The sequence below is a fragment of the Oncorhynchus mykiss genome, chromosome 31 (genome assembly GCF_013265735.2).
Source record: "Oncorhynchus mykiss isolate Arlee chromosome 31, USDA_OmykA_1.1, whole genome shotgun sequence".
Lineage (NCBI taxonomy): Eukaryota > Metazoa > Chordata > Actinopteri > Salmoniformes > Salmonidae > Oncorhynchus > Oncorhynchus mykiss.
The window spans coordinates 4,120,889-4,237,474 of record NC_050571.1 but is presented as its reverse complement, the minus strand read 5'-3'; the positions used below and the strand labels follow the sequence as shown (position 1 = coordinate 4,237,474).

Sequence of the window (116,586 nt, the reverse complement as noted above, 5' to 3'; positions counted from 1 at the left end):
AATACTCTCCCTCTCTCTGTCTCTCTCTCCTCTCTATTTAAATACTGTCTCCCTCTCTCTGAGGTCTGTCTCCATTTAAATACTGTCTCCCTCTCTCTGTCTCCCTCTCCTCTCTATTTACATACTGTCTCCCTCTCTCTGTCTCTCTCTCCTCTCTATTTAAATACTGTCTCCCTCTCTCTGAGTTCTGTCTCTATTTAAATACTGTCTCCCTCTCTCTGAGCTCTGTCTCTATTTAAATACTGTCTCCCTCTCTGAGCTCTGTGTCTCTCTCTTCTCTCCAAGGAGCAGGAGCAGGACTACGAACAAGAGGCATAAATCCACCAGTCCAGTTCTCCATCCAACCAGCAGCACAATACCGACATGTATTCAAACAAAAAGAACAGATGCTGAAACTACGACAACAAAACAAATCTAATCCCGTTGCAAAAAAAAAAAAATGTACAAAATCCACAAACAAGAATTCCACCTGAGACAAAACATTCCTCCTCCTCTTCAAGACGAATCTTTTCTGATAATCGATGCTATATTGTAAATGTCATGTTACCGCTGTAATGTGTTGGGTCGTGTAGTTGTTTCTTGAGGTGTAGAAGAGCCGCCCGCTGTCTCGAGTCTCGTTTCCTTGATTCCCTCCCAATGGAAACGAGACCCCCGGACCAGGCCTATATGGCTTGTGACCATAGAAATACGATCCATAGAACAGGCCTCCCCATTCAAGACTGGACTCTATTTCTATGCGTGTGACTCTTTGTGTGTTTTCTGTATTTATAAATGTGAGATAATAATAGGTGTATTTTTCTCATCTTCCAACAACAACGTTGGGGGCGTTAGAAAATAATTAATCCGATTGCAGATATAGATATGACTACTACCAATAACATTCTATAAGTGTGTACAATGTCTGTTTGTGGGTTCTCTCTTTTGGATTTACTTTTGGAGCACGTTTATATTAATTTAATGTATTTTTAAGTCAGAGTTTTATACATTGTATCTTTATAGTTGCTTGTGAAATCATTCTTGGTGGAACTATCTGTTAGAAATGGATAAACTACGTGTGTGTGTGTGTGTGTGTGTGTGTGTGTGTGTGTGTGTGTGTGTGTGTGTGTTTGTGTGTGTGTGTGTGTGTGTGTGTGTGTACTGAAGATTTTAACAAGTTAAAGTCAATATATTATGTCTTGAAATCATAATGGTTGTCAGATCAATATGTGCTTTAAAGTGCAGGACTTGTCAATATAAAGGTTTATGTGTCAATGCAGACAAACTAACACACCTTCTGTAAATAAAAACGTCAGAAAAAAGAAACTAAGTGTGGGTTGTTTATTAGAATGTTCAAACCAGGAAGTTCAGACCTCTTTACACACACACCCTCTATCTAGCCATCCATCTATCTATCTATCTATCTATCTATCTATCTATCTATCTATCTATCTATCTATCTATCTATCTATCCATCCATCCATCCATCCATCCATCCATCCATCCATCCATCCATCCATCCATCCATCCATCCATCCATCCATCCATCCATCCATCCAGCCATCCATCCATCCATCCATCCATCCATCCATCCATCCATCCATCCATCCATCCATCCATCCATCCATCCATCATCTGTCTGTCTGTCTGTCTGTCTGTCTGTCTGTCTGTCTGTCTGTCTGTCTGTCTGTCTGTCTGTCTGTCTGTCTGTCTGTCTGTCTGTCTGTGTCCGCCCGCCCGCCCCCCTGTTTGTCCGTCCGTCCGCCCGCCCGCCCCCTCCCTATCTATCTATCTATCTATCTATCTATCTATCTATCTATCTATCTATCTATCTATCTATCTATCTATCTATCTATCTCTCTCTCTCTCTCTCTCTGTCGTATCAGTGAGTCTCTGTCATACACAATCTCTCTCTCTTTGTCTCTACATCCCTTTCTCCCATTCTGTATGGTGTGACTCTGGGTGTCTGTGCCTCTGTGCTAGCAGACAGACCAACAGAGTGTTTAGAATCTGCTGAGGTGGGGCCCTGTCATAGCTGGGATGCCTGTGTAATCTAGGCTGTGTAGTGAGGTTTAGTCTGGTTAATCCATCCGGAACATCCAGTAGCCCCGGGCCACTAACAGAGGGTATTAAACCTCCACCTCTCTGCACCAGTGCTCTCTGTACTGCCCCTCTCTAACCCGCTCTACTGTACCACTGCTGCTGTCCGGACCAGAACCAGAGGACCAGCGCCTCCAAGGAGACAGAGGACAAGAGCCTCCAAGGAGACAGAGGACCAGGGAGAGACAGAGAGATTGAAAAACATCATGGCCTCTTTTAAGAAATCTTTTGAAGGGCTGAAGGGCTCCACTCAATCAGCAGCCAAGGGAGTCACAGAGCATGCAGGTAATGGTATGACGCTAGAGCTTTTCTCTTCGTTAGACGGTGTAGGAGAACTTAACTTTAGTAACTTTAGTAGTATCCGTGTAGAAAGGATGCCAACTATCTCCTTCTGCTGTGCAGGCAATTAGATAAATACCATTGAACAGCTTCCTCGTTAACTTGATGGGATTTGCTTGATGTTTCGAACTGGGTGACCCAGGAAATAGATCTCGCATCATAACCTCTTAAAGTTCAACAGGTCGTCTGGATAATATTCATTATCTCTGTCTCAAGTCAGTGAATGCAAAAACCATTACGTTGTATTTGCCTTATAAAGCCTTGAAATCATCTATCTTTTAATCTGTGAAGTTAGAGGATTTATTTTGTATATCATTTCTCCTGAGACAGAAAATCCACCTTGATACAGCAGTCTGTGAATATCCTACTTGATACAGCAGTCTGTGAAAATCCTACTTGATAAGGCACTCTGTGAAAATCCTACTTGATACAGCAGTCTGTGAAAATCCTACTTGATACAGCAGTCTGTGAATATCCTACTAGATACAGCAGTCTGTGAACATCCTACTTGATACAGCAGTCTGTGAACATCCTACTTGATACAGCAGTCTGCGAAAATTCTACTTGATAAGGCAGTCTGTGAAAATCCTACTTGATACAGCAGTCTGTGAAAATCCTGTTGTGAGTGGAAAGAACAATATACAAAATTCACTATAACCCCTGTCTAATGTTCAGTCTTGTTGAAGGAGAATGTTGAGTAACACTGTTTGAAACATACCGGCATACCTGCTAAAAACAGTCATAACCTGTCATAACCTGTCATAACCTGTCATAACCTGTCATAACCTGTCATGTGATGACAGCTGACAGAACCTGTCAAAACCTGTCATGTGATGACAGCTGTCATAACCTGTCATAACCTGTCATGTGATGACAGAACCTGTCATAACCTGTCATGTGATGACAGAACCTGTCATAACCTGTCATAACCTGTCATAACCTGTCATAACCTGTCATAACCTGTCATGTGATGACAGCTGACAGAACCTGTCATAACCTGTTATAACATAGCTACTGTGTTGTGTTCAGTCCAGGCAGCTCAGGAAACTGTACAGCAGGTGGCAGAGTCCTCCAAGGAAACAACCAACATAGGTACAGTACACACACACACACACACCACACACACATACAGACACACACACACACACACACACACACACACACACACACACACACACACACACACACACACACATGTAGTTTATCCATTTTAAAAAACCCCGTTGAGGCATTGATGAGACATCTGTTTACCTCTAACAACAGGACCATGTAATACACTAAGGTGTTCTCGTCTCTCTCTCTCTCTCTCTCTCTCGCTCTCTCTCTCTCTCTCTCTGTCTCTCTCTCTCTCTGTCTCTCTCTCTCTCTGTCTCTCTCTCTCTCTCTCTCTCTGTCTCTCTCTCTCTCTCTGTCTCTCTCTCTCTCTCTCTAGCGGCCACAGAGGCCAGCCGACAGACACATGCGGTCATTGGAACGGCAGCAGACAAGGCAACCGACACCATCAAGGAGTTTGGACAGAAGCTGGGGACTAAATGATCCCTCCAGCCTTTCCTTTACAGAGGGAAATCTTCATAAGTGGCACCCTATCCTGGCACCCTATCCTGGCACCCTATCCTGCACTACCTGCTGAAAGTAGTGCAGTACTAAGGGAATAGGGTGCTAATACAAATCCTTACGCCAGAAGAAAATAAAAAATGTAAAAATCGTACACAACGCAGAACAAACGTTCCACCCTGAAAGATGTTCTTGAAATTGTTTCCCAACGGCTTCTTTTCCACAATGTGACACTTTCTTTTTGTTTTCCTAGTGTTTCATTATATCTGATTATTTTTTTTACCAAAGATAATAAAGACATGAGTTCTCTTGAATCAGAGATATTCACCTTTCACAGGAACCTCACACAAAGACTAGCTACTGTACCTGTATGAACAGAGCTACCATAGCAAGGGTATCTACAGCAACACATACTGTACGCTACCATAGCAACAGGGGACAGAGCCTACAGAGAGAGAGACATGTTGTTGTGTTACAGCATTCATTTTTTTAAATTGGATTAAATTTAGATTTTGTGTCACAATAAAAACACAACACCCCATAATGTCAACATGGAATTATGTTTATTTTTTAAACAATTTTTACAAATTAATTAAAAATGTAAAAGCTGAAATGTCTTGAGTCAATTAGTATTCAACCCGTTTGTTATGGCAAGCCTAAATATGTTCAGGTGTAAAAATGTACTTAACAAGTCACATAATAAGTTGCATGAACTTACTCTGTGTGCAATAATAGTGTTTAACATGATTTTTGAATGACTACCTCATCTCTGTACCCCACACGATCTGTAATGTCCCTCAGTCGAGCAGTGAATTTCAAACACAGATTCAACCACAAAGACCAGGGAGGTTTTCCAATGCCTCTCAGAGAAGGACACCTATTGGTCGATGGGTAAACATAAAAAAGCAGACATTGAATACCCTTTGAGTATGGTGAAGTTATAAATGTCACTTTGGATGCTGCATCAATACACCCAGATACAGGCATCCTTCCTAACTCAGTTACCGGAGAGGAAGGAAACCACTCGGGGAAGGGTGACCTTTAAAACAGTTACAGAGTTTAATGGCTGTGATAGGAGAAAACAATATGGTAGTTACTCCACAATATTAACCTAAATGACAGAGTGAAATAAAGGAAGTCTGTACAGAATAAAAAATATTCCAAAACATGCATCCTGTTTGTAAGAAGACAGTAAAGTAAAACTGCAAAACATTTTACAAAAAAAATGAACTTCCATGTCCTGAATACAAAGCATTATGTTTGGGGCAAACACAACACATCACTGAGTACCACTCTCCATATTTTCAAGCCTGGTGGTGGCTGCATCATGTTATGGGTATGCTTGTCATTGGCAAGGACTAGAGAGATGTTTTAGGACAAAAATGTATGGAATAGAGCTAAGCACAGGCATTTAATTTTCAATACATTTTCAAAAATGTCTAAAAACATTTTTTCACTTTTTCATTATGGGATATCGTGTGTAAATAGGTGAGAAAAAAATATATTTAATCTATTTTGAATTCCGGCTGTAACACAAAAGAAAATGTAGAATAAGTCAAGGGGTATGAATACTTTCTGAAGGCACTGTATCTCACTACATTAAACACTTCACTTAATGCATTTATCATGCAAATAAACTGTTGACATTATCAACAATTCAGAAAGGGACATACAGTGATATTTATATATATATATATATATATATATATATATATATATATATAAAATTATTTGTATGATAAGTGTGTTTAATAGATGCACACTCATCACAATCTTCACCATCATAACTATCAGCACATCATCACTATCATCACCATCATAACTATCATCACTATCATCACTATCATGACTATCATCACTATCATAACTATCATCACTATCATCACTATCATAACTATCATCACTATCATAACTATCATCACTATCATCACTATCATAACTATCATCACTATCATTACTATCAGCACTATCATCACTATCATAACTATCAGCACTATCATCACTACCAGCACTATCATAACTATCAGCACTATCATCACTACCAGCACTATCATAACTATCATAACTATCAGCACTATCAGTACTATCATCACTACCAGCACTATCATAACTGTCATAACTATCAGCACTATCAGCACTATCATCACTATCATCACTATCATCACTATCATAACTATCATCACTATCATCACTATCATAACTAGCATCACTATCATAACTATCAGCACTATCATCACTACCAGCACTATCAAAACTATCAGCACTATCAGCACTATCAGCACTATCATAACTATCATCACTATCATAACTATCAGCGCTATCATAACTATCATAACTATCATAACTATCAGCACTATCAGCACTATCATCACTATCATAACTATCATCACTATGATCACTATCATCACTATGTTAACTGTCTTTTGGGCATCAGACTCCTGATGAGCATTTTATCTGAGTTGTTTACTTCAGCGCTCCTCACACACACACACACACACACACACACACACACACACACACACACACCTCCCTCCTATCACAGCGCCGGTTGCTAAGCAACAGAATTCAGAGAGCTGTGAGGCGGCCAGGGATTGGCCGAGGCCTTGGAAAGTGACATAGTGAGGATTTTGACTGTGCCAACATTGGAACACGGTGTTCCGGCCCCCAAAGAAACGGTGCTGCCGCTGCCTACACAATGTACTGATGCCTGTAACAATGAAAAAAGCCTGGCTTAGTTCTTATCGGTAAAACCTTAGCTTGTTTAAAATGTGCACACTTCCAGAAAGAAAATACCAGAGGATGCAGGCAGGAACAAGACAAAATAAATACAAAATGCTACCTTTGCAATTTATTGTTACCTGTAACAATATGAAAGCTTGGCTTAGTTCTTATCGGTAAAGCTGAGACTAATTTATCAAGATGATCTTGGCTCCTGGACTCCTAGTCAGGAGCCCCACATTTCAAGGCTGCATTGAGACAATGACTTATCAGTGACCCAAGCCCTGCCATTGTGTCACTGAGTTGTCGTAGTGCTGCGGCATATGTACATTGTCCCAGGGACGTTGGCAGTCATAACGTAAGTAACCTAATGTATGTCCCTCTAACCCCCCCCCCCCCCCCCTTTCCGAATGCCCCTAGTTAATCCTACAGCTATTGTATGCTGTAATCATGAGCCTATGAACCAGAGTTATGCTGTTAGCACTGAGGTGATGTGCCCTGGTAGGACGTCTGTCCACTGTGTGATGCTCACCCTGCACTATCGGCTCAAATATAAATAAATGTCCCCGTCATGTCTACTGCTGATGAACCGCTCAGTGAAACAATCACAACAATCAAGCATCCAAGAAAAGTGCTCAAAATAGCCCCGCGTTAACATGTGTAGCCTAGGAAACAAGGTTCATGAAGCTAATAAGTTGCTAGTAACAGATGACATTCATATTCTGACAATCTCTGAAACTCACTTAGATCATACCTTTGATGATACAGCGGTAGCAAGACATGGTTTCAACATCTACAGGAGAGACAGGATTGTGTGGGTGTTGCTGTGTATATTCATGTGAAGCTTAGAGAGGATCTCATGTTAAATACTGTTGTAGTAATATGGCTACAGGTTCATCTGCTTCACCTAAAGCCCATTCTGGTGGGAAGCTGCTATAGACAGTCAGTATCTGGATAATGTTAAATACTGTTGAAGTAATATAACTATTATCACTTGTTTTTCAACCACTCCACAGGTTCATCTGCCTCACCTAAAGCCCATTCTGGTGGGAAGCTGCACCAAGTGCTAACAGTCAGTATCTGGATAACATGTGTGAAATGCTTGATAGTGTATGTGATATCAACAGAGAGGTATATTCTCTGGGTGACCTAAATATTGACGGACTTTCATCAAGCTGCCCCACTCAAGAAAAAGCTTCAAACTGTAACTAGTGCCTGCAACCTGGTTCAGGTTATCAGTCAACCTACCAAGGTATTTACAAACAGCACAGGAATTAAATCCTTCACATACTGTATATTGATCACATCTTTACTAATGCTGCAGAAATCTGCTCTAAAGCCGTATCCAAATCCATTGGATGTTTGTATGCATCTCCACACACGGAGACGCTTATAAAACTCTCCCTCACCCTCTATTTGTCAAATCTGACCATAATTATATCCTCCTGATTCCTGCTTACAAGCAAAAACTAAAGCAGGAAGTACCAGTGACTCGCTCAATACAGAAGTGGCCAGATGACATGGATGCTACGCTACAGGACTGTTTTGCTAGCACAGACTGGAATATGTTCCGGGATTCATCCAATGGCATTAAGGAGTACACCACCTCAGTCATCAGCTTCATCAATAAGTGCATCGATGATGTCATCCCCACAGTGAACGTACGTACAAATCCCAACCAGAAACCATGGAGTACAGGAAACATCCGCATCGAGCTAAAGACTAGAGCTGCTGCTTTCAAGGAGCGGGACACTAATCCGGATGCTTAGAAGAAATCCCGCCATGCCCACAGACGAGCCCTCAGACGAGCCCTCAGACGAACCTGTGCGCAAGGAAGCGAAGGTAACCTGCCCAAATGATTACCGCCCCGTAGCACTCACGTCTGTAGCCATGAAGTGATTTGAAAGGCTGGTCATGGCTCACATCAACAGCATCCTCCTGGATACCCTAGACCCACTCCAATTCTCATACCGCCAAAACAGATCCACAGATGACACAATCTCAATCGTACCCCACAATGCCCTTTCCCACCTGGGCAAAATAACCCCTATGTGAGAATGCTGTTCATGGACTACAGCTCAGCGTTCAACACCATAGTGCCCACGAAGCTCGTCACTAAGCTAAGGACCCTGGGACTAAACACCTCCCTCTGCAACTGGATCCTGGACTTCCTGACGGGCCACCCCAAGGTAGTAAGGGTAGATAAGCAACAACACATCTGCTACGCTGATCCTCAACACTGGGGTCCATCAGAGGTGTGTGCTTAGTCCCCTCCTGTACTCCCTGTTCACCCCTGACTGCGTGGCCAGGCACGACTCCAACATCATCATTAAGTTTGCTGACGACACAACAGTGGTAGGCTTGATCACCGACAATGATGAGACAACCTATAGGGAGGAGGTCAGAGACCTGGCAGTGTGGTGCCAGGACAACAACCTCTCCCTCAACGTGATCAAGACAAAGGAACTGATCGTGGACTACAGGAAAAGGAGGGCTGAACAGGCCCCCATTAACATTGACGGGGCTGTAGTGGAGCGGGATGTTGGTGATGTCCACATCACTAACAAACTATCATGGTCCAAACACACCAAGACAGTTGTAAAGAGGGCACGACAACACCTTTTTCCCCTCAGGAGACTGAAAAGATTTGGCATGGGTCCCCAGATCCTCAAAAAGTTCTACAGCTGCACCATCGAGAGCATCTTGACCGGTTGCATCACCGCATGGTATGGTAATTGTTCGGCATCTGACCATAAGGCGCCACAGAGGGTAGTGCGTACGGCCCAGTACATCACTGGAGCTAAGCTTCCTGCCATTCAGGACCTACAGTTGAAGTCGGAAGTTTACATACACTTAGGTTGGAGTAATTAAAACTTGTTTTTCAACCACTCCACAAATTTCTTGTTAACAAACGACAGTTTGGCAAGTCGGTTAGGACATCTACTTTGTGAATGACACAAGTAATCTTTCCAACAATTGTTTACAGGCACATTATTTTACTTATAATTCACTGTATCACAATTTCAGTGGGTCAGAAGTTTACATACACTAAGTTGAATGTGCCTTTAAACAGCTTGGAAAATTCCAGAAAATTATGTCATGGCTTTAGAAGCTTCTGATTGGCTAATTTACATCATTTGAGTCAATTGGAGGTGTACTTGTGGATGTATTTCAAGGCCTACCATCAAACTCAGTACCTCTTTGCTTGACATCATGGGAAAATCCAAATAAATCAGCCTGGTTCATCCTTTGGAGCAATTTCCAAACGTCTGAAGGTACCACATTCATCTGTACAAACAATAGTACGCTAGTATAAACACCGTGGGACCAGGCGGCCATCATACCGCTCAGGAAGGAAATGTGTTCTGTCACCTAGAGATGAACGTACTTTGGTGCGAAAAGTGCAAATCAATCCCAGAACAACAGCAGATGACCGTGTGAAGATGCTGGAGGAAACAGGTACAAAAGTATCTATATCCACAGTAATACAAGTCCTATATCGACATAACCTGAAAGGTCGCTCAGCAAGGAAGAAGCCACGGCTCCAAAACCGCCATAAAAAGACAGACTAGTTTGCAACTGCACATGGGAACAAAGATCGTACTTTTTGGAGAAATGTCCTCTGGTCTGATGAAACAAAAATAGAACTGTTTGGCCACAATGACCATCGTCATGTTTGGAGGAAAAAGGGGGAGGCTTGCAAGCTGAAAAACACCATCCCAACCGTGAAGCATGGGGGTGGCATCATCATGTTGTGGGGGTGCTTTGCTGCAGGAGGGACTGGTCTACTGGTCTACACAAAATAAATGGCATCATGAGGAAGGAAAATTGTGTGGATATATTGAAGCAACATCTCAAGACATCAGTCAGGAAGTTAAATCATACATACATACATACATACATACAAACAAAAGCCCTAATACCAGCCACCTGTGTGTGTGTGTGTGTGTGTGTGTGTGTGTGTGTGTGTGTGTGTGTGTGTGTGTGTGTGTGTGTGTGTGTGTGTGTGTGTGTGTGTGTGTCCATCCAGCTGTTGTGATTATTTCTCTCCAAGAAGGTGGGATTGAAGGAAGTGAGTGAATTATAGCACACGGTAGGAAGGATGCAGGGCTGCTTGGCTATTGGGCGTCATCAACGAGGTCTCCTTGGCTACGGTTACCTCACAGTGTATATGTACACACACAAACATACACACAAGCAAGCACACACGCATGATCATGCATACATATACCCACACACACATACAGTACAGTACAGGACATACACTCTGACCTGGTGGTTTAGATTGGTCTTAATAACCCACTGTTACAAGAGAGAGATACATACATACATACATACATACATACATACATACCTACTGTACATACATACATACATACTGTACATACATACATACATACATACATACATACATACATACATAAATACTGTACATACATACATAGATACATACATACATACATACTGTACATACATACATACATACATACATACATACATACATACATGCATACATACTGTACATACATACATACATACATACATACATGCATACATACATACATACATAGATACATACATACATACATACACACGTACATACATACATACATAGATACATACATACATGCATACATACATACATACTGTACATACATACTGTACATACATACATACATACATACATACATACATACTGTACATACATACTGTACATACATACATACATAAATACATACAGTACATACATACATACACACATACATACATACATACATACATACATACATACATACATACATACATACATACAGTACATACATACATACACACATACATACATACATACATACTGTACATACATACATAGATACATACATACAGTACATACATACATACTGTACATACATACATACATACATACATACATGCATACATACATACATACTGTACATACATACATAGATACATACATACATGCATACATACATACATACATACATACATACTGTACATACATACATACATACATTCATACATACATACATACTGTACATAAATACTGTACATACATACATACTGTACATACATACATACATACATACATACATACATACATACATACATACTGTACATACATACTGTACATACATACATACATACATACATACATACATACTGTACATACATACATACATACATACATACACACGTACATACATACATACATACATACATACATACATACATACATACATACTGTACATACATACATACATACATACATACACACGTACATACATACATACATACATACATACATACATACATACATACATACTGTACATACATACTGTACATACATACATACATACATACATACATACATACTGTACATACATACATACATACATACATACTGTACATACATACATACATACATACATACATACATACATACATACATACATACATACTGTACATACATACTGTACATACATACATACATACATACATACATACATACTGTACATACATACATACATACATACATACTGTACATACATACATACATACATACATACATACATACATACTGTACATACATACTGTACATACATACATACATAAATACATACAGTACATACATACATACACACATACACACGTACATACATATACATAGATAAATGATGTAACTTTTTAATTCTTGTATTTCTTTGTAATATAGCCCTGTCACGATGAAAGCCTTGGCGTTGCTATGAGAACAGAGGTTTAATGACTATCATTTGCTCTTGATGAGGAAGAGAACTGCTCTCTCGTCGTTACCTTTAAACTCACTTCATGCCAGAACGTAGAACACCGGTTTCCAGGGAAACTGGCTATCAGAACCTTTTCAATACAACACACTATCACACACACAGCAGATAACAAGGAGAGCTGCCTCCTGCCTGCCTGCCTCTTTCTTGCCTGCCTCTTTCTTGCCTGCCTCTTGCCTGCCTGCCTCCTGCCTGCCTGCCTGCCTGCCTCCTGCCTGCCTGCCTCTTGCATGGCTGCCTGCCTGTCTGCCTGCCAAACAAACGCAGAAACAGATCCTTCTGGAACCACAAACTCTAGCTCACTGCAATCATAATCTATGAACAACACGCAGGAGGGGGAAAAAGGAAGAGCTACGTAGTTTGATTCACAGAGACGAGATGTGGCTGTTATAGGAGACCTGCACTGTGGACCATGGGAAGAGTCCTCTCTCTGTTGGACTGCTGAGGTATGTATCATTAGCTGTAGGCTGTGGAGATTCCACCGTGTTGTGATTCCAGCGTCATATTCCGAGGACAAATGTTCATGTTTCCTCTCGTGTTTTCTCTCGTGTGCATGTTTGAGCGGTTTTCTTTTCTGCACTGACTCTATAAGGTCTTGGTTTTATGACATCTGAGTGCGTTTCTTCGCATGTCTCAAAGAATGATGCGTTACGTGGGAGGTTTAAGAAATGTAGACGTCAACTAAGATTGGAATCGTAAAGACGCATAGGTTATTTTTTTGAAGATACAATAAAGATTTGAAAGACATCATTCCTACCAAAAAATGCATGTATATTCTCACCAAATTCTAGCGTATTGTGAAGAGCTGTATCTGACGATAATAAGTACATGTGTTTTAATGCTTGTCATTTAGGACAACAAAAAAAACACTCCAGAGACTCTCTTCAGTCTCTGTATCTTCGATACAGCTTGTTTGGCAAGAAATATTTCCACGTGTAAATACCAATGTAATCATATTACAGATTACATATTAAAAGGAATATCAGAATCACTATAACAGGGAACGTAACGTTACGACTATAACTACTGTTCCCTGCAGGAGGGTAATGAGGTAAAACGACTATAACATTATGTCACGTCCTGACCTTAGTTCCTTTTTTATGTCTCTATTTTAGTTTGGTCAGGGCGTGAGTTGGGGGTGGACATTCTATGTTTTTGTTCTGTGTGTTATATTTCCTGGTGTTTGGCCTGGTATGGTTCCCAATCAAAGGCAGATTTAAATCGTTGTCTCTGATTGAGAACCATACTTAGGCAGCCTGTTTTCCCACTATGGGTTGTGGGTAATTGTTTTCCGTTTCAGTGTTTGCACCATACGGGGGACTGTTTCGGTTTTCATTTATTCTCTTGTTCTTTTGTATTTAGGGTTCAGTTAATTAAAGGAAATATGAACACGTACCACGCTGCGCTTTGGTCTACTCCTTCTTCAACCCACGACAGCCGTTACACAGTAGTCGATTTTACGTCATAACCCTCCTGCAGGGAAAAGTAGTTACAGTCGTTTTACCTCAGGCCCTCCTGCAGGGAAAAGTAGTTACAGTCGTTTTACCTCAGGCCCTCCTGCAGGGAAAAGTAGTTACAGTCGTTTTTACCTCAGGCCCTCCTGCAGGTAACAGTAGTTACAGTCGTTTTTACCTCATAACCCTCCTGCAGGTAACAGTAGTTACAGTCATTTTACCTCATAGCCCTCCTGCAGGGAACAGTAATTATAGTCATTTTTTACATTTATTTTTACATTTATTTCACCTTTATTTAACCAGGTAGGCAAGTTGAGAACAAGTTCTCATTTACAATTGCGACCTGGCCAAGATAAAGCAAAGCAGTTTGACAGATACAACGACACAGAGTTACACATGGAGTAAAACAAACATACAGTCAATAATACAGTATAAACAAGTCTATATACAATGTAAGCAAATGAGGTGAGATAAGGGAGGTAAAGGCAAAAAAAAGGCCATGGTGGCAAAGTAAATACTATATAGCAATTAAAACACTGGAATGGTATATTTGCAGTGGAAGAATGTGCAAAGTAGAAATAAAAATAATGGGGGGCAAAGGAGCAAAATAAATAAATAAATGAAATACAGTAGGGAAAGAGGTAGTTGTTTGGGCTAAATTATAGGTGGGCTATGTACAGGTGCAGTAATTTGTGAGCTGCTCTGACAGCTGGTGCTTAAAGCTAGTGAGGGAGATAAGTGTTTCCAGTTTCAGAGATTTTTGTAGTTCGTTCCAGTCATTGGCAGCAGAGAACTGGAAGGAGAGGCGGCCAAAGAAAGAATTGGTTTTGGAGGTGACCAGAGAGATATACCTGCTGGAGTGTGTGCTACAGGTGGGAGATGCAATGGTGATCAGCGAGCTGAGATAAGGGGGGGGGGCTTTACCTAGCAGGGTCTTGTAGATGACATGGAGCCAATGGGATTGGCGACGAGTATGAAGCGAGGGCCAGCCAACGAGAGCGTACAGTTCGCAATGGTGGGTAGTATATGGGGCTTTGGTGACAAAACGGATGGCACTGTGGTAGACTGCATCCAATTTGTTGGAGGCTATTTTGTAAATGACATCGCCGAAGTCGAGGATTGGAAGGATGGTCAGTTTTACAAGGGTATGTTTGGCAGCATGAATGAAGAATGCTTTGTTGCGAAATAGGAAGCCAATTCTAGATTCTAGATTTATACCTCATAGCCCTCCTGCAGGGAACAGTAATTACAGTTATTTTACCTCATAACCCTCCTGCAGGGAAACAATAGTTATCGTCGTTTTACCTCATAACCCTCCTGCAGGTAACAGTGGTTATAGTTGTTTTACCTCATAACCCTCCTGCAGGAAACAGTAGGTATAGTTGTTTTACCTCACCCTCCTGAAGGGAAAAGTAGTTACAGTCGTTTTAACTCATAAACCTCCTGCAGGTAACAGTGGTTATAGTTGTTTTACCTCATAACCCTCCTGCAGGAAACAGTAGGTATAATAATTTTATCTCAATCCTACTGCAGGGAATAGTAGTCACAGTCGTTTTACCTCATAACCTCCTGCAGGGAACAGTAGTTACAGTTATTTTACCTCATAACCCTCCTGCAGGGAAACAATAGTTATAGTCGTTTTACCTCATAACCCTCCTGCAGGTAACAGTGGTTATAGTTGTTTTACCTCATAGCCCTCCTGCAGGGAACAGTCGTTATAGTTGTTCTACCTCATAACCCTCCTGCATGGAAACAGTGGTTATAGTCGTTTTACCTCATAACCCTCCTGCAGGAAACAGTCATTATAGTCAAATTACCTCATAACCCTCCTGCAGGGAACTGCCGTTATAATCGTTTTACCTCATAACCCTCCTGCAGGTAACATTTGTTAAAGTTGTTTTACCTCATAACCCTCCTGCAGGAAACAGTAGGTATAGTCGTTTTACCTCATAGCCCTCCTGCAGTGAACAGTAGTTATAATCATTTTATCTCAATCCTACTGCAGGGAACAGTCATTATAGTTGTTCTACCTCATAACCCTCCTGTAGGGAAACAGTAATTATAGTCGTTTTACCTCATAACCCTCCTGCAGGGAACAGTCATTATAGTCATTTTACCTCATAACCCTCCTGCAGGGAACAGCCGTTATAATCGTTTTACCTCATAACCCTCCTGCAGGTAACAGTGGTTAAAGTTGTTTTACCTCATAACCCTCCTGCAGGAAACAGTAGGTAAAGTCGTTTTACCTCATAGCCCTCCTGCAGTAAACAGTAGTTATAATCATTTTATCTTAATCCTACTGCAGGGAACAGTAGTCACAGTCGTTTTACCTCATAACCTCCTGCGGGGAACAGTCATTATAGTCATTTTACCTCATAACCCTCCTGCCGGCAACAGTAGTCACAGTCGTTTTACCTCATAACCTCCTGTAAGAAACAGTAGTCACAGTCGTTTTACCTCATAATCTCCTGCAGGGAACAGTAGTCACAGTCGTTTTACCTCATAACCTCCTGCGGGGAACAGTCATTATAGTTGTTCTACCTCATAACCCTCCTGCAGGGAAACAGTAGTTATAGTCATTTAAACTCATAACCCTCCTGCAGGTAACAGTGGTTATAGTTGTTTTACCTCATAGCCCTCCTGTAGGGAACAGTAGTTATAGTCATTTAACCTCATAACCCTCCTGCAGGGAACAGTGGTTATAGTTGTTTTACCTCATAACCCTCCTGCAGGAAACAGTAGGTATAGTCGTTTTATCTCAATCCTACTGCAGGGAACAGTATTTATAGTCATTTAACCTCTTAACCCTCCTGCAGGGAAACAATAGTTATAGTCGTTTTACCTCATAACCCTCCTGCAGGTAACAGTGGTTATAGTTGTTTTACCTAATAGCCCTCCTGCAGGGAACAGTCGTTATAGTTGTTCTACCTCATAACCCTCCTGCAGGTAACAGTGGTTATAGTTGTTTTACCTCATAACCCTCCTGCAGTAAACAGTAGTTATAATAATTGTATCTCAATCCTACTGCAGGGAACAGTAGTCACAGTCTTTTTACCTCATAACTTCCTGCAGGGAACAGTAGTCACAGTCGTTTTACCTCATAACCTCCTGCGGGGAACAGTAGTTATAGTCGTTTTACCTCATAACCCTCCTGAAGGGAACAGTAGGTATAGTCATAATGTTACGTTCCATTTTAGTCAGTTAACTTCGACCGAACATTCTATGGGATAATATAATCATGCCCCAAGCCGACCCCAACGGATACTAAATGAAATGGCAGACCACCCAGACCCCTTCAGGTACAGCAGACCACCCAGTACCCTCCAGGAACAGCAGACCACCCAGACCCCTTCAGGTACAGCAGACCACCCAGACCCCTTCAGGTACAGCAGACCACCCAGACCCCTTCAGGTACAGCAGGCCACACAGACCCCTTCAGGTACAGCAGACCACCCAGAACCCTCCAGGTACAGCAGACCACCCAGAACCCTCCAGGTACAGCAGACCACCCAGACCCCTTCCGGTACAGCAGACCTCCCAGAACCCTCCAGGTACAGCAGACCACCCAGACCCCTTCAGGTACAGCAGACCACCCAGAACCCTCCAGGTACAGCAGACCACCCAGACCCCTTCCGGTACAGCAGACCACCCAGACACCTTCAGGTACAGCAGACCACCCAGACCCATCCAGGTACAGCAGACCACCCAGACCCTTTCAGGTACAGCAGACCACCCAGACCCCTTCAGGTACAGCAGACCACCCAGACCCCTCCAGGTACAACAGACCACCCAGACCCCTTCAGGTACAGCAGACCACCCAGACCCCTTCAGGTACAGCAGACCACCCAGACCCCTTCAGGTACAGCAGACCACCCAGACCCCTCCAGGTACAGCAGACCACCCAGACCTGACTTGGCCAGATGCAGCAGTTCCCCTGTCCCATCAGTAAGCACCCTGTGGGCTATACTGAGAGCAGTGAGATCCACGAGATAAAGGAGAAGGTGTGTGGTGATACCCAACTCTTTGCACCACAAATATCTCCTATAGTCAACCCTTTAAACAACGCCCAAGACGCTGCCAGACCCCTGGTGGAGTGGGCGCATACACCACTAGCTAACCCTCGCCTCTTTCTCCTATATCCCAGGGAGATAGCCCCCACGATCCAGTGCTTAGAGAGATACCCTGCCGTAAACTGGATTAGTAAAACAGACAAAAAGTTGGTCAAATTACATTCAGAGGTAATCCTCTAGCCATCAGATTGGCCCTCTTAGGGGCCAGGCCCAAAGGAACCAAATCTCTGACCTCATTTGCCAAACCTGCCCGTGTGCCTGGGACAATAGGTTGCTGCGCAACGGGAGTTTCCAATGGTCCCCGCCAACGGTCCGCTAACCAAGGCTGCCTGGGCCAACGGTGAGCCACAAGAATCAATGGTAAAACTGCCCGTGCGCCTGGGACAACAAGCCCTCCTGGTGCACCCTCTCTAACGGGGGCTAAATCAGTACCGCTGGCGGAGACACGTAAAGGAGGTTCTGAGGCCACTGGTGCGCGAGAGCTTCCGTTCCCAACGGGTCACTCGGGTCCCTCAAAAAAAAGTCAACACTGCACTTCTCGCGATGGGTAAAGATTTACTTTGGCACGGCCAAAAGTGTCCCATACCTAAAAGATCAGCCTTCACTCCTGAGAGAGAGAGAGAGAGAGTCCCATCTGGTTAAAAGATCAGCCTTCACTCCAGAGAGACAGAGTCCCACCTGGTTAAAAGATCAGCCTTCACTCCAGAGAGAGACAGAGTCCCACCTGGTTATAAGATCAGCCTTCACTCCAGAGAGACAGAGTCCCACCTGGTTATAAGATCAGCCTTCACTCCAGAGAGAGACAGAGTCCCACCTGGTTATAAGATCAGCCTTCACTCCAGAGAGACAGAGAAACAGTCTCCCCCATCTGTTGAAGCATGCCACCTCTGACATATTGTTGATTCTAACCTGCACAAGCCGGTCCAACAAAAACAGGGGGTAGCGCCTGAGCGCCAGATACTCTGGGTAATTGACATATAGTGCAATCCACACCAGTGTCCGCTGACAGTGAGAAGGGAGCCATTGGTCGGAGCTGACAGTGAGAAGGGAGCCATTGGTCGGAGCTGACAGCAAGACGCGCTGAAGGTTAGGGACGCCACCTTGTGGACTGGGAGAGATTGGTTCCTCTTCCATTTCCACCACTTGACAACCGTGTGTCTGAACATGGAGAAATAACACTTTTCACTGAACTCGCATACGAGAGACAACATTTTAACAGAGGTGAATACTGTTGGGAAAAAAATGTGTTTACGGGTCACTATGGGTCACTATGGGTCACTCTGGGTCACTATGGGTCACTCTGGGTCACTATGGGTCACTCTGGGTCACTCTGGGTCACTATGGGTCACTATGGGTCACTCTGGGTCACTATGGGTCACTATGGGTCACTCTGGGTCACTATGGGTCATTCCGGGTCACTATGGGTCACTCTGGGTCACTATGGGTCACTATGGGTCACTCTGGGTCACTCTGGGTCACTATGGGTCACTCTGGGTCACTATGGGTCACTATGGGTCACTCTGGGTCACTATGGGTCATTCCGGGTCACTATGGGTCACTCTGGGTCACTATGGGTCACTATGGGTCACTCTGGGTCACTATGGGTCACTCTGGGTCACTATGGGTCACTATGGGTCACAAGGAGCCTCACTCGGTTTAGGCGGTAAGATGAGGACCGGCAGCCAGTGCTGGATCGCGCACGCATTAAAAGTAGACGTTACCCTACCGACCAGTCATAGTTACTGGAGACAATGCGCCTTGTAACCTAGCTGGGAAAGGGACAGACACCTTTTGTTGCAACGTTCGTTCGTACTTTAATTTAATTCCCAGGAATGAAAAGCTTTGAACTGGAGACACAGCTGATTTGGGGGCTCATGTGAACCACAGAGACTGCGCGTGGGATAACAGCGTGGCCGTGTCCAACCCTGCTAGTTCACTCGACTCCGCTACCCAAAACAAATCCTTGATGGAGCCCAGAACCTGTATCACTAGACGCCTCATAGGGACTGGTGAGCTACAGGCAGGAATCAGCAATGAATCGCAGCAATGAGACACCTATGGGTGAGGGGCTCCCCCTTGTGGACAGTGAACCAACATGTCACTCTCACCCTTGGGGAGATTGATATACCCCTTGATCCCCCTTCAGCCGAGGTCGCGAGAATGCGACTCCCCGTAGGTATGTTATACCAAAGTTGACTGACTGGAAGGGAACTTGATTCACATGCCTTAAAGCTGAAATGGCATCTTGTTTCACATGCCCTAAAGCTGAAATGGCATCTTGTTTCACATGCCCTAAAGCTGAAATGGCATCTTGTTTCACATGCCCTAAAGCTGAAATGGCATCTTGTTTCACATGCCCTAAAGCTGAAATGGCATCTTGTTTCACATGCCCTAAAGCTGAAATGGCATCTTGTTTCACATGCCCTAAAGCTGAAATGGCATCTTGTTTCACATGCCCTAAAGCTGAAATGGCATCTTGTTTCACATGCCCTAAAGCTGAAATGGCATCTTGTTTCACATGCCCTAAAGCTGAAATGGCATCTTGATTAAATGCTTAGAGCTGAAAGGGAACTTGATTCAATTCTTAGAGCTGAAATGATATCTTTAATCACATGCCTTAAAGCTGAAATGGTATTTGATTCACATGCATCAAAGCTGAAATGGTATCCGTAGAGCATCACTGTACTGCTGTAAATATTTCCTATATAACCTCTGCGTGCACATAATCCTCTGATATCACCTCTGTGTACACAGGAACCTCTGACATCACAGCTGTTTGCACAGGAACCTCTGACATCACCACTGCCCCTGAGGAGCCTCGTATGGATACCAGTCACCAGTCTGTCAATCAAGACTGTCAGCCAAAACGTCACATGCACACTATGATTGGTGTGGGGTTGGATGGGGAGTCGTTGGAGCACGGAGACACAACTATCATACCTATCACAGCTATTAGAGCAGTGGACTCAGGTGATGTTGCTGTTCAGCTGGACTCACACCCTGTGGTGGAAAGCACTCAGATTACAGGGAGTGCTGAGTTTGGAACACCCACTGTTCAAATACTCCCCTCAGTACAGGGCCATGCAACAGAAGAGGACTTCTACTTACCCCAAAAATATCTGAATAACCACCACCCACAGTGTGAGGCTTCACACAGAGAGTTCTCCCTGGAGGAGGAGGAGGAGGAGAGAGAGAAAGTGGAGAAGATAGGGAAAGAGGATGTCAGAAAGAAAGATGGAGAGAGAGAGAAAGAGAAGGAGTTAGGTAAAGAGAAAGGGATAGATGAAGAGATAAAAAAAGACAGAGAAGAGAAAGAGAAAGAGACCGAGAAGGAGAGAGAGAAAGAGACCGAGAAGGAGAGAGAGACAGAGACAGAGAAGGAGAGAGAGACCGAGAAGGAGAGAGAGACAGAGACAGAGAAGGAGAGAGAGACCGAGAAGGAGAGAGAGACAAAGACAGAGAAGGAGAGAGAGACCGAGAAGGAGAGAGAGACAGAAAAGGAGAGAGAGACAGAGAAGGAGAGAGAGACAGAAAAGGAGAGAGAGACAGAAACAGAGAAGGAGAGAGAGACCGAGAAGGAGAGAGAGACAGAGAAGGAGAGAGAGACAGAGACAGAGAAGGAGAGAGAGACAGAGACAGAGAAGGAGAGAGAGACAGAGAGACACAGAGAGCACATGCAGACCCAGGTTAGTCTGGAGGTGGTTCCGTACCAGTCTGTAGCCACCAGTCCCATGACCCCACCCCAGGGGGCTGGCGCCGACGCCTTCCCCTTCCCAGCATCCTCTAGGAGTCTAAAGGTGGTTCTGTGCCAGTCTGTAGCCACCAGTCCCATGACCCCACCCCAGGGGGCTGGCGCTGACGCATTCCCCTTCCCAGCATCCTCTAGGAGTCTAAAGGTGGTTCAGTGCCAGTCTGTAGCCACCAGTCCCATGACCCCACCCCAGGGGGCTGGCGCTGACGCCTTCCCCTTCCCAGCATCCTCTAGGAGTCTAAAGGTGGTTCAGCAGCACTCTGTAGCCACCAGTCCCATGACCCCACCCCAGGGGGCTGGCGCCGACGCCTTCCCCTTCCCAGCATCCTCTAGGAGTCTAAAGGTGGTTCAGCAGCACTCTGTAGCCACCAGTCCCATGACCCCACCCCAGGGGGCTGGCGCCGACGCCTTCCCCTTCCCAGCATCCTCTAGGAGTCTAAAGGTGGTACAAAACCACTCTGTAGCCACCAGTCCCATGACCCCACCCCAGGGGGCTGGCGCCGACGCCTTCCCCTTCCCAGCAGCCTCTAGGCCGAGTGCGGAGACTAAGGACGCAGAGCTGCAGGTGGTGCACCAGGTGGAGTTCCGTTCTGTCGCCACTGCACCCATGACTCCAAAAAACAACAACAGCCCCACCATCCCCTCTGCCTTCCCAGAGCTCAACAGGAGAGAAGGGGAGGAGAGGACGGAGGAGAGGAGAGAGAAAGAGGGGAGGGACGAGAGGGAAACGACATCGGACCCTGTTGTAGTTACTCCTCGTCTGATGTTAGCTCCGGTACTGAAATGTAGCGCTCCGAAAGAGGAGGTGGCTGAAGAGACAAAGTCTCAGTCCAACATCCCTCCAGATAGCTCGGTTTACTCAGATCCTCAGACTGATGGACTCTGTCACAACTACGCCGGTGATCCAGAACCAGAGGAGGTTAAAAGGAGAGGGCGACATGGGGCGACTGGGGACACTGTCGATCAAGAGATTACCATTCTGGTCACCCAGCATGACAGCATCGGAGTTGTGGAACAAGAGGAGGAGGAACAAGAGGAGGAGGAAGAAGAGGAGGAGGAGGAGAGAAGGGAGGAGATTATGTCATTTATTCACTCCACTGAGCCTGAGGCGTCTGTGGAGGTAGACAACATTGAGGGGGCGAAGGTCGTTCCTCCGGTGCCCCAAAACAGCCTGGACGATGGGAGAAGTGACGACGTAGCTCAACCAGAAAGCGCAGAGACGGTCGTGAACCCCGACTCACACGGAAACAGACGGGAAGATTCTCTCCCTCCTTCCGGTGAAGACATCCGAACGGAAACGAAGCGGATGACATCACCACAATCTATGACTAAAAACAAGCACCCTGAACAAATAGGAGAGGAATCGAAGCTCCGCTTTAGTGACCAGACAGAACAGCACAGCCTAGTGGACAGGAGTGGAACTGCCCAACCCATCCAGACAGAACAACACAGCCTAGTGGACAGGAGTGGAACTGCCCAACCCATCCAGACAGAACAGCACAGCCTAGTGGACAGGAGTGGAACTGCCCAACTCATCCAGACAGAACAGCACAGCCTAGTGGACAGGAGTGGAACTGCCCAGACAGAACTGCATAGCCTAGTGGACAGGAGTGGAACTGCCCAACCCATCCAGACAGAACTGCACAGCCTAGTGGACAACAGTGGAACTGCCCAACCCAACCAGACAGAACAGCACCACTCTGTAGCCTCCAGCCCCATCACCCCAACCCAGGGGGTCGGCACCAACGCCTTCCCCTTCCCAGCATCCTCTAGGTGTCTGGAGGTGGTTCAGTACCAGTCTGTAGCCACCAGTCCCATGACCCCACCCCAGGGGGCTGGCGCCGACGCCTTCCTCTTCCCAGCATCCTCTAGGAGGACGGGTGCGGAGACTAAGGATGCTGAGCTGCAGGTGGGCCAGCAGGTGGAGTTCCGTTCTGTCTCCACGGCACCCATGACACCAAAAACGGCCCCCGCCACCCCCACAGCCTTCGCAGAGCTCAGCGAGAGAGAGGGGGAGGAGAAGAAAGAGGAGAGCGAGGGGGAGGAGAAGAAAGAGAAACAAGAGAGGGGGGAGAGTACAAAAGAGACGAAGGAGGACAGAAGGGAAGACAAATCTGAAGTGAAAGCAAAAGAGGGTGAGGAGCAGACAAAGCAAGAGGAGAGGTCAGACGAGCCGGTGCAGGAGGTGAGGTGGGACGAGAGGGGGATGACGTGGGAGGTGTATGGAGCGGTGGTAGAGGTAGCCGTCCTGGGCTCAGCCATACAGAAACACCTGGAGAAGCAGGTTGAGAAGCTCAGAAAGCATCCCTCCCCTGCCCTGCCTCCTCCCCTCAACCCAGCCGCCATGCCCCTGCCCAGTACCCCTCCTCCCCAAAACCCAGCCGCCATGCCCCTGCCCTCCACCCCTCCTCCCCTCAACCCAGCCGCCTTGCCCCTGCCCTCCACCCCTCCTCCCCTAAACCCAGCCGCCATGACCCTGCCCTGTACCCCTCCTCCCCTCAACCCAGCCACCATGCCCATGCCCCTGCCCACCACCCCTCCTCCCCTAAACCCAGCTGCCATGCCCCTGACTTCCAACCCTCCACCAGCCTCTGGGACCACCCAGGGGTTGTTGGGTAAGGGCTTGGCCTGGAAGAGAGGGGAGCGGGAGGGGAAGAGAGGCAGGCGCCGGAGGAACCCTTTCCGTTTGCTGTTGAAGAACATGCAGCAGCCCAACTGTTGCTCCCGAGCTCATTCTACTGAGTGACACTGCAGGAGCATCATCCATTCCCTCCTTCCTCGCCCATTGGCCTAAAGGCTAACTACATTACCATCCGTTCCCTCCTTCCTCGCCCATTGGACTAAAGGCTAACTACATTACCACCCGTTCCCTCCTTCCTCGCCCATTGGACTAAAGGCTAACTACATTACCATCCGTTCCCTCCTTCCTCGCCCATTGGACTAAAGGCTAACTACATTACCACCCGTTCCCTCCTTCCTCGCCCATTGGACTAAAGGCTAACTACATTACCATCCGTTCCCTCCTTCCTCTGCCACGGGACTAAAGGCTAACTACATTACCATCCCTTCCCTCCTTCCTCTGCCACGGGACTAAAGGCTAACTACATTACCACCCATTCCCTCCTTCCTCTGCCACGGGACTAAAGGCTAACTACATTACCATCCCTTCCCTCCTTCCTCTGCCACGGGACTAAAGGCTAACTACATTACCACCCAATTCCTCCTTCTTCTGCCATTGGACTGAAGGCTAACTACACTACCACCCATTCCTTCCTTGCTAGTTCGTATCCCCTAGCTGACAAGGTGAAAATATCTGTCATTTATCCCTTTAGCAAGGCAGTTAACCCCCACAAGGCAGTTAATCCCCCACAAGGCAGTTAATCCCCCACAGGGCAATTAACCCCGCACAAGGCAGTTAATCCCCCACAAGGCAGTTAATCCCCCACAGGGCAGTTAACCCCCACAAGGCAGTTAAACCCCCACCTGGCAGTTAAACCCCCACAAGGCAGTTAAACCCATACAAGGCAGTTAACCCCCCACAAGGCAGTTAAACCCCCACAAGGCAGTTAACCCCCCCACAAGGCAGTTAATCCCCCACAAGGCAGTTAAACCCCCACAAGGCAGTTAATCCCCCACAAGGCAGTTAAACCCCCACAAGGCAGTTAACCCCCCCCCCCCCCACAAGGCAGTTAACCCCCCCACAAGGCAGTTAATCCCCCACAAGACAGTTAAACCCCCACAAGGCAGTTAATCCCCCACAAGGCAGTTAAACCCCCACAAGGCAGTTAATCCCCCACAAGGCAGTTAAACCCCCACAAGGTTAAACCCCCACAAGGCAGTTAATCCCCCACAAGACAGTTAATCCCCAACAAGACAGTTACCCCCCCACAAGGCAGTTAATCCCCCATAAGACAGTTAACCCCCCACAAGGCGGTTAAACCCCACAAGGCAGTTAAACCCCACAAGGCAGTTAAACCCCACAAGTCAGTAAATCCCCCACAAGACAGTAAATCCCCCACAAGACAGTTAACCCCCCCTCCACAAGACAGTTAACCCCCAACAAGGCAGTAAAACCCCCACAAGGCAGTTAAACCCCCACAAGGCAGTTACCCCCCCCCCACACCTGACAGTAAACCCCCCCTCCACAAGACAGTTAACCTCCCACAAGGCAGTTAATCCCCCACAAGACAGTTACCCCCCCCCCCACCTGACAGTAAACCCCCCCTCCACAAGACAGTTAACCTCCCACAAGGCAGTTAAACCCCCACAAGGCAGTTAAACCCCAACAAGGCATTTAATCCCCCACAAGGTAGTTAACCCCCCCACTAGACAGTTAACCCCCCCACAAGACAGTTAAACCCCAACAAGGCAGTTAACCCCCAACAAGGCAGTTAATCCCCCACAAGGTAGTTAACCCCCCACTAGACCGTTAACCCCCATAAGACAGTTAACCCCCCACAAGACAGTTAAACCCCCACAACGCAGTTAACCCCCCACAATACAGTTAACCCCCCCCCCTCCACTAGACAGTTAACCCCCCCACAAGACAGTTAACCCCCCACTAGACAATTAACCCCCCACTAGACCGTTAACCCCCATAAGACAGTTAACCCCCCACAAGACAGTTAAACCCCCACAACGCAGGTAACCCCCCACAAGACAGTAACCCCCCCCCCCCACAAGACAGTTACCCCCCCACAAGACAGTTAAACCCCCACAACGCAGGTAACCCCCCACAAGACAGTTAACCCTTGCCCCACAAGGCAGTTAATCTTCTAACTACATCCCAGCTAACACATAACGTTCTGAGAACCATATGTTTCTTAGAGCTTGGTGAGAACGTGGTTGTCCTATGGTTATTTTGCATACAACATTCCCACAACTATCTGGGAATGTTGCAGGATAGTTGGTTGGTTTTGGAACATTCTCAGCACATTTAAAGAACTTGACCAAAAAAACTTTATATTCTTGGTATTTCATTAGCTTAACAGAACGTTTCCTAGAAGTACAAACATGGTTACATTTAATTTAAATTTTGGTAATGTTCTAGGAACGTCCTCAAACTGGTTTGACATTGGCAATAGTTCAGAGAACGTTAAGGAACAACTTTCTTCTGTGGGAATATCAGTACTTCAGCATTACGTTTCCTACAGGTTTTCCTCGTGATTTTATTTAAAATCATGTTCTCAAATTGTTCTTAAGAAAACATTCCATAAAAAAAAACCACAAGAAAATATTAGTAACATTCAGAGAACATTCTAAGAATGTTATTTAGAAACATACCTTCCAAACTCAGGACGTTAAAGGGAAACTTTAAAATTGTTCAAATTCATATTCCTCATATCCAGCACCACCCCAACATCAACATACAGTATGTGAAAATGGTGGGTTTCTATGCTTTGTAGTAAAACACATAGAGGACGATACGTGTTCCCAGTGACGTCTAACTACCTTATCTTGTCTACCGCACGACTACTGCATGGCTAATTCTCTCAGTCAGTGGGCAACAGGATACCTACACTACCACAGTGACATAAGGACTGTAGGTTAACTAAAGTATCTCTAATCCTATGATTGTTTGATTACATTATTTTGGTCGTCTCTTAGTTCAACCCTCCATATAACAGTTACTATAAGCCAAATAACATCTTTGTAACGCGTTGTGTTTTTGGTTATCCAACACATCGCTCGCCCCCCTTTTTTTTTCCACTGTTTGTGAGATCCTGCAAGAGGAACTAAGTCATGAATGCCAGGGAGGCTTGTGTCAACAGATTATAATCTACGTTGCATTCGAGAACGAAACATTCCATTCACGTCACTAACTTTTCAAGACTTTAAAAACTTTCTTCTTCGTTTTTTTTTTTTTTTTTTTTTTGTAAAAATAAATAAATTTGGGCAGCCTTTTTTCTTTTTTTGAAATGTGGTCTTTCATTTGTTTTCTTTATTTTTCCTAAATGATGGTTGTCATGTTGTGATTGTTTGGTACAAAGTGCTAATTTAAAGTTATTGTGTTAATTGCATTATCTCTTCGTGTTATCGTGAAAATGTTACTTTAAATTTTTTTTTTAAAAATACGTTCAATCAGAGTCATTTTTAAAAGTAATAATTCCTACGGCTAAAAATGTATGCATTGTCAGCTTCAGTGATAATCGCATTTGGTGATAGTTATCTTATTGACTGTGATGTGATACTATGTACATTTCCATGTGTTTAAGTTAACCCTCTAGATTGTTTTGTTGTGTTTATTAGATTAGATAACAAACACAGGATTTTAAATACTTAGTGCTTAGTTTCATAATAACGGAAAAACACGGAATGAAATGAATATATAAACATACCATCGCAAAGCAAAATGTTTTAAATATCAAATCTTTACATATTTAGAAAAATAATAAAGTGATTCACAATGAAAATTGTTTATTTTTTTGGCTTTTCATCCAAAAGGTTAATGATTTCGATATCCTTTATTTTTTTTAGGTGTGATGTTGTTCAACTAATAACAAAACAATGGATTAATGAAGACATTTGGGAATCTTGTCAAAAGAAAACTTCTGGCCAACCGACTGATCTAAAGATCACCGTATTATTGGTTGTTGTGAGAAATGGTCACATGGAAATATTCCCTCGATTAAAAAAAAAAAAAAGCATGCAAATGAGTGAATCAACACAACAACAACAACAACAACAATAAATATTTGATTGAGCTTGATTTCATCTCAAAAGACAGATTGTCTTTCTATCACAGAGTTTGACCAATCCTTTTCCAAGAGCTGAGGGAAGTCCATTTTATGACCCCGCAGTTTGGTCTGAGATCCCAAGATGGCAGTCACAGCTTAGTGGTACTGCCCCCAAAAAAGGTCAGTAACACTGCCCCCAAAATGCCTGTCACAGGTCAGTGATACTGCCCCCCCCCCCCCCCCCAAAAAAAAAATGCCTGTCACAGGTCAGTGATACTGCCCCCCCCCCCAAAATGCCTGTCACAGGTCAGTGATACTGCCCCCCCCCCCAAATGCCTGTCACAGGTCAGTGATACTGCCCCCCCCCCCCAAAAAAAAAAATGCCTGTCACAGGTCATACAAGGGAGGCCATAATGATGACGTCTTAATTAACGTCACCACAAATATCTCAATAATGAAACAAAATGAAGGACATTATCCCAGAACATTACCAGTACAGACGTTTTGTAACACTGTTTTCGGTTTGCATGATTGGAAAATCAGAGTACATGCTGGATTTATCGGCGATGCGTAAATACACATGTTCACGTGTCTCTGTAGTGTAGTGTTCACGTCAGATGTTACGCCCGTTGGCATTACTACCAGTCCCTGGTAGTCCCAGCCCTTTGAGATGCCCCCTATGAGTGGAGGGACTCCCCCCATCACGGATGATGGTTCCAGACACGACAGGTCTTTCTGATCTTCACACGGTCATCACCATGGCTTTAACTGCCTTCAGCTTCGTTCTGTAGCTGTGGAAATATTTACTTTATTTATGGTTACCCATACGAACTAACTCATACTAGTTACCCATACAAGATAACCCCTTACTAACTAATCCATACTAGTTACCCATACCAGATAACGCCTACTAACTAACCCATACTAGTTACCCATACCAGATAAGCCCTACTAACTAACCCATACTAGTTACCCATACGAACTAACTCATACTAGTTACCCATACGAACTAACCCATACTAGTTACCCATACCAGATAACGCCTACTAACTAACCCATACTAGTTACCCATACCAGATAACCCCTTACTAACTAATCCATACTAGTTACCCATACCAGATAACGCCTACTAACTAACCCATACTAGTTACCCATACCAGATAAGCCCTACTAACTAACCCATACTAGTTACCCATACGAACTAACTCATACTAGTTACCCATACGAACTAACCCATACTAGTTACCCATACCAGATAACGCCTACTAACTAACCCATACTAGTTACCCATACGAACTAACTCATACTAGTTACCCATACGAACTAACTCATACTAGTTACCCATACCAGATAACCCCTTACTAACGAATCCATACTAGTTACCCATACCAGATAACGCATACTAACTAACCCATACTAGTTACCCATACCAGATAAGCCCTACTAACTAACCCATACTAGTTACCCATACGAACTAACTCATACTAGTTACCCATACGAACTAACCCATACTAGTTACCCATACCAGATAACGCCTACTAACTAACCCATACTAGTTACCCATACCAGATAACGCCTACTAACTAACCCATACTAGTTACCCATACCAGATAAGCCCTACTAACTAACCCATACTAGTTACCCATACGAACTAACTCATACTAGTTACCCATATGAACTAACCCATACTAGTTACCCATACCAGATAACGCCTACTAACTAACCCATACTAGTTACCTATACGAACTAACTCATACTAGTTACCCATACGAACTAACTCATACTAGTTACCCATACCAGATAACCCCTTACTAACTAATCCATACTAGTTACCCATACCAGATAACGCCTACTAACTAACCCATACTAGTTACCCATACCAGATAAGCCCTACTAACTAACCCATACTAGTTACCCATACGAACTAACTCATACTAGTTACCCATACGAACTAACCCATACTAGTTACCCATACCAGATAACGCCTACTAACTAACCCATACTAGTTACCCATACCAGATAACGCCTACTAACTAACCCATACTAGTTACCCATACCAGATAACGCCTACTAACTAACCCATACTAGTTACCCATACCAGATAAGCCCTACTAACTAACCCATACTAGTTACCCATACGAACTAACTCATACTAGTTACCCATACGAACTAACCCATACTAGTTACCCATACCAGATAACGCCTACTAACTAACCCATACTAGTTACCCATACCAGATAACCCCTTACTAACTAATCCATACTAGTTACCCATACCAGATAACGCCTACTAACTAACCCATACTAGTTACCCATACCAGATAAGCCCTACTAACTAACCCATACTAGTTACCCATACGAACTAACTCATACTAGTTACCCATACAAACTAACTCATACTAGTTACCCATACGAACTAACTCATACTAGTTACCCATACGAACTAACTCATACTAGTTACCCCATACGAACTAACTCATACTAGATACCCATACAAACTAACTCATACTAGTTACCCATACAAACTAACTCATACTAGATACCCATACAAACTAACTCATACTAGTTACCCATACAAACTAACTCATACTAGTTACCCATACGAACTAACTCATACTAGTTACCCATACGAACTAACTCATACTAGTTACCCATACGAACGACTTCATGCTAGTTACCCATACAAACGAACTCATACTAGTTACCCATACCAGATAACCCTTACTAACTAACCCATACTAGTTACCCATACCAGATAAGCCCTACTAACTAACCCATACTAGTTACCCATACGAACTAACTCATACTAGTTACCCATACGAACTAACTCATACTAGTTACCCATACCAGATAACCCCTACTAACTAACCCATACTAGTTACCCATACGAACTAACTCATACTAGTTACCCATACAAGATAACCACTACTAACTAACTAACCCATACTAGTTACAAATACTAGTTACCCATTTTAACTTACCTTATTTAACCTTATTTAACCCTTATTTAACCCTTATTTGACCCTTATTTAACCTTATTTAATCCTTATTTAACCTTATTTAACCTTATTTAACACTTATTTAACCCGTATTTAACCTTATTTAACCCTTATTTAACCTTATTTAACCCTTATTTAACCCTTATTTGACCCTTATTTAACCCTTATTTAACCTTATTTAACTGTATTTAACCCTTATTTAACCTTATTTAACCCTTATTTAACCCTTATTTAACCTTATTTAACCTTAATTAACCCTTATTGAACCTTATTTAACCCTTATTTAACCCTTATTTGACCTTATTTAACCCTTATTAATCCTTATTTAGCCCTTATTTGACCCTTATCTAACCTTATTTAACCTTATTTAACCCATATTTAACCCTTATTTAACCCTTATTTAACCTTATTTAACCCTTATTTGACCCGTATTTAACCTTATTTAACCCTTATTTAACCATATTTAACCTTTTTTAACCCTTATTTGACCCTTATTGGACCCTTATTTAACCTTATTTAACCCTTATTTACCCTTATTTAACCCTTATTTAACCCTTATTTACCCTTATTTGACCCTTATTTAACCCTTATTTACCCTTATTTGACCCGTATTTAATCTTATTTAACCCTTATTTAACCTTATTTAACCATTTTTTAACCCTTATTTGACCCTTATTGGACCCTTATTTAACCTTATTTAACCCTTATTTACCCTTATTTACCCGTATTTAACCTTATTTAACCCTTATTTAACCCTTATTTACCCTTATTTGACCCTTATTTAACCCGTATTTATCATCTACACTGATTGAAGTGGACATCAATAAGGAATCATAGCATTGCCCTGGATTCACCTGGTCAGTCTATCATGGAAAGAGCAGATTTTATTCATGTTTTGTACACTCAGTGTACAATGATATTATACTGAACAAAAATATAAACACAACATGTAAAGTGTTGGTCCCATGTTTCACGAGCTGAAATAAAACATCCCAGAAATGTTCCATACGCACAAAAAGCTTAATTCTCTAAATGTTGTGCACACATTTGTTTACATCCCTGTTAGTGAGCCTTTCTCCTTTGCCAAGATAATCCATCCACCTGACCAGATGTGTCATGTCAAGAAGCTGATTAAACAGAATGATCATTCTAAAATGTGCAGTTTTGTCACACAACACAATCTATCTGGTTTCCAGACTGCCTGGATCAACCCTAACCCACCTGGTTTCCAGACTGCCTGGATCAACCCTAACCCACCTGGTTTCCAGACTGCCTGGATCAACCCTAATCTACCTGGTTTCCAGACTGCCTGGATCAACCCTAACCCACCTGGTTTCCAGACTGCCTGGATCAACCCTAATCTACCTGGTTTCCAGACTGCCTGGATCAACCCTAACCCACCTGGTTTCCAGACTGCCTGGATCAACCCTAACCCACCTGGTTTCCAGACTGCCTGGATCAACCCTAATCTACCTGGTTTCCAGACTGCCTGGATCAACCCTAACCTACCTGGTTTCCAGACTGCCTGGATCAACCCTAACCCACCTGGTTTCCAGACTGCCTGGATCAACCCTAACCCACCTGGTTTCCAGACTGCCTGGATCAACCCTAACCCACCTGGTTTCCAGACTGCCTGGATCAACCCTAACCCACCTGGTTTCCAGACTGCCTGGATCAACCCTAACCCACCTGGTTTCCAGACTGCCTGGATCAACCCTAACCTCCCTGGTTTCCAGACTGCCTGGATCAACCCTAACCTCCCTGGTTACCAGACTGCCTGGATCAACCCTAACCCACCTGGTTTCCAGACTGCCTGGATCAACCCTAATCTACCTGGTTTCCAGACTGCCTGGATCAGCCCTAAGCTACCGGGTTTCCAGACTGCCTGGATCAGCCCTAACCCACCTGGTTTCCAGACTGCCTGGATCAGCCCTAACCCACCTGGTTTCCAGACTGCCTGGATCAACCCTAACCTCCCTGGTTTCCAGACTGCCTGGATCAACCGTAATCTACCTGGTTTCCAGACTGCCTGGATCAACCCTAATCTACCTGGTTTCCAGACTGACTGGATCAACCCTAATCTACCTGGTTTCCAGACTGCCTGGATCAACCCTAATCTACCTGGTTTCCAGACTGCCTGGATCAACCCTAACCTCCCTGGTTTCCAGACTGCCTGGATCAACCCTAACCCACCTGGTTTCCAGACTGCCTGGATCAACCCTAACCCACCTGGTTTCCAGACTGCCTGGATCAACCCTAATCTACCTGGTTTCCAGACTGCCTGGATCAACCCTAATCTACCTGGTTTCCAGACTGCCTGGATCAACCCTAATCTACCTGGTTTCCAGACTGCCTGGATCAACCCTACCCTTTCTATAGGGAATTCCACATGAATGGTTAAACGTATAAATTAATAAACGTAAATAAATGTCTGTAGTTTATTATGCTAATACATTTTTATGCTACATTTGTAATATAGTGAATATACAGTAGCAGTCAAAAGTTTGGACACACCTACTCATTCAAGGCTTTTTCTTTATTTTTACTATTTTCTACATTGTAGAATAGTGAAGACATCAAAACGATGATCAGTACACTGTGTTAGTATTTACCTAAAGACCAAATACATCTAAACATGCAACCAATCATTTGGGGTTGTAAAAAACGCCTAACTATTCATTCTATATAGAGCCTACAGTTATAACTATGTCATATAGGATGTATAAAGGACTAGCTATTCATTCTATATAGAGCCTACAGTTATAACTATGTAATGTAAGGATGTATAAAGGCCTAGCTATTCATTCTATATAGAGCCTACAGTTATAACTATGTAATGTAAGGCTTTATAAAGGCCTAGCTATTCATTCTATATAGAGCCTACAGTTATAACTATGTAATGTAAGGCTTTATAAAGGCCTAGCTATTCATTCTATATAGAGCCTACAGTTATAACTATGTAATATAGGATGTATAAAGGCCTAGCTATTCATTCTATATAGAGCCTACAGTTATAACTATGTAATATATATAACTATGTATAAAGGCCTAGCTATTCATGTGACCTACAGCCTACAGTTATAACTATGGAATATAGGATGTATAAAGGCCTAGCTATTCATGTGACCTACAGCCTACAGTTATAACTATGTAATATAGGATGTATAAAGGCCTAGCTATTCATTCTATATAGAGCCTACAGTTATAGCTATGTAATATAGGATGTATAAAGGCCTAGCTATTCATGTGACCTACAGCCTACAGTTATAACTATGGAATATAGGATGTATAAAGGCCTAGCTATTCATGTGACCTACAGCCTACAGTTATAACTATGTAATATAGGATGTATAAAGGCCTAGCTATTCATTCTATATAGAGCCTACAGTTATAACTATGTAATATAGGATGTATAAAGGCCTAGCTATTCATGTGACCTACAGCCTACAGTTATAACTATGTAATGTAAGGCTGTATAAAGGCCTAGCTATTCATGTGACCTATAGCCTACAGTTATAACTATGGAATATAGGATGTATAAAGGCCTAGCTATTCATGTGACCTATAGCCTACAGTTATAACTATGGAATATAGGATGTATAAAGGCCTAGCTATTCATGTGACCTATAGCCTACAGTTATAACTATGTAATGTAAGGCTGTATAAAGGCCTAGCTATTCATGATCATGGGCCCTCTAGTCTTGACCAAATCCTATTGTAAAACATGTATTGTGACCTCAATGGTACTTCCTGGATAATAAGACTTTCACAAGTAAGACCTATTTCAACTCATCTCACACACTCCCACATTGAGATGAGCGGATGAAAGACAAAGTTATTACCTACTTGTCCACTAGAGGGAGGTAGAGGTCAAAAGCACACACTGTGTTACAAACCAGGGATGAACCATGAATCTCCTGAGTGCCCCCACCCCCCCCTCTGTGTATGCCCAATGAGCCAAAGCATTATGGGAAGTCAAAGATAAATCTCAAACAAGACGGATCCTAATCCCAACTACCTACGTTGTGTGTGGTGTAATACTGTAGGGATGTGTGTAGTGTAGTACTATAGGGATGTGTAGTGTAGTACTATAGGGATGTGTGTAGTGTAGTACTATAGGGATGTGTGTAGTGTAGTACTGTAGGGATGTGTGTAGTGTAGTACTATAGGGATGTGTGTAGTGTAGTGTAGTACTATAGGGATGCGTGTAGTGTAGTACTATAGGAATGTGTGTAGTGTAGTGTAGTACTATAGGGATGTGTGTAGTGTAGTACTATAGGGATGTGTGTAGTGTAGTACTATAGGGATGTGTGTAGTGTAGTACTATAGGGATGTGTGTAGTGTAGTGTAGTACTATAGGGATGTGTGTAGTGTAGTACCATAGGGATGTGTGTAGTGTAGTGTAGTACCATAGGAATGTGTGTAGTGTAGTACTATAGGGATGTGTGTAGTGTAGTACTATAGGGATGTGTGTAGTGTAGTGTAGTGTTGTGTAGTGTAGTACTATAGGGGTGTGTGTAGTGTAGTACTTATAGGTATGTGTATAGTGTCGGACTTTTGGGATGTGTGTCGTGTAGTGTAGTACTATAGGGGTGTGTGTAGTGTAGTTCTATAGGGATGTGTGTAGTCTAGTACCATAGGGATGTGTGTAGTGTAGTACTATCGGGATGTGTGTAGTGTAGTTCTATAGGGATGTGTGTAGTCTAGTACCATAGGGATGTGTGTAGTGTAGTGTAGTACTATAGGGATGTGTGTAGTGTAGTTCTATAGGGATGTGTGTAGTCTAGTACCATAGGGATGTGTGTAGTGTAGTGTAGTTCTATAGGGATGTGTGTAGTGTAGTACTATAGGGATGTGTGTAGTGTAGTGTAGTACTATAGGGATGTGTGTAGTGTAGTTCTATAGGGATGTGTGTAGTCTAGTACCATAGGGATGTGTGTAGTGTAGTACTAGCGGGATGTGTGTAGTGTAGTGTAGTTCTATAGGGATGTGTGTAGTGTAGTACTATAGGGATGTGTGTAGTGTAGTGTAGTACTATAGGGATGTGTGTAGTGTAGTTCTATAGGGATGTGTGTAGTCTAGTACCATAGGGATGTGTGTAGTGTAGTGTAGTACTATAGGGATGTGTGTAGTGTAGTTCTATAGGGATGTGTGTAGTCTAGTACCATAGGGATGTGTGTAGTGTAGTGTAGTTCTATAGGGATGTGTGTAGTGTAGTACTATAGGGATGTGTGTAGTGTAGTGTAGTACTATAGGGATGTGTGTAGTGTAGTTCTATAGGGATGTGTGTAGTCTAGTACCATAGGGATGTGTGTAGTGTAGTACTAGCGGGATGTGTGTAGTGTAGTGTAGTTCTATAGGGATGTGTGTAGTGTAGTACTATAGGGATGTGTGTAGTGTAGTGTAGTACTATAGGGATGTGTGTAGTGTAGTTCTATAGGGATGTGTGTAGTGTAGTTCTATAGGGATGTGTGTAGTGTAGTACTATAGGGATGTGTGTAGTGTAGTACTATAGGGATGTGTGTAGTGTAGTACTATAGGGATGTGTGTAGTGTAGTTCTATAGGGATGTGTGTAGTGTAGTGTAGTACTATAGGGATGTGTGTAGTGTAGTACTATAGGGATGTGTGTAGTGTAGTGTAGTACTATAGGGTTGTGTGTAGTGTAGTACTATAGGGATGTGTGTAGTGTAGTTCTATAGGGATGTGTGTAGTGTAGTGTAGTTCTATAGGGATGTGTGTAGTGTAGTACTATAGGGATGTGTGTAGTGTAGTTCTATAGGGATGTGTGTAGTGTAGTTCTATAGGGATGTGTATAGTGTAGTGCTTTTGGGGTGTGTGTTGTGTAGTTTAATACTATAGGGTTGTTCTACCACAGTCTTGGAAGGATACTAATGACCATCGTGTGCATGATAGTGATGTTGAATTCATACAAACTAAAACAAATGGGAATATAAAGTAAAAATCCCTTCGATTTTAGAGGCCAATGACCTACTTATATACAAGTGATCTTGACCGCCGACACATGACATTGGGGATGTTTTTCCGGTCACACTCATACTGTCATTACGGTAAAGTAGACAGGATGGAGTGCGCTCTCTCAAATGCGCCCAAATGGGGGTAAAACGTTTACTGCCAAACCCAAAACAAGTGTCGGGGTTTTCTACCGGCCATGTACAATCAACTGGAGTATATTGTGATTACAATTTGGCGGCGTCTAGTCAGAAATCCCGTGTAGGATGTTGGTTTCGGGCGTTTTGGAATACAAGGTATAATGTTTGTACCTTTCTTTATAGTAGTGGTGAAATCCACGGAATATTCCACATTGGAACAGCTGACGATAATGCCGCACCGAAAATATGAACGAGATATGAAGAATTACAAGGATAAATATAATTAAATGAAATGCTTGCTAATTGACAAATCAGGTAACGATGTTGGACTATATTTATCAAGTTGTCACTACAGTTTGCATAGGCTGTTCTGTTTCTGTTTGCGTGCTAGCTGGCTTTGCAGTTTTTCCAGGAGCTGCGTTGGGCTTCGCTGTTTGTCTTTTCCCCTAGACTGCCTTGAGCCCCTCCTTGTTTTGTATCTCGCTAGGGGAGATAGAGAGAGAGTCATGTTTACATTCTGCACAGGGTCTATAGCGCAAGGATAGAGACCGTTTCCTATCTCCCAATCTCCCATTTTACGAACAGGTGTTATGTCCATTGAAAGATGATTAGAACATCCCAATAAGAATGCATTGGTCTCCTTCCTCTTTTTATAGTGATATTTCCGTCTGCAACATTGCAGTGTTTTTCTCTGCAGTGAAGCAATCGGACAGCCAGGGCTGACGTGCAGATAAGATGCTCAGACATAATACATGATGTAATGTTTCTAGGCAAAATATGTATGTTGGATCAATAGACTTCTAAAGACACCATTTCTTTCTTTGGTCTAAGGCAATTCGCACTGTCTGTCTCCCGTTACAGGCCCACTTCATTTTATTCCACAGATAACGATCCCGTGCAAGGACTTCTGTCGTGAGTACCTTTACATGCATAGTAATAAATCGATAGTGATTATGGCATTAGGGAGATTATATAATAGTAATGTAAACACTATACTATGTTTATCTTAATCCGCATAAGAGCAAAATCGAAGTTAGCATATCCCGATTAAAACACCAGATTTTCTAAATCTTTCGAATTATAAAGACACGTAAACACCCTAAACTGTGATCAAGCGGTGTGTTTGATCTGCGCATGTGCTAGAACCGAGCAAGCCTTTCAAGAGCAGGTGTTCCCAAACTTTTTCACTTGATCTCCCCCATCCAGCTCTGGGGAACATCCCGCGCCCCGCTGCGCACACGCCACGTCTATTTCTATGGGCACAAAGCGCTGTTCATGACACAAACTGTTCACATCCATCTTGTTGGAGGGCATTTAGCAGGTCTAAAGTGTATTTCATGCAATTCGACACATTTTTGTTCATGGGGTGCAAAGAACAGTTTTGCAGTTTAAAGCAAAATGAATGGTGGATGAACGATTGGAACTATTTCCCTGTTTGACCGCAAGGTTTTATGGGTATCATGACACCTCCACTATGGGGCTTTCTTTAGTGCGAATGTCGTGAGTTCGGAAAAACTGAATGTAATAGAGCTAGTTTTCCACATACCAACTTAATATGTCCGAACTCAGAATCAAATATGGTTCACAAAATAACATGGTCGCGGTGGTAGAATGTTTATTTTGATTGGTGATTTTCTGCATTTATCAGAGTGCCATCAGGTAGCCTGATCTCAGATGTATCCATGGAAACATCATTATTAGGGAAATCGCAAAGCATGTAAACGTTTTAATTGAATCGTTATATCAATCTGACTTTCTACAAATATATCATTATTGTGTGCGTGTAACCATACTCAAGACTTTTAAACACTTTTTACATACCCACAGCCATAACAAGTCGTGTTATAACAAATCAAGGCCCCGTTCCTGACAATTAAGCCCTAATTTGTCCTTCCAGAGTTGCATATGTTACCTAATTGGCTAGGAGGCCAGAGTCCTCTGTGGGGTCACATATAAGATTACTGTATGCTATCACTTGTGAGGAAACCACAGACTAGGCTACACATGGCCTACAGTGCTATCTGTTGGATAGGATAAACAGAGTTTAGTGTTGTCTCAGACTGGTCTCATGATAGACGTAACATAGTTCATTTAAATCCGGGACTCTCAAATTAGTATGATTTGTTACATTTTGGTATGATTACATAAGATATAAGGTTACTTTTAAGGCAAGCTAAAAGAAGGCTGAATGGGCGGCGTGCGTGTAACGCAAACGTCGAGCAACCCGAAGGTTGCATGTTCGAATCTCATCACGGACAATTATCACGGACAATTTGATCATTTTTAACTAATTAGCAACTACTTACTACTTTTATTTTCTTCTTCTTTGCAACTACTTATGTTAGTTAACTGTTCCCCTAACCTTAACCCTTTTAGTTACCCCTTCACTAACCCTAAGCTTAACCATAATCTTAACCCCTAACCCCTAGTGCTAGCAAACGTTAGCCACCAAGTTAACGTTAGCCACCAAGCTAACGTTAGCCACCTAGCAAACGTTAGCCACCTAGCAAACGTTAGCCACCTAGCTAACGTTAGCCACCTAGCAAACGTTAGCCACCTAGCAAACGTTAGCCACCTAGCTAACGTTAGCCACCTAGCTAACGTTAGCCACCTAGCTAACGTTAGCCACATATTATATGTTTTTGCAAATTCGTTTCTGTATATAAAAAAAATATACTTTTTACTAGGCATAGGCTACATGTGAAGTCATTTTGGTTATGAGTCATAAACCAGCATACTGTCTCAGTTGTGCCGCATGCATGCACAAGTATATGTTGTAGAGAAAAAAAAATACATTGTGTATCAATGTTACTGAATGTGACTTCTTGTAGTGTTACGGGACAAGTACAAATCAAAATCAAATGTTATTTGTCACATGCTTTTATAAACAACAGGTGTTGACTAACAGTGAAATACTTCCTGATGGGTCCTTCCCAAACAGAGAGGAAAAGAGAAATAACACCAGGAATAAATACACAACGAGTAGCGATAACATCGGCTAAATGAACGGGGTACCAGCACCGAGTCGACGTGCAGGGGTTATGAGGTCATTGGAGGTAGATAAAGTGACTAGGTAACAGGACAGATTAATAAACCGTAACAACAGTATGTGAAGAGTCAGAAGAGTGTAGAAAGGATCAATGCAGATAGTCCGGGTAGCTATTGGTTAACTATTTTAACTATTTAGCAATCTTAAAGCTTGGCGGTAGAAGCTGTTTTTAGGTTCCTGTTGGTTCCAGACTTGGTCCATCGGTACAGCTTGGCGTGCGGTAGCAGAGAGAACAGTCTATGACTTGGGTGGCTGGAGTCTTTGACCATTTTTAGGGCCCCTTCTGACAGTTTCTCTACTGTTCATGAAGGGAAATGACAGACTGGTTCCCTAAGGCTGTCTGGTTTAGAGGGAAGGATGTAACTGGCTGAGATCCCATAGAGAGAGTTACTAGTAGAAAGTACATAGAATGACAAAGGGGCAATCTGAAATTCGAACAACAAACCTCTTTTGTTTCGATATACAGTTGAGGGATGAGACGGGATAAATTGAACTACTCTCATATTCCTAGACAGAGCTATAGAGCCAAGCACTGAACATCCATATCACACATTTTAAAGTTAAAAAAAGAAAAAATAATAATGTATTAATCCTGGATTGCCCCTAACAAATGTAGTGAAAGTTGTCATCTGTCAGTAGAATTGTTGTCTGAAGCAGAATGTATGTGTACTCCCCCCCCCCCCCCCCCCCCCCCCCTCATGGTTTAGGTTCCATCTGCCTTGTTGTGACTAGTTTACACGTGAGACTATAAAATATGGGACATGAAACAACAGGCAGAGTCGCCAGCAGTTGGCGGCAATTGGCAGTTGTTTTTATTTATTTTTAAATCTTTGTTTGCCTTCTGTCTGGGCAAAGGTGATAGACTTATAGTGATATTGCTCTAAACTGTCTAAGCTACAGAGTGTTACACCAGATCATGGGATTTAACCAAATATTATTTTGGTATCCATTACTGGGAGTAACAGTGTAAAATGTTTGACCAACCTTAGCTTGGCTTCAGCGACACTATCGTCGTCCTCGATTCGTGGAAACAGGAGTCTCATAACATGTCTGTATCCAAGTACAGGGGGGTCCGTTATAATTTTATTTTTAAAAATGCTGTTAAAATATATATTTTTTGCTCCATGAAGTAATGCAACAATGTGTACACCGCCATCTTGTCTATTTCAAGTCTTCTCTCAAGTCTAGATCTATCTGTGATTGATTAGTTATGTGCAGCATCATAGCCTCATGTTAACTAGCAGGCTGTGCTAACATGACTAAACTAGCAGGCTGTGCTAACATGACTAAACTAGCAGGCTGTGCTAACATGACTAACCTAGCAGGCTGTGCTAACATGACTAACCTAGCAGGCTGTGCTAACATGACTAACCTAGCAGGCTGTGCTAACATGACTAACCTAGCAGGCTGTGCTAACATGACTAACCTAGCAGGCTGTGCTAACATGACTAAACCTAGCGGGCTATGCTAACATGACTAACCCTAGCGGGCTGTACTAACATGACTAACCTTGCAGGCTGTGCTAACATGACTAACCCTAGCAGGCTGTGCTAACATGACTAACCCTAGCAGGCTGTGCTAACATGACTAACCTAGCAGGCTGTGCTAACATGACTAACCCTAGCAGGCTGTGCTAACATGACTAACCCTAGCAGGCTGTGCTAACATGACTAACCTAGCAGGCTGTGCTAACATGACTAACCTAGCAGGCTGTGCTAACATGACTAAACCTAGCAGGCTGTGCTAACATGACTAACCCTAGCAGGCTGTGCCAACATGACTAACCCTAGCAGGCTGTGCTAACATGACTAACCCTAGCAAGCTGTGCTAACATGACTAAACCTAGCAGGCTGTGCTAACATGACTAACCCTAGCAGGCTGTGCTAACATGACTAACCCTAGCAGGCTGTGCTAACATGACTAACCCTAGCAGGCTGTGCTAACATGACTAACCTAGCAGGCTGTGCTAACATGACTAACCCTAGCAGGCTGTGCTAACATGACTAACCCTAGCAGGCTGTGCTAACATGACTAACCCTAGCAGGCTGTGCTAACATGACTAACCTAGCAGGCTGTGCTAACATGACTAACCCTAGCAGGCTGTGCTAACATGACTAACTAGCAGGCTGTGCTAACATGACTAACTAGCAGGCTGTGCTAACATGACTAACCCTAGCAGGCTGTGCTAACATGACTAACCCTAGCAGGCTGTGCTAACATGACTAACCCTAGCAGGCTGTGCTAACATGACTAACCCTAGCAGGCTGTGCTAACATGACTAACCTAGCAGGCTGTGCTAACATGGGAAGGCAGGGGGAAGGCTATATTGGTCTGATTACTAAATACCCACTGCACTAGTTTAAAAAAAAAGTGTTTATATATTCAGGTTTTTCAGACTTCCTGCGGCTATGGTTACATGCTACCTCAAGACTATTGAGTAGTATTCATTAGGCACCAAACATAATTAAACTTACCAGGTGGTTTGAGTTAAATAAAGTATATATATATATATATATATATATTATACACTGAAATAAAAATATAAACACAACATTTAAAGTGTCGAAATGAGCTGAAATAAAAGTTCCAATAAATTTTCAAAACGCACAAAAAGTTTATTCCTCTCAAATGTTTGTGCACAAATTTGTTTACATCCCTGTTAGTGAGAATGTCTCCTTTGCTAAAATAATCCATCCACCTGACAGGTGTGGCATATCAAGAATCAGATTAAACAGTATGATCATTACACAGGTGCACCTTGTGCTGGGACAAAAGGCCACTAAAATGTGAAGTTTTGTCACACAACGCCACAGATCAAATCAAATTTATTTATATAGCCCTTCGTACAGAAACCCAGCCTAAAACCCCAAACAGCAAGCAATGCAGGTGTTGAAGCAAGTTGGCTAGGAAAAACTCCCTAGAAAGGCCAAAACCTAGGAAGAAACCTAGAGAGGAACCAGGCTATGAGGGGTGGCCAGTGCTCTGCTGGCTGTGCCGGGTGGAGATTATAACAGAACATGGCCAAGATGTTCAAATGTTCATAAATGACCAGCATGGTCAAATAATAGGTCTGGGACAGGTAGCATGTCCGGTGAACAGGTCAGGATTCCATAGCCGTAGGCAGAACAGTTGAAACTTGAGCAGCAGCATAGCTAGGTGGACTGGGGACAGCAAGGAGTCATCATGCCAGCTAGTCCTGAGGCATGGTCCTAGGGCTGAGATCCTCAGAGAGAAAGAAAGAGAGAATTAAAGAGAGCATACCTAAATTCACACAGGACACCGGATAAGACAGGAGAAGTACTCCAGATATAACAAACTGACCCTAGTCCCCCGACACATAAACTACTGCAGCTTAAATACTGGAGGCTGAGACAGGAGGGGTCAGGAGACACTGTGGCCCCATCCGATGATACCCCCGGACAGGGCCAAACAGGAAGGATATAACCCCACCCACTTTGCCAAAGCACAGCCCCCACACCACTAGAGGGATATCTTCAACCACCAACTGAGACAAGGCCGAGTATAGCCCACAAAGATCTCCGCCACGGCACAACCCAAGGGGGGGGCGCCAACCCAGACAGAAAGATCACATCAGTGACTCAACCCACTCAAGTGACGCACCCCTCCTAGGGACGGTATGAAAGAGCACCAGTAAGCCAGTGACTCAGCCCCTGTAATAGGGTTAGAGGCAGAGAATCCCAGTGGAAAGAGGGGAACCGGCCAGGCAGAGACAGCAAGGGCGGTTCGTTGCTCCAGAGCCTTTCCGTTCACCTTCACACTCCTGGGCCAGACTACACTCAATCATATGACCCACTGAAGAGATGAGTCTTCAATAAAGACTTAAAGGTTGAGACCGAGTTTGCGTCTCTCACATGGGTAGGCATAAAAATGGAGCTCTATAGGAGAAAGCCCTGCCTCCAGCTGTTTGCTTAGAAATTCTAGGGACAATTAGGAGGCCTGCGTCTTGTGACCGTAGCGTACGTGTAGGTATGTACGGCAGGACCAAATCAGAGAGATAGGTAGGAGCAAGCCCATGTAATGCTTTGTAGGTTAGCAGTAAAACCTTGACATCAGCCCTTGCCTTGACAGGAAGCCAGTGTAGGGAGGCTAGCACTGGAGTAATATGTTCAAATCTTTTGGTTCTAGTCAGGATTCTAGCAGCCGTATTTAGCACTAACTGAAGTTTATTTAGTGCTTTATCCGGGTAGCCGGAAAGTAGAGCATTGCAGTAGTCTAACCTAGAAGTAGCAAAAGCATGGATACATTTTTCTGCATCATTTTTGGACAGAATGTTTCTGATTTTTCAGATGTTTTGAGCGTGAGTGAAATTGGCATGATGACTGCAGGAATGTCCACCAGAACTTTTGCCAGATAATTTAATTGTAATTTCTCTACCATAAGCCGACCTTCATAATTTTAGAGAACTTGGCAGTATGTCCAACCTGCTTCACAACCGCAGATCATGTGTATGGCGTCATGTGGGCGAGCGGTTTGCTGATGTCAATGTTGTGAACAGAATGCCCCATGGTGGCAGTGGGGTTATGTAATGGGCAGGCAGGCATAAGCTACGGACAACGAACACTTGCATTTCATTGATGGCAATTTGAGTGCACAAAAATACCGTGACTCAATCCCGAGGCCCATTTTTTTTTAAGGTACCTATGATCAACATATGCATATTTGTATTCCCAGTCATGTTAAATCCAAAGATTAGGGTCTCGTGAATTTATTTCAATTGACTGATTTCCTCATATGAATTGTAACTCAATCAAATCAATGAAATTGTTGCCTATTGCGTTTATATTTTTGTTCAGTATATTTTAGATCTGTTTTTTTGGTGTGGGGGACCAATCACTATACTTTCAAATCACTAAAACCAGATAGAAACGGTGGAGAAGTGAGAATCAACCTACATTTAGTGTTTCTTGTCCGGACCGAGTGGCGCTGTGCTAGAGGCGTCACTTACAGACCCGGGTTCGATCCCGTGCTGTATCACAACCAGCCGTGATCGGGAGTCCCATAGGGCGGTGCACAATTGGCCCAGAGTCGTCAGGGTTAGGGGAGGGTTCGGCCGTCATTGTAAATAAGAATTTGGTCTTCACTGACTTGCCTGGTTAAATAAATAACAATAATCACCAAAATGGAAGCTAGACAGTCAGGGAGCATGGTAAATTACCAAAAACAATGGATAGAGGACATTCAGTGCAGTCCTCCAGACCTCTAGAAGACCAAATGCGCCACAGGGGCAAAATGAGTTTGACAACGCTGGTTCTAGTCCTTCTTACAAGCTGTGCTTGGTTGAGTTGCTTAATTTAATCTGTTCAGCATCAAAGCTGTATCTGTGTCGGGTCTGTATGGTTTCTTGATTTTTATTGTATTTGTGATCACGGATTCACATCCTCACAGGATGTATGTAGATATAAATAATAATTGGTTTCAGGCACGTCTGTTGTTTGTGATTTGGTGTTTTTAACACTAGCGCAGGAGAGAGGTGTGGCTTCATCAAAAACAACTACAACCTTTTCTTATTGAATGTTACCAATAGATTTATCGGAAATTAATCATTCTAAACTAAGTAGTTTTATTCTAGTTTATATGTATAAATAAAAAATGTTTCTATATTATATATATATATATATATATATATATATATATATAACATTTGCTATTTTATATAAATATATTATATATATATAAATATAGAAACATTATGTTATATATTTGATTTCTTTAGAATGATGGATGGACTATGCAAATAGCCCATGTCTACTAGCATAACAACACAGCCAACGTTAACCAGGAGGCAGCTCGCTAGGCTAAAGAGATCTATCTGCCCTTTTGTCGTCGCAGCTGAAACGTCAGACACCAAGGGCACCTGTCAAACTTGAAAACGACTCTGCATTTGCACTCTCCATCTCATAGCTAACATAACCTCAGGTCGTGCATCCCTCGTCTTTCGACTTGAGACTAAAGCAAGTAAGCTAAAGATGTCTAGCTAGTTCTGCATGCTCAGTTAGCTAAAAGGAAAACATGATTAGCTAACCTGGCTACAGTTACCTAGCTCGCTAATCATGTGTTCCTTTCATTAATTTAGCTATTGATGATAGCTAGGATATTTGTGAAATATGAATTGAAAAGCTTGAGATTATTTTGTGCATGTGTTGCACACTGTAAAACTGTGGTTGACGGTGGATGACTACCTCCTTGGCTTATAACGGCTACTAGCTCCTGTGTCCATTGCAAGCAATGCCTTTGTGCTTTTTGAGGCTAAATGCGTTAGCATCATGGAATATCAGCAATGCAACTTGAAACTAAAATAGAAGTGTAACGTTAGATGCTTTATCGATGCATGCCTGTCTTGTTGAATTGTGAAACAAATCTATTATTGCTACTTATTTAGCACGCTAACTCCTCGTCCTTTGTTGTTGCTTTGTTTCTCTCTGAGCACATGGCTTTCCTTGTTTTTGTTTCAGTTAGATACAGCGCCCCCTATTTACAAACTGGTGATGTCAAATAGTCCAACATTTCTATGGCTGCGTTTTATACCGACAGTCCAATTACTTTTTTGTTACTAATTGGTATTTTGACTAATCGTATCAGCTCTGAAAAATATCTGGTGTGAAAAAATCGGACTTGGTCAAAGGACCTTTCAGTGGAAGACATATCAGAATGGGCTGGCTGTGTCATTTCCATTTTTGGAAAAAAAATGTTTACCTTTTATTTAACTAGGCAATTCACGTTTGATACGTTTGTATTTAGCAGATGCTTTTATCCAGAGCGACTTAGTTAGTACAGAATTATTTTTCAGTCTGATAGAAAGTTAATTACATCTTAAGTTAAAGGCCCAGTGCAGTCAATCCATTTCCCCCCCCCGTGTTTTATCTCATATTGTACAACAGATGATGAAACTTAACACTGCGAAAGTGTGACAAGTGTTATATATATCCAGATAGTTGCAGGTTTGGATGCGCGTGAGTTTCTGCTTTCCATGGTGACATCACCATGCGGTAAATTAGACCAATAACAAAGAGTTCCAAACCTCTCTGCCAATAACAGCTAGTGTTCAGTTTTAACCCTCCCCATATAGACCACTCCCAGACAGTCCTAGCAACATTCTTGTTGTGATGAAATAGTTGTTTGCTTAAACTATTTTTGCCCATTTAAAAAAAAAATGGAAATGTATTACAGTAAGGTACTAAATTGTTACCCAGAAACGAGTTGATATAATGCAGTAAGATATTCAGTCGGTATAGAAAGTCACCACCCTCTTTCGAAATGTTCACTTTTTGTTGCTTTACAGCCTGAAAGGAAAACACATACAATCTCACTTTTTATGGCTTTATTTACACAAAGTGACCCACAATATCCCAAGTGGGATTTTTTTTAAATCAATATTATTTATTTTTTTAACTCTGAAAACTAAAAGCAACAAAAAAAATGTGCAAACATGCTGAGGTATAACCAACAACCTTCCAGATCACAAATCAAGCTAATTGGCTTCCGTCTGTGATCAATTGTAGTGACTTTGATTAGTTCAGAATAAAAGCTGCTGTTCAGAGAGGAGTTTGGCGCCCTTCGCCACTACGGGCGGAAAGGTACTTTCAAAAGATCTACAAGACAAAGTTGTGGAAAGGCACAAGTCAGGGGGATGGATATTAAAAGACTTTAAAGGCTTTGTCCCTCGGCGCACAGTTAGGACCATTATTACGAAGTGGAAGGCGTATGGCACCACCCAGACCCTGCATAGATCAGGCTATCCCTCCAAAAAACTGGATGACCAGGTAAGGAGGAGACTGATCAGAGAGAGAGGCTAACCAAGAAGCCAATGGTGACTGAAAGAGTTTCAGGCCTTTAGGGCAAAAGACTGGTCAATGTGTGCATGTGACCGCAATATCACAAGCTCTCTACAAATCTGGCCCCACCCTATGGGAGGGTGGCAAGAACAGGGGAAAAAAAAACACTCCTCAAAAAAAGCCACATCAAGTCTCGTTTGAAGCTTTGCCAAATAGCACATTGTAGATTCCCGAGGCCAAGTGGCAAAAGGTGCTGTGGTCAGACGAGACCAAAGTTGAACTTTTTGGCCTGAATGCAAAACAATATGTCTGGTGAAAACCCAATACATCTTTCTACCCAAAGAACGCCACGCCTGCAGCGAAGGGCGCCACGCCTGCAGCGAAGGGCGCCACCCCTGTAGCGAAGGGCGCCACCCCTGTAGCGAAGGGCGCCACCCCTGTAGCGAAGGGCGCCACCCCTGTAGCGAAGGGCGCCACCCCTGTAGCGAAGGGCGCCACCCCTGTAGCGAAGGGCGCCACCCCTGTAGCGAAGGGCGCCACCCCTGTAGCGAAGGGCGCCACCCCTGTAGCGAAGGGCGCCACCCCTGTAGCGAAGGGCGCCACCCCTGTAGCGAAGGGCGCCACCCCTGTAGCGAAGGGCGCCACCCCTGCAGCGAAGGGCGCCACCCCTGCAGCGAAGGGCGCCACCCCTGCAGCGAAGGGCGCCACCCCTGCAGCGAAGGGCGCCACCCCTGCAGCGAAGGGCGCCACCCCTGTAGCGAAGGGCGCCACCCCTGCAGCGAAGGGCGCCACCCCTGCAGCGAAGGGCGCCACCCCTGCAGCGAAGGGCGCCACCCCTGCAGCGAAGGGCGCCACCCCTGTAGCGAAGGGCGCCACCCCTGTAGCGAAGGGCGCCACCCCTGCAGCGAAGGGCGCCACCCCTGCAGCGAAGGGCGCCACCCCTGCACCGAAGGGCGCCACCCCTGCAGCGAAGGGCGCCACCCCTGCAGCGAAGGGCGCCACCCCTGCAGCGAAGGGCGCCACCCCTGCAGCGAAGGGCGCCACCCCTGCAGCGAAGGGCGCCACCCCTGCAGCGAAGGGCGCCACCCCTGCAGCGAAGGGCGCCACCCCTGCAGCGAAGGGCGCCTCCCCTGCAGCGAAGGGCGCCACCCCTGTAGCGAAGGGCGCCACCCCTGCAGCGAAGGGCGCCACGCCTGCCGTAAAGCACGGCGGGGGCAGCAGCTTGTTGTGAGGGTGTTTCTCTTCAACAGGGACTGGAATGCTTGTCAGGATAGAAGGGAAAATGGACAGTGGGGGGAAAAAAAACAGATTCTTGAGGAGAACCTGCAGCCCTCTGCCAGGAAGTGGAAGATGGTTCACATTTCAACATGACAATGACCTAAAGCAACCGTACGTACAGTGGCTGAAACGCAAGAAGGCGAAAGTCCTTGAGTGGCCTAGTTAATGGGTGGCCTAAATCAATGGGATTTAGGCCCTGACCTAAATCCCATTTGAGAATCTGTGGAATGACTCGAGTGCAGTCCATGAGTGGTCGTCATTCAATTTTGACTGAGCTTGAACAATTCTGCAATGGAAGAATGGGCAAATATTTCACAGTCTAGGTGTGCAAAGTTAGTAGAGACGTATTCAAAGAGACTCATGGTGGATCCACCCAGTATTAATTCAGGGGGGTGTCCACTTATCCAAATAGGCTATTTTACTGTTTTAAGTAAAAAAAATAAAACACTTTTTCACTTGGATATTGTGGGTTACTGTGTGTAAATAAACCTGGAAAAAGTCAGATTTGATGCGTTTTCGTTTTAGGCTGTAAGGCAACAAAAGGTGAACATTTTTGAAAGGGGATGGTGGCTTTCTATACCCACTGTTTATATTACAGTAAGGTACTTAATTGTTACCCAGAAATCATTTGATACAGTGGGGCAAAAAAAGTATTTAGTCAGCCACCAATTGTGCAAGTTCTCCCACTTTAAAAAGATGAGAGGCCTGTAATTAGGTACACTTCAACTATGACAGACAAAATGAGAAAAAAAATCCAGAAAATCACATTGTAGGATTTTTATGAATTTATTTGCAAATTATGGTGGGAAATAAGTATTTGTCATATATACGCTACATGACCAAAAGTATGTGGACACTTGCTCGTCGAACATCTCATTCCAAAATCATAGGCATTAATATAGATTTGGGGCCCCCCCTTTTGTTGCGATAACAGCCTCCACTCTTCTGGGAAGGCTTTCCACTAGATATTGGAACATTACTGCTATAACAGCCTCCACTCTTCTGGGAAGGCTTTCCACTAGATGTTGGAACATTGCTGTGGGGACTTCCATTCAGCCACAAACACTAGTGAGGTCGACCACTGATGTTGGGCGATTAGGCCTGGCTCTTAGTCAGCATTCCAATTAATCTCAAAGGTGTTCAATAGAGTTGAGGTCAGGGATCTGTGCAGTCCAGTCATGTTCTTCCACACTGATTTTGACAAACCATTTCTGTATGGACTTCGCTTTGTGCACGGAGGCATTGTTATGCTGAAACAGGAAAGGGCTTTCCCCAAACTGTTGCCACAAATTTGGAAGCACAGAATAATCTAGAATGCCATTGTATGCTATAGCGTTAGGATTTCCTTTCACTGTAATTAAGGGGCCTAGCTCAAACCATGAAAAATAGCTCCAGACCGTTATTCATCCACCAAACTTTACAGTCAGCACTATGCCAAATCCAGATTCGTCCGTCGGACTGCCAGATGGTGAAGCGTGATTCATCACTCCAGAGGAGGCGATTCCACTGTTCCAATGGTGGCGAGCTTTACACCACTCCACTTACACCATTGTGATCATAGTCTTGTGTGCGGCCTGCTCAGCCATGGAAACCCATTTAAGGAAGCTCCCGACAAACAGTTATTGTGCTGACATTGCTTCCAGAGGCATTTTGGAGCTCGGTAGTGAGTGTTGCAACTGAGGACAGAGGATTATTTGTGCTTCAGCACTCAGCGGTACTGTTCTGTTAGCTTGTGTGGCCTGCCACTTTGCCACAGAGCCGTTGTTGCTCTTATACGTTTCCACTTCACAATAACAGCACTTACAGTTGACCGGGCCGGTCTAGCAGGGGAGAAATTTGACTGACTGACTGTTGAATAGGTGGCAACCCATGACGGTGCCACGTTGAAAGTCACTGAGCTCTTCAGTAAGGCCATTCTACTGCCAATGTTTGTCTATGGAGATTGCGCGGTTGTGTGCTCGATTTTATACACCTGTCAGCAATGGCTGATATAGCCAAATACACTAATTTGAAGGTGTCCACATACTTTGGTGTATATCTTGTTATTTTATTTGACCTTTTATTTAACTAGGCAAGTCAGTTAAGAACAAATTCTTATTTACAATGACGGCCTAGGAACAGTGGGTTAACTGCCTTGTTCAGGGGCAGAACGACAGATTTTTACCTTGTCAGCTCGGGGATTCGATCTAGCAACCTTTCGGTTACGAGTTCAACGCTCAAACCACTAGGATACATGTATTCAGACCCCTTCCCCTTTTCCACATTTCGTTACATTACAGCTCTATTCTAAAATGAATGAAATCAAAATTCCTTAGTCTACACACAATTCACATTATGACAAAGCGAAAACAGGTTTTTAGATTTTTGTTGATGTTGCAATTGTATTAAAAAAGAAACAGATTACTTATGTAAATAAGTATTCAAACCCTTTGCTATGCGACTCAAAATTGAGCTCAGGTGCATCCGGTTTCCATTGATCATTCTTGATGTTTCAACAACTTGGAGTCCACCTGTGCTAAATTCAAATGATTGGTCATGATTTGGAAAGGCACACACACACACCTGTCTTTATAAGTTCCCAAAGTCGACAGTGCATGTCAGAGCAAAAACCAAGCCGTGAGGTTGAAGGAATTGTCCGAAGCGTTCCGAGACCGGATTGTGTCGAGGCACAGATCTGGGGAAGGGTACTAAAACATTTCTGCAGCATTGAAGGTCCCTTAGAACACAGTGGCCTCCATCATTCTGAAATGGAAGAAGTTTGGAACCACCAAGACTCTTCCTAGAGCTGGCCGCCCGGCCAAACTGAGCAATCGGGGGAGAAGAGACTTGGTCAGGGAGGTGACTAAGAACCCAGAGCTCCAGAGTTCCTCTGTGGAGATGGTTGTCCTTCTGGAAGGTTCTCCCATCTCTTTAGCACTCCACCAATCAGTCCTTTATGGTCGAGTGGCCAGACAGAAGCCACTCCTCAGTGAAAGGCACATGACAGCCCGCTTGGAGTTTGCCAAAAGGCACCTAAAGGACTCTGACCATGAGAAACAAAATTCTCTGGTCTGATGAAACCAAGATTGAACTCTTTGGCCTGAATGCCAAGCGTCACGTCAGGAGGAAACCTGGCACCATCCCTACGATGAAGCATGGTGGTAGCAGCATCATGCTGTGGCGATGTTTTTCAGTGGCAGGGACTGGGAGACTATTCATGGGAAAGATGACCAGAGCAAAGAACATCTCTGGAGAGACCTGAAAATAGCTGTGCAGCGACGCGCCCCATACATCCTGACTGCACTTGAGAGGACCTGCAGAGAAGAATGGGAGAAACTCCCCAAATACAGGTGTGCCAAGCTCGTGGCATCATACCCAAGAAGACTGGAGGCTGTAATCGCTGCCAAAGGTGCTTCAACAAAGTACTGAGTAAAGGGTCTGAATACTTATTTAAATGTGATATTTCAGTGTATATATATATTTTTAATATACATTTGCAAAAATGTTTGCTTTGTCATCATGGTGTATTTTGTGTATAAATAAATAAATAAATTCAATCAATTTTAGAATAAGGCTGCAACGTAACAAAGTGTAAAAAGTCAAGAGGTCTGAATAGTTTGCGAATGCACCGTATAGTGTAAAACGTTAATACATTTCAAATCAACCTCCGTTTTGAATATCCAGGCTAGTATTTGTATTTATTATGGATCCCCATTAGTTCCCGACAAAGCAGCAGCTGCTCTTCCCGGGGTCCGGCAAAATTAAGGTAGTTTATTACAATTTTAAAACTTTTAAAAAAAATACATTCACAGATTTCACAACACACTGTGTGCCCTCGGGCCCCTACTTCACCACTACCACATATCTACAGTACTAAATACATGTGTATGTATAATGCGTGTGTTATCGTATGTGTGTGTGTACGCATGTGTCTGCCAATGTTTGTGTTGCTTCACAGTCCCCGCTGTTTCATAAGGTGTGTTTTTATCTGTTTTTTCAAATCTAATTTTACCGCTTGCATCAGTTACCTGATGTGGAATAGAGTTCCATGTAGTCATGGCTCTATGTAGTACTGTGGAATAGAGTTCCATGTAGTCATGGCTCTATGTAATACTGTGGAATAGAGTTCCATGTAGTCATGGCTCTATGTAGTACTGTGGAATAGAGTTCCATGTAGTCATGGCTCTATGTAGTACTGTGGAATAGAGTTCCATGTAGTCATGGCTCTATGTAATACTGTGGAATAGAGTTCCATGTAGTCATGGCTCTATGTAATACTGTGGAATAGAGTTCCATGTAGTCATGGCTCTATGTAATACTGTGGAATAGAGTTCCATGTAGTCATGGCTCTATGTAGTACTGTGGAATAGAGTTCCATGTAGTCATGGCTCTATGTAATACTGTGGAATAGAGTTCCATGTAGTCATGGCTCTATGTAATACTGTGGAATAGAGTTCCATGTAGTCATGGCTCTATGTAGTACTGTGGAATAGAGTTCCATGTAGTCATGGCTCTATGTAGTACTGTGGAATAGAGTTCCATGTAGTCATGGCTCTATGTGGTACTGTGGAATAGAGTTCCATGTAGTCATGGCTCTATGTAATACTGTGGAATAGAGTTCCATGTAGTCGTGGCTCTATGTAGTACTGTGGAATAGAGTTCCGTGTAGTCGTGGCTCTATGTAGTACTGTGGAATAGAGTTCCGTGTAGTCGTGGCTCTATGTAGTACTGTGGAATAGAGTTCCGTGTAGTCGTGGCTCTATGTAGTACTGTGGAATAGAGTTCCGTGTAGTCGTGGCTCTATGTAGTACTGTGGAATAGAGTTCCATGTAGTCGTGGCTCTATGTAGTACTGTGGAATAGAGTTCCGTGTAGTCGTGGCTCTATGAAGTACTGTGGAATAGAGTTCTGTGTAGTCGTGGCTCTATGTAGTACTGTGTGCCTCCCATAGTCTGCTTAAGGATTGTGAAGAGACCTCTGGTGGCATGTCTTGTGGGGTATGCATGCGTGTCCGAGCTGTGTGCCAGTAGTTTAAACGGACAGCTCGGTGCATTAATGTCAATACCTCTAATAAATACAAGTAGTGATGAAGTCAATCTCTCCTCCACTTTCAGCCAGGAGAGATTGACATGCATGTTATTAATATTATTGATATTAGCTCTCTGTGCAGATCCAGGGGCCAGCCGTGCTTTCCTGTTCTGAGCCAATTGCAATTTTCCTAAGTCCTCTTTTGTGGCACCTGACCACACGACTGAACAGTAGTCAAGGTGCAACAACACTAGGACCTGTAGGACCTGCCTTGTTGATAGTGTTGTTAAGAAGGTAGAAACTAGGGCCTGTAGGACCTGCCTTGTTGATAGTGTTGTTAAGAAGGTAGAAACTAGGGCCTGTAGGACCTGCCTTGTTGATAGTGTTGTTAAGGTAGAAACTAGGGCCTGTAGGACCTGCCTTGTTGATAGTGTGTTGTTAAGAGCATCTCTTTATTATAGACAGACTTCTCCCCATCTTAGCTACTACTGCATCAAAATGCTTTGACCATGACATTTTACAATCCAGGGTTACTCCAAGCAGTTTAGTCACCTCAACCTGCTCAATTTTCCACATTATTTATTACAAGATTTAGTTGAGGTTTAGTGAGTGTTTTTGTTCCAAATACAATGCATTTAGTTTTAGAAATATTTAGGGCTAACTAATTCCTTGCCACCCACTCTGAAACTAACTGCAGCTATGTGTTGAGTGTTGCAGTCATTTCAGTCGCTGTAGTAGCTAACGTGTATAGTGTTGAGTCATCCGCATACATAGACTCTCTGGCTTTACTTAGTCAGTGGCATGTCATTAGTAAAAAAAATAAAACGCAAGGGGCCTAAACAGCTACCCTGGGGATTTCCTGATTATAACTGGATTATATTTGATATGATTTAGCTAAAGAACACCCTCTGTGTTCTGTTAGACAGGTGTAAAGCCATAAAACACAAGTTTTTCCAGCAGCAGACTATGATCAATAATATCAAAAGCTGCACTGAAGTCTAACAAAACATCCCCCACAATCATTTTATCATCAATTTCTCTCAGCCAATCATCAGTTATTTGTGTAAGTGCTGTGCTTGTTTCATGTCCTTCCCTATCAGCGTGCTGAAATTCTGTTGTCAATTTGTTTACTGTGAAATAGCATTGTATCTGGTCCAAAAAAAAAATCCCAGAAGTTTACTAAGAGTTGGTAACAGGCTGATTGGTCGGCTATTTGAGCTAGTAAAGGGGGCTTTACTATTTTTAGGTAGTGGAATGACTTTAGCTTCCCTCCAGGCCTGAGGGCACACACTCTCTACTAGGCTTAAATGTAAGATGTGGCAAATAGGAGTGGCGATATCGTCTGCTATTATCCTGAGTAATATTCCATCTAGATTGTCAGACTCGTCTGGCTTGTCATTGTTGATAGACAACAATAACTTTTGACCAGGGCCTGTAGGGTAGTGTACTATATAGGGAGAATGGTGCTAGTGAAGTGTGGTTAAGTAGTTTTTAATGGTCTTTCATTTTCAGGGTAAAGACAGAGGTTAGACGCCACAAGTGCCTCCAGCACCCCCCTGCTCTCCTTTTCGTCGGTCCCCACGACGTCACCAATGCGACCATGGGAAATAGCAGTGACTAGGCGGCCACCGACAGCCCCCTTGAACCAGAGGAGGTTCCTAGGAGAGCCCTGCAACACCCCAGTGCACCTCAGGAGAAGGTGAATAGTACTCCCTTCAGTACTTGGATGTGTTCCAAATGGCACCCTCTATAGTACACTACCCTATAGGGCCCTGGTCAAAAGTAGTGCACTATAAAGGGAATAGGTTGCCCTTTTGGGAAGCGGATACCTTTTTTTTGTTTAATCAGCTGTCATCATGCGATGACGGGCCATTCATCCTGAGGTTTCCTGTATGGTGTGTTCTGGTCTACTACATACGGTTTTGGAATCGTTTGTGCTGTATTCAAGAACCAAATGCCCAAACGGCACTTATTTGAATGTATTTGATACACTATTTTCCCAGTTTACATGAACTGAAGAATAGCAGAATTAAAGTTAAAGTTTTAAAAGTATTTGTATAAGTACAGTTAAAGTCGGAAGTTTACAGACACTTAGGTTGGAGTCATGAAAACTAGTTTTTCAACCACTCCACAAATTTCTTGTTAACAATCTATAGTTTTGGCAAGTCGGTTAGGACATCTACTTTGTGCATGACACAAGTAATTTTTCAGAGAATTGTTTACAGGCAGATTATTTAATTTATAATTCATTGTATCACAATTCCAGTGGGTCAAAGGTTTGCATACACTAGGTTGACTGTGCCTTTAAACAGCTTGGAAAATTCCAGAAAATGATGTCATGGCTTTAGAAGCTTCTGTTAGGCTCATTGTCATCATTTGAGTCAATTGGAGGTGTACCTGTGGATGTATTTCAAAGCCTACCTTCAAACTCAGTGCCTCTGCTTGACATCATGGGAAACTCAAAAGAAATCAGCCAAGACCTCAGATAACAAACTTTAGACCTCCACAAGTCTGGTTCATCCTTGGGAGAAATTTCCAAACGCCTGAAAGTACCATGTGCATCTGTACAAACAATAGTTCGCAAGTATAAACACCATGGGACCACTCAGCCGTCATACCACTCAGGAAGGAGACGAGTTCTGTCTCCTAGAGATGAACGTACTTTGGTGCAGAAAGTGCAAATCAATCCCAGAACAACAGCAAAGGACCCTGTGAATATGCTGTAGGAAACAGGTACAAAAGTATCTATATCCACAGTAAAAACGAGTCCTATATCGACATAACCTGAAAGGTCACTCAGCAAGGAAGAAGCCACTGCTCCAAAACCACCATAGAAAAGCCAGACTATGGTTTGCAACTGCACATGGGGACAAAGATCATACTTTTTTGAGAAATGTCCTCTGGTCTGATGAAACAAAAATAGAACTGTTTGGCCATAATGACCATCGTTATGTTTGCAGGAAAAAGGGGGAGGCTTGCAGGCCGAAGAACACCATCCCAACCGTGAAACGGGGGTGGCAGCATCATGTTGTGGGGGTGCTTTGCTGCAGGAGGGACTGGTGCACTTCACAAAATAAAATTGTGGAGATTTTGAAGCAACATCTCAAGACATCAGTCATGAAGTTAAAGTTTGGTCGTAAATGGGTCTTCCAAATGGACAGTGACCCCAAGCATACTTCCAAAGTTGTGGCAAAAATCCTTAAGGACAACAAAGTCAAGGTATTGGAGTGGCCATCACAAAGCCCTGACCTCAATCCTATAGAAAATTTGAGGGCAGAACTGAAAAAGCATGTGTGAGCAAGGAGGCCTGCAAACCTGACTCAGTTACACCAGCTCTGTCAGGAGGAATGGGCCAAAATTCATTCAACTTATTGTGGGAAGCTTGTGGAAGGCTACCTGAAACATTTGACCCAAGTTAAACAATTTAAAGGCAATGCTACCAAATACAAATTGAGTGTATCTAAACTTCTGACCCACTGGGAATGTGATGAAAGAAATAAAAGCTGAAATAAATCATTCTCTCTACTATTATTCTGACATTTCACATTCTTAAAATAAAGTGGTGATCCTACCTGACCTAAGACGGGGAATTGTTTCTTGGATGAATTGTGAAAAAAAAAAACTCATTTTTAAATATATTTTGCTCAGGTGTATGTAAAGTTCCGACTTCTTCAACTGTACATCCTAAACGGATCGTGCTAATTGTCCACGCACGGTGTTCTGGATGTGTCATGCTTACTTGTGGTTCCGGAACAAAAAAATTCCTTAAAGGCGACCTTTAAATTCTAGCTGTTGTTTCGGAACCTTTTTCCCCCACTAAACATCTCTAACTTCTAATGTTCATAAAAAAAAAATGTTAAATGTAAAAAAAACAAAACAACATTACTTTGCCTTTTAATCTAAGTAGTATAAGTATACTACTTAGATTAAAGTATATATCTAAGTATACCCTAAACAGAATTTCATACAATGCATGGTATGCCTGGTGTATCATGGATGTGCTCACTTGATGTTCCTGCAGCCCGCCAGTGAGACGACAGTGGGGGAGTCGAGACCGACCGGTCGCACTGCACGACTCCTCGCTCCAGGATGAGAACTTCCACCACCCTCTCTTCTCCCAGCAACATCAGCGGGTTCTTTTAGATGAGGCCAGACAGTACAGCCACGCCAGTGCCCCGCCACGCATGCTCCACCCTGCCGCACACCCACCTCGGCATCAACAGTGCCCCATCATGGTGGATGTACACGACCAGGTGCGTAGGTACACACCGCTGTAGTAGTTGGGGGACTGAAGATTGAAAAGGTGATGTCCGGGATGGGCCTCAGGCCCCTTTTTCATTACTATCACAGTGTCTGTTGTAGTCTAGCTAATTTGAAATTCACGCTGGGTTAAGATCAGGGCCGGATGTGGGGGTAATTATGCCGTCCGTTAGGTTCTATGGTACCGTGAGCTTTTTGGAGAAAGAACCGATGTGATACGCAGAACAGTCTTCAAAATTAGACTTAAAAAAAAAAAAATGGTCTGAATTACTGTTTTCTCTCTTGTACCAAGATGCACCAGGAATCCGTTCCGATCTCTTACACTGTTACCACGGTGACGACGCACGGTTTCCCCATCCACACCGGGCAACCTCTCCCAGGGTGCAACAGTCAGCAGCTCCCAGCATGCTCGGTAATGTTCAGCGGACAGCTCTCTCTGCTCTGCTGCCTTCCTCCTCCTGTGAGTTTGAAAAGGAAGAGCTGGAATGTCAGTGACGTCCATGTCAGCAACGCACCATACCCACTGTTAACACACCGCTACCTACACACCATACCCACTGTTGATACACCACTTCCTACACACCATACCCACTGTTAACACACCTCTTCCTACGCACCATACCCTCTGTTAACACACCTCTTCCCACTGTTAATACACCTCTTCCTACACACCATACCCACTGTTAACACACCTCTTCCTACGCACCATACCCTCTGTTAACACACCTCTTCCCACTGTTGATACACCTCTTCCCACTGTTGATACACCTCTTCCCACTGTTAGCACACCGCTTCCTACTGTTAACACACCACTTCCTACGCACCATTCCCACTGTTGATACACCTCTTCCCACTGTTGATACACCTCTTCCCACTGTTAACACACCTCTTCCCACTGTTAACACACCACTTCCTACGCACCATTCCCACTGTTGATACACCTCTTCCCACTGTTAACACACCACTTCCTACGCACCATACCCACTGTTAACACACCTCTTCCCACTGTAAACACACCTCTTCCTACGCACCATACCCACTGTTAACACACCTCTTCCTACGCACCATACCCACTGTTAACGCACCATACCCACTGTTAACGCACCTCTTCCTACTCACCATACCCACTGTTAACACACCATACCCACTGTTAACACACCATACCCACTGTTAACACACCATACCCACTGTTAACACACCATACCCACTGTTAATACACCATACCCACTGTTAACACACCTCTTCCTACGCACCATACCCACTGTTAACACACCTCTTCCTACGCACCATACCCACTGTCAACACACCATACCCACTGTTAACACACCATACCCACTGTTAACACACCATACCCACTGTTAACACATCTCTTCCTACACACCATACCCACTGTCAACACACCATACCCACTGTTAACACACCATACCCACTGTTAATACACCATACCCACTGTTAATACACCATACCCACTGTTAACACACCTCTTCCTACACACCATACCCACTGTCAACACACCATACCCACTGTTAACACACCATACCCACTGTTAATACACCATACCCACTGTTAACACACCTCTTCCTACTGTTAACACACCTCTTCCTACGCACCATACCCACTGTTAACACACCATACCCACTGTTAACACACCATACCCACTGTTAATACACCATACCCACTGTTAATACACCATACCCACTGTTAATACACCTCTTCCTACGCACCATACCCACTGTTAACACACCTCTTCCTACACACCATACCCACTGTTAACACACCTCTTCCTACGCACCATACCCACTGTTAACACACCATACCCACTGTTAACACACCATACCCACTGTTAATACACCATACCCACTGTTAATACACCATACCCACTGTTAATACACCTCTTCCTACACACCATACCCACTGTTAACACACCATACCCACTGTTAACACACCATACCACTTCAGTTGTGTTCACTGTCGATGTAGCACCCCTACCAACACTGCTTCTTTCTCATGCTGTGTAGCAGCACATCATTGCATCTGTGCTGTGGACATATTCACTCCTGCTCAGGTGTTTATGTAGAGTAAGGATTGGCCATATTTGGCTGGTAATACTCATAGAACCGACAAGGTCAACATCTGTCTTTCTGCCCCCTGAACAAGGCAGGTAACCCACCGTTCTCCGGGAGGCCGTCATTGTAAATAAGAATTTGTTCTTAAACTGACTTGCCTAGTTAAATAAAGGTAAAATAAAATAAACAAATGTAATAAACAATTCATAGATTGCTTATAATCCATAGATGATTATTTTCTTATTGCTTTGACTTGTGTAGGATTGGTTTCTTGAGGTACGGCCCTGCCAGTCTTGTTCTGTATGGTTAAACACTGTTTATTACTACCATTTTTGTTTTTAACAGTGTGTTCTGTCTGTTTTTTCTCTCTCTCTCTATTTTTCTAGCTCATCCAAGCCTGTACAATGCAGCATTTGCCAGTGTCTTACCAAGCTTTCCCACCCCTGATCTCCAGCGAACATTTTATATTACACCCCAACCCCCCGGGGCCGCCACCCCACCAGCCTCCTCACCTCACTCCTCTCAGCCAGTTCCTCCCTCTCCAGAGGCAGCACCCACGCATGGTGAGTACCCCTCCGCCTGAGTCCCAAATTGCTCCCTCCACCCTATTTAGTGCACTACTTTAGACCAGGGCCCTATTCCCTATATAGTGCACTACTTTAGACCAGGGCCCTATTCCCTATATAGTGCGCTACTTTAGACCAGGGCCCTATTCCCTATATAGCGCACTACTATAGACCAGAACCCTATTCCCTATATAGTGCACTACTTTAGACCAGGGCCCTATTCCCTATATAGTGCACTACTTTAGACCAGGGCCCTATTCCCTATATAGCGCACTACTATAGACCAGAGCCCTATTCCCTATATAGTGCACTACTTTAGACCAGGGCCCTATTCCCTATATAGTGCACTACTTTAGACCAGGGCCATATTCCCTATATAGCGCACTACTATAGACCAGAACCCTATTCCCTATATAGTGCACTACTTTAGACCAGGGCCCTATTCCCTATATAGCGCACTACTATAGACCAGAGCCCTATTCCCTATATAGTGCACTACTTTAGACCAGGGCCCTATTCCCTATATAGTGCACTACTTTAGACCAGGGCCCTATTCCCTATATAGTGCACTACTTTAGACCAGGGCCCTATTCCCTATATAGTGCACTACTTTAGACCAGGGCCATATTCCCTATATAGTGCACTACTTTAGACCAGGGCCCTATTCCCTATATAGCGCACTACTATAGACCAGAGCCCTATTCCCTATATAGTGCACTACTTTAGACCAGGGCCCTATTCCCTATATAGTGCACTACTTTAGACCAGGGCCATATTCCCTATATAGCGCACTACTATAGACCAGAACCCTATTCCCTATATAGTGCACTACTTTAGACCAGGGCCCTATTCCCTATATAGTGCACTACTTTAGACCAGGGCCATATTCCCTATATAGCGCACTACTATAGACCAGAACCCTATTCCCTATATAGTGCACTACTTTAGACCAGGGCCCTATTCCCTATATAGCGCACTACTATAGACCAGAGCCCTATTCCCTATATAGCACACTACTTTAGACCAGGGCCCTATTCCCTATATAGTGCACTACTTTAGACCAGGGCCATATTCCCTATATAGCGCACTACTATAGACCAGAACCCTATTCCCTATATAGTGCACTACTTTAGACCAGGGCCCTATTCCCTATATAGTGCACTACTATAGACCAGGGCCCTATTCCCTATATAGTGCACTACTATAGACCAGGGCCCTATTCCCTATATAGTGCACTACTTTAGACCAGGGCCATATTCCCTATATAGCGCACTACTATAGACCAGAACCCTATTCCCTATATAGTGCACTACTTTAGACCAGAGCCCTATTCCCTATATAGTGCACTACTATAGACCAGGGCCCTATTCCCTATATAGTGCACTACTTTAGACCAGGGCCCTATTCCCTATATAGTGCACTACTTTAGACCAGAGCCCTATTCCCTATGTAGTGCACTACTTTAGACCAGGACCTTATTCCCTATATAGTGCACTACTTTAGACCAGGGCCCTATTCCCTATATAGTGCACTACTTTAGACCAGACCCCTATGGCTCCCTATATAGTGCACTACTTTAGACCAGGGCCCTATTCCCTATATAGTGCACTACTTTAGACCAGACCCCTATGGCTCCCTATATAGTGCACTACTTTAGACCAGGGCCCTATTCCCTATATAGTGCACTACTTTAGACCAGACCCCTATGGCTCCCTATATAGTGCACTACTTTAGACCAGGGCCCTATTCCCTATATAGTGCACTACTTTAGACCAGGGCCCTATTCCCTATATAGTGCACTACTTTAGACCAGGGCCCTATTCCCTATATAGTGCACTACTTTAGACCAGGGCCCTATGGGGTTCTGGTCAAAAGTAATAATCAATTATTACACTTGTTTTATAGTGTTATTCATTACATAAAAAAATCTCAAAGCGCTTTAAAGTTACAACACAATATATGTCATTTAGAAAAACCAACATGATGGACAGTCCATTAGAAAGATCATGGCTTGAGTGGTTGTCTGAGGGAGGTGGTCTAGCAGGGAGAGAAAGTCCGGGGGCAGGCAGCACGGTCTCTTCAAGGTGTCTCGTTTTCTCTGGCTTTTCCATAATAGGAGCTCAGCCACTGCAGATATGCATCCGGTTGTCACAGATACCGTAAAAGAAAGGTAGAGGGGGTGGATCAGGAAACCAGTCGCTATCTCCTATGACCACCGTTTGCCTCATGCAGCGAGACACATCTCCTTCGCATAGAGCTGATCAGGCTGTTGATTGTGGCCTGTGGAATGTTGTCCCCACTCCTCTTCAATGGCTGTGTGAAGTTGTTGAATATTGGCGGGAACTGGAACACGCTGTTGTACACGTCGATCCAGAGCATCCCGAACATGCTCAATGGGTGACAGGTCTGGTGTGTATTCAGGCCGTGAAAGAACTGGGACATTTTCAGCTACCAGGAATTGTGACATGGGGCCGTGCATTGTCATGCTGAAACATGAGGCGGTGGATGAATGGCTCGACAATGGGCCTCAGCATCTCGTCACGGTATCTCTGTGCATTCAAATTGCCATCGATAAAATGCAGTTGTGTTTGTTGTCCGTAGCTTATACCTGCCCATTACCATAACCATGGAGCGCTCTGTTCACAACGTTGACATCAGCGAACCGCTCGCCCACACGACGCCATACACGCTGTCGGCCATCTGCCTGGTACAGTTGAAACCGGGATTAATCCTTGAGGCGCTCACTTCTCCAGCGGCCATCGAAGGTGATCATTTTACCCACCGAAGTGGGTTACAACGTCGAACTGCCGTAAGGTCATGACCCTGGTGAGGACGACGAACACACAGATGAGCATCCCTGACATGGTTTCTGACAGTTATTGAAGAAATTCTTTCAGTTTTGCAAACCCACAGTTTCATCAGCTGTCCGGGTGGCTCGTCTCAGACCATCCCGCAGGTGAAGAAGCCGGATGTGGAGGTCCTGGTGTAGCGTGGTTACACGTGGTCTGCGGCTGTAAGGCCGGTTGGATGTACCGCCAACTTCTCTAAAACGATGTTGGAGGCAGAATATGGCAGATAAATTTACTTTAAATTCTCTGGCAACTGCTCTGGTGGACATTCCTTCAGTCAGCATGCCAATTGCACGCTCCCTCAACTTGAGACATCTGTGGCATTGTGTTGTGACAAAACTGCACATTTAAGTGGCCCCAGCACAAGGTGCATCTGTGTAATGATCATGCTGTTTAATCAGCTTCTTGATATGCCACACCTGTCAGGTGGATGGATTATCTTGACAAAGGAGAAAAGCTCCCTAACAGGGATGTAAACAAATGTGTGCACAAAATGTGAGTGAATTAAGCTTTGTGCGTATGGAGCATTTCTGGGATTTAAAAACATTTAATCTCATGAAACATGAGACTAACACTTGCGTTGACATTAATGGAGGGTTGATGTGTAAAAAAACAGATCAGGATTGACTGGGGGGTGACCTTTTTAGGTTTGTTTGTCACCATTGGCCTCGTGGTGAAATTCCTGAGCGGTTTCCTTCCTCTCCGGCAACTGAGTTAGGGGGACTTGTCTTTGTAGTGACTTGGTGTATTGATACACCATCCAATGTGTAATATCTTCACCATGCTCAAAGGGATATTCAATGTCTGCTTTAAAAACATTTTTTTATGCATATACCAATAAGTGCCACTCTTTGCAAGGCATTGGAAAACCTCCCTGGTCTTTGTGGTTGAATCTGTGTTGGATTATTCACTACTTGATTGAGGGACCTTACAATTATCTGTACAGCGATAAGGTAGTCATTCAACAAATATTAAACACTGTTGTTGCACATAGTGAGTCCATGCAACTTATTTTGTGACTTGTTAAGCACATTTTTACTCCTGAACGTATTAAGGCTTGCTACAGCAAAGGGGGTTGAATAATTATTGACTCAAGACATTTCATTTTATTTGTAATTCATTTAAAAAACACAATTCCACTTTGACATTGTGGGATATTGTGTGTAGGCCAGTGACACATCTCATTTTAATAAATGTTAAATTGAGGCTACAGCACAACATTTGGTAAAAGTCAAGGGGTGTGAATACTTTCCCGAAGGCACTGTATGTCTATTACAACTTCTACATATTTTCTATCAAGTTGTAGACGTTCAAGAGCGTTTTGCCTGATGTAAGGAATAGGCATTATGACGGGACCCCTGTCCGTTACAAATAACATTTAGAAGTACGCCTCACGTCTTCTAGTACACAGTAGTTGATTGGGGACAGCAAGGAAGCCAGGTAGTCATGAGGCATGGTGCTAGGGCTGAGTGAGTGAGTGAGTTAAATTCACAAACTACTGCACCATAAATACTGGAGGCTGAGACAGGAGGGGTCGGGAGACACTGTGGCCCCGTCCGACGATACCCCCGGACAGGGCCAACCAGGCAGGATATAACCCCACCCACTTTGCCAAAACACAGCCCCCACACCACTAGAGCGATATCTTCAACCACCAACTTACCATCCTGAGACCAGGTCGAGTATAGCCCACAAAGATCTCCGCCACGGCACAACCCAGTGGGGGCGCCAATCCAGACAGGAAGATCACGTCAGTGACTCAAGTGACGCACCCCTCCCAGGGACGGCATGAAAGAGCACCAGTAAGCCAGTGACTCAGCCCCTGTAATAGGGTTAGAGGCAGAGAATCTCAGTGGAGACGGGAACCGGCCAGGCAGAGACAGCAAGGGCGGTTTGTTGCTCCAGTGCCTTTCCGTTCACCTTCACACTCTTGGGCCAGACTACACTCAATCATATGACCCACTGAAGACATGAGTCTTCAGTAAAGACTTAAAGATTGAGACCGAGTTTGCGTCTCTCACATGGGTAGGCAGACCATTCCATAAAAATGGAGCTCTATAGGAGAAAGCCCTGCCTCCAGCTGTTTGCTTAGAAATTCTAGGGACAATTAGGAGGCCTGTGTCTTGTGACCGTAGCGTACGTGTAGGTATGTACGGCAGGACCATATCAGAAAAATTGGTAGGAGCAAGCCCATGTATGCTGTCCGGTCCTCTGGCAGTCTCTATGGGGGTGCCACAGGGTTCAATTCTCGGGCCGACTCTTTTCTCTGTATATATCAATGATGTTTCTCATGCTGCGGGCGATTCCCTGATCCACCTCTACGCAGACGACACCATTCTATATACTTCCGGCCCGTCCTTGGACACTGTGCTATCTAACCTCCAAACGAGCTTCAATGCCATACAGCACTCCTTCCGTGGCCTCCAACTGCTCTTAAACGCTAGTAAAACCAAATGCATGCTTTTCAACCGTTCGCTGCCTGCACCCGCACGCCTGACCAGCATCACCACCCTGGATGGTTCCGACCTTGAATATGTGGACATCTATAAGTACCTAGGTGTCTGGCTAGACTCTAAACTCTCCTTCCAGACCCATATCAAACATCTCCAATCGAAAATCAAATCAAGAGTCGGCTTTCTATTCCGCAACAAAGCCTCCTTCACTCACGCCGCCAAACTTACCCTAGTAAAACTGACTATCCTACCGATCCTCGACTTCGGCGATGTCATCTACAAAATTGCTTCCAACACTCTACTCAGCAAACTGGATGCAGTTTATCACAGTGCCATCCGTTTTGTCACTAAAGCACCTTATACCACCCACCACTGCGACTTGTATGCTCTAGTCGGCTGGCCCTCGCTACATATTCGTCGCCAGACCCACTGGCTCCAGGTCATCTACAAGTCCATGCTAGGTAAAGCTCCGCCTTATCTCAGTTCACTGGTTACGATGGCAACACCCATCCGTAGCACGCGCTCCAGCAGGTGTATCTCACTGATCATCCCTAAAGCCAACACCTCATTTGGCCGCCTTTCGTTCCAGTTCTCTGCTGCCTGTGACTGGAACGAATTGCAAAAATCGCTGAAGTTGGAGACTTTTATCTCCCTCACCAACTTCAAACATCTGCTATCTGAGCAGCTAACCGATCGCTGCAGCTGTACATAGTCTATTGGTAAATAGCCCACCCATTTTCACCTACCTCATCCCCATACTGTTTTTATTTATTTATTTTTCTGCTCTTTTGCACACCAATACCTGTACATAACCATCTGATCATTTATCACTCCAGTGTTAATCTGCATAATTGTAATTATTTGCCTACCTTCTCATGCCTTTTGCACACAATGTATATATAGACTCCCCTTTTTTCTACTGTGTTATTGACTTTGTTGTTTGCTCCATGTGTAACTCTGTGTTGTCTGTTCACACTGCTATGCCTTATCTTGGCCAGGTCGCAGTTGCAAATGAGAACTTGTTCTCAACTAGCCTACCTGGTTAAATAAAGGTGAAATAAAAATAAATAAAAAATAAATAAAAAATGTAATGCTTAGGATTTATTTAGAATGTATGAACCAAATACTTCTATTGCTTTCAGTGGTACTTTCTGAATGCACATTCTGTATAGTAGTTGATCCTCGTGAATTAAAAAGGAATGAGTTAGAATGTATGAAACCTGACTGTTTTAGTTCCCTCACACTCATTCCCTCTCCCCTCAGCCTCTCCATAGGGTAGAGAATGAAGTGGACCTCAGGGGGGACCAGCATCCATTAGGAACGTTCTCTTACCCTGCCTCGAGTCACCACCACCCATCAGCGATGCCTCCCTCTGTCCCCCTCCAGTACCTCCCTCAGGAGCCTCTGCACCAGGAGATGCCCTCCTTCTCAGTGGTAAGACTTCACCTCCCACCTGCCCTTCTCAGTGGTAAGACTTCACCTCCCACCTGCCCTTCTCAGTGGTAAGACTTCACCTCCCACCTGCCCTTCCCAGTGGTAAGACTTCACATCATATAGCGCTAGCTAGCTGAACCAGTATCTGATTGAAACACCCCCGGCAACTATCGTCATTTCTCATGTTATGTTCTATCAGAGTAAATAACTCACGGACACCAGAGAAGAAAAACTAACTTTGGGTGGAGTCTCCTCCTTATCGCTAAACATGACATCATTCTTGCCAAGCAGGGAACTGAGTGATACGAGCCTTTTACCAGTTTCTCCCCTTATCAGTAGTGTCACATCAACTGTTTCCCCTGCACTTAGCAGCTCCTTGTCTCTTATGTAAACTAATGTTCCTATACTTCTGAGTGTAACAATGTTCAAAGTTTAACCCTGAATCCAACACTCATGTTACCGTCGGTATGTACTTCCATATAAAAGGTACATGCAACCAAAAATGGATTTAAAAAAATGTTTGACCTTTTATTTAACTCGGCAAGTCAGTTAAGAACAAATTCTTATTTTCAATGACGGCCTAGGAACCCCCTGTTCCTAGACCAGTTAACCCACTGTTCCTAGACCAGTTAACCCCCTGTTCCTAGACCAGTTAACCCACTGTTCCTAGACCAGTTAACCCACTGTTCCTAGGCCGTCATTGTAAATAAGAATTTGTTCTTAACTGACTTGCCTGGTTAAATAAAAGGTCAAACATTTTTTAAACTGCCTTGTTAAGGGGCAGAACGACAGATTTTTTTTACCTTGTTAGCGAGGGGATTCGATCGTGCAACCTTTCGGTTACAAGTCCAACGCTCTAACCACCACTAGGCTACGCTGCCACCCCTACACTCTAACCACTAGGCTACGCTGCCACCTCTACACTCTAACCACTAGGCTACGCTGCCACCTCTACACTCTAACCACTAGGCTACGCTGCCACCTCTACACTCTAACCACTAGGCTACGCTGCCACCTCTACACTCTAACCACTAGGCTACGCTGCCACCTCTACACTCTAACCACTAGGCTACCCTGCCACCTCTACACTCTAACCACTAGGCTACCCTGCCACCTCTACACTCTAACCACTAGGCTACGCTGCCACCTCTACACTCTAACCACTAGGCTACGCTTCCACCTCTACACTCTAACCACTAGGCTACCTGCCACCTCTACACTCTAACCACTAGGCTACCTGCCACCTCTACACTCTAACCACTAGGCTACGCTGCCACCTCTACACTCTAACCACTAGGCTACCCTGCCACCTCTACACTCTAACCACTAGGCTACGCTGCCACCTCTACACTCTAACCACTAGGCTACGCTGCCACCCCTACACTCTAACCACTGGGCTACCTGCCACCCCTACACTCTAACCACTAGGCTACCCTGCCCTCTCTACACTCTAACCACAAGGCTACGCTGCCACCTCTACACTCTAACCACTAGGCTACCTGCCACCTCTACACTCTAACCACTAGGCTACGCTGCCACCTCTACACTCTAACCACTAGGCTACCCTGCCACCTCTACACTCTAACCACTAGGCTACCCTGCCACCTCTACACTCTAACCACTAGGCTACGCTGCCACCTCTACACTCTAACCACTAGGCTACGCTTCCACCTCTACACTCTAACCACTAGGCTACCTGCCACCTCTACACTCTAACCACAAGGCTACGCTGCCACCTCTACACTCTAACCACTAGGCTACGCTGCCACCTCTACACTCTAACCACTAGGCTACCCTGCCACCTCTACACTCTAACCACTAGGCTACCCTGCCACCTCTACACTCTAACCACTAGGCTACGCTGCCACCTCTACACTCTAACCACTAGGCTACGCTTCCACCTCTACACTCTAACCACTAGGCTACCTGCCACCTCTACACTCTAACCACTAGGCTACCTGCCACCTCTACACTCTAACCACTAGGCTACGCTGCCACCTCTACACTCTAACCACTAGGCTACCCTGCCACCTCTACACTCTAACCACTAGGCTACGCTGCCACCTCTACACTCTAACCACTAGGCTACGCTGCCACCCCTACACTCTAACCACTGGGCTACCTGCCACCCCTACACTCTAACCACTAGGCTACCCTGCCCTCTCTACACTCTAACCACAAGGCTACGCTGCCACCTCTACACTCTAACCACTAGGCTACGCTGCCACCTCTACACTCTAACCACTAGGCTACCTGCCGCCTCTACACTCTAACCACTAGGCTACCTGCCACCTCTACACTCTAACCACTAGGCTACCTGCCACCTCTACACTCTAACCACTAGGCTACCCTGCCACCTCTACACTCTAACCACTAGGCTACGCTGCCACCTCTACACTCTAACCACTAGGCTATGCTTCCACCTCTACACTCTAACCACTAGGCTACCTGCCACCTCTACACTCTAACCACTAGGCTACCTGCCACCTCTACACTCTAACCACTAGGCTACGCTGCCACCTCTACACTCTAACCACTAGGCTACCCTGCCACCTCTACACTCTAACCACTAGGCTACGCTGCCACCTCTACACTCTAACCACTAGGCTACGCTGCCACCCCTACACTCTAACCACTGGGCTACCTGCCACCCCTACACTCTAACCACTAGGCTACGCTGCCACCTCTACACTCTAACCACTAGGCTACCCTGCCACCTCTACACTCTAACCACTAGGCTACCTGCCACCTCTACACTCTAACCACTAGGCTACCTGCCACCTCTACACTCTAACCACTAGGCTACGCTGCCACCTCTACACTCTAACCACTAGGCTACCCTGCCACCTCTACACTCTAACCACTAGGCTACGCTGCCACCTCTACACTCTAACCACTAGGCTACGCTGCCACCCCTACACTCTAACCACTGGGCTACCTGCCACCCCTACACTCTAACCACTAGGCTACCCTGCCCTCTCTACACTCTAACCACAAGGCTACGCTGCCACCTCTACACTCTAACCACTAGGCTACCTGCCACCTCTACACTCTAACCACTAGGCTACGCTGCCACCTCTACACTCTAACCACTAGGCTACCCTGCCACCTCTACACTCTAACCACTAGGCTACCCTGCCACCTCTACACTCTAACCACTAGGCTACCCTGCCACCTCTACACTCTAACCACTAGGCTACGCTGCCACCTCTACACTCTAACCACTAGGCTACGCTTCCACCTCTACACTCTAACCACAAGGCTACGCTGCCACCTCTACACTCTAACCACTAGGCTACGCTGCCACCTCTACACTCTAACCACTAGGCTACCCTGCCACCTCTACACTCTAACCACTAGGCTACCTGCCACCTCTACACTCTAACCACTAGGCTACCTGCCACCTCTACACTCTAACCACTAGGCTACCCTGCCACCTCTACACTCTAACCACTAGGTTACCCTGCCACCTCTACACTCTAACCACTAGGCTACGCTGCCGCCTCTACACTCTAACCACTAGGCTACCTGCCACCTCTACACTCTAACCACTAGGCTACCTGCCACCTCTACACTCTAACCACTAGGCTACCCTGCCACCTCTACACTCTAACCACTAGGCTACGCTGCCACCCCTACACTCTAACCACTAGGCTACGCTGCCACCTCTACACTCTAACCACTAGGCTACCTGCCACCTCTACACTCTAACCACTAGGCTACCTGCCACCTCTACACTCTAACCACTAGGCTACCCTGCCACCTCTACACTCTAACCACTAGGCTACGCTGCCACCCCTACACTCTAACCACTAGGCTACGCTGCCACCTCTACACTCTAACCACTAGGCTACGCTGCCACCCCTACACTCTAACCACTAGGCTACCCTGCCACCTCTACACTCTAACCACTAGGCTACGCTGCCGCCTCTACACTCTAACCACTAGGTTACCCTGCCACCTCTACACTCTAACCACTAGGCTACGCTGCCACCTCTACACTCTAACCACTAGGCTACCCTGCCACCTCTACACTCTAACCACTAGGCTACGCTGCCACCTCTACACTCTAACCACTAGGCTACCCTGCCACCTCTACACTCTAACCACTAGGCTACGCTGCCACCCCTACACTCTAACCACTAGGCTACCCTGCCCTCTCTACACTCTAACCACAAGGCTACGCTGCCACCTCTACACTCTAACCACTAGGCTACCTGCCACCTCTACACTCTAACCACTAGGCTACGCTGCCACCTCTACACTCTAACCACTAGGCTACCCTGCCACCTCTACACTCTAACCACTAGGCTACGCTGCCACCTCTACACTCTAACCACTAGGCTACGCTGCCACCTCTACACTCTAACCACTAGGCTACCCTGCCACCTCTACACTCTAACCACTAGGCTACGCTGCCACCTCTACACTCTAACCACTAGGCTACGCTGCCCCCCCTACACTCTAACCACTGGGCTACCTGCCACCCCTACACTCTAACCACTAGGCTACCCTGCCCTCTCTACACTCTAACCACAAGGCTACGCTGCCACCTCTACACTCTAACCACTAGGCTACCTGCCACCTCTACACTCTAACCACTAGGCTACGCTGCCACCTCTACACTCTAACCACTAGGCTACCCTGCCACCTCTACACTCTAACCACTAGGCTACGCTGCCACCTCTACACTCTAACCACTAGGCTACGCTTCCACCTCTACACTCTAACCACTAGGCTACCTGCCACCTCTACACTCTAACCACAAGGCTACGCTGCCACCTCTACACTCTAACCACTAGGCTACGCTGCCACCTCTACACTCTAACCACTAGGCTACCCTGCCACCTCTACACTCTAACCACTAGGCTACCCTGCCACCTCTACACTCTAACCACTAGGCTACCTGCCACCTCTACACTCTAACCACTAGGCTACGCTGCCACCCCTACACTCTAACCACTAGGCTACGCTGCCACCTCTACACTCTAACCACTCAGCTACCTGCCACCTCTACACTCTAACCACTAGGCTACGCTGCCGCCTCTACACTCTAACCACTAGGCTACCCTGCCACCTCTACACTCTAACCACTAGGCTACGCTGCCACCTCTACACTCTAACCACTAGGCTACGCTGCCACCCCTACACTCTAACCACTAGGCTACCCTGCCACCTCTACACTCTAACCACTAGGCTACCTGCCACCTCTACACTCTAACCACTAGGCTACGCTGCCACCCCTACACTCTAACCACTAGGCTACGCTGCCACCTCTACACTCTAACCACTCAGCTACCTGCCACCTCTACACTCTAACCACTAGGCTACGCTGCCACCTCTACACTCTAACCACTAGGCTACGCTGCCACCTCTACACTCTAACCACTAGGCTACCCTGCCACCTCTACACTCTAACCACTAGGCTACCCTGCCACCTCTACACTCTAACCACTAGGCTACCTGCCACCTCTACACTCTAACCACTAGGCTACGCTGCCACCCCTACACTCTAACCACTAGGCTACGCTGCCACCTCTACACTCTAACCACTCAGCTACCTGCCACCTCTACACTCTAACCACTAGGCTACGCTGCCGCCTCTACACTCTAACCACTAGGCTACCCTGCCACCTCTACACTCTAACCACTAGGCTACGCTGCCACCTCTACACTCTAACCACTAGGCTACGCTGCCACCCCTACACTCTAACCACTAGGCTACGCTGCCACCTCTACACTCTAACCACTAGGCTACGCTGCCACCCCTACACTCTAACCACTAGGCTACCCTGCCACCTCTACACTCTAACCACTGGGCTACCTGCCACCCCTACACTCTAACCACTAGGCTACCCTGCCCTCTCTACACTCTAACCACAAGGCTACGCTGCCACCTCTACACTCTAACCACTAGGCTACCTGCCACCTCTACACTCTAACCACTAGGCTACGCTGCCACCTCTACACTCTAACCACTAGGCTACCCTGCCACCTCTACACTCTAACCACTAGGCTACCCTGCCACCTCTACACTCTAACCACTAGGCTACGCTGCCACCTCTACACTCTAACCACTAGGCTACGCTTCCACCTCTACACTCTAACCACTAGGCTACCTGCCACCTCTACACTCTAACCACAAGGCTACGCTGCCACCTCTACACTCTAACCACTAGGCTACGCTGCCACCTCTACACTCTAACCACTAGGCTACCCTGCCACCTCTACACTCTAACCACTAGGCTACCCTGCCACCTCTACACTCTAACCACTAGGCTACCCTGCCACCTCTACACTCTAACCACTAGGCTACGCTGCCACCTCTACACTCTAACCACTAGGCTACGCTTCCACCTCTACACTCTAACCACTAGGCTACCTGCCACCTCTACACTCTAACCACTAGGCTACCTGCCACCTCTACACTCTAACCACTAGGCTACGCTGCCACCTCTACACTCTAACCACTAGGCTACCCTGCCACCTCTACACTCTAACCACTAGGCTACGCTGCCACCTCTACACTCTAACCACTAGGCTACGCTGCCACCCCTACACTCTAACCACTAGGCTACCTGCCACCTCTACACTCTAACCACTAGGCTACCTGCCACCTCTACACTCTAACCACTAGGCTACCCTGCCACCTCTACACTCTAACCACTAGGCTACCTGCCACCTCTACACTCTAACCACTAGGCTACGCTGCCACCCCTACACTCTAACCACTAGGCTACGCTGCCACCTCTACACTCTAACCACTCAGCTACCTGCCACCTCTACACTCTAACCACTAGGCTACCTGCCACCTCTACACTCTAACCACTAGGCTACCCTGCCACCTCTACACTCTAACCACTAGGCTACGCTGCCGCCTCTACACTCTAACCACTAGGTTACCCTGCCACCTCTACACTCTAACCACTAGGCTACGCTGCCGCCTCTACACTCTAACCACTAGGCTACCTGCCGCCTCTACACTCTAACCACTAGGCTACCTGCCACCTCTACACTCTAACCACTAGGCTACCTGCCACCTCTACACTCTAACCACTAGGCTACGCTGCCACCCCTACACTCTAACCACTAGGCTACGCTGCCACCCTGCCACCTCTACACTCTAACCACTAGGCTACCCTGCCACCTCTACACTCTAACCACTAGGCTACGCTGCCACCCCTACACTCTAACCACTAGGCTACGCTGCCACCTTGCCACCTCTACACTCTAACCACTAGGCTACCCTGCCACCTCTACACTCTAACCACTAGGCTACCCTGCCACCTCTACACTCTAACCACTAGGCTACCCTGCCACCTCTACACTCTAACCACTAGGCTACGCTGCCGCCTCTACACTCTAACCACTAGGTTACCCTGCCACCTCTACACTCTAACCACTAGGCTACGCTGCCGCCTCTACACTCTAACCACTAGGCTACCTGCCACCTCTACACTCTAACCACTAGGCTACCCTGCCACCTCTACACTCTAACCACTAGGCTACCCTGCCACCTCTACACTCTAACCACTAGGCTACGCTGCCACCCCTACACTCTAACCACTAGGCTACGCTGCCACCTCTACACTCTAACCACTAGGTTACCCTGCCACCTCTACACTCTAACCACTAGGCTACGCTGCCGCCTCTACACTCTAACCACTAGGCTACGCTGCCGCCTCTACACTCTAACCACTAGGCTACCTGCCACCGCTACACTCTAACCACTAGGCTACCTGCCACCTCTACACTCTAACCACTAGGCTACCCTGCCACCTCTACACTCTAACCACTAGGCTACCTGCCACCTCTACACTCTAACCACTAGGCTACGCTGCCACCCCTACACTCTAACCACTAGGCTACGCTGCCACCTCTACACTCTAACCACTCAGCTACCTGCCACCTCTACACTCTAACCACTAGGCTACGCTGCCGCCTCTACACTCTAACCACTAGGCTACCCTGCCACCTCTACACTCTAACCACTAGGCTACGCTGCCACCTCTACACTCTAACCACTAGGCTACGCTGCCACCCCTACACTCTAACCACTAGGCTACGCTGCCACCTCTACACTCTAACCACTAGGCTACCCTGCCACCTCTACACTCTAACCACTAGGCTACGCTGCCACCCCTACATTCTAACCACTAGGCTACCTGCCACCTCTACACTCTAACCACTAGGCTACGCTGCCACCTCTACACTCTAACCACTAGGCTACGCTGCCACCCCTACACTCTAACCACTAGGCTACCCTGCCACCTCTACACTCTAACCACTAGGCTACGCTGCCGCCTCTACACTCTAACCACTAGGTTACCCTGCCACCTCTACACTCTAACCACTAGGCTACCCTGCCACCTCTACACTCTAACCACTAGGCTACCCTGCCACCTCTACACTCTAACCACTAGGCTACGCTGCCACCTCTACACTCTAACCACTAGGCTACGCTGCCACCCCTACACTCTAACCACTGGGCTACCTGCCACCCCTACACTCTAACCACTAGGCTACCCTGCCCTCTCTACACTCTAACCACAAGGCTACGCTGCCACCTCTACACTCTAACCACTAGGCTACCTGCCACCTCTACACTCTAACCACTAGGCTACGCTGCCACCTCTACACTCTAACCACTAGGCTACCCTGCCACCTCTACACTCTAACCACTAGGCTACGCTGCCACCTCTACACTCTAACCACTAGGTTACCCTGCCACCTCTACACTCTAACCACTAGGCTACGCTGCCGCCTCTACACTCTAACCACTAGGCTACGCTGCCGCCTCTACACTCTAACCACTAGGCTACCTGCCACCGCTACACTCTAACCACTAGGCTACCTGCCACCTCTACACTCTAACCACTAGGCTACCCTGCCACCTCTACACTCTAACCACTAGGCTACCTGCCACCTCTACACTCTAACCACTAGGCTACGCTGCCACCCCTACACTCTAACCACTAGGCTACGCTGCCACCTCTACACTCTAACCACTCAGCTACCTGCCACCTCTACACTCTAACCACTAGGCTACGCTGCCGCCTCTACACTCTAACCACTAGGCTACCCTGCCACCTCTACACTCTAACCACTAGGCTACGCTGCCACCTCTACACTCTAACCACTAGGCTACGCTGCCACCCCTACACTCTAACCACTAGGCTACGCTGCCACCTCTACACTCTAACCACTAGGCTACCCTGCCACCTCTACACTCTAACCACTAGGCTACGCTGCCACCTCTACACTCTAACCACTCAGCTACCTGCCACCTCTACACTCTAACCACTAGGCTACGCTGCCGCCTCTACACTCTAACCACTAGGCTACCCTGCCACCTCTACACTCTAACCACTAGGCTACGCTGCCACCTCTACACTCTAACCACTAGGCTACGCTGCCACCCCTACACTCTAACCACTAGGCTACGCTGCCACCTCTACACTCTAACCACTAGGCTACCCTGCCACCTCTACACTCTAACCACTAGGCTACGCTGCCACCCCTACATTCTAACCACTAGGCTACCTGCCACCTCTACACTCTAACCACTAGGCTACGCTGCCACCTCTACACTCTAACCACTAGGCTACGCTGCCACCCCTACACTCTAACCACTAGGCTACCCTGCCACCTCTACACTCTAACCACTAGGCTACGCTGCCGCCTCTACACTCTAACCACTAGGTTACCCTGCCACCTCTACACTCTAACCACTAGGCTACGCTGCCACCTCTACACTCTAACCACTAGGCTACCCTGCCACCTCTACACTCTAACCACTAGGCTACGCTGCCACCTCTACACTCTAACCACTAGGCTACGCTGCCACCCCTACACTCTAACCACTGGGCTACCTGCCACCCCTACACTCTAACCACTAGGCTACCCTGCCCTCTCTACACTCTAACCACAAGGCTACGCTGCCACCTCTACACTCTAACCACTAGGCTACCTGCCACCTCTACACTCTAACCACTAGGCTACGCTGCCACCTCTACACTCTAACCACTAGGCTACCCTGCCACCTCTACACTCTAACCACTAGGCTACCCTGCCACCTCTACACTCTAACCACTAGGCTACGCTGCCACCTCTACACTCTAACCACTAGGCTACGCTTCCACCTCTACACTCTAACCACTAGGCTACCTGCCATCTCTACACTCTAACCACAAGGCTACGCTGCCACCTCTACACTCTAACCACTAGGCTACGCTGCCACCTCTACACTCTAACCACTAGGCTACCCTGCCACCTCTACACTCTAACCACTAGGCTACCCTGCCACCTCTACACTCTAACCACTAGGCTACCCTGCCACCTCTACACTCTAACCACTAGGCTACGCTGCCACCTCTACACTCTAACCACTAGGCTACGCTTCCACCTCTACACTCTAACCACTAGGCTACCTGCCACCTCTACACTCTAACCACTAGGCTACCTGCCACCTCTACACTCTAACCACTAGGCTACGCTGCCACCTCTACACTCTAACCACTAGGCTACCCTGCCACCTCTACACTCTAACCACTAGGCTACGCTGCCACCTCTACACTCTAACCACTAGGCTACGCTGCCACCCCTACACTCTAACCACTGGGCTACCTGCCACCCCTACACTCTAACCACTAGGCTACCCTGCCCTCTCTACACTCTAACCACAAGGCTACGCTGCCACCTCTACACTCTAACCACTAGGCTACGCTGCCACCTCTACACTCTAACCACTAGGCTACCTGCCGCCTCTACACTCTAACCACTAGGCTACCTGCCACCTCTACACTCTAACCACTAGGCTACCTGCCACCTCTACACTCTAACCACTAGGCTACGCTGCCGCCTCTACACTCTAACCACTAGGTTACCCTGCCACCTCTACACTCTAACCACTAGGCTACGCTGCCGCCTCTACACTCTAACCACTAGGCTACCTGCCGCCTCTACACTCTAACCACTAGGCTACCTGCCACCTCTACACTCTAACCACTAGGCTACCTGCCACCTCTACACTCTAACCACTAGGCTACCCTGCCACCTCTACACTCTAACCGCTAGGTTACCCTGCCACCTCTACACTCTAACCACTAGGCTACGCTGCCGCCTCTACACTCTAACCACTAGGCTACCTGCCACCTCTACACTCTAACCACTAGGCTACCTGCCACCTCTACACTCTAACCACTAGGCTACCCTGCCACCTCTACACTCTAACCACTAGGCTACCTGCCACCTCTACACTCTAACCACTAGGCTACCCTGCCACCTCTACACTCTAACCACTAGGCTACCTGCCACCTCTACACTCTAACCACTAGGCTACCCTGCCACCTCTACACTCTAACCACTAGGCTACCTGCCACCTCTACACTCTAACCACTAGGCTACGCTGCCACCCCTACACTCTAACCACTAGGCTACGCTGCCACCTCTACACTCTAACCACTCAGCTACCTGCCACCTCTACACTCTAACCACTAGGCTACCTGCCACCTCTACACTCTAACCACTAGGCTACCCTGCCACCTCTACACTCTAACCACTAGGCTACGCTGCCGCCTCTACACTCTAACCACTAGGTTACCCTGCCACCTCTACACTCTAACCACTAGGCTACGCTGCCGCCTCTACACTCTAACCACTAGGCTACCTGCCGCCTCTACACTCTAACCACTAGGCTACCTGCCACCTCTACACTCTAACCACTAGGCTACCTGCCACCTCTACACTCTAACCACTAGGCTACGCTGCCACCCCTACACTCTAACCACTAGGCTACGCTGCCACCCTGCCACCTCTACACTCTAACCACTAGGCTACCCTGCCACCTCTACACTCTAACCACTAGGCTACGCTGCCACCCCTACACTCTAACCACTAGGCTACGCTGCCACCTTGCCACCTCTACACTCTAACCACTAGGCTACCCTGCCACCTCTACACTCTAACCACTAGGCTACCCTGCCACCTCTACACTCTAACCACTAGGCTACCCTGCCACCTCTACACTCTAACCACTAGGCTACGCTGCCGCCTCTACACTCTAACCACTAGGTTACCCTGCCACCTCTACACTCTAACCACTAGGCTACGCTGCCGCCTCTACACTCTAACCACTAGGCTACCTGCCACCTCTACACTCTAACCACTAGGCTACCCTGCCACCTCTACACTCTAACCACTAGGCTACCCTGCCACCTCTACACTCTAACCACTAGGCTACGCTGCCACCCCTACACTCTAACCACTAGGCTACGCTGCCACCTCTACACTCTAACCACTAGGTTACGCTGCCACCTCTACACTCTAACCACTAGGTTACCCTGCCACCTCTACACTCTAACCACTAGGCTACGCTGCCGCCTCTACACTCTAACCACTAGGCTACGCTGCCGCCTCTACACTCTAACCACTAGGCTACCTGCCACCGCTACACTCTAACCACTAGGCTACCTGCCACCTCTACACTCTAACCACTAGGCTACCCTGCCACCTCTACACTCTAACCACTAGGCTACCTGCCACCTCTACACTCTAACCACTAGGCTACGCTGCCACCCCTACACTCTAACCACTAGGCTACGCTGCCACCTCTACACTCTAACCACTCAGCTACCTGCCACCTCTACACTCTAACCACTAGGCTACGCTGCCGCCTCTACACTCTAACCACTAGGCTACCCTGCCACCTCTACACTCTAACCACTAGGCTACGCTGCCACCTCTACACTCTAACCACTAGGCTACGCTGCCACCCCTACACTCTAACCACTAGGCTACGCTGCCACCTCTACACTCTAACCACTAGGCTACCCTGCCACCTCTACACTCTAACCACTAGGCTACGCTGCCACCCCTACATTCTAACCACTAGGCTACCTGCCACCTCTACACTCTAACCACTAGGCTACGCTGCCACCTCTACACTCTAACCACTAGGCTACCCTGCCACCTCTACACTCTAACCACTAGGCTACGCTGCCACCCCTACATTCTAACCACTAGGCTACCTGCCACCTCTACACTCTAACCACTAGGCTACGCTGCCACCTCTACACTCTAACCACTAGGCTACGCTGCCACCCCTACACTCTAACCACTAGGCTACCCTGCCCTCTCTACACTCTAACCACTGGGCTACGCTGCCACCTCTACACTCTAACCACTAGGCTACGCTGCCACCTCTACACTCTAACCACTAGGCTACCTGCCACCTCTACACTCTAACCACTAGGCTACACTGCCACCTCTACACTCTAACCACTAGGCTACGCTGCCACCTCTACACTCTAACCACTAGGCTACGCTGCCACCCCTACACTCTAACCACTAGGCTACCCTGCCCTCTCTACCCTCTAACCACTGGGCTACGCTGCCATCTCTACACTCTAACCACTAGGCTACGCTGCCACCTCTACACTCTAACCACTAGGCTACCTGCCACCTCTACACTCTAACCACTAGGCTATCCTGCCACCTCTACACTCTAACCACTAGGCTACGCTGCCGCCTCTACACTCTAACCACTAGGTTACCCTGCCACCTCTACACTCTAACCACTAGGCTACCTGCCACCTCTACACTCTAACCACTAGGCTACCTGCCACCTCTACACTCTAACCACTAGGCTACCCTGCCACCTCTACACTCTAACCACTAGGCTACCCTGCCACCTCTACACTCTAACCACTAGGCTACCCTGCCACCTCTACACTCTAACCACTAGGCTACACTGCCACCCCTACACTCTAACCACTAGGCTACCTGCCACCTCTACACTCTAACCACTAGGCTACCCTGCCACCTCTACACTCTAACCACTAGGCTACGCTGCCACCCCTACACTCTAACCACTAGGCTACGCTGCCACCCCTACACTCTAACCACTAGGCTACCTGCCACCTCTACACTCTAACCACTAGGCTACCCTGCCACCTCTACACTCTAACCACTAGGCTACGCTGCCACCCCTACACTCTAACCACTAGGCTACGCTGCCACCTCTACACTCTAACCACTAGGCTACGCTGCCACCCCTACACTCTAACCACTAGGCTACCTGCCACCTCTACACTCTAACCACTAGGCTACCCTGCCACCTCTACACTCTAACCACTAGGCTACCTGCCACCTCTACACTCTAACCACTAGGCTACGCTGCCGCCTCTACACTCTAACCACTAGGCTACCCTGCCACCTCTACACTCTAACCACTAGGCTACGCTGCCACCTCTACACTCTAACCACTAGGCTACGCTGCCACCTCTACACTCTAACCACTAGACTACCCTGCCACCTCTACACTCTAACCACTAGACTACCCTGCCACCTCTACACTCTAACCACTAGGCTACCTGCCACCTCTACACTCTAACCACTAGGCTACGCTGCCACCTCTACACTCTAACCACTAGGCTACCTGCCACCTCTACACTCTAACCACTAGGCTACGCTGCCGCCTCTACACTCTAACCACTAGGCTACCTGCCACCTCTACACTCTAACCACTAGGCTACGCTGCCACCCCTACACTCTAACCACTAGGCTACCTGCCACCTCTACACTCTAACCACTAGGCTACGCTGCCACCTCTACACTCTAACCACTAGGCTACGCTGCCACCTCTACACTCTAACCACTATGCTACCTGCCACCTCTACACTCTAACCACTAGGCTACCCTGCCACCTCTACACTCTAACCACTAGGCTACCCTGCCACCTCTACACTCTAACCACTAGGCTACCTGCCACCTCTACACTCTAACCACTAGGCTACCTGCCACCTCTACACTCTAACCACTAGGCTACCCTGCCACCTCTACACTCTAAGCACTAGGCTACCTGCCACCTCTACACTCTAACCACTAGGCTACCTGCCACCTCTACACTCTAACCACTAGGCTACCTGCCACCTCTACACTCTAACCACTAGGCTACCTGCCGTCTCTACACTCTAACCACTAGGCTACCCTGCCACCTCTACACTCTAACCACTAGGCTACCTGCCACCTCTACACTCTAACCACTAGGCTACCCTGCCGCCTCTACACTCTAACCACTAGGCTACGCTGCCACCCCAACTGAAAAAATGTCTCTTCAATGTATTGTGCTGTTGTAGACTTCCGACCTGTGCATAGCAGTAAGGTCAGTGCTATCCGGGATCCTTGGAACGTGAGTGATTTTATACTGAACAAAACATATAAACGCAACATGTAAAGTGTTGGTTCCATGTTTCATGAGCTGAAATAAAAAGATCCTCAGAAATGTTCCATAAGCACAAAAAAGCGTATTTATCTTACATTTTGTGCACAAATTTGTTTACATCCCCTTTTTTATTGAGCATTTTTCCAATGCCGAGATAATCCATCCACCTGACCAGGTGTGGCATATCAAGAAGCTGCTTAAAACCGCATGACCATTACACAGGTGCACCTTGTGCTGGGGACAATAAAAAGCCACTCTAAAATGTGCAGGGGAGGGGGTGCTCAGGAGTATTTGTGTCTGTAATAAAGCCATTTTGTGGGGAAAAACTCATTCTGTTTGGCTTCCCAGTACATTGGAGTTGCCAAACAGGCATTTTTTCAGTTTCTTGGACTTTTTTGAAAGTACATACAGGTCATGACTGCAGTTAATTACGATAGTTGCTAATCGAAACTCCGTATTTGAGTTACAAATGTATTTTTACATTATTAAAGGGATATTTAGGGATTTTGTCAATGAGGCCTTTTATCTATGAGGCGACAGGTATCCTAGTGGTTAGAGCGTTGGGACAGTAACCGAAAGGTTGTTAGATCGAATTCCAGAGCTGACAAAGAGCTGACGAGGTAAAAAAAAAGAATGTTTAGCAGCACATCATTGCATCTGTGCTGTGGACATATTCACTCCTGCTCAGGTGTTTATGTAGAGTAAGGATTGACCATATTTGGCTGGTAATACTCATAGAACTGACAAGGTCAACATCTGTCTTTCTGCCCCCTGAACAAGGCAGTTCTCCGGGAGGCCATCATTGTAAATAAGAATTTGTTCTTAAACTGACTTGCCTAGTTAAATAAGATAAAAATAATAATAACAAATATATATTTTTTTTAAATTATTATATATTTTTATTTATATACATATATACACTTCCCCAGAGTCAGATGAACTTGTGAATACCATTGTCATGTCTCTGTGTCCAGTATGAAGGAAGATAAAGGTAGATATTAGTGCTGAGCGATTAACGACATTCTGTGTTTTTGGCGGGGTTTATTAAACAACTAATTGACCCCAATTCCATTTAGTTCGTTTTTGTTTACGAGTCAAACACTCCGTTTCTCTAGAGAGAAATCAAGTCGAACTATGTGGGAAGCTAGGCTGAAAGGAGTTTTCATTAAACAAATATTCAACCTAAACGCAGAAATGTGATAATTAACTACAATGACCATAATCCGTTTTTTTTTTTTTTACAACTAAGAGACGGATCAGAGAGGAAGAGGCGAAGCAAGAGGTCTCACTCTCCCCAAAATCGATCCAAAAATGAGCCCGCCTATGGAACAACAACTCCCATTGTTAGGGCATAAGACATAAGCATCTTCTCATTGTGGTTCAGATTTAGGACGGATACACTTTTACACATCTTTAGGTTCGATACACAGGAATGTACTCTACACAATGACGAGAAGGACAGACTGCACAGATGATGGGAGCACGCTAGATGGCTAATTAGCACAGGTGTTGGGAGCACGCTAGATGGCTAATTAGCACAGGTGTTGGGAGCACGCTAGATGGCTAATTAGCACAGGTGTTGGGAGCACGCTAGATGGCTAATTAGCACAGGTGTTGGGAGCACGCTTAGATGGCTAATTAGCACAGATGATGGGAGCACGCTAGATGGCTAATTAGCACAGGTGATTGGGAGCACGCTAGATGGCTAATTAGCACAGGTGTTGGGAGCACGCTAGATGGCTAATTAGCACAGGTGATTGGGAGCACGCTAGATGGCTAATTAGCACAGGTGTTGGGAGCACGCTAGATGGCTAATTAGCACAGGTGTTGGCAGCACGCTAGATGGCTAATTAGCACAGTTGGCCGCCTCTTGTCTTCCGTAAACAAGCGCTGTAACCTGGTGATATGGCTGTGTGGGAACCCTAACCCTATAAAGTTGTGTAGTAATTTAACCTTTTTAAAAAAAAAATGTATTGTTATTTTTCACTGATATAAAAGATGCGTTTCTTTGTTTCCAGAACCGCATGCAATGTTTTTAACATTCAAAACGAGCGTAGTTAGCATCTATACATGTGTTAACCCTTCACAGTGGTAAGACCTCATGTCTTCACCATTGCACAGTTAGCAAAACATTGAGCTATCTATCCCTAATTTATCCCAATGGTAGGATTTAAGCTAGCTCAACCTAACCTATCCCAATGGTAGGATTTAAGCTAGCTCAACCTAACCTATCCCAATGGTAGGGTTTAAGCTAGCTCAGCCTAACCTATCCCAATGATAGGATTTAAACTAGCTCAGCCTAACCTATCCCAATGGTAGGGTTTAAGCTAGCTCGGCCTAACCTATCCCAGTGGTAGGGTTTAAGCTAGCTCAGCCTAACCTATCCCAGTGGTAGGACTTAAGCTAGCTCGGCCTAACCTATCCCAATGGTAGGACTAAAGTTAGCTCAGCCTAACCTATCCCAGTGGTAGGACTTAAGCTAGCTCAGCCTAACCTATCCATGTCATGGAGGTAGCTAACCTTTCCCAGTGGTAAGGCTTCAGATTGTAGAGCTAGCTAAAGCTACAGAGCTTGCGAAACATACCTTTTTAAATAACCAGCCACTTCCATAGGATAGTTCACCACCTACATGTTAACAGCTACATGTCTGTCTGTCTGTCTCCTGTTCAGCCATACCCCCACATGCTGCCGCGACGTGTCAGTGGTCACAGGTACCGGTTACAGCAGCCCCTGCCCCCCCCGCCGCCGCCACCACCCTACTACCCAGGCTTCCTGCCCTACTTCCTGTGAGTATGACATTTAATACAGAACTAAATGATACACGTACTTCAGGGCTTTTCATCCCAAAGTCATTCAGGACCTAGAATTGTACACCCATTTAAAAAAAAAAAAATTTAAGTGAGGTGCTAATGTAACTGCCTGCAGCATACCACCCTGCATACCACCCTGCATACCACCCTGCATATCACCCAGCATACCACCCAGCATACCACCCAGCATACCACCCAGCATACCACCCTGCATACCACCCATCATACCACCCTGCATACCACCCAGCATACCACCCTGCATACCACTGCTGGTTTGCTTCTGAAGCTAAGCAGGGTTGGTCCTGGTCAGTCCCTGGATGGGAGACCAGATGCTTCTGGAAGTGGTGTTGGAGGGCCAGTAAGAGTAGGCACTCTTTCCTCTGGTCTAATATCCCAATGCCCCAGGGCAGTGATTGGGGACACTGCCCTGTGTAAGGTGCCGTCTTTCGGATGGGACGTTAAACGGGTGTCCTGACTCTCTGAGGTCATTAAAGATCCCATGGCACTTAGTAGGGGTGTTAACCCTGGTGTCCTGGCTAAATTCCCAATCTGGCCCTCAAACCATCACGGTCACCCAATAATCCCCAGTTTACAATTGGCTCATTCATCCCCCTCCTCTCCCCTGTAACTATTCCCCAGGTCGTTGCTGCAAATGAGAACGTGTTCTCAGTCAACTTACCTGGTAAAATAACAGTTAAATAAACTGAACACACACTTTTTTCCCCCCTTCCTGAGTGTATTTATTGCCACCACCAATACATTGCCCCTTTTTTCCCCCCACTTTCTTATTTGATCTGGGTGATTATGTGATTATGTTCTGTCTCTGTGCAGGTCGATGCTTCCTGTGCCTCCTACAGCAGTGGGACCAGCCATCAGTCTGGACCTGGATGGAGATGACGTGGAGATGGAGAACTACGAGGTGAGAGGACCAATCAATACACTTAGAAACGCACTGTGTGTGTGTGTGTGTGTGTGTGTGTCTGCACATGTATTATATTTGGGGCCAGTTGTTTTGAAAAAAAAAATGTAAAATGTATTTTTTGTACCTGTATTTACAGAATTATCCACTAGGTTTTCTGCAGGTCGAAAATTCTAGGAAATTGTCTTTAGCTAGAACACGGTCCAATCACTTTCAGTTTGTGTGCAACTGGGGGGGGGGGGGGGGGGGGGGGGGGTGTGTGTGTGTGTGTATCTCCATGAATGTTAATGGAAAAAAGCCTATTATTTGGCAGGTCAGTGATTCTACACATCACGTTGATCAAGCTGATCCTCTCCAGCGGACTCGGAAGTTAAACATGGGTAAAATAGGGGACAGTTTAGGTGGACACCCCCCCCCCCCCCCCCCCCCCCCCCCCCCCACCTAACACTCACAACCATTGATTGATTGATTGGAGTCAATACCATTTCCTTGAATTTTCTACCTGCAGCAAACCTAGTGGATAATGCTGGAATTACCGGTCATTAAAAATGTAAATAAACCACAACAACTGGTCTTAAATATGTCTCTCACCCCCTCAGGCATTACTGAACCTGGCTGAAAGGCTGGGAGAGGCTAAACCACGAGGAATCACCAAGGCAGACATCGAGCAGCTTCCATCCTACAGGTTCAACCTCGACAACCATCAATCTGAACAAACGCTGTAAGATATTCTGCTACTGCCTTTTCTTGTGTTGCACCCACCTGTCCATTTGACTGGCTGGCCAAGTAGGGCTGGGCGGTATACAGTATTGTACTATATACTGGTATTGATGCCTCAGACCGGTTTGGGTTTTTAATTTAATTTCTGTAACGGTATTTCAATATTTGGTTTGTTAAATGTGATACCCAACGCCGGCACGTGTAATGTCTGTTTTTACTCCGTTTGCTAGTTGAGTTGTCTTTCTCCCTTTCCTCCTGCTGCATGCAGTCTCTCACACCCTGCCCTCTCGCCTCACACCAAGCCCCGCCCCCTCTTGCCTCACACCAAGCCCCGCCCCCTCTCGCCTCACACCAAGCCCCGCCCCCTCTCGCCTCGCCTCATACCAAGCCCCGCCCTCCTTATGCCAAGCCCCACCCTCCTTATGCCAAGCCCCACCCTCCTCACACCAAGCCCCGCCCTCCTCACGTTAAGCCCCACCCTCCTCGCGCCAAGCCCCGCCCTCCTCACGCCACGCCCCCTCACCTCACGCCACGCCCCCTCACCTCACGCCACGCCCCCTCACCTCACACCACACCCCCTCACCTCACGCCACACCCTCCTCACGCCACGCCCCCTCTCACCTCACGCCACGCCCCCTGTCACCTCTCACCACGCCCCCTCTCACCTCACCTCACGCCCCGCCCCCTCTCACCTCACCTCACGCCTAGCCCCCTCTCACCTCACCTCACGCCCCGCCCCCTCTCACCTCACCTCTCACCACGCCCCCTCTCACCTCACACCACGCCCCCTCTCACCTCACACCACGCCCCGCCCACTCACCTCACACCACGCCCCCTCTCACCTCACGCCCCCTCTCACCTCACACCACGCCCCCTCTCACCTCACATCACACCCCGCCCCCTGTCACTCAAGGAGAGAGCAGTTGCTCAACCATGGAGTCAGGAACACTTTCTTGCCGTTCACTCTGCAGTCTGCATAGTCAGATGTTGGTGACAACTAGTGATTCACCGATAGGACAGCTTTGGCCAATACCGATATCTGATATTTTCCTTGCCAACAAAAAACAATACCGATATTAAACATTTTAGTGGCCTTTGAAATAGTTCACACACACACACACACATATGGGCGCAGCTGTCTAAGACACTGCAAGAGTCGTCACTACAGTCCCTGGTTCGAATCCAGGCTGTATCACATCCGGCCATGATTGGGTGTCCCATAGGGCGGCGCACAATTCGCCCAGCGTCACACACACACACACACACACCACACTGACCACAAAGTTATTTTGTTTGGTTTTTACGTATGTAGTTATGTCCCCATTACCAGTAAATCATCATCAAAACGTATTGTTTTCACCTACTTGCTGTGCCGTTTCGTTGTTCATTTGTTAAAGTCGTTTCAACCAGGATTTCTACGGAACACAATTTTGGTCTTTGCTGTTCGGGTCTTTGCGTGTTGACCAATCAGGACCTGAATATGAATATGACTGCACGTCACACAATAATTTAACTCGTTCATACATTTTCTTTTACGTAGTTATTACACATTGATTACACTACCACTCGTATTTCATATGTCACAACGATTCATCGATACGTATGCTATGATGCTGTATGCTATGATGCTGTATGCTATGATGCTGTGTGCTATGATGCTGTGTGCTATGATGCTGTGTGCTATGATGCTGTGTGCTATGATGCTGTGTGCTATGATGCTGAGTGCTATGATGCTGTGTGCTATGATGCTGTGTGCTATGATGCTTTGTGCTATGATGCTGAGTGCTATGATGCTGAGTGCTATGATGCTGAGTGCTATGATGCTGTGTGCTATGATGCTGTGTACTATGATGCTGTGTGCTATGATGCTGTGTGCTATGATGCTATGATGCTGTGTGCTATGATGCTATGATGTTGTGTGCTATGATGCTGTGCTATGGTAAAGTTGTCTCGCGCACCTTCAGTTCTGGTCATAAAAAAAAGATTGCTAGCTCATGGAGGCAAACAAAGTTCTTCCCCAAAAACATAGCAAAACGACAATCTGTTTCAGTAGCTATAGTTAGCTAGGTGTCGTCTAAAATAACCTTAACCTTAATTTATAAGACAGTTCTTATTTGATTAATGGTGGTCAGACCCATCTAGCTAGTGAAGCTAGCCACAATAGTGGACTTTGAGGTTAGCCTTCAAAATAAAAGTATGGCATAATTTTACTATTTGTATTCATTTGCATCACTGTCAATGAAGGCAAACTGCAAATTCCATTATTGTGCCTAATCCTTATTGTGTCTAGCTTCACAACCCGGTCGAGCCTCACTAGCCAGATGAAGCTATCTGGCTGCTTATAACGTTGGGCAGCAGGGTTAAGTAGCTGGCTAGCTATTTATTTTCATGACCTGAAGTTCAATTTCAATTTGAACAGGCGAACAACAAGTGGCAACCTAGCTAATACTTAAATAAAATTGTATTGATCACATACAAGGTTAACGGATGTTAATGCGAGTGTAATGAAATGCTTGTGCTTCTAGTTCCGACAGTGCAGTAATAACCAACAAGTAATCTTACAAATTCAAACAGACTACCTTATACACACAAATGTAAAAGGATGAATAAGAATATATACATAAGCGATGGCCGAACGGTATAGGCAAGAGGCAGTAGATGGTATAGAGTACAGTATATACAGTGGGGAGAACAAGTGTTTGATACACTGCCGATTTTTGCAGGTTTTCCTACTTACAAACATGTAGAGGTCTGTAATTTTTATCATAGGTACACTTCAACTGTGAGAGACGGAATCTAAAAACAAAAATCCAGAAAATCACATTGTATGATTTTTTTAAAGTAATTAATTTGCATTTTATTGCATGACATAAGTATTTGATCACCTACCAACCAGTAAGAATTCCTGAATAGCTACACTATTTGTATTCGGTCATGTTTCCAGTCGCCTTGCAATGATTAAAAGTGGTGATTCACCCTTTCAGTTTTGCGCAAATGTTGCCATCAATCCACAGTTTCTGGTTGGGGAAGGTTTTAATAGTCACAGTGGGTACAACATCACTGATGCACTTGCTAAAAACTGGGTATACATGGCTGTGACTATAATTGTAGATGGATAATGTGGTCGGCATTTGATTGTAAGGAATTCTAGATCAGGTGAACCAAAGGAGTTGAGTTCCAAAGGAGGAGTTGAGAGATGTTGTTGTGATTACACCATGAGATGTTAATCATAAGGCATACACCCCTCCACCTTATCAGAGAGATGTTACATACATACATACACCCCCGCCCTTCACCTTATCAGAGAGATGTTCCATACACCCCCGCCCTTCACCTTATCAGAGAGATGTTACATACACCCCCGCCCTTCACCTTATCAGAGAGATGTTACATACACCCCCGCCCTTCACCTTATCAGAGATGTTAAATACACCCCCGCCCTTCACCTTATCAGAGATGTTAAATACACCCCCGCCCTTCACCTTATCAGAGAGATGTTACATACACCCCCGCCCTTCACCTTATCAGAGAGATGTTACATACACCCCCGCCCTTCACCTTATCAGAGAGATGTTACATACATACATACACCCCCGCCCTTCACCTTATCAGAGAGATGTTCCATACACCCCCGCCCTTCACCTTATCAGAGAGATGTTACATACACCCCCGCCCTTCACCTTATCAGAGAGATGTTCCATACACCCCCGCCCTTCACCTTATCAGAGAGATGTTAAATACACCCCCGCCCTTCACCTTATCAGAGAGATGTTCCATACACCCCCGCCCTTCACCTTATCAGAGATGTTCCATACACCCCCGCCCTTCACCTTATCAGAGAGATGTTCCATACACCCCCGCCCTTCACCTTATCAGAGAGATGTTCCATACACCCCCGCCCTTCACCTTATCAGAGATGTTAAATACACCCCCGCCCTTCACCTTATCAGAGAGATGTTCCATACACCCCCGCCCTTCACCTTATCAGAGAGATGTTCCATACACCCCCGCCCTTCACCTTATCAGATATGTTAAATACACCCCCGCCCTTCACCTTATCAGAGAGATGTTACATACATACACCCCCGCCCTTCACCTTATCAGAGAGATGTTCCATACACCCCCGCCCTTCACCTTATCAGAGATGTTAAATACACCCCCGCCCTTCACCTTATCAGAGAGATGTTCCATACACCCCCGCCCTTCACCTTATCAGAGAGATGTTCCATACACCCCCGCCCTTCACCTTATCAGAGAGATGTTACATACACCCCCGCCCTTCACCTTATCAGAGAGATGTTCCATACACCCCCGCCCTTCACCTTATCAGAGAGATGTTCCATACACCCCCGCCCTTCACCTTATCAGAGAGATGTTACATACACCCCCGCCCTTCACCTTATCAGAGAGATGTTCCATACACCCCCGCCCTTCACCTTATCAGAGAGATGTTACATACACCCCCGCCCTTCACCTTATCAGAGATGTTAAATACACCCCCGCCCTTCACCTTATCAGAGAGATGTTCCATACACCCCCGCCCTTCACCTTATCAGAGATGTTAAATACACCCCCGCCCTTCACCTTATCAGAGAGATGTTCCATACACCCCCGCCCTTCACCTTAGAGAGATGTTAAATACATACACCCCCGCCCTTCACCTTATCAGAGAGATGTTCCATACACCCCCGCCCTTCACCTTAGAGAGATGTTAAATACATACACCCCCGCCCTTCACCTTATCAGAGAGATGTTACATACACCCCCGCCCTTCACCTTATCAGAGAGATGTTAAATACACCCCCGCCCTTCACCTTATCAGAGATGTTAAATACACCCCCGCCCTTCACCTTATCAGAGATGTTAAATACACCCCCGCCCTTCACCTTATCAGAGATGTTAAATACACCCCCGCCCTTCACCTTATCAGAGATGTTAAATACACCCCCGCCCTTCACCTTATCAGAGATGTTAAATACACCCCCGCCCTTCACCTTATCAGAGAGATGTTCCATACACCCCCGCCCTTCACCTTAGAGAGATGTTAAATACACCCCCGCCCTTCACCTTATCAGAGAGATGTTACATACACCCCCGCCCTTCACCTTATCAGAGAGATGAACCATACACCCCTGCCCTTCACCTTATCAGAGATGTTCCATACACCCCCGCCCTTCACCTTATCAGAGATGTTAAATACACCCCCGCCCTTCACCTTATCAGAGAGATGTTCCATACACCCCCGCCCTTCACCTTATCAGAGAGGTGTTAAATACATACACCCCCGCCCTTCACCTTACCAGATAGATGTTACATATATACATACACCCCCGCCCTTCTTTTTACCGAAGGGATGTTTGTTTCTGTCAGCGCGATACGTGAAGAAACCGGGTGGCTGTACAGACTCTGACAACATATCCCGAGTGAGCCATGTTTCCGTGAAACAGAGAATGTTACAATCTCTGAAAGGCAACTCGTGCCCTATATTCTGTTGTACACGTCGATCCAGAGCATCCCAAACATGCTCAACGGGTGACATATCTGGAGAGTGTGCAGGCCATGGAAGAACTGGGACATTTTCAGCTTCCAGGAATTGTGTACAGATCATTGCGACATGGGGCCGTGCATTATCATGCTGAAACATGAGTTGATGGCGGTGGAGTAATGGCACTAAAATAGGCCTCCGCATCTCGTCACGGTATCTCTGTGCATTCAAATTGCCATTGATAAAATGCAGTTGTGTTCATTGTTCGTAGCTTATGCCTGCCCCGTACCATAACCCCACTGTCACCATGGGGCACTCTTCACAACGTGGACATCATCAAACCGCTCGCCCACGCGATGTCATACACGCTGTCGGCCATCTGCCCGGTACAGTTAAAACCGGGATTCATCTGTGAGAACAGCACACTTCTCCAGCGTGCCAGTGGCCATCGAAGGTGAGCATTTGCCCACTGAAGTCTGTTATGATGCCGAACTGCAGTCAGGTCATGACCCTGGTGAAGACGACGAGCATGGAGATGAGCTTCCCTGATACAGTTTTTGCAGAAATTCTTCGGTTGTGGAAACCCACAGTTTCATCAGCTGTCCGGGTGGCTGGTCTCAGACAATCCTGCAGTTGAAGAAGCTGGATTTGGAGGTCCTGGGATGGCGTGGTTACACGTGGTCTGCGGTTGTGAGGCCGGTTAGACATACTGCCAAATTCTCTAAAACGATGTTGGATGCGGCTTATGGTAGAGAAATTAACATTAAATGATCTGGCAACTGCTCTGGTGGACATTCCTGCAGTCAGCATGCCAATTTCACACTCCCTCAAAACTTTAGACATTTTAGAGTTGGCGTTTATTGTTCCCAGCACAAGGTGCACCTGTGTAATGATCATGCTGTTTAAACAGCTTATTGATATGCCACACCTGTCAGGTAGATGGATTATTTTGGCAAAGGAGAAATGCTCACTAAAATGGATGGAAGCAAATGTAGGCACAACATTTCAGAGAAATTAGCGTGTTGTGCGTGTGGAACATTTCTGTGATTATTTTATTTCAACTCAAGGAAACCTGGGACCAACACGACATGTTGTATTTTATTCAGTATACTAAGAGTCTGTAGGGACGATAAACAATCAGCCTGCTGCACAGACTCAATGGACTCTTGATTTTAAAACGTTTAGTTAATTGTGTCAAACACTCCATGGTTAAAGTAGGAAAGAAAAGAGAAAAATAAGTACATTTACCATCGTAGACTACATGACCAAAAGTCGCTCGTTGAACATCTTTATCCCACAATCATGGGCATTACTGTGGAGTTTGTGTCCCCCCCCCCCCCCCCCCCCCCCCCCGTTGCTGCTATAACAGCCTCCACTCTTCTGGGAAGGCTTTCCACTAGATGTTGGGACATTGCTGCTATAACAGCCTCCACTCTCCTGGGAAGGCTTTCCACTAGATGTTGGAACATTCCTGCTATAACAGCCTCCACTCTTCTGGGAAGACTTTCCACTAGATGTAGGAACGTTGCTGCTATAACAGCCTCCACTCTCCTGGGAAGGCTTTCCACTAGATGTTTTAAAATTGCTGCTATAACAGCCTCCACTCTTCTGGGAAGGCTTTCCACTAGATGTTGGAACAATGCTGCTATAAACAGCCTCCACTCTTCTGGGAAGGCTTTCCACTAGATGTTGGAACATTGCTGCTATAACAGCCTCCACTCTTCTGGGAAGGCTTTCTACTAGATGTAGGAACATTGCTGCTATAACAGCCTCCACTCTTCTGGGAAGGCTTTCCACTAGATGTAGGAACATTGCTGCTATAACAGCCTCCACTCTTCTGGGAAGGCTTTCCACTAGATGTTGGAACATTGCTGCTATAACAGCCTCCACTCTTCTGGGAAGGTTTTCCACTAGATGCAGGAACATTGCTGCAATAACAGCCTCCACTCCTCTGGGAAGGCTTTCCACTAGATGTAGGAACATTGCTGCTATAACAGCCTCCACTCTTCTGGGAAGACTTTCCACTAGATGTAGGAACGTTGCTGCTATAACAGCCTCCACTCTCCTGGGAAGGCTTTCCACTAGATGTTTTAAAATTGCTGCTATAACAGCCTCCACTCTTCTGGGAAGGCTTTCCACTAGATGTTGGGACATTGCTGCTATAACAGCCTCCACTCTCCTGGGAAGGCTTTCCACTAGATGTTGGAACATTCCTGCTATAACAGCCTCCACTCTTCTGGGAAGACTTTCCACTAGATGTAGGAACATTGCTGCTATAACAGCCTCCACTCTCCTGGGAAGGCTTTCCACTAGATGTAGGAACATTGCTGCTATAACAGCCTCCACTCTTCTGGGAAGACTTTCCACTAGATGTAGGAACGTTGCTGCTATAACAGCCTCCACTCTCCTGGGAAGGCTTTCCACTAGATGTTTTAAAATTGCTGCTATAACAGCCTCCACTCTTCTGGGAAGGCTTTCACCTAGATGTTGGAACAATGCTGCTATAAACAGCCTCCACTCTTCTGGGAAGGCTTTCCACTAGATGTTGGAACATTGCTGCTATAACAGCCTCCACTCTTCTGGGAAGGCTTTCTACTAGATGTAGGAACATTGCTGCTATAACAGCCTCCACTCTTCTGGGAAGGCTTTCCACTAGATGTAGGAACATTGCTGCTATAACAGCCTCCACTCTTCTGGGAAGGCTTTCCACTAGATGTTGGAACATTGCTGCTATAACAGCCTCCACTCTTCTGGGAAGGTTTTCCACTAGATGCAGGAACATTGCTGCTATAACAGCCTCCACTCCTCTGGGAAGGCTTTCCACTAGATGTTGGAACATTGCTGCTATAACAGCCTCCACTCTTCTGGGAAGGCTTTCCACTAGACGATGGAATAATGCTGCTATAACAGCCTCCACTCTTCTGGGAAGGCTTTCCACTAGATGTTGGAACGTTGCTGCTATAACACCCTCCACTCTTCTGGGAAGGCTTTCCACTAGATGTTGGAACGTTGCTGCTATAACACCCTCCACTCTTCTGGGAAGGCTTTCCACTAGACGATGGAATAATGCTGCTATAACACCCTCCACTCTTCTGGGAAGGCTTTCCACTAGATGTTGGAACGTTGCTGCTATAACACCCTCCACTCTTCTGGGAAGGCTTTCCACTAGACGATGGAATAATGCTGCTATAACACCCTCCACTCTTCTGGGAAGGCTTTCCACTAGACGATGGAATAATGCTGCTATAACACCCTCCACTCTTCTGGGAAGGCTTTCCACTAGATGTTGGAACGTTGCTGCTATAACACCCTCCACTCTTCTGGGAAGGCTTTCCACTAGATGTTGGAACGTTGCTGCTATAACACCCTCCACTCTTCTGGGAAGGCTTTCCACTAGACGATGGAATAATGCTGCTATAACAGCCTCCACTCTTCTGGGAAGGCTTTCCACTAGACGATGGAATAATGCTGCTATAACAGCCTCCACTCTTCTGGGAAGGCTTTCCACTAGACGATGGAATAATGCTGCTATAACAGCCTCCACTCTTCTGGGAAGGCTTTCCACTAGACGATGGAATAATGCTGCTATAACAGCCTCCACTCTTCTGGGAAGGCTTTCCACTAGACGATGGAATAATGCTGCTATAACAGCCTCCACTCTTCTGGGAAGGCTTTCCACTAGACGATGGAATAATGCTGCTATAAACAGCCTCCACTCTTCTGGGAAGGCTTTCCACTAGACGATGGAATAATGCTGCTATAACAGCCTCCACTCTTCTGGGAAGGCGTTCCACTAGACGATGGAATAATGCTGCTATAACAGCCTCCACTCTTCTGGGAAGGCTTTCCACTAGACGATGGAATAATGCTGCTATAACAGCCTCCACTCTTCTGGGAAGGCTTTCCACTAGACGATGGAATAATGCTGCTATAACAGCCTCCACTCTTCTGGGAAGGCTTTCCACTAGACGATGGAATAATGCTGCTATAACAGCCTCCACTCTTCTGGGAAGGCTTTCCACTAGACGATGGAATAATGCTGCTATAACAGCCTCCACTCTTCTGGGAAGGCTTTCCACTAGACGATGGAATAATGCTGCTATAACAGCCTCCACTCTTCTGGGAAGGCTTTCCACTAGACGATGGAATAATGCTGCTATAAACAGCCTCCACTCTTCTGGGAAGGCTTTCCACTAGACGATGGAATAATGCTGCTATAACAGCCTCCACTCTTCTGGGAAGGCGTTCCACTAGACGATGGAATAATGCTGCTATAACAGCCTCCACTCTTCTGGGAAGGCGTTCCACTAGACGATGGAATAATGCTGCTATAACAGCCTCCACTCTTCTGGGATGGCTTTCCACTAGATGTTGGAACATTGCTGCTATAACAGCCTCCACTCTTCTGGGAAGGCTTTCCACTAGACGATGGAATAATGCTGCTATAACAGCCTCCACTCTTCTGGGAAGGCTTTCCACTAGACGATGGAATAATGCTGCTATAACAGCCTCCACTCTTCTGGGAAGGCTTTCCACTAGACGATGGAATAATGCTGCTATAACAGCCTCCACTCTTCTGGGAAGGCTTTCCACTAGACGATGGAATAATGCTGCTATAACAGCCTCCACTCTTCTGGGAAGGCTTTCCACTAGATGTTGGAACGTTGCTGCTATAACAGCCTCCACTCTTCTGGGAAGGCTTTCCACTAGATGTTGGAACGTTGCTGCTATAACAGCCTCCACTCTTCTGGGAAGGCGTTCCACTAGATGTTGGAACGTTGCTGCTATAACAGCCTCCACTCTTCTGGGAAGGCGTTCCACTAGATGTTGGAACATTGCTGCTATAACAGCCTCCACTCTTCTGGGAAGGCTTTCCACTAGATGTTGGAACATTGCTGCTATAACAGCCTCCACTCTTCTGGGAAGGCTTTCCACTAGATGTTGGAACATTGCTGCTATAACAGCCTCCACTCTTCTGGGAAGGTTTTCCACTAGATGCAGGAACATTGCTGCTATAACAGCCTCCACTCCTCTGGGAAGGCTTTCCACTAGATGTTGGAACATTGCTGCTATAACAGCCTCCACTCTTCTGGGAAGGCTTTCCACTAGACGATGGAATAATGCTGCTATAACAGCCTCCACTCTTCTGGGAAGGCTTTCCACTAGATGTTGGAACGTTGCTGCTATAACACCCTCCACTCTTCTGGGAAGGCTTTCCACTAGATGTTGGAACGTTGCTGCTATAACACCCTCCACTCTTCTGGGAAGGCTTTCCACTAGACGATGGAATAATGCTGCTATAACACCCTCCACTCTTCTGGGAAGGCTTTCCACTAGATGTTGGAACGTTGCTGCTATAACACCCTCCACTCTTCTGGGAAGGCTTTCCACTAGACGATGGAATAATGCTGCTATAACACCCTCCACTCTTCTGGGAAGGCTTTCCACTAGACGATGGAATAATGCTGCTATAACACCCTCCACTCTTCTGGGAAGGCTTTCCACTAGATGTTGGAACGTTGCTGCTATAACACCCTCCACTCTTCTGGGAAGGCTTTCCACTAGATGTTGGAACGTTGCTGCTATAACACCCTCCACTCTTCTGGGAAGGCTTTCCACTAGACGATGGAATAATGCTGCTATAACAGCCTCCACTCTTCTGGGAAGGCTTTCCACTAGACGATGGAATAATGCTGCTATAACAGCCTCCACTCTTCTGGGAAGGCTTTCCACTAGACGATGGAATAATGCTGCTATAACAGCCTCCACTCTTCTGGGAAGGCTTTCCACTAGACGATGGAATAATGCTGCTATAACAGCCTCCACTCTTCTGGGAAGGCTTTCCACTAGACGATGGAATAATGCTGCTATAACAGCCTCCACTCTTCTGGGAAGGCTTTCCACTAGATGTTGGAACGTTGCTGCTATAACAGCCTCCACTCTTCTGGGAAGGCTTTCCACTAGACGATGGAATAATGCTGCTATAAACAGCCTCCACTCTTCTGGGAAGGCTTTCCACTAGACGATGGAATAATGCTGCTATAACAGCCTCCACTCTTCTGGGAAGGCTTTCCACTAGACGATGGAATAATGCTGCTATAAACAGCCTCCACTCTTCTGGGAAGGCTTTCCACTAGACGATGGAATAATGCTGCTATAACAGCCTCCACTCTTCTGGGAAGGCGTTCCACTAGACGATGGAATAATGCTGCTATAACAGCCTCCACTCTTCTGGGAAGGCGTTCCACTAGACGATGGAATAATGCTGCTATAACAGCCTCCACTCTTCTGGGATGGCTTTCCACTAGATGTTGGAACATTGCTGCTATAACAGCCTCCACTCTTCTGGGAAGGCTTTCCACTAGACGATGGAATAATGCTGCTATAACAGCCTCCACTCTTCTGGGAAGGCTTTCCACTAGACGATGGAATAATGCTGCTATAACAGCCTCCACTCTTCTGGGAAGGCTTTCCACTAGACGATGGAATAATGCTGCTATAACAGCCTCCACTCTTCTGGGAAGGCTTTCCACTAGACGATGGAATAATGCTGCTATAACAGCCTCCACTCTTCTGGGAAGGCTTTCCACTAGATGTTGGAACGTTGCTGCTATAACAGCCTCCACTCTTCTGGGAAGGCTTTCCACTAGACGATGGAATAATGCTGCTATAACAGCCTCCACTCTTCTGGGAAGGCTTTCCACTAGATGTTGGAACGTTGCTGCTATAACAGCCTCCACTCTTCTGGGAAGGCGTTCCACTAGATGTTGGAACGTTGCTGCTATAACAGCCTCCACTCTTCTGGGAAGGCGTTCCACTAGATGTTGGAACATTGCTGCTATAACAGCCTCCACTCTTCTGGGAAGGCTTTCCACTAGATGTTGGAACATTGCTGCTATAACAGCCTCCACTCTTCTGGGAAGGCTTTCCACTAGATGTTGGAACATTACTGCTATAACAGCCTCCACTCTTCTGGGAAGGCTTTCCACTAGACGATGGAATAATGCTGCTATAACAGCCTCCACTCTTCTGGGAAGGCTTTCCACTAGACGATGGAATAATGCTGCTATAACAGCCTCCACTCTTCTGGGAAGGCTTTCCACTAGATGTTGGAACATTACTGCTATAACAGCCTCCACTCTTCTGGGAAGGCTTTCCACTAGATGTAGGAACATTGCTGCTATAACAGCCTCCACTCTTCTGGGAAGGCTTTCCACTAGATGTTGGAACATTACTGCTATAACAGCCTCCACTCTTCTGGGAAGGCTTTCCACTAGACGATGGAATAATGCTGCTATAACAGCCTCCACTCTTCTGGGAAGGCTTTCCACTAGACGATGGAATAATGCTGCTATAACAGCCTCCACTCTTCTGGGAAGGCTTTCCACTAGATGTTGGAACATTACTGCTATAACAGCCTCCACTCTTCTGGGAAGGCTTTCCACTAGATGTAGGAACATTGCTGCTATAACAGCCTCCACCCTCCTGGGAAGGCTTTCCACTAGATGTTGGAACATTACTGCTATAACAGCCTCCACTCTTCTGGGAAGGCTTTCCACTAGATGTAGGAACATTGCTGCTATAACAGCCTCCACCCTCCTGGGAAGGCTTTCCACTAGATGTTGGAACATTACTGCTATAACAGCCTCCACTCTTCTGGGAAGGCTTTCCACTGGATGTTGGAACATTGCTGCTATAACAGCCTCCACTCTTCTGGGAAGGCTTTCCACTAGATGTAGGAACATTGCTGCTATAACAGCCTCCACTCTCCTGGGAAGGCTTTCCACTAGATGTTGGAACATTACTGCTATAACAGCCTCCACTCTTCTGGGAAGGCTTTCCACTAGATGTTGGAACATTGCTGCTATAACAGCCTCCACTCTTCTGGGAAGGCTTTCCACTAGATGTAGGAACATTACTGCTATAACAGCCTCCACTCTTCTGGGAAGGTTTTCCACTAGACGATGGAATAATGCTGCTATAACAGCCTCCACTCTTCTGGGAAGGCGTTCCACTAGACGATGGAATAATGCTGCGGGGACTTGCTTCCATTCAGCCACATTAGTGAGGTCGGATCACAGTCGGCGTTCCAATTCATCCCAAAGGTGTTTGACGGGGTTCAGGTCAGGGCTCTGTTCAGGCCAGTCAAGTTTTTCCACACCAATTTCGACAAACCATTTCTGTATGGATCTCGCTTTGTGCACGGGGACATACTGAAACAGGAAAATGTTGCCTCAAAGTTGGAAGCACAGAATCGTCTAGAATGTCATGTAAGATTCCCCTTCACTGGAACTTAGGAGCCTGAATCATGAAAAACCAATAAGGCCTTTATGGTAGAGTGGCCACTCCTCAGTAAAAGGCCCATGACAGCCCACTTAGAGTTTTCCAAAAGGCACCTAAAGGACTCTCAGACCATGAGAAACACAATTCTCTGGTCTGATGACACCAAGATTGAAATCTTTGGCCTGAATGCCAAGAGTCATGTCTGGAGGAAACCTGGCAACATTTCTACAGTGAAGCATGGTGGTGGCAGCATCATGCTGTGGGGATGTTTTTCAGTGGCAGGGACTGGGAGACTAGTCAGGATCGAGGGAAAGATGAACGGAGCAAAGTACAAAGAGATCCTTTATGAAAACCTGCTCCAGAGCACTCAAGACCTCAGCCAAGACAACGCAGGAGTGGCTTCGGGACAAGTCTCTGAATGTCCTTGAGTGGCCCAGCCAGAGCCCGGACTTCAACCTGATAAAACATCTCTGGAGAGACCTGAAAATAGCTGCACAGCGACACTCCCCATCCAACCTGACAGAGCTTGAGAGGATCTGCAGAGAATAATGGGAGAAACTCTCCAAATACAGGTGTAAATTGTAATTATTTCGCCTCTATGGCCCATTTATTGCCTGACCTCCCTACTCTTCTACATTTGCACACACTGTTTCTATTGTTATTGACTGTATGTTTACTCCATGTGTAACTCTGTTTGTTGCACTGCTTTGCTTTATCTTGGCCAGGTTGTAAATGAGAACTTGTTCTCAACTAGCCTACCTGGTTAAATTAAAGTGAAATAAAATCATTAATAAGAGGATCTGCAAAGAAGAATGTGACAAAACTCCCCAAAAACAGGTGTGCCAAGCTTGTAGCGTCGTACCCAAGAAGACTAGAGGCTGTTATTGCTAGGTGCTTCAACAAAGTACTGAGTAAAGGGTCTGAATACTTATGTAAATATGATATTTAATTTGCTAAAATGTCTTAACCTGTTTTTTTTCTTCTTTATGTCATTATGAGTTATTGTGTGTAAATTTGTATGGGGGGGGGGGGGGGCAATTTAATCCATTTTAGAATTAGAATTTCCATTTTGAATTAATGTAACAAAATATGGAAAAAGTCTGGGCCTGAATACTTCCTGAAGGCATATTGCACTGTACATATTATCATCTATAGTATTATACCCATGTTTGTTGTGGTTTGTGTTTTAGAAGAGTGCAAATGGCAGATGTAGCTGCATTTCCATACAATTATTGAGGTGAATGATTCATCTCTGTGATCTATTGATTACACTAGAACAAATGTTCAATTTCTGTCTGTAGTGACCACTTGGTAAATGTTGACGCGTGACCAGGGCAATAAATTGCAATATCTGTACTGTGAGAAGCCTAAGACAGCGCTACAGGACGGACAGCTGATCGTCCTTCCAGTGGCAGACCATGTGCAACACCTGCCCAGGATTGGTAAATCTGAACATCACACCTGCGGGACAGGTACAGGATGGCAACAACAACTGCCCAAGTTAAACCAGGACTGCACAATCCCTCCATCGGTGCTCAGACCGCAATAGGCTGAGAGAGGCTGGACTGAGGGATTGTTGTAAGGCAGGTCCTCACCAGACATCACCTGCAACATTGTCGCCTATGGGCACAAACCCAAGGTTGCTGGACCAGACAGGACTGGCAAAAAGTGGTCTTCACTGAAGAGTCACGGTTGTGTCTCACCAGGGGTGATGGTCGGATTCCCATTTACTGTCAAATAAATGAGCGTTATACCGAGGCCTGTACTCTGGAGCAGGATCGATTTGGAGGTGGAGGGTCCGTCATGGTCTGGGGCGGTGTGTCACAGCATCATCGAACTGAGCTTGTTGTAATTACAGGGAAGACATCCTCCTCCCTAATGTGGTACCCTTCCTGCAGGCTCATCCTGACATGAACCTCCAACATGACAATTTCACCAGCCATACTGCTCGTTCGGTGCGTGATTTCCTGCAAGACAGGAATGTCGGTGTTCTGCCATGGCCAGCGAAGAGCCCAGATCTCAATCCCATTGAGCACGTCTGGGACCTGTTGGATCGGAGGGTGAGGACTAGGGCCGTTCCCCCCAGAAATGTCAGGGAACTTGCAGGTGCCTTGGTGGAAGAGTGAGGTAACATCTCACAGCAAGAACTGGCAAATCTTGTGCAGTCCATGAGGAGGAGATGCACTGCAGTACTTAATGCAGCTGGTGGCCACACCAGATACTGACTTGATTTTGACCCCCCCTTTGTTCAGGGACACATTATTCCATTTCTGTTAGTCACATGTCTGTGGAACTTGTTCAGTTTATGTCTCAGTTGTTGAATCTTGTTCTGTTCATACAAATATTTACACATGTTAAGTTTGCTGAAAATAAATGCAGTTGACAGTGAGAGGACATTTATTTATTTTTGCTAAGTTTGTGTGTGTGTGTGTGTGTGTGTGTGTGTGTGTGTGTGTGTGTATAGGGACTCATTTTTATGTATTGGCCTTCAAAATATCGTGACTTATTTTAGCATGATTTATTGATTTTGATATTAGTGAAAATGAGTTTGTCCTGGCTAGTCAGAGCAAACATAGCTGGCCAGTACAGCCTGATACCAGTGAGTTTGTCCTGGCTAGTCAGAGCAAACGTAGCTAGCCAATACAGCCTGATACCAGTGAGTTTGTCCTGGCGAGTCAGAGCAAACGTAGCTAGCCAATACAGCCTGATACCAGTGAGTTTGTCCTGGCTAGTCAGAGCAAACGTAGCTGGCCAGTACAGCCTGATACCAGTGAGTTTGTCCTGGCTAGTCAGAGCAAATGTAGCTGGCCAGTACAGCCTGATAACAGTGAGTTTGTCCTGGCTAGTCAGAGCAAACGTAGCTGGCCAGTACAGCCTGATACCAGTGAGTTTGTCCTGGCTAGTCAGAGTAAACGTAGCTGGCCAGTACAGCCTGCGTAGTGCTGGTGGTGTAGGCCTAGTTAAGCATGTTAGTGCAACGGTATCTTCTAAATCAGAGAGGAGTAGGTGAAGCATGAATGTTAGCTAGCTACATGAAGTAAGAAAACATGTAATGTAACATCAAATTTGGGTCCCCTGGAAACACTGACCAACACTTTGGTTCCCACCCTATTAATAATTCCTCTCTGGCTTAATCATTCGTTGTTATGTCAAACAACAACAACGCATTCAAGATGCTGCCCACTGTATTCCAACTATAGAATTAGGATCATCATATTTCCATGATTCCACCAGTTAACTAGGCCTAGAGATTTTCCCATCATGCACAGTGTGAAAATGAAAACGATAAAAGTCAGGAAATGCAGACATTTATGAAAATGCTCAAGTTGTATTGAACAGTATGAAACAATCAAATCCCATTAAAAAACACTATAATATATGTTGCCACGCTAGGGTCATGAAATACTCCAAAACATAAAATACTCCAAAACGTGAAATACTCAACATAAAATACAACATATGGTGATCATATTGCCTGGCCCTACCTACCTACCTACCTACCATCCATCCATCCATCCATCCATCCATCCATCCATCCACCCATCCACCCCATCCATCCATCCATCCACCCCATCCATCCATCCCATCCATCCATCCACCCCACCCACCCATCCCATCCATCCACCCCATCCATCCATCCCATCCATCCACCCCATCCATCCATCCATCCACCCACCCATCCATCCATCCACCCATCCACCCAATCCATCCATCCACCCATCCACCCACCCATCCATCCATCCATCCACCCACCCATCCATCCATCCATCCACCCACCCATCCATCCATCCATCCATCCCATCCATCCACCCCATCCATCCATCCACCCCATCCATCCATCCACCCCATCCATCCATCCATCCATCCACCCCATCCATCCATCCACCCCATCCACCCACCCACCCATCCACCCACCCACCCATCCATCCATCAATCATCCCATCCATCCATCCATCCCATCCATCCATCCACCCCATCCATCCACCCATCCATCATCCCATCCATCCATCCATCCCATCCATCCATCCACCCCATCCATCCACCCATCCATCATCCCATCCATCCATCCACCCACCCCATCCATCCACCCACCCATCCATCCATCCATCGTAACAGTAACTGTCTTGTCCTTTTTAAACATGCAGTATTTCAGAACCTGATGATGCTCTGTGTGATACTCTCTCTTCCAGGTGTGTGGTGTGCTTTAGTGACTTCGAGTGTCGGCAGCTGCTGAGGGTATTACCCTGCAACCACGAGTTCCACGCCAAGTGTGTCGACAAATGGTTAAAGGTAAGCCCATTCCATCCCATCGTTAAGTCTACGGTGACGTCTCAAATGGCACCCTATTCCCTGTATAGTGCACTACTTTTAACCAGGGTGGCACCCTATTCCCTATATAGTGCACTACTTTTAACCAGGATGGCACCCTATTCCCTATATAGTGCACTACTTTTAACCAGGGTGGCACCCTATTCCCTATATAGTGCACTACTTTAGACCAGGGTGGCACCCTATTCCCTATATAGTACACTACGTTTGACCAGGGTGGCACCCTATTCCCTATATATATAAAAGTAGTGCACTATATAGGGTAGGGTATATACCAGGGTGCCACCCTGGTCAAACGTAGTGCACTATATAGGGAATAGGGTGCCACCCTGGTTAAAAGTAGTGCACTATATATAATAATGTGTGTGTGTAGGGCATAGGGCTCCGGTCAAAAGCAGTGTACTAACACCTCCTTTTTGTTCCCTTTATCTTCCTTCCAGACTAATCGCACTTGTCCAATTTGCCGGGCGGACGCGTCAGAGGTGCACCGCGAGGTGGAGTGACTGATACCCAGGCTTTGAGATCTTTGATTGGAAAGCAGCACAAAACGAAACCCACTGGAGCCTGTCTGTCTTAGCGCCTGCCTCGGCCTCAACCTGCCCGGGGCCTTCTGCCACCTACCCTGCCTGCTTCCTGCGGCCTCCTGCCACCACTCCTGCCTGCTTCCTGCGGCCTCCTGCCACCTACCCTGCCTGCGGCCTCCTGCCACCTACCCTGCCTGCGGCCTCCTGCCTGCTTCCTGCGGCCTCCTGCCACCACTCCTGCCTGCTTCCTGCGGCCTCCTGCCTGCGGCCTCCTGCCACCACTCCTGCCTGCTTCCTGCGGCCTCCTGCCACCTACCCTGCCTGCTTCCTGCGGCCTCCTGCCACCACTCCTGCCTGCTTCCTGCGGCCTCCTGCCACCACTCCTGCCTGCTTCCTGCGGCCCCCTGCCACCACTCCTGCCTGCTTCCTGCGGCCTCCTGCCACCACTCCTGCCTGCTTCCTGCGGTCTCCTGCCACCACTCCTGCCTGCTTCCTGCGGTCTCCTGCCACCACTCCTGCCTGCTTCCTGCGGCCCCCTGCCACCACTCCTGCCTGCTTCCTGCGGCCTCCTGCCACCACTCCTGCCTGCTTCCTGCGGCCTCCTGCCACCACTCCTGCCTGCTTCCTGCGGTCTCCTGCCACCACTCCTGCCTGCGTCCTGCGTCCCCCACCACCACCTATCCTGCCTGCGTCCCCCCCCCCCCCCCCCCTATCACCACTCCTGCCCCACTTCAACAACAATAAGCAATCTAAGATTGTATGTTTGGAGCTCCTTCCCCCCGGTCGTTCCTCTGCTGTGTCTGATGAAAAGCTCCAGCCTACCATAGCCTCATAGCCACAGAGTTGTCCAGTCAGTCTGCCTGCCTGGGATAGCCATTGATCCACCACCTCGATCTGCTCCTCTGCCTGCGCCAGTGTTGCGGATTCCAAAGATGTGACCTACCATATGTTGTTATCATCGTAGGGCTTTTACGTTTACAAGGTTTTTCCTTTTTCGTTACCTTGTGGCTTTTGGTTAGTTCTTTGTGACAGATGGGCGTTGGAGCTGCCTGCATGGGAGATGGTGATGACAAGAGGGGTGGGGTGAGGGCCTGGTGGAGCGGAGAGAGGAGTCACACATCGTTCGATCAGCAGACCAGTAATGGGAAAGCCTCAACATGGTTAAAACTGTAGACCATGTAGACCGTTCCACTGGCTGACTGACCGTCATAGTACTGTAGGAGACGAGACCATTCCACTGGCTGACTGACCGTCATAGTACTGTAGGAGACGAGACCATTCCACTGGCTGACTGACCGTCATAGTACTGTAGGAGACTAGACCATTCCACTGGCTGACTGACCGTCATAGTACTGTAGGAGACGAGACCGTTCCACTGGCTGACTGACCGTCATAGTACTGTAGGAGACGAGACCATTCCACTGGCTGACTGACCGTCATAGTACTGTAGGAGACGAGACCATTCCACTGGCTGACTGACCGTCATAGTACTGTAGGAGACTAGACCATTCCACTGGCTGACTGACCGTCATAGTACTGTAGGAGACGAGACCGTTCCACTGGCTGACTGACCGTCATAGTACTGTAGGAGACGAGACCATTCCACTGGCTGACTGACCGTCATAGTACTGTAGGAGACGAGACCATTCCACTGGCTGACTGACCGTCATAGTACTGTAGGAGACGAGACCATTCCACTGGCTGACTGACCGTCATAGTACTGTAGGAGACGAGACCATTCCACTGGCTGACTGACCGTCATAGTACTGTAGGAGACGAGACCATTCCACTGGCTGACTGACCGTCATAGTACTGTAGGAGACGAGACCATTCCACTGGCTGACTGACCGTCATAGTACTGTAGGAGACGAGACCATTCCACTGGCTGACTGACCGTCATAGTACTGTAGGAGACTAGACCGTTCCACTGGCTGACTGACCGTCATAGTACTGTAGGAGACGAGACCGTTCCACTGGCTGACTGACCGTCATAGTACTGTAGGAGACGAGACCATTCCACTGGCTGACTGACCGTCATAGTACTGTAGGAGACGAGACCATTCCACTGGCTGATTGACCGTCATAGTACTGTAGGAGACTAGACCATTCCACTGGCTGACTGACCGTCATAGTACTGTAGGAGACGAGACCGTTCCACTGGCTGACTGACCGTCATAGTACTGTAGGAGACGAGACCATTCCACTGGCTGACTGACCGTCATAGTACTGTAGGAGACTAGACCATTCCACTGGCTGACTGACCGTCATAGTACTGTAGGAGACGAGACCGTTCCACTGGCTGACTGACCGTCATAGTACTGTAGGAGACGAGACCATTCCACTGGCTGACTGACCGTCATAGTACTGTAGGAGACGAGACCATTCCACTGGCTGACTGACCGTCATAGTACTGTAGGAGACGAGACCATTCCACTGGCTGACTGACCGTCATAGTACTGTAGGAGACGAGACCATTCCACTGGCTGACTGACCGTCATAGTACTGTAGGAGACGAGACCGTTCCACTGGCTGACTGACCGTCATAGTACTGTAGGAGACGAGACCATTCCACTGGCTGACTGACCGTCATAGTACTGTAGGAGACGAGACCATTCCACTGGCTGACTGACCGTCATAGTACTGTAGGAGACTAGACCGTTCCACTGGCTGACTGACCGTCATAGTACTGTAGGAGACGAGACCGTTCCACTGGCTGACTGACCGTCATAGTACTGTAGGAGACGAGACCATTCCACTGGCTGACTGACCGTCATAGTACTGTAGGAGACTAGACCATTCCACTGGCTGACTGACCGTCATAGTACTGTAGGAGACGAGACCATTCCACTGGCTGACTGACCGTCATAGTACTGTAGGAGACGAGACCATTCCACTGGCTGACTGACCGTCATAGTACTGTAGGAGACGAGACCATTCCACTGGCTGACTGACCGTCATAGTATTGTAGGAGACGAGACCATTCCACTGGCTGACTGACCGTCATAGTACTGTAGGAGACGAGACCATTCCACTGGCTGACTGACCGTCATAGTACTGTAGGAGACGAGACCATTCCACTGGCTGACTGACCGTCATAGTACTGTAGGAGACGAGACCGTTCCACTGGCTTGGAGGAGAAGCCTGGCTGACTGACCGTCATAGTACTGTAGGAGACTAGACCATTCCACTGGCTGACTGACCGTCATCGTACTGTAGGAGACGAGACCATTCCACTGGCTGACTGACCGTCATAGTACTGTAGGAGACGAGACCATTCCACTGGCTGACTGACCGTCATAGTACTGTAGGAGACGAGACCATTCCACTGGCTGACTGACCGTCATAGTATTGTAGGAGACGAGACCATTCCACTGGCTGACTGACCGTCATAGTACTGTAGGAGACGAGACCATTCCACTGGCTGACTGACCGTCATAGTATTGTAGGAGACGAGACCATTCCACTGGCTGACTGACCTTCATAGTACTGTAGGAGACGAGACCGTTCCACTGGCTGACTGACCGTCATAGTACTGTAGGAGACGAGACCATTCCACTGGCTGACTGACCGTCATAGTACTGTAGGAGACGAGACCATTCCACTGGCTGACTGACCGTCATAGTATTGTAGGAGACGAGACCATTCCACTGGCTGACTGACCGTCATAGTACTGTAGGAGACGAGACCATTCCACTGGCTGACTGACCGTCATAGTACTGTAGGAGACGAGACCATTCCACTGGCTGACTGACCGTCATAGTACTGTAGGAGACGAGACCATTCCACTGGCTGACTGACCGTCATAGTACTGTAGGAGACTAGACCATTCCACTGGCTGACTGACCGTCATAGTACTGTAGGAGACGAGACCATTCCACTGGCTGACTGACCGTCATAGTATTGTAGGAGACTAGACCATTCCACTGGCTGACTGACCGTCATAGTACTGTAGGAGACTAGACCATTCCACTGGCTGACTGACCGTCATAGTACTGTAGGAGACGAGACCATTCCACTGGCTGACTGACCGTCATAGTATTGTAGAAGACGAGACCATTCCACTGGCTGACTGACCGTCATAGTACTGTAGGAGACTAGACCATTCCACTGGCTGACTGACCGTCATAGTACTGTAGGAGACTAGACCATTCCACTGGCTGACTGACCGTCATAGTACTGTAGGAGACGAGACCATTCCACTGGCTGACTGACCGTCATAGTACTGTAGGAGACGAGACCATTCCACTGGCTGACTGACCGTCATAGTACTGTAGGAGACGAGACCATTCCACTGGCTGACTGACCGTCATAGTACTGTAGGAGACGAGACCATTCCACTGGCTGACTGACCGTCATAGTACTGTAGGAGACGAGACCATTCCACTGGCTGACTGACCGTCATAGATGCATGTTTGTGTAGGTGACTGATGGGTTAAAGTGACCTGTTAATAATATATGTTTTGCAATAATGTATTGATGATTTCAATAGTTTGTTCCGTTTGTTTGTGTTCTTTTCCAATCTGCTAATGCTATTGTGAAAGTGTGACTTGCTGTGGTTAAAATTAGCCTCATCTGGCACTGAGAATGATGGTCTACCACTGACTTGTTGGGGATATATCTGCTCCTTCACGCCCTGTTAGATCCCCCCCCCCACTGTGATACACAACTGACTGGACGGAGGGAGGAGGAAGGAGAGGAGGGGACACTGCCTGTCTGCAAATGCACCACATCCATCCTCTTCTCCGGGCCTTGGCCCTGTGCGAGTTGCCCGGCTGGATCTCAGGCAGCGCTGAGGGGGGTTGCATAGACTGTTGATTCAGACTAGCAATATTTTAATCCAACGTCGCCATTTTAAAAGGAAAACAACAACTAGCAAACATAAACAAGGAATTCTGGCTCACCCCGGGAGAGGGGGACCCCGGGAGAGGTGGCTTCCGTACCCCAGTATCACCCACGCTGACTGACTGCTGCTGGGGAGCTTGATGCATTAAACCGTATGACTGATGGGTTATAACGTGGACATTTTTTCCTTCCTGTTTTTGGAAGATCCAGGCATTTATTTGTTTGTGAGCCAAATATTCAATATAATATATATATATATATAAATATATATACTCTTTCAAGATTTCAGATCTGCCTTCAATACCTTGACAAGCACAAACTCTATTTACTTATTAATCTTTAAAAAAAAATTACAAAAAATCCCTTTGTCATTTCCACTTGTTTTTAAGAGTATAATTTTTAAATAGTATTATTTATTGGTTTTTAACTATCTTAGAGACAACGTGTTAAAGGACAAGGTCAGAGCACTAACGTGGAAGTGTGTGGTTAAATGGTATGTGTTCTAATCTAAAGGCAACTTAACTTGGGTCAGGTCTTGTTGTTAGGCCGTGCTAACTAAATGGTGTTGTAAAAGATTCATGTTGTATGCTGCATAGCTTCAGTGTGAATGCTTCTCGATAATCGTCTTGTTTTGAAGACAAAAATAATGTTATAACTAACTCCCTGTTGTAAAACATCTCCAGTGACCCCTGACGAGACAGACGCTCTGGCTTTTTGTCCCGGCTGAGCTGACTGTACTATTTACAGTGACGATCAGGACAGGAAGGGGTTGGAGACAAAGATGGAGGAGTAGTGTTTGGTAGAGTGATACACTGTTAAAACATCCCAAATGGTACCCTAAGTAGTGCACTACTTTTGACCAGGGCCCATAGAGGGGCTAGTGCACTATATTGGGTCTCTGTGCTCATCTTTTGACTTCCAAAACAAAATGTTGTTGAGGTGTTTAAAAAAAAAAAAAAGTTAGTCCTGGTGTCTTTTTGTAAGTGCTGTGTGTGAATAGGGGGACTCCTTTCTATTCCCAACTACCCCAATAAGCACTGCGAGGCGGATGTACCTTTTCGGATGGACATTTTGCTTTCTTGTGTAAAAAGGACCTTGCCATGTTTTCTATAGCGAATGTGAGTCTCTTTGTGACGTGTGTTACCACCTACCACCTTTTAAGAGAAGAGAAGAAAAAAAGCCATCTTGATGAGTTTAAAGTTTAAAACCCACAGCTTCGATGAGTTAATCTGTGTACATATCTGTCCACTAGCATATAAATATTGTGAGTTTGAAACAAACATAAAAAAAAACGAATCACTCAGGGCCTCTCAGTATATAAGAATAAAGGAAAACAGTCTGTTCTAATTTGACAGATGCCATGAAAAGGTTGTTGGTGGATATGAATTTTCTTGGTTGTTTTCCTCAGGCCTCGCATATTTTTAATGTAATCAAGTAAAATAATAATAATAATAATAATGTTGTTTTTTTGCCAGAGTAGTGGATGTTACATCATATAAATTACAAATTTAGTTTGTGTTCTTGAACAACCACACGACATGCATATTTACATAACGGCTGTGATCCCATTTTAAAAACGTGCCATTGATGCACACTATCCTACCTAAAACTACAAAGGTGTTTGCATGATTTAAAAAATAAAAACCAATTGTGTATTTCCAGTGAAAGATATCTAGCCACGGGGGGGGGACGGTGGACTATTTAACGGTGCACAATAAGCATGTCCTACCAAGTCCCAACTGGTTTTTAGCTAGCTCTAGTCGGCTTCGGGTTCGTTCTTCAGATGGCGTTCCGTCACTGCTCAGCTGATAACTGCCATGCGCTGTACTGCACACGTTTGTAACCCAACTGAATGACTACAAGATTTTATTGCGCTTTATAAAATACATTAAAAAAAAAAAAAAGTTGCCTGGACTTGGAACTGGGGAGAAATCCAGGATTTTAAAGACGTTTGGTTATCATATGTATGCTGTGTTGTTATTGCCTCGGTTAATAAAACATGTCTAGAACCTAGTTCACTGAAAGCCATAGTGAACAACCAATAGATCTGCTTTAGGTATGATGCTGTTTGGACGGATTCTTAGAGCATGTTGCTAATATGCTAATAGCCTTTAAATTAGTGACGTTACATTTTAAAGAAGACTTTGTTAGTCAAACTAATAACCTAACTCTCAATGTAGATTTGACATCCGAGACACCAGCGGGGAGGCTGCCGAGGGAGAGAACCAGCTCGTAATTATGTCTGGAACGGAATCGATCACATGGTTACGTTGTTTGATTCCGCTCCAGCCATTACAACAAGCCCGTCCTCCCTAATTAAGGTGCCACCAACCTCCTGTGCTAGATACCTTTTATTCACTTATTGAAACATTAGTACCATGGTTTGGGTGGGGGTGTGTGGAGGGGAGGGGGCAGGTTTTAATGACCATATTGTGATTTTTATTTTTTTCTTCTGTCTCAAATACCAGAAAACCTCATGTAACTTCAAAACATACAATTTTAAATAGAATCTTGTAGTCTTTCTGTAATCTAATTAATGAATGATCTCACAGCTTGTGTGCTGCAAAGGAAGAAAATAAAAAAAGGAAATAAAAAAAAATGTTTTGAATAAAATGCTGTTCCAATAATAAAAACAGCTAAAATAATTTATTTAGGATTTGATTTGCGTCGTAGATTCACTGTTTTCCAATGATGTGTTGCTGGTGGTGGGAATAGTGGTCTGTTTACTGATTCCTCCAGCTTCTAGGGGGGGGGCTCCCACCCAACAGGCCAGGGGCATTTGAAACAGATGTTCGCTTTGGTACTTGCACATTTTACAGTTACCTCATGTTTGGATTTTTAAAAAAAAATGCTTATGTATATATAAATATATAGGGAAAAGGCTCTGAATGCTATAATTTTTTTCATTCCATTGGAATCATTGTTTGTAGCATTTAACTAGTTATAGTCTATATACACACACACACCTGTATACTGATTGACATTTTTCAGATTTGTACTTTTTTAAAAATGAAAAGTTGCTAGTTCTGCTTGACCGAGTCGTGCGATCATTTTTTTTTTTTTTTAATAGTTGTGGCTGATTTTTGAGAGTAGTTCACTAATAAATATATACCAATATTACAACCGTGTCCTTGCCTGTTTTCACCGTAACCACCATTAGAGTTGTCGTGAATGCCAGGAATGAGTCCCATCTAGCACCCTGTTCCCTAATATAGTGTCCTCTTTTTGACCAGAGCCCTAGGCTCCCGTACTGTTCAGAGAAAAAGGAATGCGATCTCTCGTATTTTGTGAGACATACACTACATCGCCAAAAGTATGTGGACACCTGCTCTTCGAATATCTCATTCCAAAATCATTGGTTCCACTAGATGTTGGAACATTGCTGCTATAACAGCCTCCACTCTTCTGGGAAGGTTTTCCACTAGATGTTGGAACATTGCTGCTATAACAGCCTCCACTCTTCTGGGAAGGCTTTCCACTAGATGTTGGAACATTGCTGCTATAACAGCCTCCACTCTTCTGGGAAGACTTTCCACTAGATGTTGGAACATTGCTGCTATAACAGCCTCCACTCTTCTGGGAAGGCTTTCCACTAGATGTTGGAACATTGCTGCTATAACAGCCTCCACTCTTCTGGGAAGGCTTTCCACTAGATGTTGGAACATTGCTGCTATAACAGCCTCCACTCTTCTGGGAAGGCTTTCCACTAGATGTTGGAACATTGCTGCTATAACAGCCTCCACTCTTCTGGGAAGGCTTTCCACTAGATGTTGGAACATTGCTGCTATAACAGCCTCCACTCTTCTGGGAAGACTTTCCACTAGATGTTGGAACATTGCTGCTATAACAGCCTCCACTCTTCTGGGAAGGCTTTCCACTAGATGTTGGAACATTGCTGCTATAACAGCCTCCACTCTTCTGGGAAGGCTTTCCACTAGATGTTGGAACATTGCTGCTATAACAGCCTCCACTCTTCTGGGAAGGCTTTCCACTAGATGTTGGAACATTACTGCTATAACAGCCTCCACTCTTCTGGGAAGGCTTTCCACTAGATGTTGGAACATTGCTGCTATAACAGCCTCCACTCTTCTGGGAAGGCTTTCCACTAGATGTTGGAACATTGCTGCTATAACAGCCTCCACTCTTCTGGGAAGGCTTTCCACTAGATGTTGGAACATTGCTGCTATAACAGCCTCCACTCTTCTGGGAAGGCTTTCCACTAGATGTTGGAACATTACTGCTATAACAGCCTCCACTCTTCTGGGAAGGCTTTCCACTAGATGTTGGAACATTGCTGCTATAACAGCCTCCACTCTTCTGGGAAGGCTTTCCACTAGATGTTGGAACATTGCTGCTATAACAGCCTCCACTCTTCTGGGAAGGCTTTCCACTAGATGTTGGAACATTGCTGCTATAACAGCCTCCACTCTTCTGGGAAGGCTTTCCACTAGATGTTGGAACATTGCTGCTATAACAGCCTCCACTCTTCTGGGAAGGCTTTCCACTAGATGTTGGAACATTACTGCTATAACAGCCTCCACTCTTCTGGGAAGACTTTCCACTAGATGTTGGAACATTGCTGCTATAACAGCCTCCACTCTTCTGGGAAGGCTTTCCACTAGATGTTGGAACATTGCTGCTATAAAAGCCTCCACTCTTCTGGGAAGGCTTTCCACTAGATGTAGGAACATTGCTGCTATAACAGCCTCCACTCTTCTGGGAAGGCTTTCCACTAGATGTTGGAACATTGCTGCTATAAAAGCCTCCACTCTTCTGGGAAGGCTTTCCACTAGATGTAGGAACATTGCTGCTATAACAGCCTCCACTCTTCTGGGAAGGCTTTCCACTAGATGTTGGAACATTGCTGCTATAACAGCCTCCACTCTTCTGGGAAGGCTTTCCACTAGATGTTGGAACATTGCTGCTATAACAGCCTCCACTCTTCTGGGAAGGCTTTCCACTAGATGTTGGAACATTACTGCTATAACAGCCTCCACTCTTCTGGGAAGACTTTCCACTAGATGTTGGAACATTGCTGCTATAACAGCCTCCACTCTTCTGGGAAGGCTTTCCACTAGATGTTGGAACATTGCTGCTATAAAAGCCTCCACTCTTCTGGGAAGGCTTTCC

At 46.0% G+C, this 116,586-nt stretch overlaps 3 protein-coding genes across 11 annotated transcripts in view; 2 read left to right on the top strand and 1 right to left on the bottom strand.

The window, feature by feature from the left end:
* LOC110513918 (beta-synuclein) overlaps window positions 1-1,306 on the top strand; it is a 54,323-nt gene extending 53,017 nt beyond the window's left edge. The window contains exon 5 of one of the 4 annotated variants that reach the window (XM_036970242.1): window positions 292-1,306. In XM_036970242.1, the coding sequence (XP_036826137.1) occupies window positions 292-318 (27 nt within the window). In that variant the 3' untranslated portion in view covers window positions 319-1,306. Of the gene's footprint in view, window positions 1-285 lie in introns of all 4 variants that reach the window. The other 3 variants (XM_036970241.1, XM_036970239.1, XM_036970240.1) reach the window with 3 other exon arrangements.
* Window positions 1,307-37,531: 36,225 nt separating this feature from the next.
* LOC110504518 (RING finger protein 44) lies at window positions 37,532-106,821 on the top strand. 6 transcript variants are annotated; one of them, XM_036970244.1, is made up of 12 exons: window positions 37,532-37,882; window positions 38,429-38,479; window positions 56,206-56,392; window positions 58,715-58,946; window positions 59,246-59,413; window positions 61,406-61,582; window positions 68,151-68,321; window positions 86,215-86,330; window positions 87,186-87,273; window positions 87,873-87,994; window positions 105,952-106,051; window positions 106,531-106,821. In XM_036970244.1, exons 3-12 carry the CDS (start codon window positions 56,286-56,288, stop codon window positions 106,591-106,593), a joined length of 1,344 nt encoding a protein of 447 aa, XP_036826139.1. In that variant the 5' UTR covers window positions 37,532-37,882; window positions 38,429-38,479; window positions 56,206-56,285; the 3' UTR covers window positions 106,594-106,821. The 6 variants fall into 6 exon arrangements, with proteins under 6 accessions (XP_036826139.1, XP_036826141.1, XP_036826138.1 ...); XM_036970246.1 differs by lacking the exon at window positions 38,429-38,479 and having other exon boundaries at window positions 37,532-37,723; XM_036970243.1 differs by lacking the exon at window positions 38,429-38,479.
* Window positions 106,822-106,926: 105 nt separating this feature from the next.
* Window positions 106,927-107,824, bottom strand: LOC118945991 (circumsporozoite protein-like). The gene is made up of 3 exons (XM_036969658.1): window positions 107,819-107,824; window positions 107,616-107,705; window positions 106,927-107,343 (listed from the first exon to the last, which is right to left on the bottom strand). The coding sequence occupies exons 1-3, from the start codon at window positions 107,822-107,824 to the stop codon at window positions 106,927-106,929; spliced, it is 513 nt and encodes a 170-aa protein (XP_036825553.1).
* Between the last annotated feature and the right edge of the window lie 8,762 nt (window positions 107,825-116,586).

Bases quoted from the DNA above. Each gene is read 5' to 3' on its own strand.
- LOC110504518 (XM_036970246.1), top strand. From the start codon at position 56,286: ATGCGACCATGGGAAATAGCAGTGACTAGGCGGCCACCGACAGCCCCC. The intron at 86,331-87,185 runs GTGAGTATGACA...GTCTCTGTGCAG, and splicing joins GGCTTCCTGCCCTACTTCCT to GTCGATGCTTCCTGTGCCTC. The intron at 106,052-106,530 runs GTAAGCCCATTC...TCTTCCTTCCAG, and splicing joins GTGTCGACAAATGGTTAAAG to ACTAATCGCACTTGTCCAAT.
- LOC118945991 (XM_036969658.1), bottom strand. The intron at 107,344-107,615 runs GTAACGAAAAAG...TTGTTGTTGAAG, and splicing joins AACTAACCAAAAGCCACAAG to TGGGGCAGGAGTGGTGATAG.